At 42.0% G+C, this 118,125-nt stretch overlaps 7 protein-coding genes and 2 long non-coding RNA genes across 23 annotated transcripts in view; 5 read left to right on the top strand and 4 right to left on the bottom strand.

Moving 5' to 3' along the window:
- stk36 (serine/threonine kinase 36 (fused homolog, Drosophila)) overlaps positions 1-4,781 on the top strand; it is a 13,717-nt gene extending 8,936 nt beyond the window's left edge. For both annotated transcript variants that reach the window (XM_034098973.2, XM_034098974.2), the window contains 10 exons: positions 18-194; positions 282-373; positions 1,217-1,280; positions 1,363-1,473; positions 1,559-1,633; positions 1,726-1,843; positions 1,930-2,056; positions 2,149-2,314; positions 2,510-3,415; positions 3,776-4,781. In XM_034098973.2, the coding sequence (XP_033954864.1) occupies positions 18-194; positions 282-373; positions 1,217-1,280; positions 1,363-1,473; positions 1,559-1,633; positions 1,726-1,843; positions 1,930-2,056; positions 2,149-2,314; positions 2,510-3,415; positions 3,776-3,886 (1,947 nt within the window). In that variant the 3' untranslated portion in view covers positions 3,887-4,781. The remainder of the gene's footprint in view (positions 1-17; positions 195-281; positions 374-1,216; positions 1,281-1,362; positions 1,474-1,558; positions 1,634-1,725; positions 1,844-1,929; positions 2,057-2,148; positions 2,315-2,509; positions 3,416-3,775) is intronic.
- A 489-nt stretch (positions 4,782-5,270) lies between these two features.
- Positions 5,271-10,193, bottom strand: atf5a (activating transcription factor 5a). Its single transcript, XM_034098495.1, has 4 exons — positions 9,952-10,193; positions 8,829-9,077; positions 7,371-8,556; positions 5,271-7,284 (listed from the first exon to the last, which is right to left on the bottom strand). The coding sequence occupies exons 2-4, from the start codon at positions 8,968-8,970 to the stop codon at positions 7,098-7,100; spliced, it is 1,515 nt and encodes a 504-aa protein (XP_033954386.1). The 5' UTR covers positions 8,971-9,077; positions 9,952-10,193; the 3' UTR covers positions 5,271-7,097.
- A 6,929-nt stretch (positions 10,194-17,122) lies between these two features.
- phldb1a (pleckstrin homology-like domain, family B, member 1a) lies at positions 17,123-56,298 on the bottom strand. Of its 14 annotated transcripts, none has more exons than XM_034099615.2 (25): positions 56,166-56,298; positions 46,338-46,436; positions 45,745-45,868; positions 44,683-44,853; positions 43,039-43,164; positions 40,898-41,937; positions 37,820-38,053; positions 37,121-37,252; positions 36,849-36,986; positions 36,174-36,302; positions 34,847-35,002; positions 34,089-34,199; positions 33,881-33,970; positions 33,666-33,791; positions 32,818-32,934; positions 32,524-32,673; positions 32,226-32,366; positions 30,975-31,061; positions 30,295-30,364; positions 29,383-29,527; positions 28,973-29,063; positions 27,513-27,659; positions 24,641-24,860; positions 18,542-18,627; positions 17,123-17,970 (listed from the first exon to the last, which is right to left on the bottom strand). In XM_034099615.2, the coding sequence occupies exons 2-25, from the start codon at positions 46,395-46,397 to the stop codon at positions 17,830-17,832; spliced, it is 4,032 nt and encodes a 1,343-aa protein (XP_033955506.1). In that variant the 5' UTR covers positions 46,398-46,436; positions 56,166-56,298; the 3' UTR covers positions 17,123-17,829. The 14 variants fall into 14 exon arrangements, with proteins under 14 accessions (XP_033955506.1, XP_033955507.1, XP_033955508.1 ...); XM_034099616.1 differs by lacking the exon at positions 56,166-56,298 and adding an exon at positions 55,784-55,964; XM_034099617.1 differs by lacking the exon at positions 56,166-56,298 and adding an exon at positions 53,911-53,975.
- A 2,623-nt stretch (positions 56,299-58,921) lies between these two features.
- On the bottom strand, positions 58,922-59,595 carry h2ax (H2A.X variant histone). The gene has a single exon (XM_034099970.2). It carries the CDS (start codon positions 59,478-59,480, stop codon positions 59,052-59,054), a length of 429 nt encoding a protein of 142 aa, XP_033955861.1. The 5' UTR covers positions 59,481-59,595; the 3' UTR covers positions 58,922-59,051.
- Positions 59,596-60,117: 522 nt separating this feature from the next.
- c2cd2l (c2cd2 like) lies at positions 60,118-87,246 on the bottom strand. Its single transcript, XM_034098267.2, is given in 21 exon segments — positions 60,118-61,918; positions 62,508-62,721; positions 63,262-63,395; positions 63,722-63,814; positions 63,912-64,083; positions 64,527-64,586; positions 64,588-64,649; positions 64,890-64,957; positions 65,530-65,662; positions 65,743-65,842; positions 65,962-66,075; positions 67,034-67,144; positions 68,114-68,233; positions 68,300-68,357; positions 68,359-68,414; positions 86,765-86,787; positions 86,790-86,958; positions 86,960-86,993; positions 86,995-87,080; positions 87,082-87,120; positions 87,238-87,246. Coding segments are annotated over 21 exon segments (2,100 nt in total). The 3' UTR covers positions 60,118-61,673.
- An 813-nt stretch (positions 87,247-88,059) lies between these two features.
- dpagt1 (dolichyl-phosphate (UDP-N-acetylglucosamine) N-acetylglucosaminephosphotransferase 1 (GlcNAc-1-P transferase)) lies at positions 88,060-92,345 on the top strand. Its single transcript, XM_034099641.2, is given in 13 exon segments — positions 88,060-88,485; positions 88,621-88,681; positions 88,683-88,774; positions 88,827-88,942; positions 88,945-89,034; positions 89,532-89,678; positions 89,968-90,052; positions 90,184-90,208; positions 90,210-90,269; positions 90,271-90,371; positions 90,463-90,558; positions 91,062-91,212; positions 91,304-92,345. Coding segments are annotated over 13 exon segments (1,260 nt in total). The 5' UTR covers positions 88,060-88,315; the 3' UTR covers positions 91,370-92,345.
- A 565-nt stretch (positions 92,346-92,910) lies between these two features.
- On the top strand, positions 92,911-102,734 carry hinfp (histone H4 transcription factor). The gene is made up of 9 exons (XM_034099155.1): positions 92,911-93,380; positions 96,874-97,100; positions 97,936-98,047; positions 98,490-98,642; positions 99,087-99,164; positions 99,541-99,661; positions 99,757-99,895; positions 101,327-101,451; positions 101,707-102,734. Exons 1-9 carry the CDS (start codon positions 93,224-93,226, stop codon positions 102,035-102,037), a joined length of 1,443 nt encoding a protein of 480 aa, XP_033955046.1. The 5' UTR covers positions 92,911-93,223; the 3' UTR covers positions 102,038-102,734.
- A 510-nt stretch (positions 102,735-103,244) lies between these two features.
- On the top strand, positions 103,245-107,647 carry LOC117458811 (uncharacterized). Its single transcript, XR_004553449.2, has 3 exons — positions 103,245-104,224; positions 104,798-104,965; positions 105,703-107,647. It is a non-coding gene; the product is annotated as an uncharacterized lncRNA (long non-coding RNA).
- A 4,156-nt stretch (positions 107,648-111,803) lies between these two features.
- LOC117459002 (uncharacterized) lies at positions 111,804-114,483 on the top strand. The gene is made up of 3 exons (XR_004553469.2): positions 111,804-112,614; positions 113,188-113,355; positions 114,092-114,483. It is a non-coding gene; the product is annotated as an uncharacterized lncRNA (long non-coding RNA).
- The last annotated feature ends 3,642 nt before the right edge of the window (positions 114,484-118,125 follow it).

The raw sequence follows: 118,125 nt of genomic DNA, 5'->3' as shown, positions 1-118,125 counted from the left end.
CTCTTTTGTTTGGACAGCTAACAGGTGGCGTTATCAAAGAAGCGTGGCAGACTCACCTCCCGCTGAAGGTCTTACGAAACCTGATATCGACATGTGAACTGGAGGAGTTGTCCCACATTGGGCAGGAACTTGGTCTACCCCACGTCCTCTTTGAGCTAATCCGTGATGCTGTAGAAAACACACACTTCTTAAAGGTTAATGCATGGAAATGGAACTATATTCAACAAAGCATTATTCCTACAACAGTTCTTCTGACTCTTTCCTACTTTCCCCCTGCTCAGCAATCATGGAGTGTGCCAGCAATTGGAGAAATGATTACTATGCTCATGATCTACTGGGAGCAGCACTGTGACTGGGTGGAAGGAGAGCACAGGTTTGAATATTCTGAAATGCTCTGTCAGCAGAATCAGAATACCTTTGTTAGTCCCACGGAGGGGACATTTGCGTAGTTACAGCAGGAAAAAGAGCCACAGACAGCTTAAAGGTGGGGTAGGTAAGTTTCAGAAACCGGCTCGAGATACACTTTTTGTTATATTCCATGGAATGCTCTTAACATCCCGATAGCAATGAATATCTGAAGTGCTTTGACAAAAAATCCATTAAAAAAATTCATCTGTCGAAGCCGTAATACTGTAAAAAGTAGTAGCCGGGCCGGCTAAACGGATTGGATGGCCTACCTGCCTGTCAGCCTTCCAACGGGGCACAAACTTATCTCGTGCCCTCATTGGTCATGTGCGCGTTCATGTGTTGGAGGAGGGGCTCTATAAGGAAGTGGCAGATTTTCTCCGGTTGTGTATTTTCAAATTCTAGCGATCTTGAGCCGGTTTCTCAAACTTACCTACCCCACCTTTAATGTTACATATGTTAAATATGTGACATGCATTCAAAAAAAGTACTAAGTTATGATATAATAAAAAGTTACATAATTTAAAAAAATAAATACACATCCTGTAACAGTTCTACGGATTTAACAGCCAGGTATATATTACAGTTATTAACGGCATCTATTGCACATCTTGCACATATTGCACATAGGTGGGTGGTATTTAACAGCAGCAAGTTACACCATTTACAAAATACACACCTTGTAACAGTTCTAAGGATTTAGCAGCCAGGTATATATTACACAGTTATTAACGGATTACACATAAAAAAAAAATATAAAAGTAACTAGCATACATCAGTCAGAATCTCATCGACTGTTCTCTTACTGTAGACTGGAAGACCTCACCACGCCTTTCATCACAATTCTCAGTCAACCAAACCTCCGTCCTTTGGCAGTAAGTATTGAAGTCAGTGTATATATAGGGTTAGGGTGCTTTAGTGAGTGTGACACTGTTGATTTTGTGATCTCTTTCTTAGACGCTGGCTGCCTCTGTTTTGTCTATGTTTACGCAACACGAAGTTGATGTCAAAGTTGATATGGATAACCTAACATCTCTGCTGAAAAATCTGCTTTTGGACTCATTTGAGGTACTAAACACGTGAGAAGAAATGTGGCAATTTTTTTTTATGCAAGTTTTAAAATGATCCATGATTGTCTCCTGTGTCTCGTCAGCCCCAACCTCCTCTCCCTTCTGGCTGGGGATTCTGTGATGGCCTCCTGTCTTTACTCTTAGATACACTCACTGAGGTCAGACAACTACTTCTATGTGATGAAAGCAATTTGATAGACCTGGAATTCTTGATCTGAGATTTGCCTGTTCTTTTCTTTTCTTTTAACAGCATGATAATAGCTCTGGGCCTTCATGTTTAGATCCAATACTGTTTCTGGATTTATGGAAAAAGATTGGAACCTCACTAGCTAAGACAACACCAGACACAGGGTTCTGTTCAACACATGGTAAATATATGCCTCTAATTGGCCCATCATATAACAAAAATAAAAACGTATGTCTTTAAACATTTGTATTTATTTGTTTACATCAGGGCTGGATGACTTTCTTTCTATCGCGCTGTTTGTCTTCACCAAGGATCCATACTCATGCATCCCTCTGCTTTCTGAGTGTGGATCAAAATGCGTGTACACCCTTGGTCTGCTGCTGGGCACTGACAGGTTAGTGTTACCCTTTTTATTTGTACCACTGAAGTCAGAGCAGCAACGCTACTACGCCTGCAGCTAACAACAACATCCCGTATACCCTGCAGTCTTCATTTGTCTGCTGAAGGCCGTCTCGAGAGACATGACGACAGCCTGTCGGTGTTGAGCTGCCACTTGTTGTGCTTTCCGTTCGCCCTGGACCCGCCTCCACACACCATGGCCACAATCCTACAGCTCTATGACAGATGTGGTATTGTTGAAAGCCTCCTGCAGGTGAGGGCCTTCACCATGCTCCGATAAAGACCTCACTGACAAAACATAATTCTCTGATGCAACACTGCAATAGTCTCACATCAGCCGCACGCTACTCCACATCTTAATGTGCTTTGGTGAAAACATTGTTTGTTGTCGGCTGTTTGATCTGTGACGACTTGTCTGGGTGATTTTGTTTTTTGTGTTTTCTGGCAGGTAATTCAATCTCTTCCTCATCCGCTATTAGAGCTGCCTCTGTCCCTGCTGAGCCGTTTGCTCCTGTGTGACCCCGAGCGCTCTGTTTCCCGCCTCGCAAAATCTGCTTGTTTTTTGTTGGCGCCACCCAAGGACATCCAGCTCTCTGCAGGTCAGACTCCGCTGAGCAGAACGGCCAGCTCTCTGCTCTCTGACCTGCTGCAGCTAGACACACTGTGGGACTCTGCCGTGGAGCTGTTGACTCTGTTGTCTCTAGTGGCCCGTTGTTCCCGTTGTCCCGCCCACATTCAGCTCCACCTGGAAGCCTCGGCACTGCACCAGGCTCTGACTCACCCTTGTGACCAGATCAGGGCTGCCGCTTGCAGACTGATAGGAAACGTGGATCCATTCAGGCCTCCTACACTGAAACCTGACATTTTCAAAAGCATGATAAACTGTCTTCATGATCCCTGCATGCCTGTCCGGAGGATGGCTTGCAGGGCAGTGGGGAACTGGCTGGGGTATATTGCAGCGGGGGCAGAGTTTAAGGAGTCCAATAGAAAGGGCAGTGACACTTCAGGGAGGGGCAGAGAGAAGGAACACAAGTTTCAACTCGGTAAGGGTGATTTGGGTACCATAGCAGAACAGGGAGTGGAAGATGAGGAGCGGCGCAGGTGGATGGAGGACGCAGGGAGGGCGGAGGCCATGTTGGCGCCTCTGATCAACGACCGCGACGCCCTCACACGGCGCCACTGTTGTTCAGCCCTGGGAAACCTGGTGAAGGGTGACAGCGCTGTTTCCTCGTTGTCGAAGAAAGACATGTGCAGCTTACTTCTGAGGGCCGCATGCATGGATTCCCATAATGCAGTGAGGCAAGCTGCCATTGCAACCCTGTGCCTGTACAGCGAGCAGGAATCAGTTCGTCAGGTAAAGACATAAACAGGTTATAGCAGGGACGATGTCGACAGCAAAGTCAGTTTTCTGATCATGAGTCATGACATTACAATGAGGCTCTTACCTCTTTAAGAATGTGGTTACAATTACCTATTTGGAATCGACACGTGTTAATTACTAAAAGAACGCAACAAGTATGTATAGTTTCTTTATGGAAAAAACAAGCCACAATATTTTTATTTTAATGTCCCTTTTATTACTATCAGTATTTTCTCTTTCATTCCTTCATACAATTGTTTTACTTGTATTACTACCTGCGTTCTACCTGTCATGGCTTTGTGCATGTATACAAATATTCTTGTGTTAGTAACTTTCTTTTCTATCCCTGTGAAGGTCCTCAGATCCCTGAATGCCAGTAAGAAACTTGTTCAGGCTTCACAACATGCACCTCCACAATGTGACTATCATCAGCTCATCAGACAGCTGGAAGTGAGTCCAGTCTAGGAATAAGGGCAGACTTAAATGTTCTCCTTCCTTTCCTTACTATACGTCTTCCTCCTGCTGTGTGTCGCAGAGGAATACAGACCTAGAGTTGTTTTCTAGGGTTTTTGTGAACAAAGAATCAAAATGATGGAATAAAAAACTTGGCATCTTTGTTGGCACAGCTGAAATTGTGTTCAAATAAAACAATAGTTTATTTTATGTTTTTATTTAATGATATCGTTTGTTCAAACATTGTAAGAAAAATAACAAATGTAGGCCTATTGAAATTTCATATATTACATTTTATTTAATACCTTTAGTTACTTTACAGATGTGGATGAATGATGTGAAATATAATCAACTCTTAAATCAGACTTTAGTTCCACCTGGAGTAAATCCACAAGCTACCCTGCAGTATACAAAGTCATTCAAACTAGCTGCACCTTTACCAGCTATGAGAACACTTTCATGATCAATCATTATAAAACACATCATATATATTATTCTGAATTGGACCAATCTGCAGAATGACTACTTTTACTTTTGGTACTTTAAATATATTTTGATGCTAATACTTGTGTACTTTTACTTGAGTAACATTTTGAACGCAGGACTTGTACTAACAGAGTATTCCTATACTCTGGTACTTTTACTCAAGTACAACATCTGAGTACTTCTCCCACCTCTGTATTTACCAAAAGTAATCTTGAGGAATCTAATAATGACAATGACATGGTTGGGGTATTTAACGTGTCAATTATATATTTTTTTTCTCTGCTGTCATAGAAGCGAAAGTAGTTGTGTGTGTTTGTTGTGTTGATGTGTTGCGGATGTCATTGATTTTGATATCAAGTGTCGTGTTTCCTTACCCGAATTGACCGTAGAGGATTTCGTCTCATGCACGGATTAAAAGACATTTGAGGCAAAACGGGTTATCGAGCAGCTGGAGGCTCAAGTGCTTGCTTTCTTTCTAAATGAAATCGTCTTGATGTATTGAACTGCCGCTGACAGTAAAATATGGATATCGCTTTAACAAGCAGGCAGTTTTAGAAAGACGTTGAATACATTAACTGTTTTCTTTTTGCAGCAATTTAGACTTAACACTAAACTACAGATGATAATAATAATAATACAAATAATACTTATGATAATACTGTTTTGAATTCTTTTAAATCATGTAGTCGAATGCTCCGCGGGGTCGGATAAAGCAGCGCGTGCCGGCGTCCACCCGGCCTGCAGGTTTGAACTAATCTGTTATATTTAATCCTAAAACGGCTCGAATTGTTTCAAAAATAATTACACGGGAGCTTTTAATTTATGAAAATTGTTCAAGTTGATGCAGTCAATTTCGCAAATTGGACAGAAAAAGAAAGACAACCACAAAGAACCGCTTCTTCGAGCCACACTTTATTTATTTTAGAAGAAAAAAAACTTTACGTCACAAAAAGGAAATGTGCAGATATGATTAAATGAACATAACATTTTTGGTTTTAACAATCGGGAGTTGATAGTACACCGCAGACTGGTTGAACAAAGTGAGATGCCTTTTTTCCAAAAATTACACATGATAAATACATCTCTAAAAGATAACTTTCATATCCATGATTGTCTTAAAATAAATGCAAAAATATATAACGATATAGGCAGTAATTGTAGTGTTTATTTGCGTAGCAACAAATCAAATTGAAAAATAATTTATACACAATTCCCTTACACCAAAGCGAACACAAAAGCCTGAACAAACATCCCAATGACTCTTTTTGAGCTAACTTTCGACAAAGTTACACACTACTCCCTGAACATACAAAAGTTCTTACAAATTAGTGCAGATCAGCCAGAGGCCTATAAAAGTTATTGCCTTAACAAGCACTTCAGAGAAACAATCCCCAACTTCTGAAATCTACATTTTCTACTCCGTTTATGGAAAAACATGCCGAGGGAAGCTGCTAAAACTCCACTAGTTAGAATATTATACAAAGAAAAATGTTTTTTTACATAAGGAAAACCTGTACGCCAGTAGCACTGAAATATTTAGCGTGTACAATGAAGTATGGAAGTCTGCCTGGATCATCCTGACAGGAGGACAGATTGCATATCCTGAGCTGCAAAGTAGATTGTATAATTTGCAATAGAAGACATTTATACAAATACCCCACAAACACAATCACATTTCAGTTTCCTCCTTTAACAGTGTCATTGATCTACTTTTTTGGTCACAAATGTATCATTTGGAAAAAAAACTAGTCATTTGTTACATTAAAAGTAATGCAAATATCAGGACAAAAAATACAAATGTACATACAGTGGACGAAATAATGTTTCCAACAACGCAGGGTAAAATCTAAATGTTTCACATTCAGTAAAATAAATAGGAAAAAAAGGAATTACATTCTCAAAACATCAAAAAACCTTCAGGCAAATAAACATGTTGGGTTGTATAACCTTAAAGGTCGGGTAGGTAATTCACTTCAGAAACACTTTACTTTCAAATTCTAGCGCACTCGAGCTGGTTTCTCCATTCTTACCTACCTTACCTTTAAGTCAATAAAATAAATTGTCCAAAACATTTATTAAAATTGCCAACCAATAGTTAAGGTTGAATAAATTATTTTGTGCTCTTCTTTACATTAGCCGCAATTGTAAAAGTCAATACATCTTCAAGCCCAATTCGAGTATTTTTAAAATATTCAAAGCAGTTAAAATAACATTTGCTGTACAAAGCGATGCGAGAAAATGATCGTAGAAAAGTATTTGGTTTAAAATATGAAATCAAAAAGGAAGCGATGCAGTTTCACTTAGTGACACCAACAACATATTTAACAACCTCAACTATTAAAAGTATAGTACAGTTATTGTAAATTTAAAATATGAATTTCTATTGCTGACATCAATTCAAATGTAAGGCTGTTAAATTATTAAACCTGCATAATGAAAAAAAAAAAACGTTCCCAGCAATAACTGTACTTCAATTAGTAGATCCACGCAGTGCAATATCTTTTTTAATTGATTGTCATTTAAAGCATTGCAATGCCACAGTGCAGGCTCAAGTGATTAGAGAGAGCGAAAGCAATGGACGCATCGGATAAAGTCTTGGTTTTAACTGTCAAAAATAATTCACGTTAGCAAAGCATGCATTTAAAAAAAATTCATTTCTGGACAATCTTAAAGACACAAAAAGGCGCCACATCTTCCCTGTTACGCCCACTTTAAATATACTTGCAGGAGCTCGGTGTTACGCTGTTGTGTCCTGCTTGAGCCTTTGGCTGCGGGCCTTGTAAACTTCAATCAGCAGGTCTTTGACGTACTGGATTTCACGTTCTACCGACTCTGCCTTGTCCCGGAGCTCCCGGTTCCTCCCTTCAAGGCCATGCAACTGTCCCTCCAAAGTATCAAGCTCCACCCTTTTTCTCTGGCGATACCTGCGTTAAGCAAAACAGATTACATTAATTGACCTGTGAAATAATCTTAAAAAACGGTCTTTTGTAACGCAGAAAGGAAAACGTACCTGTGAGCGGCAGTTTTGTTCTGATCTCTCTTCTTCTGTTTGCGCTCGCCGCCTTCACCTGGAATGAGGTCGTCTTCGTAGTTTAAAGCACAGTGGTCTTCTTCATTTAGCCTGCATGCTTGTCTGTGACACGGAGACTCCGTGTTCAGACTCTCCCTAGACATTAAAAGACACTCTGGGCCCTGATCCTCCAGGAAATTACAGTGAAAATCATGCTGCCCTATCCGTAGACTCTCCGATTTCACCTGTTCGTTGATATTGCCTAAGAAGCTATGAAAGGCCTCTGACTGCGGTGCTGCTGGAAGATAACAAACTTCACTGCTCTCTGTCTTCCATGAGGCTTTGGTGACCTCCATACTAGCTTTGATATTATTCAGCACCTCATTGTTATCGGTGACTCCGCTGACCTCCCTCATGCTATACATCAGCAGATCCTCTTTTTTGTGCGGGACATCAAGTGATCCGCCAAAGCCAAATCCACCGCCGACAACCTTGGAACCACCTATGACATCTTGACTGAAACAGCAATTGTTCTCGTCTTTTGGTAGAGCGGCACATCTTCTGACCTCGACTGCACTACCCAGACAGTAGCTTTTCCCTACCAGCTGCTCGTCCTCTACACAGTCGTAGCTACCGGTGAGGGTCACGGCCGAGTTACCTGAGTTACTTCCTTTGGAACTCAACAAACTGTTATCATAGCCCTCGAGGAACCTTGTCCCGTCAGGAACTCTTTTCCTCACACACCCAGTGGGGCGACTGTAGCTGTACGGGGCGTGTCTAGGAATTTTGGATCGCCCAATGGGCCCGCCACAGATGCTCAGCAGGTCCAGTTCACCGGTTGCCAGGGTAACAAGGAGTGGGCTGGATTCCGATTGGTTGGACGTGGAGTATGATGCGTATGGCAGCTGAGTGAACGGCTGAGGACCCGTCGGCAGTGGACCCCTGTCCCATTTTCCCAGCCTCGGCCCTTTCTCTGGCAGTGGTTCAGACAGGAAGTAGTCCTCTAGTTGGGCCAGTTCCTCTTGCAGCAGAGAGGTCATGACCTCCAAGTCCGAGGGCACCTGGATATCATTCTGAAGGGGTGAAGGGGGAAGGGAGGCATTGGTGGAGGAGGGAGGGGAAGGAGGGTTTGGGAGGTACGAGGAGAAATCCACTTCTTCCGTCATCCAGCCAGTGAGACCATCACCTATCGAGGAGAGGAAAAAATTGCAATCGTTAGATGCTAAATAACCTAGTTCGTGCAAACGCTATAAAAATAGCAAACTGCAGATAGCTGTTTTTTTTATCTGCATAATCTGTAAATGCAAAGCCAGATTTCTTAAAAGTATAGTTGTAGCTCATCAACGTATTAGGCGTAGCTAGTTTTTAACTTACTGTTCGAGAAGGACGAATGTGCTGCAGTGCCGATCCCACCTGGATCGGGGAAAAATATAAAAAAGCGTACTCGCTGCAACTCACCAATTAAGTGCTGAGTCTCCTCTGACACCTCCCCCCTGCACCCCTGTGATTGGCTGTGGTTAGCCTGTGGGTGAGAGAGAGCGAGGGGGTCTGCCGGGTAGACACGAAGAGTCTTCCAAACAGGAGCTGATGTTGCCATCATATTGTCTGATGGTGCTTTGATTCAGTCCAAGTCCAAGCATATGCTGAGAGCAAGCAGCGTCTGACAGATGGGCCACAGAGAGCAGGGCAGGGTGTGCATAATGAAACCTGGAAGGTAAACAGAAACATGGATCAGAGACATGCTGCTAAAAAGACAACAACTTATTATCGACTGGGAATCAGGAATGTCACTCTTGCTGCACTTAGCAAGTTTTTCAGATGCTGCTTTTTAAGGAGGTGTCACAATTAAGAAATCCTCTGAAGGTCATCATTAAATAATCGTGGCGTTTTGAGCAATAAGGATAATAACTCTTCAAAACATACAAAAAAATGTTATTGATAATAAAATTGAAAACAAACTATTTCCAAAACTAACCCTTGGAGTTGACACAGTCAGTGACACACAAGTGAGAGCTGAGTCCTTTGAGCTTTGAAAAATGCACTTGAAGCCCTCAAAGCACGTGGGACCCAGTGACGCTGCCCAACTGTTGTCAAGAAGCTCAATAGTACAGTAACTCTTGAGTGAGGACAACCTGAGCATTAAATGGGATTATTGCAGATCAACTGCTACAAATCCCATGTTACTTTTTAAATAATCACATGTTTGATCAGCTAAGCAGTTTAGGTGACAATAATGTGGTAACTAAATGCAAACTTGGCAAGGTGTGAATCTGAAAGTGGCAGTAGGTTAATCTGCTACTGTATTTTAAGTGTACATAACATAGGATGAAGGCTATACATTTACATAATAATCCTCACACGCTCTGTTAGCAAAATAACCCAAAACTGATTTAAACCTCGATGCAACGCTCTTAAAAAGCATAAAATATTCAGGCAAATAGTCTATATAAAAGATATTAAAAATATAAAAACATCTTTAAAGCAGAGAAACCAGTGAAATAACGGACCTTTGGAGACACACAAACAACCACACAAAAACAAACTTGACACAGCTGTATCAATAACGAGTAGTTTGACTTACTCCATTCTTGCAGAAAAAAAGGTAGAGCACTTGAGGTGCGTTGCACGGTTTCTTCACGGGTCCGAAAACTTCACGAGTTCAAAGAGCCATCTTTTAGCTCGGAATATCCGCAAAAAAGGACGAGTTGTTGCTTTGTTGTGGTCGACCTGTAAACTGAGGAGCTGCTTAATTGTGAGAAAGCATCAGTTCATTCACACCTAGCAACCAACTGCGTCACCAGGCAGAGCGTGCTGCTGAGAGCAGATCCCTCCGCCCCCTCCCTCAGCGTGTCACCGAAGGACGTCCCACAAACTCTCCGTTCGAAAGAATAGTTACTGTTTCAAAAGTAGAGCCTACATTTAATATAGTAGGTTGAGTGATGATTATTTGCAATTTATTAAAGTTTTTGTTTTAATACAGCCACAACATGGTAGTGCTGCTTATACATTTGCGATGAGTTAATAGGAAACATAACCGGAAAAAAGTAAATAGAAAAGCAGCCCTGAAACAAAACAGTACCGTGTGCAGTAGATAACGGTCCATGGAGAGCATTTTGGTCCCCCAGACGAGCTTAAAAACTTAAAAGATACGCGTTTAGTAAGAGGAATAAGTAAGTAAGAGAACACATTTTGGCTCATAATTCTATGAAACGGGACTTTTCCAAGCGAACGTGAAGTAACAAGTCATACTCGTTGTATATTTCGTAACTCCTGAAAGTAATCACATTATGTAACGCGTTACACGTTGTCGTTTGTTTTACCTCCTATAACCCGTTGTTGCTATAGAGACAACGGAGAAGTAGGGACAGTGACATTTATTTCCTAGCTTGACAGTGTATAGGCCTACCGCTCCTTTTATACTACTGAACATTAGCTGCTGATAGCCTTGCTTTACGTGACCACAACTCTCTCACACACCAGTACAGTTCAGAGACTTACTTTGTGTACTTTATTTGGCGTGGTAATGTTTTGATAGGGGTACTATTTAATTCACAACAGACTTTGTTGTTCAGTAGAGTCTGTTGCATCTCCGTTGCATCAGTGGTCTACGCTCAGAGCGATTGGCTGCTCCTGCTCAGACCGCCGCTCTGTCATTGGTTGGATTCGGCTACATGTGAAATTTGATTGGTCGGTGGTAGGCAAGGCAGAGCATCACTCGGTTGTAATCTTTTTTTCTGCACTGCAGACTGTGCACATGGTTCAGGTAAACAAACCGGGCGTGGATATGAGTGCTGCAGCTTTTAAAGCTGAGAAAAGCTTTTTGTGTAACAGTTTTACCACACAGCTAGTGATAATGAAGTCTGTCTGATTGATTATACAGTTGAGCAAACAAAATGACAGTGAATGTCATTTATTTATACACAAGATATAGAGTTTCTCGGAAGTCTATTCATATAGAAATATTATAACTTCTATATAATCTTCTACGTTGTCCTCATAGGTATGCGGTCGAATTAATTTATTATATATATATATATATAGGATTTAATTTAATAGGCTATGTTCCATTACACTGAATAACTGAATAATATAAGATATTCATCCCCTTATTATTCACTGTTATTATATTATAGGCTACTTTTGAGAGTCCTTACTTCCCAGGCTAATTTAGTGAGACAAAGCTGGCGGAAGCAAATTTATTTAGTGGTAATAACTGTCGATTTTAATTACGTGAGGATTATATCTTTGTTTTTCTCCATTCAGCAAATCCCAAAGCTGAGTGAATGTGCTTTTCTCCTGTTGCTATAGTAATAGCGGACACTGCCCCCTATTTTAGACTTGTTTTCTGGTTGCTGTTGCCATGGGATTTGCATCTCTCTCTCTCTCTCTTCCTCCCTCCCTCTTTTCCTGTCTCTCTTTTTGTCTTCCCTCTCCCCCTCCATACATCCACCTCACCTCTGTGTCTGCAGCCCTCCTCGTTCCTCCATCTCATTTGCTGAGTTGCATCTCTGCGACAATATCATTTTGTCAAAACCAATAGGCTTATTTCCAGCTCTGCTGAATTTGCATATTGATGGGAGAGTATAATGTCTGGCCTCTAATAGATTTGTCCACTGAACATGACTGAGTGTCGAGTGAAAGTCTGGGAACATCTTCATTAAATTGCCCAAACTCACATTATCCAGAAGGGCTGCATTGGAATTGTTTGAACACAAAGCGAAACCTGTCCTTTGAATGGACTTGCATGTAAATTGAAAGTAACGTTCTGGTGTAAGGCTGCGTTAATCCGAGTCATTCAGAGGGACAGCAGGAGCTATTCAGCAAAATGCCCACCGTGTGTTAACTATCATATGATGGGAGCTTTGAGAGATTTGTAGAAGGGCAACCTGATGCAATCTAGATAAATGTGGTTGTAATGGAGACCAGATTGAGATAGTAGTAGCTGGTGAAGTTGGAAGGTCTCCCAGGAAAACGCTGACTTCTCTATCCGTGTGGATTAATTGGTCCACTGAGGGTCGCCTGTTTGCGCTTCATGAGAGAAATCCAAGGTGCTGCTCATGACAGCAGTTCTGTATTCACCTGTTGTCTCTACTATTAGGTACCATTTTAGTTGTCATTATTTAGGTAATGATAATAATTGTGTTAAATATGCAGCAAAACACTCCTAATATTTAACGGGAAAGCTGTTCAACTTTACATTACCTCGTCTTCTGATTGTTTGATACATTTAATATAATTTTCTGCTGCGAGACAAGGCTGCCCAAATGATCATTGTCTGAATGTTGTCTCGGCGGGAAGTCAGGAAAAAGTTGACGCTTGCATGCCAAGTGCACGTATGGCACGTTAGTGAGGGTTACACCATCATTTCATCATCATCTCTCTCAGAATTTATTGTCCTCAACTTTTGGCCCTCTTTGAACATACGATGAAAACATGGAATTCAGTTACGACTTGTGAATGGGAGCCTCTCGGGGGGGTTTGTGGATGTTTTTGTATGTGTTCTGACTACAAATCACTTCCATTTGTTTGGCACGAAAACCGTTAATCAAGTCTGGAAGAAGTGACACGCGTGATATCATTTTCATTCATGAACGGGATCGAGGCTATGTTAATTTGCATTCATATTTGACAGATGTGAACCAGACAGTCACAGGGTTATGTTTATTTACTATTCCTCAAGGACCGTGCGGTAAATTAGAGGTGTTTGATGGAAAGGACTCCTTTGGGATGGCACAGCTTTCAGGAGATCACTCCTAACTAGCTCTAACTCCTAAAGGCACCATGAGGACACACAGCTCAGACTATACTGACCTGGCGTACAAAATTAAACATAATATTATTTTTAAATGTAAGTTTATTTACGGCGGATCGATAGATTTTCACTTATTATGGATGGAAAAAAGGTGTTAGGCCATTTCTAGGAGGAGAAAATGGCAGAACAGATTCTCGCTGTTCGTGCATCACTTGTGTTCTGCAAAATGTTAGCTCTTTAAGCAAACAGGTCCCAGGTGTATCCTCAGTGTCATTCGCAGCACTCAGACTCCGTCACGCTGCCCAGCCGAACCTCTTCAACCCCAGAGGCTCAGCGTCTATCGCCTCTGAGCACAGCCGATATTCATGCAGACCATAATGTGCCTCCTGCTTCCTTCACTGTAACACTCACTTTGTTTTTAAATTGACTCTGAGCTTATAAAGTAAGTTTACAACCACTGGCTTTACTGTATCAACATTTACCTCTAAATCTAATTCAACACAGTCACCACATGTACTAAGGGTAAAGGTCAAGGCCCTAACAGTAGTTCCCATAAAGATTATTTAACATGCTTAAAAAAAACCTTAACATACAATTAGGAAGTGTGTTTGTGTTTGATCAGGGATTCACTTTGATATTGGCACGTCAACAGCTTTAAAATTAAACACCAGCATCGGCTAGAAAGGAACATTTCCTTTGATATAACAGGCAGATATGTTACTTAGAAAAATGTAACCTAAGTTAAAGTCGTTTTCTTCTCGTTTTGTTTCGTGGAAGTGTACATTTGAATCATTATTATTTATTTCTGTGTGTTAGTATAGACATAATACATTAACTCCACTTCAGGAGAGACTTCATGTAATCTGCATGGGTGGAAAAATATGCGAGTTTATCGGTAAAGGCGTTGTCAATCATCCAAAAGGAGTTGGAAAATATAATCATATCGGCAATAATCCAATCGTTTGAATGAATGAATGAAACTTTATTACAGACTCAGGGTCCAGATAAAAGACAAGGCATTACATATAATAAATTACATACACGGCATCAAAATAATTCATAGTTTAAGAATCATTTAAATCAGTGTCCTACAAAGAGACAACTATACCAATGTCTCCACAGCTGCGATTGGTAGCGTGTACGTGTACTAAACCTTATGTTCGATAAGGCCAAGAGGATTTCATTATCAGAGTCATTAAGCCGGCAAATACATTTATACATGAGATTTCTTAAAACAGCTTGTAGAGTATTGACTCCTGCAGCCACAAACATTTCACTTCACTCGACCATCGAGGTCTCTTCAGCAATATTCTCATGGCATCATTATAAGCTACTTGAAGTTTCCGTAGACTTGCTTTTCTGTAGTTTGACCACAGATGTGCCGAATAGAGCGGTGTGCAACATGCTCTGAACAGAGACATCTTCACTCCATCTGTACACGCACCAAACCTACGTAGGAGAATGTTTGCTTGTGCATACATCATGCGTTTATCCCTTATCTTTCACAATTTGTGATGTAAAGATTGGGTGAGTAGAAGTACAACTGACGCATACAGTGTGGTGCACGCTTATCAAACTGCTGGGATATTTCACTTGTACGGCTGCTGGTGAACAAAGTAAAAGCATGAACATATCAGTGGGTGCAGTTTCCAGTCTGCTGTTATGGTGTTGTCCTCATTAGGTCAGCGCTGGTGCTTCTGCTCATTCTCCCCTCTGGATATTGTTCACATATCGCTGCTGTGCTTGCCATGAAATCCCAAAACATGTTTCTTTTGTAATTTAATGATTTGTACATGGTGTACCCTATTTGGAATTCACGACTGTCATTTAACGTCGACTTCAAAGAGCATGAGGATGATTTGTTCAAAGCGGTAAACATTAAGAGTGGAACTTCACCGCTGTATCGGATGCACTTAGTGAAAGCTTCTTTCATCTGCTCTGTCTTAGTGAGTGAGTGAGTGTGTGTGTGTGTGTGTGTGTGTGTGTGTGTGTGTGTGTGTGTGTGTGTGTGTGTGTGTGTGTGTGTGTGTGTGTGTGTGATCTGTCTGAGTGTGTGTGTGTGTGTGTGTGTGTGTGTGTGTGTGTGTGTGTGTGTGTGTGTGTGTGTGTGTGCACGTGTGCTCTGTCTCAGTGTGTGTGTGTGTGTGTGTGTGTGTGTGTGTGTGTGTGTGTGTGTGGTGTGTGTGTGTGTGTGTGTGTGTGTGTGTGTGTGCTGTCTCAGTGTGTGTGTGTGTGTGTGTGTGTGTGTGTGTGTGTGCTGTCTAGTGTGTGTGTGTGTGTGTGTGTGTGTGTGTGTGTGTGTGTGTGTGTGTGTGTGTGTGTGTGTGTGTGTGTGTGTGTGTGTGTGTGCACGTGTGCTCTGTCTCAGTGTGTGTGTGTGTGTGTGTGTGTGTGTGTGTGTGTGTGTGTGTGTGTGTGTGTGTGGTGTGTGTGTGTGTGTGTGTGTGTGTGTGTGTGTGTGTGTGTGTGCGTGCGTGTGTGTGTGCGTGTGATCTGTCTCAGTGTGTGTGTGTATTTGTGTGTGTGTGTGATCTGTCTCAGTGTGTGTGTGTGTGTGTGTGTGTGTGTGTGTGTGTGTGTGTGTGTGTGTGTGTGTTCTGTCTGAGTGTGTGTGTGTGTGTGTGTGTGTGTGTGTGTGTGTGTGTGTGTGTGTGTGTGTGTGTGTGTGTGTGTGTGTGTGTGTGTGTGTGTGTGTGTGTGTGTGTGTGTGTGTGTGTGTGTGTGTGTGTGTGTGTGTGTGTGTGGGCATGTTCGGGGTTGGGCAGGATATTTTTCTCTTTAATCTCCTTAATTACTCTGATCCACATGCGGATATGAAAACGTACAAACGTCTGCGCTGACATCTTGTGAAAGTGTTTGGCAGGTGATGCTCTCTTTAAAACAGATTTCTCCGTTTCATCAGAGCTTGTTTTCAGACAAGGTTAATATCTCACATTAACATTGACTAAATCACGCGAGACCCGTGCTAATTCACAGCTTGGCTATCTTATGTATGCTCTCAAGGCCCGGTGGGGAAAGACGTGTGAAAGTGAAGGGAGATCACCCGTGGCTCATTAATATTTCACCAACAATAAGGCTGGGTGTCGCTCACGATCATCACCACGGTAATGAGCTCACGCTGCCCTCCTAAAGATCTGTTTACGATTCGGCCGGGTGCGCCACATACTCAAAGATCCTGAATGGCAACATCTCTCCCAAGGTCAGAGGACTGGAGTGAACGCTGTGCATGAAGCTTTAAGATAGATTACGACCTCTAGTATCGGATGAAGTAGGAAGTCATTTGAATAAATATCACTAAACATAACAGAGGAAATGTAACTTTAACCCTTAAAGCGCTGAATTGCATTGATACCTGTCAGGGGAAAGGTGTGTTGTCATGATTACCTGCGTCTCTGTTAAATATTCCAGCTATAGTCATAATGAATTAATCACGCAGCAACCGCCATATATTATAATTACGCCGCACACACACCTCTCTGTCGCACCGTTTAACCAAGAGCATTAGAAAAGAGTGAATATATCCAACTTGTTTAGGGGCGGGAATTTCTTCTTCTCCATTTTTTGTATTATTTATTTCAAATTTCTCGATGTTGAATCATGCATGTTAAGTTGCATGTCATTTCACTTGGTGGTTTTGTATTTTGATGCGGTCTACTTGGTGCGAGGCGAGTCATATCGTTAATTACACGACCAGAAACACACACACATGGAGTATGATTTAAAAACGTCCTCAATCACTTTTGTGGATAATCAGAGTTAACGAGACACTTGACAGGTCGTGGGTAAATACAGAGGCTGCAGCTCTTAAAAGGAACCCCTATTGTGAGCTCTTGTTTAAATGAAAGGCTCTCAGCTTATTAGGGCGGATGAGATTATTTAGAGAAGCCGGTAATTAACGACTTGTTTGCGAGAAACATTAAGGAAGCCTTTGTAACAGATTGTCCTCAGTTTAACACATTTGTCAGAAACAAAGCAGCTCATCAAACCAACAACCCACAGATTCATCATATAATTAGATTTATTTCATGTACATGGTAGTTTTACAAAATGATTATAGGACTATACATTTTAGTTTTATTTGGTGTCATATTTTGTAAAATACATGGTTGGATTAATGCTGTGTTAAATGCCTGAATAAAACAATATATATAGTTATATTAACATTTGTATTGTACAAATCTGACATAAACATTAAGTATTTGGCACCAAGTGATATTTTTTTATTTGAATAAGTAACATATTATTTTTTTAAATATTTGCTTCTAAAATGTGTTCACTTTTTAGTGTCAAGATATTCTTTTTTTCACCTGAGAAAATGTAACAAACTCAAGAGAAAAGTGTATCAAAAAGGCATCGGTTAGAGTGAAAGCACTGCATGCAAACAGTGGATCGGCTTCAGAAGTGGAATCAGTTCATGCTTAGATAAAGTGTTGCACTTTTTAACAATAGATTTTGGAAGGAAAATGTGATCTATTCCCTTCATTGACAGGCTGCACAAACTATCCCCTTCTAAAGCCACAGAAAGATATATACAACTCCTAAATTCTATAAAATGCACATCTGTCGTCAGTCAGCCATCATTTGCTCAGAAGGCATCAGGCTTTTTATGATCTCGTCAAATGTCCTTTACTCTCACGCCACAGGTCTTCTTGTTTCCCGCCTCCTTTAAGGTGTCTGTGTCGCTCCTTTTCCCTCCGAATCTGTCCCTCAGCTCAGGAACTGCGTGTATCCCTCGGCGCCCGTCACTATGACATCCATCCAGATCCTCATGGCCTCCGGGGACGGGGCCACCATGTAGTACAGGCGGTCGTGGGTTTTAACGCAGAAAGTCAGAGACGGGTTGGGGCTCTGGAGGATCACAGGAAGAGGGGGAGACGTTTTAGACTCGCCAGCACCTGTTGCATATTTTCCCTCCGAGACGTTTGTTATAAACAACTGCGTTTTTTAACAGCTTAAAAAAGACATCTTGCACCTCAACAATTCAATACTATACTATTAAGAAGAAGAAAAACATCTACTTTATCCAGTCTAATATACATCTCTATATATTAAAATGTCACAACATTGAAAACAATCATATTTCTTTAATAACACAGATATCTAATTTGTCATTTTAATTATATTTCTTACAATATTTTCACAGTTAAAATAATTTGTGTGACTGTAAACATTTATTTATGACCATTTAATACAAATCATATATATAATAAAATAATACAACTAACAACAATCTTAATTAGACAAATAATAGTAGTAGTAATAATATTAAAAACTGTTAAAATTATATTAATTATGGTAAACTGTTTTAATTAAGCCCTTTAGATTGAATATGATTTTGTTAATTGATACATTTAAAAAACAGTTCATGCAAACCGGATGAAGGTCTGAATTATGCATAATGGAAAAAAGAGCGCGTTACCTTGGTGGCACTGCGCAGGTGATCATAATACACCTCTTCAATGGCCTGGAAGTAAATGAGTCCTTTCAGCTTGGTCTCATGCTTGTCTGAGAGGAGGAAAAGAAACATATTAAGAAACATTTCATTACGCCTCGTACTGATGCAAGACCTCTGACAGCCGAGTGGAATCGACCGGTGAGGATCGTTTTATATCTGTCTTTGGTCAAATAAAAAAAGGCAGTTTGAAAACAAATACAACAGACCTGTAGAGAAATACGGGAGATAAATAAATGAGTAAAATATATTTCATTTTACAAGATTCCATTGCAGGAAATGTGGCCTTTTCAATTACACTTTAGCTTTTCATCTCTGAAATAATCTGTAAAAACAATATATACATTTCAATTAAAACGTTTCAGGGGCTTCAATAGATGTTTTTGTCAAACAGTGGAAAAATGAAAATAAATAAATTGTAATTATTTGATACGATGAGGCTTTTTCTATAATTACTAACTAAGGCAAAACAGATTTTCCTTTTATACACATTTTAACTAATTGCAGGTATATTTGGCACTTGTTTGTTGTGACTTTATTCAATTACCTTAAAGAGGAAATGTGTATTGCTTAATAACGATCTTTTTCTTCGTGTTAGTTTCCCCATTAGAGCAGTTTGTAAGTAGGTGAAACAGAGGAACACTAAGTTAGATGGAGAAATCCGACAAACATCTGTAACGCATTGAGGTGTTAACTCCTTTTCCCAGCAACACATACCCCATGAATAGGTATGAGCAGCAAGTCAACGTTAATTAAAAGTGCAAGTCTATTTCAAGCTATGCCTGAAGTCTTTACCAACCCATTAATCTGACTTGTTTTCTACCGTCGTACTTTCCGGATCGTCTCTGTTTTTTTTGTTCCTGCCGGCGAGGTTCACAACTTGAGATCTTTTTGTAAAACTTAAAAGAAAGGTCTCTCTCTTGTGAAGCAGATCTGTTGAACATTTCCCTTAAAGCAGGTCAAGCCTTCTGTCCAGTCCTTTTCTTTATTCACAGAGTATCTCTGAGCGTTTGAAAGTCACTTCACACTGAAACCTGCAGAGGAAGCTCATCTAACGCACTCTGTGGACGGATGGCTTTCTTTAGTTTGGGGCTAAACTGTAGGCTCTTCTCACGTCTCAATTTTCTTCAAATAAAATGAGTTCAAAGAATTTCCGGATTTCAACCTTGTTGAAATAAACACTATCATTTTTTATTTTTTTGCGCCTTCCATGCACACTGGGGCGTCCGGCTGTAAAAAAATAAACGTCAAGCAACAATTAAAAGCAGTCTTTTGAAATCTGTCAGACACTTTCTCTTACTTTCCCCCTTTTACAAAAGTCAAATCTGCTTAGTAATGAGATAAATGTTTTTGAAATGTGAGTTTCGTTTTATTAGTCACGAACAAGCCAGAAGCTAGCCTCCTCCCCAAGAAAAACACATCTAGAGAAACTATTGCATCTTATTTCATCACCATCATCACCATCATCTTCGTCAGGAGTAAGGGGGTGAAAAGGCTAGGCAAGTGAGGGGAGAGAGGGAGAGGAGCGAGGAGAACGGGGGGCGACAATAATGAAAATATCCTCAGATTCTCTTTTTGTACTTGATTGTAAAATAATTTCCCCAAAAACACGCTCATGTATTATTCAGAAAACTAACTGTTCGCTTTTTTCGAATTCAGAGGACAGTGTGATAGATGGGAATTACAAACTGACTTTTAACACACAAGACCAAGGCGAAATCCCACTTAGTGCAGCTTTAATTAGTGTTTGGTTCCAGATGAACAAACGGCTGTCGGGACAGAAGTTTGGTTTTCATTGAAAAACAGAGCGCATGATAAGTTTACATTTGGCAGAAGAGCCCCGGCGCTGCTTTCGGCTGAACTGAATAAATCAGATCCTGGCCTGCCGTACGGGAACTTTCCAACATGAAGATCTGAGTTATTATGGAGGATACCAAATATGAGACGATTCTTATGTGAGCAAATTGGTTTGACCACTGTGTGAACAAGTCCTTAAAATGAGACTAATGGCGCATTTCCACTGCAGGGCCTCGCACGGCTTGGTTAGGCCTTGGAAGGCCAGGCTCACTTTATGCTGCGTTTCCATTACAGTTTAGTAGCTGGGCAGTAACTATAGTAACGCAGTGTAGGCGGAGCCGTGACTTCATCTTCAATGAGAACCACAAAACTAACATCAGCCGTTAGCTCTTAGCCCTCAGAGCTCACAGCTCCTCATATCTGTTCAGAAACTAGACGAAAGTTAAACAAGTACAAACCACAGACTGTCTGTGTCATGGCAAATACAGTCGCTGGTTTATTTATGTCTGTATAGGCCGTTGTTGTGAGTGTGGACGGTCGGAGCATATATAGCGTTAGCTTAGCCGATCTCCATTCAGAAAACACGCATTTTAAAAGGTGTTTCGCCTGCCGTCTGTCTGCAGACTTGTCAAAGCATTAATTCATGGTTTTTACTAACCGGTATCAGTATGTTGTTACTTCGGCATCATTTAGAAACGTGTATTACAATTAAATCACGGTCAAATATGTTCATCTTGTTGTAGTTGTAGCCCCCTTGCCAGCGATTCTCTCACTAGTTTAGCATACTCAGCCCGGTTGTTGGCCCGGAAAGAACCACGATTTTGGAGGGCCAGAAAAACTGTGACAAAGTACCCGTTAGCAGGAACTACCCCTAGTGGAAACGCAACAAAAAACGGTCCGGGTTTGGCACGGCACGCTTAAACCGTGCTACGCACTGCAGTGCCATTACATTGCAGAATTGAAACACAATAGGATCCTTTAATAGAGAATCCAAAGAAGTTCATATTAATGCGTCCGCCATCTTTTGAAGTTGATCTAGTATTTAGAAGAGGCTGTAGCGTTAAGGGACAAAGTCTTAAGAGAGGGAAGTGTTTGCAGAATTTGAAATGGACTTTGATAGAATGTTAAATAATTTTTTAGAGAACATTTTTAACATTATGTGTGTTTGATGACAGTATCTCCGGTGTAGAATACAAATAGATGGTCCTCTAAACTGAAGAGTGAAGATTTATTTTAATCTGAGACCCTCGTATATCCAGATTCATGTGAGGAAATCTTTAACGGGACACCCTTCCACATTTTAACTATTGATGGACTGCAGTCATGGGTTGCGGTCGAATAGTCCAAAAATCGTCTATTCCTTGACCTCTGAGTGAAACGTCACGGGGTTAAGGGATAGTGGATAGGAGAATTCAAAAGGACTTAGGAGAAGAGACTGCTGTACTTTAGAGAATCCAAATGCACTTTCACTATCCGACGTGTTTATGATGCGCCAGCGGACGTCATGAATCTGCTGCTGTGGGGGAACTATGGAAACTACAGTTTTCTATACAGCGGACTACAACATGGATGTTTAATAAGAACGAGGGACTACTGTAAACTCATCTAGAGACTCTGCACCGTGCTCTGATGCTGCTGCTTTGCTTTATGAACGTGGACAACAGAGAAACATATTCTTCATGACCAAAGTTGGAATTGAAATAAAAAAGGAAAGTGAAACTTATGCTCGTCACCCTCTCCCTCCGGTCCACATTAACACAAATGATCCCAATACGTATGACGTATGAACTATGAAAAGATCTTAAAATGAATACAAATGTATTTATTATAAACGTTAGTCCTTAACATCTATCATGTGTATATCACCTTTCAAACATCTTTTAAAAGTTGAACAAACCCCACACAGCTCAGTAAACACTGAAATGTTGACTTTATTTGATCATTTCAGTAAAAACTAACGTTCATATTTCTCTTTTTGATTATAATACTGATGAACGTTCAGAACAAAGCACTTTGGCAACTTACCACATATGTTTTTAAATGCTTAATAAGCACCGTAACTTTCATGATATAATTTCTCCATCATAATCGTTTGTTTTCCGTGAACGGCCGACTGTTGTGTGACGTCAAATGCTGCGGCTGCAATGCATTGTGGGGCAGCATTTTCTCCTCTCCTTTCGGTTAGGGAGGTCCAGTGGTTCCTACGCTAAAGGAGGTTATGAAGGAAGTTTGAAACCTCCTTTCCTATCATCTAGAGCAGTGGTTCTCAAATGGGGGTACGCGGACCCCTAGGGGTACGTTGGAGTACTGCATGTTAATGAAAAAATAAATAATGTTTGAGCAGTGTGGTTTTATATTAACAGAGTTACACATATTTCAAAACGCGAAGTGTAATAACTGCAGTGGCCTTCCTGTCACTGAGAATAATAAAGATCCTCACGGCCCGTCTACACTACAGGCATCGAAAAATCAATCAATCAATCAATCAATCAATGTTTATTTATATAGCCCAATATCACAAATGTTACATTTGTCTCAGTGGTCTTCACAGTGTGTACAGAATATCAGTATGACAATACGACACCCTCTGTCCTTAGACCCTCACATCGTACAAGGAAAAACTTCCAAAGAAAAATGCTTTCAACGCTTCGCCCATTCACTTGAATCTTCGCCGAACTGCATTGTGGGAAGCGGAGCGTGGCTTTGCAAGCATCGCAAGCATCAAAAGTTGAGCAATGTTCAACTTTTGAGGCTCGATGCTCAAATCATGCGTATGCAAATCTGACAGTACATGCGCTAGCCAATCAAACCGCGTGTATGCTGGGAGAGAGTACGCAGGTCATTTCCTCATATTCAAAAAAATGGAGCGGTAGTGAATCACCCGGTGCTGTATGATCAGTCTCTGTTCATCTACCGGGATACAAACTGGAGGAGCGAGGCATGGAGGGAGGTGGCAGAGACAGTGGGTGGAACTGGTAGGTTTTCGCCTGTTTGGGGATTTTATATCCAGTTTACTTCGTTTTAACATTGCTATTGCTTTGTATGCCGGGGGCGGGCGGGAGACTCCTGATTGGTTGTTGGTCGCCTTGGGCGCGAGAAATCGCCCAAGCCTCAGACACGCCCAGCTTCAAGATTTGTTGATGCCTGTAGTGTAGACGGGCCGTCAGTGAAGCACAAGCCCATGTTTCACTACATTGTAAGTACAATTTATTACAAAGATCAGTTAAATGCAACAAATGTCGTCTTAGTGTTATTGCATGATGTTAAAATTGCTTTGCCATGAATTTAGTGATGGATTGTAAACATTTGAAATGTAGCATTTAAGTGTTTCTCAGTTACAAGGTTGTTGTTTTAATAAATCAGACACCGATGGTGCAGCACTGTACTGTACCTCTTTATATAAGCATTTCTTCCCTAACAAATAGTTTTTGCGCTGATCAGGGGGTACTTGGCTGCATTTTTTTTTCAAAGGGGTACTTGGCTGAATTTTTTTTTCAAAGGGGGTACATTCTTGAAAAAAGTTTGAGAATCACTGATCTCGAGAATTCGAACGGCACTTATCATGGCTGCCACTGAGGGACTTCCGGGTCATTTCACTCCGTTAGGAAGGTTCCTAAGCTAAACGGACTATTCGACTGCAGCCATGGTTTGTTGGTTTTCATTTTAACCGGACAAAACTACTGGCCGGTTTATGCAAAGTATTGAGCCATTGCATTTTTTGTGTACAGACTATTTATCACTTATTGAAATAGCCTTGGTGAGGACTGTGCACCCCGAGTATCCTTCTTATTCTGAGGGATTTGATTTGCATTCTCATAATTACTTTTTTTAAATAGTTTGATGAGGTGTATTTGTTGGTTAGTTGCGATATATTTTTTTAATTTCCTGTGTATTGTCTATTTAAAGTACCAGGTGTGTTCATCTGCTTTTACTATTTTGCCCCTGATGAAGACCCTGTGATGTAGAATCGCTCAGTGTTTTAACCTATATACCGGACTGTGTGTGATGTTATCCCTCTTTTATCTTCAAGGGCACCTTAAGGTTCCCTCGACTTATTGTATGTGAAACTGATGAAGCACCTGTTTTTCTTTCTTTCTAAATGTTGTAAACTTTGGCTGCTTATTTTTCCAGAACAAGTACCACCTGTATTTCCACAGAGAAAGGATAGGCTCTTTTTGAAGACTTCCAGAGTGAGGAATGCTCAACAAACAAGAAACCAGTAATGATTAAACATTCCTTATTTCATGATAACATTCATTGTATCCTCACCCCCATAATAACAGAAGTTCCTCTTGACGCGGTCAAAAACGAACCAGCGTTTCTTCCAAGATTTAATTTTGCCGCCCATCTTCACCAGGTGGCCCTTGCACATCTTCTCCGTGAGGATGACGTAGGGGCAGATGTCGATGCTGTGGCCCGACGACTCCACATGCGCTCGCAGGTCAAACTCCTCCTTCCTGTTCGGAAGGTAGCGCGTCATTGGACGAGCCTGCAGAGGAAATATATAAGAGATCATGTGCAGTGAGTTGGTCAATCGTGAAATGGAACCCGTGGTGATCAGGACAGCTGAGATGCAAGATTCAAAGGTTTTAATGTCATATGCACAAAGCTACAGTGTAGAAATGGCAATGCAATTCTTCTGACCTGAGCTCCTCCAACAATGCAACATATATAATAAAATACAAAATAAAAAGTAGTGCAAAATGTCTGTCGGACAAGTCAATGGACAGATGCACTTGTTCGATATTGTAAATAACACGTCCCGGACGATCAGACGTGTGCTTTTTCGCACACTGGCCCTCCTCAAATATATATTTATATTTTCAAAACGATGCATGGTTATTTCTGATGGAGGAAAACATATTTCTGCCGATTGATATGACTGTACATAGTTCCTTGATCATCCTTAGCAACGGGCTGTTCTCCTTAGCAACGGTCTAATACTGAAAAAGAAACAACCTCTGGAATGTCCAAATTGACCAATCAGAATCGAGTATTCGACTAAGACTTGCATTCATTCATATTGCTTGAATACTGCTGTCCAAGTTCTGTGAGAAGACTGTGTATATAGATTTATATATCGATTTTTTTTTCACTTTGGGGCGGCAACTTAAAAACAGTGGTTTAATTTGATCTTTATCCTTTGGGAAACATTTGGATATTCAGCTTCCTAATCCTCCTCTAGAGGTAGCCACCAACATTTCCCACCTGCTGTTCAGTGCTGAGCAGGTGGTGCTCAGAGGGCTTTTAAGATAAACGGTAGGAGAAACAGCTGCCTGCCTAAAAACGTTCGGGCTGAGGATTATACGATGTGGATAATGCTACTACCAGCGACCCCGTTCACATTACATTACATGTTATGAATAATTACAATATGTACGAAAAATAGGATTATAGTAGCTCTAAATAGCAGAACTAGGTGCCTTTGTGCTTGTTGATTTGAGGATGTTTGTTTACTCAGCATTCACACAACAGGCAACTGATAATTACACACACTTTGTAAAGATTAAAGCTTTAATTATGTGTACATTATATTATTTTGTGCACCCCCACCTTCCTCTCTGTTCTCCTCTTCCTCCTCCCTCCAATTATTTTCCTTCCTGACAAACTTTGATCTTCCCGTATTCCCAGCCTCTCTTCAGCGTCTCGCCTCTCATCCTCTCCCCTAAGTCTCCTTTCCTCCTCCTCCTCCTCCTCTCCCCTAAGTCTCCTTTCCTCCTCCTCCTCCTCTCTCCTGAGTCTCCTTTCCTCCTCCTCCTCCTGTCCCCTAAGTCTCCTCTCCTCCTCCTCCTCCTCTCCCCTAAGTCTCCTTTCCTCCTCCCCCTCTCCCCTAAGTCTCCTTTCCTCCTCCTGTCCCCTAAGTCTCCTCTCCTCCTCCTCTCCCCTAAGTCTCCTTTCCTCCTCCCCCTCTCCCCTAAGTCTCTTTTCCTCCTCCCCCTCTCCCCTAAGTCTCCTTTCCTCCTCCTCCTCCTCTCTCCTAAGTCTCCTTTCCTCCTCTCCCCTAAGTCTCCTTTCCTCCTCCTCTCCCCTAAGTCTCCTTTCCTCCTCCTCTCCCATAAGTCTCCTTTCCTCATCCCCCTCTCTCCTAAGTCTCCTTTCCTCCTCCTCTCCCATAAGTCTCCTCTCCCCTTCCTCTCTCCTAAGTAGGGTTGGGAACCGAAACTCGGTTCCAGATGAGAACCGATAAGAAAATGCACAATTTTGGTTCTGCTTCACGGTTCCTAAACGCGGTAGACCCTGTATTCCACCGGGTCCGTCTGCGCCGCGGTGACCCGGTGGAATACAGCCTGGGTAAGGGCGGACTGGCCATCTGTGTGTTCTGAAGAATCACAGAACGGCCAGTCGTCAGCAGGCCGTTGACGGCCGGCTCGGTACGCTGACGGCCGGCACCGCCCTTCATTTTTTTAAACGGCATCATGTAAGTTGCGGCGACAGGCGACAGAGGTCCACAGTTGCCCCGCAGCGAGGCTCCCCCCGCCCTCCCGTAGACAGTTCACAAGCTCAGTCACTTCATAACACCAAAGATGGATCGCGGTAAACGCTCTGAAGTGAGGCTCCACTACACTAAAAGAGAAAGACAAGGCACAGTGTGATGCCTGTTAATAGCTTGCCAAAGGCATAGCTGAGTTAAAATAAAGCACAGCTATTGTGCAATACATTTGTATTGCATGTATATTTTTTAATTGTAAAAATGTCAGTTAAAGCTTAAAAGAATAAAGATATTTTTGTTATATAAACGTTTGACCTCTTTCTTTTACAATTTTGGAATCGAAACGGGGAATCGATAAGAACCGGAATCGATAAGAACCGGAATCGATAAGCAGAGCCGGAATCGGAATCGATACATTTCAAACGATACCCATCCCTACTCCTAAGTCTCCTTTCTTCCTCCTCCTCTCCCCTAATTCTCCTTTCCTCCTCCCTAAGTCTCCTTTCCTCCTCTCCCCTAATTCGCCTTTCCTCCTCCCTAAGTCTCCTTTCCTCCTCCTCTCCTACTCCCTTCCTCTCCTCCTCCCCCCCCTCTCTTGTTCCCTCTGCTCCAATGCCCTAGGAGAAGTGTTTCTCTCTCATCTTCACCTCCTCCTCCACCTCTTCCTCCTCCACCTCCTCCTCCTCCTCCTCCTCCTCCTCCTCCACGTACCTGTGAGAAGTGTTTCTCTCTCATCTTCACCTCCTCCTCCACCAGCCTCAGCCTGTGGGTGGTCTCGTCCTGCAGCCTCCTCTCGGCCTCCTCTCTCCTCCTCCGCTCCTCCTCCAACATCTGCCGCCGCGCCTGCACCTCCCTCTCCTGGGAGCGTGGGGAGAGGAGACAGAGGAACAGATGGGGAGAAGAGAACAGGGGCAAAAGGGAGACGGGGAAATGTGTAAATGGTAGGCAAATATTGCAAAACAAAGCGAGCGAGTGTCAGGGGAGGCGCAGGAGAATTTCCCAATGCAGGGTTTTGTCAAATATATCCCTTAAGTTTGTATAAAAGAGTGAGCTTTGCTGATGCAAAATGATCCTTTGCGGCTTTCAGATACTTGCATGCTTTGTTTCAACATGTGGAATAATACAAAGGTAAACAAAGTACGTACAACACCACACCTCGAGCTGAGTGACAAACTCATGAAAGAGGAGAAAGTCGGGTCTCCTGCGATAATTTGAAGATATTGCTCATCAACTCTCAGGGGAATTGCTTTGTTTGGTTCTGATCATAACATGTCATTCTTTCACCAGATCTGTCGTCAAAGCGCACGGTTCAGACACAAATATGTCACACATAGAAGCAGCAAGTCTGAACTTGAACAACTTTTGGCATTTTTGCTTTAAATTTGATTAAATCATGAAAAAACATGGGTTTAATAAGTTAAGGCTTTTACCTTTTCCAGTCGGTATACGTTTGCTTTGGATTGTCACTTTTTAAAGAATGTTTTTGTCGTCATTGATGTATTTCATGGTTTTCTGTTCGTATTTTTGGGTGTTGAGTGAGTCGTTCATGTTCAAAAAGTACATTTATGTTGATGAACCATTTTAGTAATTGACGTTAATCCTTGGCGGAAGTCATGGGATAACTGTTGTTCTTTAAAAGGTAGGGTAGGTAAGAATGGAGACACCAGCTCGAGTGTTGAAATCTGCCTCTTCCTTCAGACTTCCTCACAGAGCCCCTCCTCCAACACACACGAACGCGCACATGACCAATGAGGGCACGAGATAAGTTTGTGCCCAGATGGAAGGCTGACAGGCAGGTAGGCTATCCAGTTACTTTAGCCGGGCTGGCTCAGATGATTGGTCGTGCTTTTTACAGCACTACAGCTTCCACTGATGACTTTTTTTAATGTATTTATTGTCAAAGCATTTAATGTATTCATTGCTATCGGGATGTTAAGAGCATTGCATGGAATATGACAAAAAGTGTTTCTGAAGTGAATTACCTACCCCACCTTTAAGATACAATTATTTCTCTCATTGATGTATTTCATGGTTTTCTGTTTGTATTTTTGGGTGTTGAGTGAGTCGTTCATGTTCAAAAAGTATATTTATATTGATTGACCATTTGAGTAATTGACCTTAATCCCTGGAGGAAGTGATAACTGAGGTCAAACTGTGGCTCTGACACTCACTCGGTTCTCCATCAGTCTAGCTTTCTCCTGCTGCGCCTCCTTCAGCATCTTCTCCATCTCCTCTATCCTCTGGGCCTCCATCCCACAGGCACTGAAACACAGAGGGTCTGATGACACGTCTGCAACAAGTCTCAGGATGAAACAAAGTAAACAGACGCGCATGGAAACCAAACACTGACAGCAGCGGGAGACAAAGGTTTCTCTCTAACGAGGCTTTGAACTCGTAGATTCATCAAACACTGGGAAAAACTTGAGGCGGTTGGCATGGCAACAGCCGGCGTACTGCTGGTAGACAGGGGGAGCAGACGTGTAACAAAACATGTTGTCACGGGAACAAAGCGCAGTGACCCTTCTCCTGGGAGACGGGGCAGACTTGAGTGTTCCCATGGAAACAGAGCCAGTTCTCTCACCTTTCTGGGGTACAGGCGGAGTTGCCGGTGGAGACGCTGGTCTCCATGCTGTCGGAGCTCTCCAGGCTCAGGGTGTCGTACGCCTGGCTGCCGCTGGGGGGCGCCTGGTGGTGCAGGATAGAGTGATGCATTGTGGGGGATATATCTGTGGGAGAGGAGACAGCTGTCACAGACTTACAGTGCCCTCTGCTGACAGAAACACGTTACTGCTACCAGAGTGTTATGAGACTCTTTATTAGGTCGTATTGGGACTTAAACCTGGATTCATTGTGTTTTTCTAGATGCAAACCAATCAATACATGGGGTTACAAATTAAATAAGTGAGGCTGTACAAGGCCTGCAATACAGTCTTATTTATTTGTTATTATTTCACATGATAGGCTCAGAGTAAATTGCTTTTGTTTGCATAAACTAAAGGGGAATAACTCACACCAGAGTAATTTTGGTGAGATAATGACCATCCTGGTCCTAAGTTACACAGGGGGTGCCAAATCTGCCAGATCTAGAAGCCCCCCTACCATTGTATACACCATGCATCCAGAATGAAATGCTTTTGTTTCCCCTTAAACAAGAGGGGCATCACTAACACCAGTGTGATTTTGGTGAGATCATAACCATCCTGGTCAAAGTTACAGAGGGGTTGCCAAATCCGGCAGCCATAAACCTATCTCTTGCTGGCAACCTTATTATTTAGATTAATTTTGTATTAACAAACTCCAGTGGGAAATATCTGGCTTTTTAGCTGCTTAATTCTCCTCTCCTCTCTTGGTGCTGAGCAGGTGGTGTACAGAGAGCATGTAACGCGTATATGAGAAAAACAGCTGCCAACTCAGCAACACCAAAATCTAAAAGTCACTTCAATGCCACTATACCAGAGACCCTTAAGTGTGCTAAAGAGATGGGACTCCATACCTTTGTTCTGCAGCGCCATCTGCCTCCTGGACTCCATGTCTAAGGGGTTCGACAGCATTAACTGCAGCCCCTGAAAAACACATAGAAACAGGGTGTATGCAGGAATCCTGAAGTCACATGTAAGACCTTTTAAGACCTTTTTTAAGACCCTTCCCTACATTTTAAGACCTCATCGCCACTTGGAGTTCTAACCGGTTACCTTGGCGACACACTTTACCTCACATTGACTATATACAGTATTAATTGTCCTTCCTCCTTATCTTCCCACCATTTGGACGCAGACTTGCATTTCCCCATAACGATGTTGTTTAACAACCGGCGTAAACGGACCTTCGCGCTATCAAGCAGTGAGCGTGCGATGTCCTGTTCAGATGACGTCAAACCCAACGGGGTGCCATCAATAAACGACACAGAATCACACTACACACCTACGCAGTGATTACATTCAGGCACACTGTAGAATACAACCTCTTTGGACAATTTATATACTTATTGAAAACAAGCTACAAAATGTAATACCTTGGAAAATGCTGTTTAATACTCTTTAATAGCCTTAATTTTCGCTAAATTCATTTATCAACTTTTAATACTTTTTAAGACCCCGCGGACACCCTGAGAAAGCATCAAGCACATTTAACTACTTGGAGACTTTAAAAAACGTGTTAAAGTGATGAGCTCACCTTGGTTTTCTCATTAGCACCAGTGGAGTGCGGCAGGGTGCCCGATGCTGCCTGTCCAACCTCAGCATCTGATCTGGACCTCAATAACTGGGAGGAGGAGGAGGAGGAGGAGGAGGAGGAGGAGGAGGAGGAGGAGGAGGAGGAGGAGGAGGAGGAGGAGGAGGAGGAGGAGGAGGAGGAGGAGGAGGAGGAGGAGGAGGAGGAGGAGAAGAGGTCTGTTCATTATGCTTGTTACATTTGAGTAGGAAGTGGATATGCTATTGCCCCCCTTAGGAACACACCAACAATCCCCTTTTTTTCTACTTGCTTGTCCTGGAAAGTGGAACATTCTTTCAGTTTCAATTCAAAAGATTTTGGATTAGATTGATTTTTGAGATACCTTACTTGAGTATTTTAATTTTCTGGTACTTTATTGTCCTTTGTTCTGCTTCCACTGAGCCAAGCAGTGACTATTAGCGTCATTATGCGTCTATTGAAGCACTGTGATTTAGGACAGCTCGTTACCAAAGCATGTTTGTTCCGCCAACAGAAGGACAGACAACTTGCGTCAGTCCTTCCATGTAACAATGTAGTAAGACATCGTTACATGGTGAGTTTTCTTTAGAGGAAGTTCAAAATGCTTTACCTTATCAAGTACCAATTTGAAGATTAGACTAATACAGTGGTGGTGATGTTACTTACTTCAGTGATTTTTGTTGAGGTACTTTACTTGAGTATTTCCATTTTATGCTACATATATACTTCTACTCCACTGCCTTTAGGAGGCAAATATCTTACTTTCACACAATAAAAACAAATGATATATATATATACATCAGTGGTGTAAAACAAATAAACACAGTACTTGAAAAATAACCTAAAACTGGCTCCCATTGACAAAAAGGCTAAAATGCTCTTACATGTTTTGGTGATAAAACAATAGTATAATAATATACTATTGTGAAAAGAGCCATTCTGCATTTTGAATACTTTTGATACTTTAAGTCCATTTTGCTGATAATAATAATGTGCTTCTATTTAGGTAACATTTTGATTTTGGAGTATTTAAGACCATAGTATTTCTACTTTTACTTAATAAAAGGATCGGAGTACCTGTAGGATCTGAGTTCCTAAATAACTACATAAAAATAACCTGTCCTCTTTTGTCCACCAGAGGGCCTTAAAGCCATAGCAAATGGAGAGTGAGAGTGAGGATCTGGGGTTCAAGAAAGTGTGTAAGCATCTGGCCCGCTGAAAGATAGTAGAGTTTACCTGACTGTGTCTGCGTGCAGAAAAAGACTTTGCAGGCAGTGGTGGAGGACATGGCCGAGGCTCTCCAGCAGCCATGATGTCCTGGTACCAGCGCTCCAGGTTAATAGGAGCCATTGTGTTCCTGCTCAGCTCAGGATGGCTCTGAGGTGACGGGAAAGCATTCAGCCAGAGAGAGGAGAGGGAAGCAGCACAGCAGCGGCATGAGTGACAGAAGCATCAAGCAGGTAGGAAAGATAAACAGAAAACAGGCCTCGCAGAGATAGAAATGTTAAGTGGAAAAACTAAGACGGGAACAAACCTGGGCAGAGAGAAAGGAGGAAGGACCACATGCTGTTGAGTGGCATGAGAAGGTGGATTCAGAGGAGGCGAGTTGGAATGAGGAAGAAGAGGTGGGATCGAGTCTCTGCATCCCAAAGATCTGGCTTAACTGACTGACTGTGATATACTCCTTCACACAGGAACGAGATACACACATACATTTACAAAAGAGGGAGACACATAGAAGACCATTAGGAAGCTGATCTCTGAGAAGGACGTCTTGAGATGTTGCTGGTTAGAGAAACATTTGGCAGAATGCAGGCAGGGTGTCTACCTCACATGGCAGAGCTGGAGCTACAGCCAGGGAGAGGCAGTGGAGAGCAGCGGGGGAAGAAGGTTGCATAGAAGCGTTCCCATACATCTTAAAGACATCAGACAGCCTGAGGTACTCCTGCAGCGACAGCCAGAACACAACTTTAAGAGGGTGGAAAAAGTGATAAGTCATGCAGAGAGGCACAAGCAAACATGGAAATAAACTAGTTTAACTACATGTTGCAGTGTATGCTGTTAGTTTAACTGGATTGCCATTGTTGTAGTTTAATTACTTTCCTTTTATGTTTTTTGTTCACTTCTAATCATTCCAGACAAACCATTTGGGCCATAAAATATAGACATTTATATTTATTATTTTTTTATCTTTCAATGCATTTGTCAAAATCTTACAAATAACACTTTTTCTGGAACGAACGTATGCCCCTTTATTGAAACATGTGACCCAAGTAGCTTATGTTAACAAAAGCAGATTTCTTCCTAGGGTAGGTTGGATGCAGTTTGACTTCTCCCAGTTTTAAATAGTTGGTAGTATGCAAAGCTTTCCCTACACTGTGTACTATATTGTATATACCCATAATCACAACCCACTTGGTCCCTGTCTTTTTGAAATGACTATAGATGGCACAGAGTTATATAATCCAAGTTTTTTCTTTATCATCTAACGCTGTAATAGATAGTACTGTATAACCTTACAAACCTTAAACATAATATATAGATAGGCAGAAGCTTGACCTACCATCATACACACTGCAAGCGTACTGTTGTGTTTCAGTAATTGCTAACACACCGTCATGCCCAGTCTCTATCGTTCATTAGGTTTGTTACTAAGAAGCTTTTGTAGAGATTTACCTCTTGTGGCCTAACAGGGTAGAGTTCAGGGTAGGGGATGTGAGAGGAGGAGGCAGAGGAGGGGCAGGGGCTATGAGGAGGACCGTCCACATTAGCAAGGTCTGGTTCGCTGATGTGGAGAAATTCCTGTTTAAAAAGGTCGTCTAAGTAAAAAAGATCCACTTGGAAGATGTTTTTTTCTAACTTTAAGTGTTATATGATCTCTTCCTGCTCACCTCTGCCATGTTGCTTTTAGGCTTTGGGAAGTTTCGTCCTCCCATTAAGCTGTGGTACTTCTTCTCCAGGGCACACAACCTGTCCTGCTCCTAAAAGGCAAAACCAGCATGGACACAGAGGGGCTTTCAAAGCTGGCCATGCTTCACCTTTATGGATTAAATACAGGCTCGCTGTTGAGGTTAGATGTGTTTAGGGTGTAGGACCCACCTTGTGTAGCAGCTGCAGAGTCACTATCCTGTCCTTAGCCATCCTGTCACAGTCTTGAGACGCCTGCACTCCCATCTGTTTCACCTGAGCTTCCATAGCGGCCATTTTCTCCTGGAAATCAACCCGTTTCTTGATGTCACGTTGGTGAGATATTTTACACATTTTTCGGTAACCCTTTCTATGACGGATATGTCTATAATGCCCTATTAATATACTAATATGTGTTAAATAGTTCTCTATAACACGTTGTAATTGGTTTACATATTTTACTATGACTTATAAAGTATAGTAACAATTCATAACTGGTGTTTTTTGTTGTTGCAAGGAACACAGTGTATTATAATTCCTATAGTTAAATACATTATTTTTATAGTGAACTTATAATTTATGAAGTTCTTATAACTTTAATTACATGAGCAGATTACAATCTATTTTAAGTATGCTTTAATGTATTTTATCTCTATAAAGCCCTATTAATATACTAATATGTGTTAAATAATTTTCTATAGTACTTTGCAATTGAAATAAATATTGTATAATGACCTATAATGTCAAGTATCGCAACTGGTGGTTTTTTGTTGTTGCAAGGAACACAGTGTATTATCATTTTGATAATTGTGATCTTATAATTTAGGAGTGCTTATAACTTTAATTACACAGTGCTTTAAGCTGATTACAAGGCATTATAGGTATGTTTTGAATGTATTTCAGGCGTCACAGAGTTTGACTGCTTGTTTTCATAACAAATGTCCCCCTACCTTCCTCTTGGCCACGCTGCAGTGATACTCGGCTCGCTCTTGGAGAAGCTGCGAGTTCTTCGTGTCTTTCTTCTCCTCCAAACTGCTCTCCTCCTCCAGCTGGCAGAACTCCAGCTCCTCAAACTGCTTGGTCCCAGACTCCAGAGCCTCTGCTTTCTGTCCACATGCAGATGTACATGCAGGTTATTTATCAAAGGATGAGCGTGGGTATATTCCATATGTTTATTATTCTCAACAAAAGCCCATGAAAAGTCCAAAACCAACAATGATCAACACGTATTGTCTGTATATTAAGCTTCATATCTGCCTTACTTATGATGCACACAGCACACAGCACTGCTGCATGTATTCATCCACAGTAGAGATTAGTCCCCAATCAAAAGCACTCCTCTTTGATTAACTTTTGGTCATACAAAAATATTAATATAAGTCCCTCCCTCAGCCTTTTTCTAAAAATCAAACCATATTTTTGACCCATTATCGAAGATTTACGACTTCAGTATTGTACATTTTTGATGGAGCCTTAAAAATAGTCGTAAAGTATTGAGTGACAAACTTACACATTCTTTTCGTTTGGGGTTTTCATGGGATTTGTTCACAACAAGAATAATAAACATAAACACCACCATATCCTTAAATGTCTGCTAGGAAAGAACCAGAATTTGACACCATGTGAATGCTGTGTGGTTTGAATAACTCATTATAAAGGGCATGCACACTTTTAGAGCAAAGCTGTTAATAACATTATTAATGATTACTGATTGCATTTGACATGTCAAGCATCCAGAATGAGGGAACAGCAGAGATAAAGCCACAGTCGTAAAAGCATTGCTTACTGTGTAGCTACTCTTTATGTGATTATAAATAATGAGTGGCAACAGCAGAAAAAGAGGAAATGCACAGACTGCAGATTTAACGCAGCGTCCACACGGCAGCGTGCGTTGAAGCTTGCCGTGTCTGAAACTCGACCAACAACCAATCACATGAATCTCCCGCCCCGGACACACAAGCACGCGGTTTGATTGGCTAGAGCTTGTACTGGCATATGATTTGATTGGCTGACGCTTCCGTCGAAGCTTGAAAAGTTGAACTTTACTCAACGCGACGGGACGGAACCACAATGCAGTTCGGGAAAGCGCGACGTCGCCCCATTCAAAGTGAATGGGAAGCTTCAACGCACGCCGCCGCGTGGACGGGCCGCAGAGTATCTCCGAATGCTTCAAAACAGAGTCAGTGTTTTGTCTGCAGACGATTCTGTGCAGATCTTCCAGAACTGGTATATTATAACTCACAGTTGCCAGACAGTGGGCTGCGTGAGAACACTAACCCTGCTGAGCTGCTCCTGTAACTGTTCCCTTAGAGACAAGGGGCACTTAGCAATCTGCCTCTTCAGCTCATTGTACTCATTCCTCTGCTTTTCCAGGGCCTTCCTCTCAGCCGACACATTAGCCCTCCCCTAAAAACACATAGAAACACACACATACGCAACAGTTGGGTCCACATTCACGCACAACCCCAAGTAGAAACAAAAAGAAAAACACACACAACACAAATCTTTGCAGCCAAGCTTTAAAGATAACGCCGTTAAAGTATTAGAGGATTGAAGCAGAGGTTAGGTTGGCAGGTGTTATAGGGATCACAATGCTTCACACATTTGTTAAAGAGGACATATTATGCTCATCTTCAAACTGGAGGGAAATGAAAAGGTGTATGCACATCTAATACAGCATTTGAGTCTTGGGCATATCCAGCCTGATGCATGGAAACACAAGACATGCTCAAACTCCCGAGATAGGACAGTTTTGTGTTGTAAGCAGTGCATGTCAGTTTATATCTGAGGCACATATCTAGCCTGTTTGCACATACAGGAACGAGTGAGTTCTTAAAAAGTCAAACACAGATGTTCAAGAACATTCGCGTGCAAACCGTACATAAAAGGCAGACAGCGCGGAGCAGTCTGACAGTATTTATTTTGTCACATAGTTTAGTCCTGAGTGCCAACCTTGTCCTTTTCCTTCTGGGTGGCCTTGTCCAGCTGGCTGAGCTTGAGCTGCAGCTGAGAAATGATTTCATGTTCAGCCTCCACCTGCTCATGCTCGGCCCGCTTCTCCGCCTGCAGCAGGGCTTGCTCCATCTCCACCTAGAGACACATATGGAGTCAGAGTCTGAAAACAACAATCGTGTCGAGCTGAATAAATACTTCCAGGTGAAATGGATTCCAGTCCTCTCACTATCAGGGTTGAAGCTAAAATGTGTGTATGTGTATATGTTGACCTCCTGTTTGGTCTCTTGTAGCTGCAGCTCCAGTTCAGTGACTCTGTGCTTCAAGTCGTCAACTCTGGCCAGGATCCTGCTCCTCTCCTCCTCCAGGTACACGTGCTCCTGACCAGCGAACAGATCTTCACACTGAGGGCACATTCAAAAAAATAAAAATGTTTCTATAAGATGCCTAATCTTATTTCTAAAAAGAAAAAGGACAGGATTTGGTAATTATTTTACAGTCCAAATATAAAGAATTTAGTCAAAATGTCCAAAATAAAGTTGACATACTGTTTCAAAATGTTGTAAATAAATCAAACTACCAGCGTTAGTACAAACACAAAGCTTGACTTCATCTCAACATGTTTTCTTTACTCTTGAAATGCAGAATATTATGTAATTTGTTTCCCTTACACCTGGCCCTAAAAAACTTTTGTACTAATCAGACCGACACATAGAAAATAAATCTAAAGCATGCCTTCACATATATATATATACCATTTTATTATTTTTAACTAAGCACTTGTTGAGTTAATTTAGTCCTTTTAACTGATTCACCAGCAGCACGGTATGATCTTGCTTGAATATATCTGCACTTTCCTTGTTGTTCAGAGTTAGATTATTTATGGTTTTTGCACTTATTGTAAGTCGCTTTGGATAAAAGCGTCAGCTAAATGATGTGTAATATGTAATAATAATATATCAGTTCATTACCTCTTGATGTGTGCTCTCTGTGCTGCTGGACTCCTCTCTCTGGGTTTCCTCATCGTTCTCCCTCACCCTCTGGGGTCTGTCTACTTCCTGAAGGGTCAGCCCCCCTGCTGTGTTAGAGGGTCCTCTAGCGCTCCCCAGTAGCCCACTCCTCACCACCTCTGCCAGCTCCGCAGCACTGTCCTCGTAGTTATAGTCTGCACACAGATGGAGGATGGTCTCCAGCCTCTGTCGCTCCTGCAGAAGAGATGGGAGACATAAGCGGGGCCTGTCCTACTTTATAGATCAAATGGCAGATTCGCTGCAAGTGTCCTTGTGTGACATTGTCCCATTTAGGCAGCTGTCCCTCTGCCACTGGCACGGGACAACTGTAACCTGATAGCAGGAGGGCCAACGTAGTTTGCCGCTCAGGAGGAGGTTCATAGTAAAACTTATCAAGGCCGTTTATGAGATCAAAATCAGACTGTAGTCATTTTAAAGAACGATGATTGTAAGACACTGCTGACTTTGGTTGTTTTCTGATCAGACATGTTTTAAATGTTACCCTGTAAAAGAATATAGTTCTTTATTGTGTTTTGTATTTGTTTCATGTGCCACATGGTTCTAGTTGTGGCTGGTCTGTTGTTTCCCATCACTTCGAACAATGGGATGCTTGCTTTTATCTTCCAAAATAAGAGCAGTGTGTGAAACAATAATTAGAATAAAGACTGGGAACTTGTGTGCCTGATGTGTGGTATCGTCACATTATGTCCACAACCATAAGCCCACTTTTGTCTGGTATTTAAATTAGTCAGACTGAATACAAATAACCACATCAACTCTCATGAGCATTGCATTTAACAGAAAGATCTCGTGTAACTCTTTGCAAGTAAGCGTATTTCGGCTTTTAATTAAAATGTTTAAATCCTTTGCTTTGACATGGATTTGCAGGTCAGTTACTTGAAGGAGCAAAAACAGTGTAATGCTGAAATGAACATCTCTCATTATTATTAATAAAATATTGCTGTTTTTCTTTCAATTGAAATATTTGTTCTTAGTTTTCACCTTATACATCTACAACAATGTACATTTTCCTTCTGTGTGTAATAAAGGTATTCTGATTCTCAATTAACAAAAACCATCTTTGTAATAGAAATATTTGAAGTCTGTTTCCCCTCATCTCACCTCTCTAGCTATACTTTTGCTGCTGCTGTATGGTCCGTTTTGTATTTTTTTTATTTTTAAAGAGCAAACATAAGTAGCTTGGGTTCAGTAAAGTGACATTACTGTGCTGAGAGAGCTGGGTGCCAAAAGTAGTCTATTGATTTCACTGAGAGGAAATCCTCTCTTTGTCTCTCATCTGTACAGCTAGCGCCAAGAAAGCTAATATATTAATACATTGCATCTCATCTGTTTAATCCTAAATCAAAATGTTTCACTTCATAGTACCTATCTGTCCTAATATTTATCATCTTGTATTTGTACAGATTTAAAATAAAATGACATATCACATACGTGGTGCTAACTAGCAGAGCCAGGCTAGCTGTTTGCCTTTGCTAAGCTAACCGTCTCCTGACTCTAGCTTCAAACTTAATGGACTGAGTGCTATCAATCTTCTCATTTCACTTCTGGCAAGAAAGTGTAACCTACCTCACCACCATGGCAAACAATTCCTTTGCTTGGATATCATTAATTTTGAAGCTAGAAAAACCTGAACATTATCCCTTGGTATGGGATGAGGTCATTTTCAGTTTAGTGCGACATTCAGGAAATGTTGTTCACTCATCGGTTAGCCTATTTACATTCTTGTGTCATTTGTGTACACAGGTATTAATTTACCATAAAACAGATTTAAAATCATTATAGCCTACCATATTTGTCAATTAGCTACAGAGCACATCACAGCCAATAGCCAGGAATCACTGAAAACCTGGAAACCTGAACCACCATCTCAAATGTTCAGCTTTCAGCTACAAATCTGTACAGTATAGTTTTTTCTACCCAGCTTAATTATTAGGGTCTTGGTTGGACAATATAGGACTTGCATGTGTTAAACTTGAACTACCACATCAATCCAGGATAATATCAACGCATGCAAAATAAAAATCATGTAATGGGGGAAATTCTAATGGTGGATAAAACACATCGCCCCACCATTAGGCCAATAAGAATCAGTCATTTATCTGTAAATGTACTTGCTAATGCCGTACATTATCTACGATATGATTGAACACAAATGTGCACAAACTGTATCCACAGCATTGACCTGTCTCGGTCCAACTCAGATGCACGTTGTCGGTAACTCTCTTATTTGTTACCAGAAACCTTTTGGTTCTTGAAATAGTCTGGAGGGCTGGGACCCCCACCCCCTGTGGTCGCTTCAGCTGTCAGACGCAGGCAGGGGTGGGGGCTGAAGAATGGGGATGGGGGGGTAGTGTGTGTGTGTGGACTGAGGATGGATAACAAGTATGCAGTCTATGAGCTAGCGTGGGTTCAGATAATAAAAAGCTTTCAGTCAAGCATGGGCAGCTTTGAAAGTAAAAGCCGCTCGTCCTCTTGATAAATATAGTGTTGATTAATAAGCAGCTGGCCCTTGGCTCTGGACCTTAAGACATGTGGAGGAATGTTCACCCCGTGTTCATCGGGGTGCATGGGCTGAACATGCCAGAAATGCTCTGGGGAGATGAGCAAGTGGCCGTACGCCAGGAGATTTAAACAAGATATTTGAATGCAGACATGGTGTCTGCCATGCCAGCATTCTCACCACCTTCACTTAACTGTCACATGTTTGTGACTCCGTATATGCTGGTTAAAATAATGCTTTTTGCTAACATTTTGTATACCCTGATACAGCTATGGCTTTGTAACTGTCAACTTGTTATGGTGTTACATTGACCAAAATAAGTTATAGCAGAATAAGGTATGTAAATTCCACTCATTAACAGGAAATAGCATAAGCAACAGTCATTAAGAAAAAACCTTTAACAGAAAATGTATACTTTTTGAATTCCTGAGCAAAGTTTACACCTATATTTAAACTAAACCTGTCATAGTAAAATAGTTTTGTACTGTAAAGTAATATCTAAAGTGCTGATCACTGACCTGTTTCTCCATTTCCTGCTCACGCATCCTCTCCTCTCTCTGCCATCGGTGGTATTCCAGCAACTCGTCCTCATTGTCACTTATCTCAGAGATGCTGTTTTTGCGTTCCCGGGTATATGGTTTCATGAGACTCTGCTCCCTCATAGTCATGCAGGAAGTCTTTCTTTGGCTACGAGGGCTAGTGAGAGGAGATCCCGACAGAGAACCCAGGCCTGACACGATGGCACTTCCCGGGCCGGACCTTAACTGTTTTCCTCCCGGCTCCTTCTCCAGCCCAGAGAGGGACATTGGACCCTGGGCATACATGGCCCGCATGGCTTCTGCTTTTGAATTAGATGCAAGTTTGAGGTGGCCCTGTAATGCAAGGGTTGAAGTGGAGCCCTGTGATCCTTGAGTACCCCTGCTGGACATATAAGGACTGAGAGGAGGAAGTTCTCTCAAGCTGTTGGAACCAATCGGCTCCGGGGTCCTCAACCTCTGAGGGACTTCCACATTAGAGAGGTGTTGATCTCGTCTGGGACTGGGGGATCTCTTCTGTAGGGAGGAGCCTCGCACTCGAGGGCTGGATGGAGCTGTTGAGGAAAGCTTTATGGTGGCTGGTTTGTGGCTATAGTTCTCTGCACCCTGCCCTGACCCCCTGCTCAGAGGTGTTGGGCTTGATGTGGCGTCGGCTCTTAAGTTCCTACGAAGCTTTGGGCTTTCCTGGGCCCACTGACCACCACTAGAACCGCTTGAGGCCACAGAGAGTGAGGTCCGTGGATGGGGGACAGGAGTGTAGTTGGTGTGAGGGGAACGCCCAGGTACTGGAGGAGTTTTGCTACCGAGGTTCTGGCCCTGAAAGCTGCTGCTGTTCTCATAAATGGACTCCTCTTCGTTTCTCCCATTGAGCATCCTCGGAGGAGAGGGCTCGTGAAAAGGCTGGTTACCAGATCCAGCCTTCAGCCCCGATGAGTCCTGGAGATTCTTTGCTTTGTTGTTGATTTTGGAGTCGCCATTGCTCGAATAAGACTGATGGTTCCCGTTCAGGACACTGGGAGAATCTGGGAAGGGAGACAGAAATGGTTGTGAGTGAGCATTCCTGATGAGTTAAGGAAGAGGACACTTGAGAAGACAGTTGCAAAAACACACATAAACAAACACAGTGGGAGGGATCTGTCCTGTGTCATCTTTGTCCTACTGGCATTCAGCACAAAGTCAGTGCTTCAAGATAAAGGGGGAGCCACCCACAGTGTCCCGGTGGCCCACTTTAAATACTGGTAAATGTCTAAGAGCTGATGTTCTCCTGTAGGAACCCATCAATTGGGATGTTGTGCTCCTCAGTAGTGATGTAATCCTACAGGGATATAGAGCTGCTAAATATAAAATCTGTAGCAGTGTACTTCATTCAAAGCAGATCAAATCAGGGCGTGGAAAGAGTGGGTCATACACACTGGAAAGGGTGTGGTGGCTCTAACTGTATGTTCAGGCACCGACAGCCAAACTAATAAGGTCAGAGGAGAATGGAGTCTAAATATCATCCACGGCACGAGGCAACAGTGAAAGCAGTTAACGTACCAGATCAATGTTACACCACATGAATGGAACTCTAAAAAGAAAGGTTACAACAATAATTTGTCACAATGGGGTCACACCTTGAGCAAAAACCACACATTTAAATGAACTAGATCACAATGTAGGCCACAGATAATTAGCCCTGAGAAAGCTATTTCTGCATCCCGCCAAGGATAATGACCAATGTGTCAAGTAACCATTTGTTAAGAAGTAATCCCTAAAATTCAGATAGTCTTAACAAGTCAGGCATGTGCGATACGTCATCCTAACCAAAGGCCAACGCTTTGTAATTCCATACAACAGATGCACGATTGTTGTTCAGCATTAATGGGAACTTATGAAACTTGTTGTACACTAAGGTGAGTAACCAACTAACTGTGTCTAAATATCCTTCAGGACAAAGTATTTGTTCTGCCTAGAATAGCTACAGAGGAAACTGTTAAACATTTAATGCATACCAGTTTATTTCTGGATCCCTGTTAAGTATTACTACTCAACACAACCTCTGTGTCTTTTCCAGTGACTGGATCACAGGAATGCTACTATCTGGGGCGATAGGTGTTTTATGATTATTTAAGCAGGGTCTTTACCTGTAAGATGAGTTCTCGTGGTGTTAGGTCCTTGGCTTCCTCCAGGCAGCATGCTCTTCATCCGCAGGGCCTCCTCTGGGTGGTTGAAGCGGAAAAAGACAGACTGACCGAAACACAGCATGCACCCTGCCAGGAGAAAAGAATGTGTGGGTAAAAACCTGACAGTGATGAGTTTGTTAACATCTTAAGAAAGGATGAGTAGGCTATTATCACCACCATAAAATGCACTGCCACAACAGATTTTGATTGATAGAAAACAATAGGGGGTGTGTAGACCCATTTATCTGGAAGATTTATTTAAAATTCCTTGAAGCTGAACCACATTTCATCTTGACATTTGATAAACGAGGAGATCTGAGAGTGAAAGCATGTGGTAGAAAACGAGTCACCCACATTGTGACACAGGCATGGAAACGAGCTCATACATACTACTATTGTCGTCTATGTTTCTATTATTCAACTACAGGAAGTGTGTTGATTGCTTACCTGACAGAAAAGCAAACTAGATTAACCAGTAAGTGAAATCATCTCCTTCTCCTCTCCCTGCATTCCTGCCTGATATAATCCCAGAAGATTTGTTTCCAGGTCTGGATAATCCACAGGGAGTTTAACTTTTATTTCATCCTATAAATGGAAGTCAAAGGTCCTTAGGGCTGCAACATTGTCCTTTATGATATCAATGAAGAAGTTTCCTCTCTTCTCAGGTTGTTTATAACATGCCATCCTGACATGAGTCCTGTGAATGAAGCAAAGCCTGAAGTATTCTTGTTGAGCAGCTGCTGCCTCCACACACACTGGCTGGGCTTCAAATGACATTCTGGTCGAGCTGCTGGACTTAATCCCATAGAGAGGGGACTGAGGAGGGTGGGACTGTTGTGCCTTTTTTTCATGGCAAGTATGCATGTTACTGGAAAGACATGGGACTGCTTTGTTGTTGTGACAGTGTTGTGTCCACTTTTTCTTCACTGTATTTAATACTCAGCAACTCCTAGTTTATGTGTGATAGTAAGCTAATTATAAAATATCTGAGTAAACATAAATGTGATTCAACAGATAACAGGGTTAAACACGAGAATAGTATAAAGAAATGCTAGCTGCTCTTAAGATATTTGCAGTAGGCCTACCTTGAGCTAAATGATCAAATTAGCATGCTAACACGCTGGACATTGCTAACGTTCTGATTTTTAGCAGACAATAGTTACAATCGCCATCTTAGCGTAGCATGCTAGTATGCTAACGTTTGTTATGTCAATAGTTTTGCAGTTACAGTCATAAACTAAACTTGACAGGGACTACATTTTATGGGATTCCATTGTAAACTGTTTTTATTTGGCTATTAAACTTAAAACTACAGTCTTCAAACCTTATGGTAGCACAGATAAAAAAAATAAGCTAATCATTTTACCTCTGGGGATCATGACGTTTCAGCACAAACTGAACATTTTATTTTTTGTTGTTGAAAAATGAAAACTGCTACTACATTTCCGCCCATAGCAGACACAATACGCACATCTGTACTAATCAACACTATTGGCTAATATGTTTTATTTTTCTAAGGAAACCACATTATTTTATTGATGCAGGAAGCTAGTCAAAAAACATCTTTAATACCAACATCAGCATATCAGTCAGTGGCAGTGCTACCTTGAGTCAGGCGATAGGGTTTGGTGATGGAAAGGCCATCGACAGAGCACTGGCTTCCACATGGGTGCAACGTGATGCTGCCTGTTTGGTTTTCGATGTAGCAGTGCTGATCTGCGATGCCCAGGCCCTGCAGAGGTATGTCTGTGGCCCCGCTGCCCAGCGTGTTCCTCCCTGCAACAACAGCAAACATGTTCCCAGCGTCAGTTACAGGAGATCCGTGTGGACCTGCTATTTTAACACTTTGGTGAAGTATTCTTAGGTTGCCGTTAGAGGTATACGTGGTGTCATTTTAGGGGTCAAAGACACATGCGGCAGTTTCTAAAAACAAGAGGTGTGCTTAGCCTGGCACATGAAAGGCATAGTGTCAGAACGAGTTAATATAGCCATCTACTATTTTCTGTGTTGTAATTTTCTATCAGTTGTTTTTATATTGCTTTCTGAGTGCAATATAATTAACCTTTAACATTACTGTTCTTATGTGACAGCACAGAGATGGAGCACAAAGATAATCCAGGAAGACGTCTCTACTGTCACACCCTCTCTTCCTCTGTGGTGTTTATGGGCTCAGTGCAAGAAGATCCCAGACAAGGGTATAATTGCAACTGTGAGGCAGTGTTAGCAACAACAATATGGTTATAAGGTAAGGTGTCATCAGTTTGTACAAGTTCATCACTCATGAAAAGTGTTGTTCTAACTTATTACAGATAAAGTGACTTCTTTTGTATAATTTGATTATGAGGGTGTCTTTAGGTGCTCACAAAAACAAAGAACGCAGAGATACAGAGAGGTCAGGGCTTCAATACAAACAGTATTTTACAATATAGGTTACATATGTCTTATTACCTCCTCTTATAGTCACCTTCACTGTTTAATGGTACAGGATGCTAAGGCAAGGCTATTTATTAAACAAGCCGTTAATAAAGTTTCATTAAATTCTATTCAACAAGGATATCAGGAAATCTATAAACAGTAAGTAGTGCACAACTTTACTAAGAAAAACACACACACACACACACACACACACACACACACACACACACACACACACACACACGTGTTTACCTTCCAGCAGTGGCAGCAAGGTGATAGCTGTGCTCAAACGTCCACTTCCCAAACTAACCAGGTGGGGGCGCTCTCCCTGGACTTTCAGGGACTTGCCTGTCTCATTAAAGTCCAAAGGAATGCTCTGTGAAATCCATATCAAATAGATAATGTAAATACATGACATTGCACATCAATATTACACATCTTAAAGTAGGCATCAGTTTTTACTGAATCTTTAAAGTGACACTACATGTATAAAGGGCTAAACGACGCTCTAGTAAGAAGTCCAATATCTGACCTTGATTCAAACGGTCAAGACTCTCGTCCTGAAACCCTTTTACATACAATTGAATAAGATAGAGCCTTACATTAGATATGAGCTGTATGCACTAAAAGACTGAACATGGTCAGATTTAAATGAATGTATTTAGTCAGACTTACATAGGAATAAAGAGCATAACATTTCATATTTACATAAGGGAGACAGGAGATAGAAATGTCCATGATGGCATATTTAAAAAAAAATGTCTTTCTTTCAGCAAGCATGAATTGGAAGAATTAATATAAAATATACAATATGCAAAATTCTTGATAACGTCTTAAATTGTTACCTGTAAGACCTGGTGCGTCTGTCTCCCATGCTCCACTCTGTTCGTCCTCACACGCTCCATCTCGACTGGATTGTCAGAAGGATCTGACACAAGAAGATCCTGAAGCAAACACACACATACAAGAGGGAGGGAGAGCAGGGCATGAATGGGAGCACTGGGAATACTGCTACTACAGTTGTACTACAATAGGAACAGTGCTTTCCTTAGAAACCTCCTGCCCCACTTATAAGCCCATGTGACCAAACTATTATACTGTGTAATTGTTTCTCTCGCACCAACCAGACAAAATAATGTATCAAGAAAACTGGCACTGATGTATGCCTCAATCTAAATGACACTTTACACATTGGACAGCACACAATTGTCCTTAAGACGTGTGGCAAAAGGTAAGCTCTGCAGGTCCTTCGCACATCAGGGGTCAGATCACTGCTTCCTCGAGCCGCGATGAGTCACTGTGACTCATATACAGACCTTACAAACACAAACACACACACAGACAGATGCCGTAGATTAGATCCAGCTGTCTGCTCATCAGACGAGAGGGAAACAGGGACCAGACGGGGCTCAAACAAGCACACACAGACACATAAGCAGCCCAGATGACTCACCATATTTTTCTACTAAAAGCTGGTATCCACGTCTCTTACTATCACCCACATGGGTTAATCGCCCTGGCAACAATTTAATCAGCTCAGCATATCATGACAAACTGAAACAGAGACAACTATTTTCTAGAGTCTGTTTTGTCTACGATGGACTGAACTTAAATGACTGTATGTGATGTTTGACTTGTGGCGTAAACACCATTACATTGCATTTAGCTGACGCTTTTATCCAAAGTGACTTACAATAAGTGCATTCGACCAAGAAGATACAAACTTGAAGAAAACAGAATCATATACTGTAAGTACATCAGGTTTCATAGAGCCAAAACATTTCAAGTGCTACTCAACTGGCTTTAGATAAGCCAGTCCTTTATTAGTATAAGTGCTTATAAGTGCTTTGTTAGTAATTGTATTGCTCGAAGTGAAGTCGAAAGAGATGAATTTTCAGTCTGCGCCGGAAGATGTGTAAGCTTTATGCTGTCCTGATGTCAATGGGGAGCTCATTCCACCATTTTGGAGGCAGGATAGCAAACAGACGTGTTTTTGCTGATGGGAACTTGGTTCCGCCTCGCAGTGAGGGTGCAGTGAGCCGTTTGGCTGATGCAGAGCGGAGTGCACATGCTGGGGTGTATGGTTTAACCATGTCCTGGATGTAGGAAGGGCCAGAACCATTCACAGCATGGTACGCAAGTACCAGTGTCTTGAAGTGGATTCTAGCAGTTACTGGAAGCCAGTGAAGGGAGCGGAGGAGCGGCGTGGTGTGGGAGAATGTAGGAAGGTTGAAGACCAGATGAGCCGCTGCATTCTGGATGAGCTGCAGAGGTCGGATGGCACATGCAGGTAGACCAGCCAGGAGGGAGTTGCAGTAGTCTAGGCGTGAGATGACGAGAGCCTGGACCAGAACCTGCGTCACTTTCTGGGTCAGGAGGGGACGTATCCTCCTGATGTTGTAAATAGTGTATCTGCAGCAGCGATGTTTGCAGTGAAGGACAGGTAGTTATCTAGGGTCACACCCAGATTCCTTCCAGTCTGAGTCGGGGAAACAACAGAGGGGCCAATGTTGATTGTTAGGTCAAGAGTGGGACAATCTTTTCCAGGAAGAAAAAGCAGTTCAGTCTTGTCAAGGTTGAGCTTAAGGTGGTGAGCAGACATCCACTGAGAGATGTCTGCTAGACAAGCAGAGATGCGTGCGAAGACCTGGGTCTCTGAGCAGGGAAAAGACAGAATTCATCAGCGTAGCAGTGGTATGAAAAACTATGCGGGATAATGACTGATCCTAGTGAGTTTGTGTACAGAGAGAAGAGGAGGGGACCGAGGACAGAGCCCTGAGGGACCCCTGTAGTTAATTGACAAGGGTCAGACTCGGACCCTCTCCAAGTTACCCTGTAAGTGCGGTCTTTGAGGTATGAGGTGAGGAGGGAAAGTGCAGATAAATTGCACCATCTCTCCAAACAATCCATTTTTTCAGATGATGACTTTAAAGGCAAAAGTATATGATTCACTTCATGTTATACTCATCCAACTTCTGTAAAAAGCGTTAGAATAGAGGTAGGAATGAAAAACAGGACTTTTTGATGTATGTTAGTGCCGCTGAAGTTGAGATAGCTGCTAGTATTGGAACAAATACACATTTTTATGAAATTCATTTTATTTGACCACCTGTAATGTCACTTGGGTATATTGTTAACTAATATAAATCATCTTAAAACTTCCCCAGTCAATTAGATTGAATCTGTCTCGATTCTCATGTTATGTCACGTTTGTAGTTTTGTCTGTGTTGGTGTTTTTCTTGTCTTTGGGTTTCCTGTTTTATTGTGTAAAGTGTTCACCCCCGTTTCCTGCCTGTCTGCTTTCTGTCTGTTTCCCTCCCTGATTACCCGATTGTGTTCACCTGTTGTCCTTGTGTTTCTCCTCCCCTGCCCAGCTGTGTCTTGTTCTGTGATTACCCTTCTGTGTATTTAGTCTAGTCTTCCCCTGTGTTCCATGTCGGTTCATTGTTTCCCCTCCATGTCATTCCACGGTCTGTGTTCCTTGTGCTGCTCGTTGGGGTTGGATATTTTGGATTCTGCCTTGTTTTGCCACAGCTTTAATTTATTTAATAAAGCTCGCTTTTCGTTATTCTGCATTTGAGTCCTACCTGCTTCACCCATTCCTAACAGAATGAACCGACCAAATTTGGACTCAGCAGATTTCAATATTTTGGCCCCACAGGCGGAATGTCTTGGAGTACATTTTTTACACCTGGAAGAACGCCTCATCTAGACGGGGTAAAGAGGCTGCTTTGAAGGAGGCACGCCGGGAGGTTGCTCGCAAGCCCTGGCTAAGGAGCTTGTTGCCGGAGTGGCTACAAACCTTTTCAAGTAGCCCTGAGGAATTGGCACAAGCTTCTAACCCTTTCCTGGGATCCAACTACTGTCCTGTTGAAGGTCCACAGAGTCTCCAAAAAGCCTCTAGGAGATGCAGGGCCAGGATTCCAGCCCGTGCTCCAACAGCCATGATCCCGTCTTCAGTTCCGGTTTCCACAGCCATGGATCCATGCACCAGTACCGGCCCGCAGAGCTATGTTTCCTTGCTCGATTACCTGGCCCACACAGCCATGGTCCAGGCCTCTGTTCCGGTTCCAGCGGCTCCAGTTCCAACCTCAGACCTTTTCTCAGGAACCCGTCTGGCGTTTGGAGGTCCACGGAGCCTCCAAAAGGTCTCTGGAAGATGCAAGGCCAGGATTCCAGCCCGTACTCCAGCGGCTCTGGCTCCAGTGCCGGTCCCAGCAGCCATGGTTCCGGCCCCAGCAGCCATGGTTCCGGCCCCAGTCCTGGTCCCAATTCCTTTCTCAAGTCCCTCCTCTAGTCACTTCCCTAGTCCCTTCTCCAGTCCCCCTTTTAGTCACCTCTCTAGTCCCTTCCCAAGTCCCTTCTCTAGTCCCATCTCCAGTTCCCTTTCGAGTCCCCTCTCCAGTCACCTCTCGAGTTCCATCTCTAGTTCCTACTCAAGTCACGCCTCTAGTCAATTCCCTAGTCCCATCTCTAGTCCCTCCTCTAGTCACTTCTCCAGTCCCCTCTCGAGTTCCCTCTCGAGGTCCCTCCTCTAGTCCCCTCTCTAGTCCCTCCTCGAGTCCCCTCTCTAGTTCCCCTCTCAAGTCCCCTCTCGAGTTCCCTCCTCTAGTTCCTCCTCTAGTCCCTCCTCTTGTTCCTCCTCTAGTCTCTCCTCTAGTCCCCTCTGGAGTTCCGTCTCTAGTTCCCCTCTCGAGTCACGTCTCAAGTCCCTACCCAATGTCCTGGTCCGTTGGAGGTTCCGCTGGGGGTCCTGCCAACTCCATGTCCTGTCCCGTTGGAGGCCCCGTCGACTACTCCTCTGCCGGGGGTCCTACCAATCGTATGTCTGTCCCGTTGGAGGTCCCGCCGTCTACTCTCCTGCCGGGGGTCCTGCCAGCTTCTTGTCCTGTCTCGTTGGAGGTCCCGCCGTCTACTCTCCTGCCGGGGGTCCTGCCAATCCTATGTCCTGTGCCGTTGAAGGCCCCGCCGACTACTCTCCTGCCGGGGGTCCTGCCAACCCTTTGTCCCGTCCCGTTGGAGGTCCCGCCGTCTGCTCTCCTGCCGGGGGTCCTGCCAGCTCCTTGTCCCATCTCGTTGGAGGTCCCACCGACTGCTCTCCTGCCGGGGGTCCTGCCAACCCTTTGTCCTGTGCCGTTGGAGGCCCCGCCGACTGCTCTTCTGCCGGGGGTCCTACCAGCTCCTTGTCCTGTCCCGTTGGAGGTCCCGCCGACTACTCTTCTGCCGGGGGTCCTGCCAACTACTCTTCTGCCGGGGGTCCTGCCAACCCTATGTCCTGTGCCGTTGGAGGTCCCGCCGACTGCTCTCTTGCCGGAGGTCCTGCCAATCCTATGTCCTGTTCCTCTGGGGGTCCCGCCGACAACTCTTCTGCCGGGGGTCCTGCCAACCCCTTGTCCTGTTCCGTTGGAGGCCCCGCCATCACCTGTCTCACCGGGGGTCTTGCCAACTACTGGTCCTCTTCCGTGGGGGATCCTGCCGAAGCCTGTCCCACTGGCTCCGGTTCCTGTTCGGCCGACACCGGGTCCTGCCCGGCCTCCGGAGCTGTCTGGTCTTCTCCCTCGAGCCCGGCCCCCTGAGAGCCGCGGTCTTCTCCCTCGAGCCTGGCCCCCTGAGTGCCGCAGTCTTCGTCCTCGGGCCTGGCCCCCTGACTCTTCCTGCCGCTGCTTTTGCCCTCATGCTCGGCCCCCTGAGTTTGCCCGCTGTGGCCTTCGCCCCTTTTTGAACTTTGCCTTGCCCCCAGGCCTTCCGCCCGAGACCCCCTCCTTGGTCTCTGCCTTGCCCCCGGGCCTTCCGCCCGAGACCCCGTCCTTGGTCTCTGCCTTGCTCCCGGGCCTTCCGCCCGAGACCCCCTCCTTGGTCTCTGCCTTTCCCCCGGGCCGTCCGCCCGAGACCCGTCCTCCAGACCCCCTCCACCCACCCTTTCTTGGCCCTAGTTAGGTGTCCTCCCTCCGGTCCCCCTCCACCCACCCTGCTGGACCTTTTTTTGGGACGTCTGGGATCCGTCCCTTGAGGGGGGGGTTCTGTCACGATTCTCATGTTATGTCACGTTTGTAGTTTTGTCTGTGTTGGTGTTTTTCTTGTCTTTGGGTTTCCTGTTTTATTGTGTAAAGTGTTCACCCCCGTTTCCTGCCTGTCTGCTTTCTGTCTGTTTCCCTCCCTGATTACCCGATTGTGTTCACCTGTTGTCCTTGTGTTTCTCCTCCCCTGCCCAGCTGTGTCTTGTTCTGTGATTACCCTTCTGTGTATTTAGTCTAGTCTTCCCCTGTGTTCCATGTCGGTTCATTGTTTCCCCTCCATGTCATTCCACGGTCTGTGTTCCTTGTGCTGCTCGTTGGTGTTGGATATTTTGGATTCTGCCTTGTTTTGCCACAGCTTTAATTTATTTAATAAAGCTCGCTTTTCGTTATTCTGCATTTGAGTCCTACCTGCTTCACCCATTCCTAACAGAATCCCTCACTCTTAACCAAAGGGTTTCACAATGGGGATACATGTTGAATGACAACAATGTTATTTATTCATGTCTACATGCTAATATTAGTGAAAATAATGATTACTTTTTTTATTATAATTTTTTTTAATGTGGCACTTTATTACTGATGTGTCATGAATTGATTTCACACAAATATCCTATTAGATCATTTCAGATTTGTCAATGGCTTGTATGTCATGTGACTCTAAATCCATACCAGAAATGATACCTACATTGGGCAATAAAATAAACCTATTTGTATTAGTTTTTCATGATTCTTCTATTTATATGAATATTTGTATGATCTAAATACTATTTGTTTTATTGAAAAGGGTCTCATGTCATCTGATTAGGTGAATTAAAGTCTGCTCTCCCTCTATATCTCTCTGGTCAAGTAAAGAAGACATAAAAGCTTGGTGCATTATTCTACTTATTCCTTAATTGTCTCACCAGTCTGTTTGCCAGGAAGTGACCACATCAGCCCATTAGCACACCAACACATGACTGTGGCATCAAATGCCTGAGCTCATTGTCGCTCCATGCTGACATCACTGATCAATTAAAATTCATGAAAAACCATCCACAGCTGTTTTGCTCCAATTTTAGCCCTGGCTGAGACAACAGGGCATTTTATCTTCGTCTGATGTCACTCCAGACGAAGCCGCCGCGTGAAGCCACACATATCTGACAATCCCGTCCTGTGTGAGAGTCTCAGAGGACCCAGTGACACGGGGAACAGACCGTCCACTCTGTTCCCCACTGACACTGGACTCCTCTCGCTCTGCCGTCAGCCCACTGCCTGTCAACACTGGCCCTCTTTGAGCCACGCAGTCAGACACAGGACAGGAGAGTGGGCAGGCTAATGTGTCTCTCGCTGTCTGACTCACACACACATGTGCACACACACATGCTTCTGCTCCCACAAGCCTCAATGATTTGACGTACACACCCAGGCCGGAGAATAGTTTTAGTGCTTGCAAATGCAGGGCCTTCCACTGTAACCTGTGATTATGGGAGCAGTTATGCCCTTCAGAGTTGCCATGAGCCTCTGAAAATAGACACCGCCAGCCACACAGTCTGGGCTGCTACTTTTAAAAGAGAAATTATTTCTGCTCAGAATGAACACTGACAAAACAGATTACATTTGACATTTTAAAAGGTCCATCAAATAAAAGAGAGTGTAACTTTATTAAGGTGGACACACAGATAGGCCGAAAACTATTTAATAAAACACAACAGTGCTGCAAACACAACTTACTTAATGGAGAAGCATGCAGCTCTTACCATCTTCTCCTACAGAGTCCAGACAACAGCTAGTTCCATGATGAGTGTGAATTGTGTTAATCCATAAAGTAGTGTCCACATAATTGTTTACGTCTTGCTCTTAGCTTTCTTCATTCACCTACTGAGTTCCTCTGCTATTTCCCTCCTCCCCATCCCGGTGCAGAGTTACAGAGGGGGAACCGCCGTCGGCACTGCCCTCTGAAATGTGCTATTACATCTCCCCAAAGAACGTTCCTTATTGACTCCCTCCCTTGGCAGATAAACCCTTCAACTTCAATTTCAAAACACCCCATAATAAGAGACGAGTTGGAGGTTAAAGTCCAGATCCTCCTCAGAGTCCTTAAGTTGTATTCACTCCTACAGGGTTTGCATTTCAGGATTCAAAGATCAGATGGACCACACCAGATGATCAGAGGAGGCTGGAGACCCCTTAAATGCTCCTTAGCGTTGGTAATACAGACACATCCAGGGTGGAAATACAAATAAGTGTAGGAGTAAGGAGATGGAAAAGACCTTATGTGCTCTGACTTCCTGCTCTGATGTAACAGATTTGAAAACGGGTATTTCCAATCTGGAAAACTCTTTATGATGATATGACAAAGTATAGATGATTATATTGTGTCTACTGTGCTTTAAACATCCATGATGATGGGATAGAGAAATACCAAGATCCACAGGAAGTGGGCGAACACGTGTGAGCCATCTTTCCAGAAGTCCCACAGGAACGACTTGGAACTATTATACAGTCAGAGAGAAAGAGAGAGTGGGAGAAAAACTCCACGATTGATCTCTCAAGGCTTTTCCCATGGTCGGCGGCCAGAGAGGAGATGGAGGAAGTGAAGGAGATGATGAGTCACTGAGGAGAATAAAAACAAACAAAGAGAGGCAAACTAAGTAACCAGATGGACTTGGAGCAGTGATGATGTGGAGGTTACAGCTGAGGGGGTGAAACATTCCTGCATGTCAATTAAATGTGGATTTTAAATCTACACTAGTCAATCTAGCTAAAGCAAGCAAGTAACATTATTATAACAAATGTAACACAAATATTTAAACGAGGATACAAGTTCCCCGTTACAAGAGTATTTGCTCGCTGTAGCGTCAGCATGTGTGCTTTACTGATCGCACTGAGGTGAGGATTTCTTCTGGTTGTGTCTGGTTCAGAATGTAGAGTTTTTCGTAGATACGCACTCGTTCATACTGTCTAAAGCGGTGGAGCAGAAGGATGCCCTGCCATGACGGTAGACAGGTGGTCAAGTTACTCGAGTAGCCTGTGGGTCATTCGGGAGTCTCCAAACATCCCAGTCTTCTGCTAGTCTAATGCACTCGACCACCACTCTCCCCAGACACCTTGTTATGTCCGTCAGCCCTTCACCCCGTGGCTTTCCTGCACCTCTTCTTTTCTCGGATGCCCAGTTCATGCTAGTATTTCGCCTTGGACCTCTTTGTTTTTGAAATGTGTCCGAACCACTGTTACATTCGCGAATCACGTCAAGCCTTTCACGTCTACTAACTGGTTAAAAAAACGTCTCCACCACACAACTTTAGGATCCCTGAGCTGTGTGTTGTGGGGTGAGTGGACACCCAGTAGGACTAAAAACAAAACCAGTCAAAGGGTGGATGTTTTCCCTCATACCTCTGGGAAACCAAACCTGGAGAGGAGATCAGAATCACCAGGGAAACAGCTGAATGAAACCCACCACAGACAGGTGGAAGCATGCTCAAAATGCTTTGGCAGGATACAGTCAGATGCAGATAACATTCCCTACAGTTGAAGAATGTGTAAAAGTCTAATGAGAAACAGATTTAGCTTTCCTTCTTGCATTAGTTCAGGTAACAGGGACTTCAGTGCCCTGAACCCTGTGTGCACTTCCTCTCAGGACTCAGGGGTGCACACATCCTCCTTCTTCCGCTAACATTGACAGGCCATAACATGACCTCTGACCTAACGTTGACCCGTAACTGAGTTGTGGAGCTTGTTGTGGCTTGGAGGAACGCTGCATGAATGTGAGACTCAAATCAGGATAAGAAAGACTCTCATCCGGAGGCAGCAGTGTGATGACAGTCTGATTCACAGATGAGTTATACACAGATTATCATCATCTACAAAGAAAGACCCAGATATTTGGAGGACAGTGGTATCTGTTATTCTGCCACAAATGAACGATGTGTGCACATGAATGCCATTTCAATCTTCCTGTCTGATTCAACACCCATATTCTCATATATCGCATCCATCACACAGTAGAGAAAGATCCAACTTGTGTCATGAGATCAGCCTTAAACCACCTCGATGGAGCACTCTCCCAGACAGACAAGAGCAACAACTAAGAACAGAAAACTGTGCGTATTAAGATTTTATTTTCCTTTTTATACTCTGCCTACTTTTCTCTGTCTCAACCAAGACAATGCACATGCAAACAAGTCATAATCATATGGCATATTTTACCTATTTAAATTAGATTAGATATACATAATATATAGAAATGCATCACATTGCAGGGTTTTCAGGCACTTTAAAGTAAGACATCTACTCACCGAGGCTTGTGTTTACCTCACACTCCTGTCAGGTGAAATACTGCACCAGCCTAAAACTCCAACTACATTTCTGGACGCGTGAGCCCTGAAGGCAGCCAGATCTCACACACATAAAAATGCCCATTCAGAGAAGGCTGGGCTTGGCTCCTAAACTCTCTTTTCCACCTGCTCTGTAGTGGTGAAGTTATACATTGGCACGCAATAAGGATAAGGAAAGTATGTGACCTCTCTCACACACGTTGAGTGGGTCGTGTCAGGCTGAAAACCATGAGTGTAAACTGCCACAATAGCTCCATTATCTCTTTCTCTCTCCCACTCTCTCCGCTTCTCGTTGCACCACACACACACACACACACGCGCAAACATTTTTGTTTCTCATTACCAGAGCTGGCGATGAACATCTTCTTGTCTGTGGGATGATCCAGCCCAAAGATTAGAAACACAGCAGACGAGGCATCTTCCCAAGTGTTCATGAGAAAAAGTCTCTCTCCTAGAGGATGGAAATATGCTGTCAGCTCTTCCCTGCTGTTGGGACAGTTTCAAAGTGAAACAGTCAGATCCTCCACACACACGTTTCTGCCAGGTCCACCCCTCTGTCCGGCCCTTTTCCCTCTACCCACTTATCATTTATTTTTCCCATTCTTTCTTACATCGCCCCATGATTCCCACATGTTAGATTTGTTCTCTTCTCAGATGTACAGACTGTGTATACACTTAAACTCCTTAACTCCCTTCAGGTTACTTTTTTGTTCCTTTCATTAGTCCATTAGCTGTAATTAACAAAACATGGAAAAGCAGTCAAGATGACATCACTTCAGACTCATGAAGGGATAGATTGAGAGATGCACAAGTGACTGATTTTCTCTCAAGTCAACAATGTCTGTCACTTTACAGAAAGTACTTCCTGCCTTAAATTACATATACATTGTAAAACCACAGAGAAAGCAGAGGATAACTGAAAAAACCTCAGCATATCTGTTTGTTTTCCACAAACAGCTGAGAGGAGAAGGTTCATTTAGAGCCGTTGGCAGTGCCAATCAGGAAATTATAGTTATCGCACAGGGTTTTTTCCTCACAGGCTGGAATGTTTAGCCCGGCTGCCTGTGTTGGACACGTTGTCAAGGCCTGAGTAATTGGTTCAGCCTGTCCTGGGCTCAGTTCAAACCCGGTGCGTCATGCTGCTTTTGCCACTAATAAAACAGTGGAAGCAGACAGAAATACCTGCAGGCTCTCCTCCTTCTTTGCGTAATGGGTTTGGTTGATTATTTTAGGTGGTCTGAAACGTAATGACTAAAACAAGCAATTCCCACCACAGATGACATTAAAATAACATTAATAATGGATCCTAAAGATGGCCAAACACTTCACTCTTTTACTGTCACTGCTTTCATGTCGAGCAGAGAACATCTGCGCACATGTTGAATATCTGTTGGAACAATAAGAGCAGTGAGCTGTCTTCAATTGTTATTACATGGAAACACACATGGGCATTGACACATCAGAGATTTTCGGGCATGAAACCGTTGACCCCTGGTGGCAAAGCCAGTGAAGTTCACCCCCAACATTATTGTTCTGACATGTCTGATTGGATTAACTGTCTCACTGTATGTGCAACTCTTGGATATGTTGGTAGTCCAATCACTGTGCTGCATTTGAACAATGTTACAGAAGCTATTGCTTTTATTTTGATCTGCTTTGTTGACAGTTGGGAGTTTTTTCTCTTTTGGGGTTTACACCTATCCTGGTCAAATGTAACCACATCTCCACTGGACACATATTGTAAACCTAAAGCCTTCTATAACACACATGTACATGGAGCTCACAGTTAAGGTTTTATAATGTCTATTGGTATTGTATGAGTTTCTTAATAAACAACATGATGTTTGAACTTTATCCAAATGCTTCTTTGGGCCCTTTTTCTCATACAGAACTGTTATTGCTTGAATTCGGATTTATTTCTCAATTTCTATCCCGAGGTTTGTATTTAGGACTATACAGGGTAAATTAATGTTTTAATTAATTGTGGGAGCTAACAGTACATGAGTTATAAGCAATATAGCAATTGGTAATGTATGGCTTTTATGTATTTTAACTTGATCTAAATGCTTCTTACACCTTTCTAATACAGAACTGCTCTTGCTTAAATTCTGATTTATTGAACAATTTCTAACCCAAAGTTTGGATTTAGGATTTTATGGGGTAAAAATAACTCCGTGCCACATGTACTTGATCAGATGTCACTGTGCTCCTGCTTGTAAATTGTCTGCGGATGTTTGCATCTTCAGTTGTAAATAAGGAAACACCTGGAGCTGCAAGCTGAACGAGCCGTTACTGGTTTATGCAGAAGTTTACCGCACAGATGCACAAGCTGCAGCACTATACATGACATATTTAGCTGAGGACATCTGTTTAACAAATAGAGTCAAGGAAGAGAAAGTGCCCAAATTCTACTTTTTAACATACCTGCAGTGGTCAGTTTGAGTACTCCCAGCTACAGCTAATATATATATATACACACAGCTGTGTTCTTATTTATTTCTGGCTAAATATCACCATAAATTACCACAGAAACTATGGTTGTGTGTTTGACACTATGAACACATGTAACATAGGGGGTTTAAGTGTACAAATTAAGGGAATCGTGGATTACTCTTTGACTGAGATTATTTACTATGCTTTTAGCAAATAATAATATTTGACCTGTAGTGTATGAAATGTAATGCACTGGAGGATTGGATCATTTTAAATGTAGTTCAACTTAAAACTGAGGATATTAAATCAGACTTCCACAAAAGGTTGTCATGCTGGAATCAACCAGATGAACAGCACGCTGCAGCTTCCGGTAACGTTGCAACCCTTGTAGTGCATTTTAGTCATTCCTAAAAATAGTTAAGTTTATGCCTTAACATGTGAATGTCCTGCTGAATAAGCACTATTGTTTAGAAAACTAGGTGGTTACTGTAAGGGTTAAAAGATGAACACTAGAAATCATCATCAACAATGATGATGTGGACACTATAAGGATAGCTAGTGTTACATTAAGTCAACGGCTAGCGGTTAACTTTCTCTCACATAATTAGCAGACAACAGTTAGCATGAAACATCAGTTAGCCTAACGTTGAACCACAACAGTGCCAATTACTTTAACAAAACAATCCTTTATTAAATAAAATGCGAAAAGATAAACATTTCAGGAACAATCTCTCTCTGGATGAGAAGTGGGTGGCCCTTAAAAGGGCCTTTGTGGTAAGAGTTATTAGCCAGAAAGCTAATACTCTTGGGACTGGGATGAGGCCTTCTTTCCCGCCTTGCCGGAGCTCGCGACAGCCTGGCTGGTCTTCTTGGGGAGCAGGACGGCCTGGATGTTGGGCAGGACACCGCCCTGTGCGATGGTCACTCCGCCGAGCAGCTTGTTCAGCTCCTCGTCGTTGCGGACAGCCAGCTGGAGGTGACGGGGGATGATGCGGCTCTTCTTGTTGTCTCTAGCGGCGTTGCCAGCCAGCTCCAGGATCTCGGCGGTGAGGTACTCCAGCACGGCGGCCAGGTACACGGGGGCTCCGGCGCCGACTCGCTCAGCGTAGTTTCCCTTGCGGAGAAGTCGGTGGACACGGCCTACTGGAAACTGCAGACCGGCACGGGAGCTTCGTGTCTTGGCCTTAGCACGGGCCTTTCCTCCGGTTTTCCCTCTTCCAGACATTCTTGTGTTTATCCTCGTCAAGGTAAAACTGCAAACGTACGTTGATGTGGATGGAAGATGTTCGCACAACCTGGATATAAACCCCAAGCTTGGTCCCGCCTTAGGACGTGATTGGCTCTTGGAATAAACATAGTCAAGTATGATTGGCTTTGAGAGATCACAAGGGACCGGAAGTCACTGACGATTGGCGTATCTTCTCTGAAGTCAACAAATCACCATGGGCCCTGTAGTTGAAGCTAAAGCGATTGGCTGTTGTTTTCCCTGCTTGATGTGAGTGGGTCCTGTTGAAAAGAGGCGTATAATAAAGACCAATCGGGTGTCTTCCCTCCAGCTTTAAGTTTTTTGGCGCTTTAATGAATGCTGCAGTAAAAGTAAAGCAAATCGTTTTCATGAACTTTGGTGGCATGAGAATATTTGAACACCTGAAAAGAGTCAAAAACTCATACAGTCATGGGCAGATCTAAAATCAGTAGGTACTTGTTTTATGACATTGTAGGCTATTTTTGTATTTAAAGTAACTCTACACAACTAAATTTTGTAAAGTATTTACACCAGAAAACAAATAACTTTAACATTAAAAAAGTATTTGGCACCTCCTGAAAAATAAAATAAATATTCAGTAGACATTTAGTGAAGCTTCAAAAATAATTTATTTGCAATAAATTAAACATTTAAAATACAACATCAGAAATCATACATATCTTAAATTGTGCAGCTGCTTCATGTTAAACATTCCAGCCATATATAATGTGCCTTCAGACAATAAAATAGCTTTGTTCGTTTATTCAGTGTTTTGAATTGTTGTTTTGTAAAGTACATGATCAGTTTGACAGCAGTAGCTTCACCTATGTGATCCCCTTTTCATATATATTATTTTATTAGTGCAAATAACCCTGATTCGGTTGTTCTGAAGTCCCAAAATTAACGCAGTCAGTGGAATTTATCAGAAAAATATATGGCCAAAAACACATGTACATTTTGACACGCTGGTTGGGGTTATGTTTTCCTTTAGGTGCAGCTTTACTAATGTCTAGTTGCTAGAAGTCTTCTAGCCCTGAGTATGTCCTCTCTACCTATCCGCTTGTCGTGAAATCACATCCATCTTTTTAAAACCTTTCTAAAGACCTTTTCTTAGTTTAAACTGTTGCGTGTTTGTCACTCATTTGAGACTGACATTTATTTCAAATGAATCACTCCGATAATGCTCCTGAATATACAATACAGAATATGTTGCTATGATTACTTAACCTATGTGAGGAATTTTGTACAGTATGCTGTCTTGCTGCAAAGTAATGACCATTATTGCAATAATGAAATGTCCACATCAACTGAATTCACTATGATATACTCGTATATTTTACTTAATCGGAGTTAACAGTAGCCGCAAGGAGAGAAATACCTTAACATATATTATTTACCGACATCATTTATATCAAACTTATTGCCCTGCTTGAGTCTGCTCGAGAACCTGGCTAGTTGAAGTTTCACAAGCAAACGGAAAAGCATTATACGTTTTATGTTCCAAAGAAAGTACCTTTTATAAAAGAAAAGTACAATAAAAAGGATATTTTCTTATCCGATACAACATTGAACAACCTTTTAAAACCAATGTAAAAGCAATTATGAATTGACTTACTAGATTATGACCGATCTTTGTTATTTTACTGAAACTATGGGCTTAAATCTACTTTTGCTGGGAAAAACACAGAAATGGCTTTATTTTACAGTGTGAAGAAATTACGATGACTTTTATTTTTTGGGTTGTAAAATAAATAGCACTTGTTTCACGAGAACCACATAATGAATGACTGTTATACATCCAGCGAATTGTACACATGCTGATAGAAAAAACTTTCTCAAGTGCAATCAAATGCATCATACTGGCTTTTTTTATATCAATAAATAGCATTAGAGCATTTTCAGCATTGGTCACAATCAAACACTCCTGCAGTGGTTTGTGTTCAAACAGGCACAAGACATTTCATTGTGACTTCTCCTCATCAAGCAGCAGATTTCTCCTCAAAAGAAAATGATTCACATTTAAACCTCCGTGGTGTGATATAACATGCCTTCGGTCCTGAAGGTGCAATCATTTATCTCCACAGGAAAGTCCTCTCGGAGGTATCCTCCTTTCAAGACGTCCAGGTGCCGACCCACCAGGGGTGTTCAGTCCGTCCAAAAACAGGTTGATGATCAGTTATCCAGTGAGCTCGCCCCTCCGTTGGTAGCTTTGCCTTTTGATTTGCCCGATGAGCGGAAAGAGAAGCGTTTTATCAGACGCCGAGAGAAGCTGCCCGACTTTTTACGGTTGATAGTTGCAGCGGCAGCAAAGTTATTGCCCATGTTGGAGATGTCTTCGTGGGATTGGCTGAGGCTGGACTCCTTCTCTCGATGTCTTCTGCGGAACAACAGCTTCGTCCCACTTTGGAGAAAGCCCACTAAAGGAAGCAGACAGATTTGTGAGTGTATTTAATCCTCAGTTACAATATTCGGGCTATAGAGAAAAAAAACGCTAACCAATCACATAACTACTGGTTTAATAAATGAATGTAAATTAGATTATGAGATAGCTCCTTTATCAAATTGATCATTCAATTGAGCACACAGATCCACTTAATACCACGTTGGTCTGGCTGTGTTCATTCTGCAGCACAGCATCCAGGGGGCAGCAGAGTGTGTCATGCTATATTGCCTTTCAATCTGTCATAGCACAAATTAAGTTTTGATGTGATGCTGGGTTAAAATCGATTTGTTTTCACATGGAATAAACTGGACTATGTAATACACTAATATTGAGGGATAAAAATGAAAATACATGGAGAGAAATAGTCTAAGTCTATTGAAATTATGCTCTAATGACGAGAAATGTGGCAACATGCAATCATAACATGTGCAAAAACACAATTAGAATAGTTAAAACATGTGTCTACACTTAGTAGAAGGCATTAATGAACAATATTAGTAGAAACTGGTTCTGTAATGTTTTCAGTGCGCAGACCAAGCAGCAGACTATGACCCCCGTGTTACCTTTATGGTCCTTGAGGCTGCAGGTCTCCAAGGCCCCAGCCGAACCAGTATCCGACTCCACATCGTCCACAGAGGGGCGCTCCGACACATCAGAAGGTGTGGTCTCATCGGCCTCCTGGTTTTGCCCCGCCCCGTAATGGTTGCCATGCATCGCTGCGTCCATGGCTGCAGCGTAGCCGCTCGATAACGCCGAGTCATCTTCTGAGAGGGGAACCTGCCGAGTGTTGGATATTGACTCAGATTATGCCCTTTTAGAAATGTGAGCATGAATAATGAATGAGTGATAGGAGAGAGGGACGTGTGCAACTGATTGTTGGACCTGGAACACTGCTTATTATGAATACTTGAAATATATCATGGACACTTAAAATCGTGACACATACCAGTGAATTGTGTGTGAAGGATAGCCTCTTTCACTGAATATGTTTCTGCAGTCTTTCAGGCTAAACAAATCAGAGCACTCTAATTCGCCTATAATGTGGACCAATGGGCTGTGGGCTAAATTTAGATCAAACTCATTTTGCCTGGCTCCATGTCATTGTATTTCACATTCCTTAAAGGTAGGTTTCGCAAAACTTGTCAATGACTCATTTACTGAAGAGAAGTTAGGTAAATCATCTACAAACAATACCATGTTGATATATGTTCACAACATAGCTCTAAAAGAAAGACACTGTCCCGTCTTGTTTTTCTTTTTCCAGTCATGGCACTTATTCAACAACCACTACATTTCACACAGTCTCCATCCTCTGACCTTTGACACGCCTGAGATGATCAACGTGCTCCTCCTCGTTGGCGTCTTCCGTGCTACTTTGGCGGCGGACTCTGTCAGCTGCCGGATGGCCGTCTCTGCAACAGGATCCAGGCCATTAGACAGGCGGCTGCTCTCTGAGCAACAAGAGCACACACATGTAAATCAGCACTATACTATTAAAAAGGAGAAATAGAGGTTCTTAAAAAGGGGGAGCATTATTACAATGAATTTAGTTCCTTTTTTGTGTCTAAGAAATTCAAATATGCAAGTAAATGATCAAACATTGTCTTTTTGACCTTTCTGCAAGTCCTTTTCTGTGAAACTACATTAAGGTTTTGATCAGGAGTACTGCAGGAGAGATGTGTGCTGGGAAGTGCATTGCTCTCATCTCCTGTTACACTGCTGCCTATCCTACTTTGCATTGTTATGTAAAACCGTGTCAGTCCTTTCTCAAACTCACTGCTGACGTTGGCGCTGGGGCTGCCGTCTGTCAGGATGGTGGCTTTCTTCTCCGTCACCTCCACCTTAGACGGCGAGCGCAAAGGGGTTTCACCTGAAATCACAACCATGTTATCTCAATTGTTTACATTATGTATATCTTCTCGTACAACCATCCCAGCACAATGTTATAGATTACTCTGTTTATCTACCTGGACTGCGGTCCAGTTTGAGTCTCGACTGGATGGTGGTGACCGTGGTTACGATGGTTCCATCCGGCATGATGGTTCGGTCCACGTCGACTTTCTTACTCGGGGTGAGGGAGGAACGAAGTGGCAAAGCATTGTGGGGGCTGCGTGGCTCTTCTGTTTCCACATACACCAGCTAGAGGAGGGAGACAAACAACTTGATTTTGCTAATAAAGTGTAAAGTGTGGATGGGCACTCTATTAAAGAAGACAGCACTTGATTCAAATAGAAATCTGGACCTGCAGGGGACATTTTAGACGAGTAATCGGTCAGGTATAACAGGTTGTAGGAGTACAACAGAAATGTTATCGTGCAGAGGAAGAAGCAGACGTTTTGTTATCTTTGAAGAAATATGTTAAGTTGAACGGGAACAATGCCAGAATAGATGTGAGACAATGGACTTTGTATCAGCTGTTATACAACACTGCCTCTCCCTTTGTGTTGAAGCTTTGTTTCATCCCGGCTCGCTTCTTGTTAGATAATAAAAGTGTGATGTAACTGTGCACTTCAAAAGCTGGAGGTCAGCTTTGAGAGAGCTTTCCATCATTTGACAGAAATGAGCTGCATCTTGTCCCTCACCTCTGCTGTGATGGTGGCGTGTGGAGCCAAGCGTGTCCGGGGGCTGATGGACAGCGTGTGATTGTCCGGTGGGAGCGTTACACCGGAGGTCCAGAGGGATGGAGGCGTGGCCGGGCAGGAACTCTATCCAGATTTGAAACCAAAACAATGTTTATTGCACCAAACAACATGAACACCGTTTTGTTCACTGTAGTTCTGGGGACACAATGGGAGAGTATCCTGGCATTTAAAAAAAACGCTTAGTTACAGTAAAGCCTGCCAACATTGTATTTCAGGCCTCATCGATTTGCTTTAGCAGTTAAACATTCCTGCTGATCAGGTCCCTGAGCAGCGGGCCAACACTAAATTGCTATTGCGCAATGCCTTACGTTCCCTTTTTGCCGTTCCGCTCCAGGAGTCTGACTCTCAGCTCTTTGGTCTCCAGACACCACCTCCCTTAGACACACGGGGTAACAACTGTGTTAGATCTCAAGGGAAAGCTGACTGTGCACAAATGAATTCATTTGGAAAATGTATCGCAAACCCCCTGAAAACTTGCCTCCAAAATGTGAATAAAGTCCTATAATGAAAACATTTGTATCCCTTTACAAGTAACAGTCATATTATTTATTTAACGTATTGATACAGCGGGTATTCCTCATCGTGTGTGGGTGTAGTTTGGTCATATTTGATTTGACAGGAAGCAATCAGATTCAGATTGTCCTCAACCTTGTTTTCTGCACATTTATGTATTTTGTTTATTTGACAGGACGTTGCAAATTTAATCGACATTTCTGTGCCACCGTTAGATAAGAGGTTGTTTCTCATCTGTAGTCCCTGTCACATAAGCAACATCCCCTCATTCAAATTAGCATGAAAATCAGAGAGATACAAACAAATTATAACAAAATCTCTCATGCAACATAACCAAGTGTTCTGGCTGATTGATAGGATACACGTCTAGGGATTTCGATGTTAACATGAATGTACAGGTTTTTTTTTTTCATCACAGCAGCCATCTTACAGAGCGATTTCTTCACTCCACTCCAGCGGGGCGTTGGAGTTTCCGGGTGCGGACAGGAAGCGAGTGGTCCTCTCTGTGGAGGGGGGGTCCAGGCTCAGGACACAGCACAGCTCCCCTGATCTGGACCACTGACCTGCGTGCACACAGCGAGACAGTGAGCAATCTGCAGGAGGCCGGGCGGAAAGGATCTGACGCTGAGGGGAAATATCTGACCTTTACTTAAGGTCGCCGTGAGCTGCCGGAGCAGGAGCCGTCTCACTACGACACTCTGGGGTACAGAGTTCAATCCCACTGATGGATGGTCCATGGGGGCCTGGGAGCGTGAGTAAAAAGGGTACAAAATCTACCACACAGCATCGAGTCATGGCAATTTATTTATTGTTTGCGTTTGTCTTACTGCTGCAAAGGAAGCAAAAGAGACATATTTCTCACCGAAGGACTGGACACACAGGTTTTCAGGTTGAGAACCATGGCAGGCTGAGCGCTGAACAGCGTGTCCTCGATCAGTCCTTTAATCGTGTCCAGGTCCGCCTGGCCCTCCGTGTCCTGACACAAACAACAAACAGCTGATTAGTATGTGTCAACAAACTGATGTATGGACAAAACTTATGGATTTTTATAAATGTCTTGCCTGATACTATCTTACGTTATCCAGTCGGAACAAATAGAACAGTGCTGTTTATTGTTGCATAATACAAACAAAACTTTTACCCCTTTTTTATTTATCTAACCAATCCCCATTTTCAATACCAATGCTGGCTTGGATACGTATTGTAGACTCTTTCAGCTGGTATTCCCTGCTATTAATTGCGCTATATAATATTATTATTTTCAAGGAGATTTTCATTCATTCATTTTTCTCATGTCTATTCATTGTGTTTTGCACAGTGCATATAAAGATGATCTGTTAAGTGTTAGGGTTTTGATAAATATGACACAGCATTCAAAGGTTGATTAAAAAACTATAAAAGCTTAACATGTAAAAAAGACATTTGGTACAACCATTTTTGTACTGACAAAAGGCATCAAAATGCACCCTTATGTAATGATATTCAAGAACGGCCTTTCCCTCATGACTCATGGCTAGTTTTGTGGGGGGTCGTGACTCACAAGCAAATCATCACATGCTGACTGAGACTGAGAAACATCATTTGACGGAAAGCATGAGCATAGTAAGGAAAGGCAAGGCAAGTTTATTTATATAGCACTTTTCAACACAAGGCAATTCAAAGTGCTTTACAAAAAATGAAAGACATTAAGCATTAAAAAAGAAAAGCTAATAAAATAAACATTAAAAGGAAAAATACATGGATAAAAGTTACAGTGCAGTTTAAGATATGAATAGTTCAATTAAAAGCAGCGACAAAAAGAAAAGAAGGAGAGAATTTCATATTGTCTTGTCACTTTTATAATACACGTGACCTTTTAGCTTGTAAACTCTCGACCGGTGCATAGACGAGGCCTCAGCTGACATATGAATGATATCAGTGTCACTTGTTCTCACCTGTCTCTGCAGCCGGCATGGAGACACGCTCAGAGAAAATGTCGGCTGCTTGGAAAGAGTCCAAGACATCAGCAGACCTTCGTCCTCCACCTCCTCCAGACACACCACCACCTGAGGGAGAGAGACGGGACGGGACGGGGGGGGGTTGAAAAACACATCACAGCTAGTTGCAGACTGCACACCAACCAACATGCTTTAAAGACAGATTACACAAAGGAATATTATAAGGATTCTACACGTTTCATTCTCTAATAATAAATCATCACTACAGTACTTAATTTTGATAATTTAGTACAAACAATGGAGATTAGGCTTCCATGAACATGATGGTATTGATGACGAACTCTATAGGTATGGGCTTCAATGAAAGGTAATAGAATAGTAGAAGTATTAGTATTTGGTAGTCTTAGCAGTTCTAGAGGATACGCAGTCTCTGCTAGCTTCTGAAATACATTTAACACGACAACACAAGCTAACATTTGGAGCTAGATAACATGAAGAAACACATTTCTCAGTATGCTAGATGGTGAAAGGAGTTACAGGTAGCTGGAAAATCAATTCCAACAAGATTATCCTATTTAAAAAAAGACAATGTCACTGACGCAGAAAGCACCAGGATGTGAAATGGGTTCTTACTGTGGGTTTTATAAATACTTGTTTTGCAGAGATAAGAAAGCATCGTGTCCAAAACATCTGCAATCTTTGCAAAGAGATTTAATACAATGTTGTACATCTTGGGAAATTTGGTTTATCTTGACCATTGCAAGAAATGTCTGTATCACTTTGATTTCTTCTTCTTTTAATTTCCGTTATACAAGGCAGGGAAATGTGATGGTGCCTCTGGCGTGTTAAAAACAACAATGCTTTTGCGAATGACATGTGTGTCTATTTGCATTAAGAGCGGGGAGTAAGACCCGATTTAAAGTGGTCCCTTTGTAAAGCACGTGGAGACACATTCTAGCGTGTGTGAACTGAGCTTTTAATTTGAATGAGAATGCAAATGTTGCTCTGAGATTTGTTTTATAGTCCGGCCCTCAAATGTGCAAATTGAAAACAAATCCAGGTGGTGTGCTTTTGTACCTGTGCCACCATAGGTGCTATCGTGATCTGGTAGGTGTCCATGGAAACGGCAGCATGTGACTGCAGGGTGACGGTCACAGGGAGCGTCACTGTGTCCACCCAACATTTACAATGTAAAACCTGGAAAAACAAGAGGAAGTTGGCAAAAAGAAATATGGCCCAGGAGGTTTATCGTGTATTGCCCACACTTAAATAATAAAGATGACCCATGCGGTTTGCCGATTGGTCAGTGCAGGTCACACTCTATTGCAGAGTTAGCCGATAACTGGAGGCTGCTGTCAAAAGTGATCTGGATGGAGCTCTGGGAGAAACAGAGGGAGAGAAGAAAATGGCCAAAATATTACATAAGAGAAAAAGAACACGTAAGAGACGTTGTACTGCAGCGATACAGTCTTTAGTAAATCTAGATCACAGTCTAAACAACCAATCACATTAATCTCCCGCCCCGGACACACAAGCACGCGGTTTGATTGGCTAGCGCTTGTACTGGCATTTGATGTGATTGGCTGGCGTTTGTCGACGCTTGAGAAGTTGAACTTTTCTCAACTTTTAAAGCGAGCTACGGGCCGTTTCTCCATCTCGAGGATACTGGCTTCCGAGCCAATATTTCAAGGATACTACGTCATCGAGTGCCGCCGAAGTACTGTTCCAATTCCAGCATACTTGGAATCCCCACAATGCTTTGCGCACGGACCAATTTCAAAAACCCTTGCAGAGAATGGCTGAACCGATGCAGCACACATTTAAATGTAAGTATGTAGTGGCGTAGAACATGTGTTGGTAAATATGTTACTTTGTTACATTTGTTTGTTATCACCAAAAATGTTCGTGTGAAAGTAAAGCAAGTTCATAATTAGATAGACATCGTGAGGTTTTATTTTCGGTACAGTTTATGTTGAAACGCTAGAGAGAGTGGCACATTGTTAGCCTGTTCCATTCTTCTTTGTTTTCCGAAGCCGTGGCTTGGAAGCATACTTGCTTCGTTTCTGAAGGAAGTGACTTGGAAGTACACGACTACCAAGCCAGCATCCTCGAGATTGAAAAAGGCCACGGAGGCAAAGCGACGCGACGGAACCACAATGCAGTTCGGCAAGCGTGACGTCCCCCCATTCAAAGGAATGGGAAGCGTCTCCGTTGAAGCACGTGACGCTGCCGTGTGGACGGCAAATCATATGCCAGTACAAGTCGAGCCAATCAAACCGCATGCTTGTGTGTCCGGGCGGGAGATTAATGTGATTGGTTGTTGCTCGCACGCCAGACACGCCCACCGGCAAGTTTCAACGCGACGCTGCCGTGTGGACGTACCGTATAGCCTATAGGTATTTGTGCAGAGTGATGGAACTCATGAACAGGCTAATCACATCCTTAAAAAAATAACATTGCTTTGAACACCTCAGAATACAGCAAGCTCACAATCTCCCTGCTCCTTTTGGCACATTTTGTAACTGAGTCGAGATTATTAATGCATGACTATATTCCTCCTGCCAAAGGCTAACCATTTCAAGGTCACACTGTTAAGTTTGATACATGACGTTTAAATGAATCAATAAACCTGTAAGGTGCCATAATGTGAACTCCAACGATCAAGAGGCTGTTGTAATGATCAGAGCACTACTGTGGGTAAAGTCCAGGCGGCTCCTTGGCTTTATGATGAACAGTGCTGCAAGACACTGGCATACACACCACAACATATGTTTGACCAAATGGTGGTAATGAGTACAAGTTAATATGAATTTCTGTGATAAGACGTTTTCCCCTCTCAAACAGCCTCGTCCGTTATCAAGACTGCACCCGTTAATTCTTAGTCATGCCTACATAAATACAGGAGACACCCTAACACAAGGAGTTTCCAGTGTGAGAGAAGATTCACCAGAAGCATGGCGGCACCAGTGACCTCCATCTGTGTGTGTGGTTGTGTGTGTGTGTGGTGTGTGGTGTGTGTGTGTGTGTGTGGTGTGTGTGGTGTGTGGGGTGTGTGTGTGTGTGGTGTGTGTTTCATTTAATTATTTATACAGATAAATCCCATTGAGATCATTGAGCTCTTTTTCAAGGGAGGCCTGCTCAAGAAGTTCCACATGAAACATAAATAGAACAACAAAAGGACATCATACAGCATCATTTACATAATCATCCACATAAACAGGTACCAATAGCTTCCGATTGACTAGCATCCAACGAGCTTTAAAAACATTTAGGGCACGTGTGTGGGTGTGTGTGTGTGTGTGTGTGTGTGTGTGTGTGGGTGTGTGTGTGTGTGTGTGTGTGTGTGTGGGTGTGTGTTGGTGTGTGTGTGTGTGTGTGTGTGTGTGGTGTGTGGTGTGTGTGTGTGTGTGTGTGTGTGTGTGTGGTGTGTGTGTGTGTGTGTGTGTGTGTGTGTGTGGTGTGTGTGTGTGTGTTGTAGCCAGTAGGGCAGGAAGCCAAGTACGATGCTGTAAGCTTACGTAGGTTCATGGACCAACACGAGAGGTTACTCCGGTTGGCTGGAGCCTTTAAAACTGTTCAGCCACCCAACCGTTCTTTACATCCAAAGTGCAGAACGAATGTGATGGGATGCATTTCGTATTGAGTGGGGTTAGATAAAGCCATTATCACAAGGTTATGAATGTGTGAGGCCCAGAGACGTGCATTACCAAAGCAGGTCTGCGTCAATACACTCAAAACCCCTCTAGGATATTTGCAACGAGGGAAATTGTAATCGGTACAATGTTGTGAGTAAATACTTCGAAGTGACGTTTTTTTTGGGACACCCACATTCTGCAATAATTCAACTATAGTGTCACTTTTTTTACACTGCATTTCGCCTTTACTAGAAATCTCATAGTGTAGATAAAGACAAGAAGCCTGGGGATGGGGGATGCTGATCAATTCAGGCTATGGGTATGACGTCCACAAATGTGTGTTGTGCACATAAAACTAGGCCACCAGACCTCCCATTAACACAAGTCTAAAACACTCCAGATCTACATTTATGACAAAAAACAAAGATTTTTTTTTTTATGTGACAAACTGACAACTTTATATATTTCCCAATTGCTTGAGGACACAAAGCGGCACAGGCTTGCCAAAATGTGTCAGTCAACATCTTGCATGCCTTAAAGAAGCTCAGATGATGTTTCTGCTGATATAACGTCCTGTTTAAATCAATTTCTGGGCTGACATATAATCCCATCTTTATATATTATAGATATTTTGGAGTTTGCCACAGTGTTAGTTCAACATTTGTACGTGTACATGCGTGGAAGCTGAAATGAAACCGCTATCATCCAGTTTATAGCTCTAGCATGTGCCTAAAATTGACTGGTTTATGGGTTTTTTTATCATCTCAAGGGGAGTTTACTCAGATATTTTGCATTCATTGGCTTCTTCAGCAGCCATCTGGTGCTCCGTGGTGTTCTACAGAACGCATTTTGTCATGAGAGTGCAGTGCTGGCCTCATAACCTCTGATGTGTCCTTGTGAACCACCACTGATCACATGAGTGTGTGGAACGTATTTCTGGAACGAGACAGTTCCTGAGGACATCCATGGTGTCACTTCAGTTTTATCAAAGACCCCCCCCCGACTGGCTGAACGCCTGTGTAAAGCATGTGGGTCAACCAGAATAACACTCCCCCCGTGGCATTTGTTGACCCTCGTCTTACTCACTGCCCTTTCTTTCAGTACTTTCTTTCTTTTAATGTTTATTTTATTAGCTTTTCTTTTTAATGACTGATTTTAAATGCCATTTTCTTAATGGCTTTCATTTTTTTTTTTTATTTTATTATCTTTTACTGTTTTTAAATGCCTTTGTCTGAATGTCTTTCATTTTTGTAAAGCACCTTGAATTGCCTGGTGCTGAAAGGTGCTATATAAATAAACTTGCCTTGCCTTACCATGTATCTTCAGTTTAGGCTATGTAGTTTGGGGTTAGAAAAAGCTAATAATAAAAACATTTATTAAATGTATTCTATGTATAAACATCTTTTTTTTACCCACACTATCAGTCCAACTGCAGCGTTAGCATGCTAATACAGCTAAGATGGCTAAAGAGGCTAACATACCATCACACAATTTTTTCGGCAGTGGCAACATTTAAAACAACCACCAGTTAGCCGTCAATTCTCAGTTTAATTGTACAATTGATACAAGAAAACATCCGTCATACTACTTTTGTTTTTGTGTTTAAAAAAAGGACTGTTCAAATAAATAAATCATCAGCCGTTGAAGCCTATTGTTAGTGCTGAGAGTTGTTGCCTTTTCACAAGTCTTTATACATTCTCATTCACATACTTGTTAAGTATTTAGCATAAAACTACTAAAGGTCAAATACCAAAGATTATTTAACATTCACTAACAGCGCATTACATTTATAATGGGACCGAATACAACTACAAGGACAAGCATTTAAGATCCAGCCTGACTTTAAACGTTTGTTCAAATTCAATATCATAACAGAATAATGCAATTTATCCCTGACCTAGAAATATTGTTAATTTAAAGTAAAACTTCAGTTCGTTTAACCGTCTGCTGATTTTGAATTTCATCTGTGACGAGAGTTTCCTGCGCCGTCATTGTAAATGAATGCCGAGTGCTTAGCGTAATGGTTCCCTGGAGAATTTACTTAGTATAATCACACGGCATTAATCATCTACCAGCAGCTCAAACAGTCAGAGAGGGAAGATGTGAACTGTGGCCTTGAGCTAATCACCAGGCTCTTTATAATTGCATATCTTCAGTGGACGAGGAGCTTGTGTCCCAGCAGATGCACTCGTATGCTCCGTTAGTCCTCCTCCACCACCCACTGCTCCCCGTGACAATGGCTTCTCATCACGTGCATGACAGAGCTGCTATGATCTGCAGGACTGAAGAGGCCAGCCTGTTCAGTCATTCAAGCCTCCACCACAACATAATCCAGCAGGAGACATTCGAATAGCTCCATATCAAGCCCGCCGGCCAAAAGCAAGATTATATCCTGAGGCTCCTGCGGTAATACTGACATTTCCTCTGGATAAACAACTGAGTCATGAAACAAGATCCTAGGATTACTTTGGGAAAGAGCAGCAGGTTATATTTCTGCACCGTGTGCAAGTGGCGCTTCTGGCTTGTGTGGAATGCTCTTAAACCTTTAGAGGCATTCGGCTGAATCCACTTTATGTTATTGATTGTTTATGGGTATACAAGTCAATCCGGTGAACTGTTGACTAACCGGAGGGCGTCCTATTTACATTGTCGGATATAACCAGCTGCGATTGGACAGCCTTCTGGGGAGAACCTGGTCTGATTAAGAGAGACGGCATTCACCCTACTTTGAAAGGTGCAGATCTCATTTGGGCAAACATTTCAGGGCTTTGTGGACTTAATCCATGACAAACTGGAGTTGAGACCAGGAGGCGGAGTCGCAGTCTTACACGCTTCTCTGCGCTCTCTCCTAGGCAGCAGTCACCCATAGGAAATCCCGAACCACATAAAATACCCAATATTAGCGGTGTGTGTGTGTCTGCCCAAGGACAATTTAAGGTAAAACCTAATAGAGGTGTCATACATAATAACCTAATAAAAGTAAATGTAACAACTACTACAGTGCAACAAAACAGGAAGATTAAATGTGGTCTCTTAAACATAAGATCTCTAGCATCTAAAGCAATATTGGTAAATGATTTAATATCAGATTATAATACTGATATATGCCTGTCTCACTGAAACTTGGTTGAGACATGAAGAATATGTCAGCATAATGAGGCCACTCCACCCAGCCATGTCAACCACTCATATTGCTCGAGGCACGGGCCGAGGAGGTGGAGTTGCAGCAATCTTTGACTCAAGTTTACTTATCAATACTAAACCAAAATGTAATTATACCTCTTTTGAAGCCTCGTTTTTAGTCTTACGCATCCGACCTGGAAAACTTTGCAGCCAATCTTATTTGTTACAGTGTATCGTGCACCAGGTCCTTATTCAGAATTCTTATCAGAATTCTCTGAGTTTTTATCAACGTTGGTTCTTAAAACAGACAAAGTAATTATCGTAGGTGACTTTAATATTCATGCTGACGATGATAAAAATAGCCTTACTGTTGCATTTAACTCTATATTAGATTCTGTTGGTTTCTGTCAGAGTGTAAATAAACCAACCCACTGCTATAATCACACTCTCGACCTTGTTCTGACTTATGGTATTGAAATTGAGCAACTATTAGTCGAACCGCATAATCCTGCTTTATCCCACCATTTCTTAGTAACTTTTGAAGTACTGTTACTAGACTACAAAGCATTAGTCAAAAGCTCTTGCAGCAGAAACCTATCTGTTAGTGCTATAGCCACATTTAATGATCAAATGACAAATGACAAATTGATCATGTTGTTGATAGTGCTATAGATGCGCTGCGAATAAAATTAGACTCTATTAAACAACATAGATTAGCTCCATGGCATAATGCCCAAACCCGCAGAATAAAGCAAAAGTCTAGACAACTTGAAAGGATATGGCGTTCCACTAAAGTTGAAGAATCTCGTTTAATTTGGCATATTACTCTCAATGAATATAAGAAAGCACTGCGTAAAGCGAGAGCAGCCTACTACTCTTCATTAATAGATGAGAAGAAGAATAATGCAAGATTCTTTTCAGCACTGTAGCCAGGCTGACAGAGAGCCACAGCTCATTGAGCCTTCTATTCCCTTAGCACTCAGTAGTAATGACTTTATGTGCTTTTTTAACCATAAAATTGTTACTCTTAGAAACAAAATTAATGACCTCTTGCCTTCGACCAGTATAGTGTTATCAACAGCTCCCGGAATCGTAAGTTCTAATATTACACTAGATAGTAAACTAGAATGCTTTTCAGCCATTAAACCTTGAACAATTACATTCAATGATTCTCTCTTCTAAACCATCAACGTGCATGTTAGACCCAATTCCAACTAAGCTGTTGAAGGAAGTTTCTCCATTAATTAGCACTTCTTTATTAAATATTATGAATATGTCTTTATTATCAGGCTATGTTCCACAATCATTCAAAGTAGCAGTGATAAAACCGCTTCTTAAAAAGCACAACCTCGATCCAGAGGTTTTAGCCAACTATAGACCTATTTCTAATCTTCCGTTCCTCTCAGAGATTCTTGAGAAAGCGGTCGCTAAGCAGCTGTTACTTAAAAAACAATGATTTATTTGAAGACGTTCAGTCTGGCTTTAGAACACATCATAGCACAGAGACAGCTCTGGTTAAAGTCACAAATGATATTCTAATAGCCTCAGACAAGGGACTTGTCTCTATTCTTGTGTTGCTCGATCTCAGTGCTGCATTTGATACTATCGACCATGATATCCTATTGCAAAGACTAGAGCACTTAGTTGGCATACAGGGAACTGCTTTAGGCTGGTTCAGGTCCTATCTATCTGAACGCTCTCAGTTTGTACGTGTTAACGATGAATCTTCCACGCAAACCAAAGTTAGCCATGGAGTGCCACAGGGCTCAGTGCTCGGACCTATTTTGTTCACATTATATATGCTTCCGTTAGGCAATATTATAAGGAATCATTCTGTAAACTTTCATTGTTATGCGGATGATACTCAACTATATTTATCAATCAAGCCTGATGAAATTAATCATCTAAATAAAATTCAAGACTGCCTTAAGGACTTAAAAACGTGGATGACCTTAAACTTTTTGATGTTAAACACGACCAAAACTGAAGTTATTGTACTTGGCCCGAAGAATCTACGAAACAAATTATCTAAAGACATACTAACTATGGATGGCATTAATTTGGCCTCCAGTGAGACTGTAAGGAATCTTGGTGTTATATTTGATCAGGATTTATCCTTTAACGCCCACATAAAATCAATTTCAAGGACCGCCTACTTCCATCTACGTAACATTGCAAAAATCAGGCATATCTTGCCTCAAAACGATGCAGAGAAACTAGTCCATGCATTTGTTACTTCTAGGCTGGATTATTGTAACTCTTTATTATCAGGGAGGTACCAAGAAGTCAATCAAGTGGCTTCAGCTGATTCAAAATGCTGCGGCTCGTGTACTAACCAGAGTTAGGAAAAGGGGACCACATTACTCCTGTTCTGGCTGCCTTACACTGGCTCCCTATAGAACACAGGATAGAATTTAAAATTCTTCTTCTCGCCTACAAAGCCCTTAATGGCAGGCGCCATCTTACCTTAAAGAACTCATTATACCCTACTGGCCTACTAGGGCATTGCGTTCCAAGAATGCAGGGTTGTTGGTTGTTCCTAGAGTCTCTAAAAGTACAATGGGAGCCAGAGCCTTTTCTTATCAAGCTCCACATTTGTGGAATCAGCTTCCAGTTTGTGTTCGGGCGGCAGACACCCTATCCGTTTTAAGAGTGCGCTGAAGACCTTCCTTTTGATAAAGCTTATAGTTAGGGCTGATTAGATTCAGCCCCTAGTTTTGCTGATATAGGCTTAGTTTGTCGGGGGACATCTTCACTTCTTCCTTCTCTCTGTCTATACCCTGTGTACACTCATGTTCCATTAACCCAGCTTCCCCAAATGTCTTTCTTTTTGGTGTCTATATACGCCGGGATCCGGAGTCATGGATGATCCTGCGGTCCTGTGTCCTGGATCGCGAGCGCTGGATCTTGAGTCGTGGCTGTGGTCCTGGATCATAGGTCCTGGATGGATATCCTCGTGGATTCATCTTCCTATTATACACACATGCATTTCCAAACATTGGACTACCTATGTTGCAAATGTATTATCTTTTCAATTTACACACGGCATCTATTGCACGTCTGTCCGTCCTGGGAGAGGGATCCCTCCTCTGTTGCTCTCCCTGAGGTTTCTCCCATTTTTCCCTTTAAACTGGGTTTTCTTTGGAAGTTTTTTCCTTGTACGATGTGAGGGTCTAAGGACAGAGGGTGTCGTATTGTCATACTGATATTCTGTACACACTGTGAAGACCACTGAGACAAATGTAACATTTGTGATATTGGGCTATATAAATTAAGCATTGATTGATTGATGAAGCCTCGGGTCAAATCCCTGGATTATATGGATACAGAAGAGTGAGGAGGGGCTGGTGGGCTCTCATTAGAGTAGAGGTAGATTGGACATATCCTTAGATTTGTGAAAAACGCAGCTGCAACACAAGTGCTCAACATCTCGGCCTATCACCCTGAGGTTGCAATTGTCTCCTCTTATCTATATCTCACAAATCATACAATTATAAATGTTTCTTCTTGGAATTAAAGATGGCGGAAATAAAAATAGAAATCGCTGAATGGAAGGAGCTGAATGCGTCACGAACACTTCGTCTCTAGAAACCCAAAAATGATGTTTTTACCTTTTACAATTTTCTGCTGTTTATTGTTTTTTAAGGAACAACCTGTCAAGATTCAGCAGATTAGTTACAGCCTGGTTACAGCACATGTCATATAACCCCAACGCTCCGGGTTGGACTCCAGCCTCAGGAATTTTGCTGCATGTCATACTCGCTTTCGTTTCTACACTGTCACCTGCCAAAGAAAAATCCCAAAAAATATCTTATAGGGGAAAAAGGGATTTAGCCCCCTATAGATTTTAGGGGGCTAAATAGTCTCTTCTTGCTGTTTTGAATACTAGACTTCAGGGGTCAGGGTCAGGTCTCCTCGGAAGTGAAGGTATGAGCTGCTCTGTGAATTTGCAGCGTTAAATATTATTATGAATATTGGAGGGTTCTGGCTTACTTCAACTATGTGCTGCAGTGAGTGGAATATCAACAAGGTAGGGTGATCCACATATTGAACATTGCTATTTGAAATGACAGAAAGTGACCTAGTGATACTTATGAAATCTTCATAATGAAACCCACAGAAGATTACACGGTGGTGTTACGCCCCTTTTAGAAGTGGAGAAACAATCACAAGAGTAAACATGTCATTTATACCTCAAATCCGCAGATATGTTGTTTAAGACAAAAGCAATAGATCGCAGTATACTAGATCAAAGCGGCCCTGTTATTCATTTCCAGCTTTCCATTTGCATTCAAATGCAAAATAACACACTACTGGAAAGTCAAAACAACAAAAAGCACATAGTATGGCCCCTTTAGGACAAGTTTATCTAACTTCCTTTTAAATATATATATATCAATTACATTCTTTCCAAACCATTTTCCAAACACAGGATATACAATCTTTGTCTGTACTAGGGATGCCAGCGATTAATCGATTATTCGTTACAGTCTCCATAATCGAATATTATTTTTAAAAATCGATTTTATTTATATATTATTTTTTTATTATTTATATATATATATTTTTTTATATATATTTTTTTCAACCAAAATATATATAAATATATATATATATGCTAATAATAGTAATAGTATTAATAATTGTAAATGGCCATTGGTCACACCACCAGTTTGTTTCACTGTAAACTTGGAGGAAGCCTGCCCAGAGCAGACTGCTGCTGCAGCAGCTACACACCGACCCCCCCCCCCCCCCTCACACGTGCGACTAAAGATGAACAAAGCGGCAGGTAAAAAGAGTTCCTCCTCGTGGAACTACTTTGAACTTACAAGTAGGGTGGGTATCGTTTGAATTTCCACGATTCCGATTCCGATTCTACTTTTCGATTCCGGTTCTTAACGGTTCTCGATTCCGATTCTTTGAGGGGCAGGGTAAAAAAATGATACATGCTTCTTCCACCAAAAAAATTACATTTATTCGAGAAACTTTTACACAGGTTAGTTTAAAGTAATATTCACATTAATCAGTCTGTTTATATTCACTGCTATGTAACTTTAACCTGAGAACCCCTGAAGCTACAACAGTTCAACTTTTAATAAACAGTTCTTGTTGAGAAAAACAAGCATATCTGCCTTCTCAGGCATACCGGGAAGAAATGTTTGAACATTTTGAAGTAAAATGCTTCAATCTGGTGCACACGCAGAATTACTAGAGACTAGATCTAGGGGGTACAACTCCAAACACCCATATGAAAATCGGGTTTACATTTGAATAATTAAATAACAAATAGCCTACATGTAATGCATTTTATTTTTGTTGTTCATTCATATCTTATTTTACTATTTTATTTATGCATATTTTTTTTATCTCTCCAGTTTAAAACGATATGTCTGGTTTACTGTCCTATAGTATACATTGGAATGATTTCAAACCTGTTTTATCCCAATAATTATAAAGGAGTGCCTTGGAAATATGTGTTTACATAAATTGTGATCAAAACGTTTGAGACCCACTGAGATAACTTAGACTAAAGTGAACTATCTAAACACTGAGAGTCCTTTACCTCACTGAGCTGAAGTTATCAGCCTCTCAGTCTGACTGGAGAGGACTCTCCCTCCACATCATTGTAGAAACATCTTCTTCTTCCGTAAGAGCAGCTAGCACCAGATGCTAATAACAACAGCGCGCCGGTTCCAGTGCACCCTCGTGAGCTGCGGTTGCCAGATAAGCCAACATCCCCCCATTTTCATCACTTGCAGCGCCCAACGTACAGGGCAAATGAAAAGTGTAACCGGGATGAAAAGGGTGTTACATTTACTTAATTATGAATGTTGTTACATCAAGGCCGAAAATTAGGATGAGCACCAACGGTCAAAACATTTATTTTTTCTCCCAGAGCTGTCAGCGCAGCGCCTCCACAGATCTGGCGCCCTAGGCGAACATTTATAATGCCAGTGCGACAGGCCGGCCCTGGTCTCAGGTTACACTGTAGGAAATGTAGATACAACGCTACATTTCCCGCCCCGCTGCAGTCATGCAGTAGGCTACGGAGAGCGGCGAGAAACATTTCCTCAGGAATCGAAAAGCGGAACCGAAATTCACATTTCTAAATGATACCGTTGGAATCGAAATATTGGAACCGGTTCCGAACCGGAACCGGTTCTCGGTACCCAACCCTACTTACAAGTCCAAAGGAAGTTAAATGCAAGCTCTGCGAAAAGACGTTGGTCTATCACAACTCAACCTCAACAATGCGTTCGCATTTGAGTGCGAAGCCAAAGAGGTTACAGAGAAAGACGCAGCACAGCTGGCCATTACCGACTTCACTTCAAGGCCACGTCGAGGTGATGACATGCTTGTTTGTTATTTGTACTGTTAAACATGTTCTAGTAAAGAAAACAACGGAATTCCTTTTGTCTGATTTTTTTTTTTTCCTTTTTTTTTTTTTCCTCCCGTGGGGGGGGGGGGGGGGGGGGGGGGGGGGTCGAATAATCGATTATTATTCGCCAGGGCTGCCGAATAATCGATTTTGATCATGGTCAGTTTTCTGGCAACCCTAGTCTGTACCATGTAATATGTGTGATTTTTCCAACCACATGGGGCGGTGGTGGCGAAGTCCATAGGGACTTGGCTTGGCAACTGGAAGGTCACCAGTTCAAGACCAAGTGCCACCGAGGTGTCCCTGAGCAAGGCACCGTTCCCTACACTGGTCCCCGGGCACCATTCATAATGGCAGCCCACTGCTCCTAACACTAGGATGGGTCAAATGCAGAGAAACTATTTCATTACATAATACCTGTACTGTGTAATGACAATAAAAGTACAACAATAACATCCTAAGAAACCATGAATTTACTTGTCACAATAAAATGTAATCTATCACAGCTCGATGAATACTAATACACACAGTAAGAGGTGTGAACAACGGAATCAAATCCTTCCTTTCCCTGACTTCCAGTGAAATATCCCTCATGTGTATCCACTGGAATAAAAGGCCATGGGGCAGAAAACCAGTACTGAAATGAATATCCTCTCACAAAATAATCCGCAAAGTGAGAAACCATTCAGCGTATAATGCTACGGATAAACGAAAAAACATGAAATAAAATCCAGGGAGTCCAGTTTGTGTGTTACATCCTTCTGCCTTCTGCCTTGTCTTTAAAGCCAGATTCCGGAAGAATTACATGAGCTTGAGGACACATATGAAAAGCCAGGGAGGACAAAAACAATCACAAAAATCCCTTAATCCTTCTGTCAAAATAGTTGCCGATTAATTTGCTGTCTCAGCTTTACATAAAACTATTTGATGGAGATATACCAATTTAATGTACAATAGATCGTTTGTGAATGTATCTTTTCCTGCTGCCACGCATCAAATCTTGTTTACCACCAGATTGATTTTTGGTTATGGATTTATGTTTATTCTAGTTTCCGAAAAGCAATTTTTTTTTACAGCAGATTAGCACAACTTTCTGTGCAGGCTTATTCAACTTGCTTTATTTGGATACATTTCAACATAATTATTTAAAGACCGCTGTCAGCATCCATTTTTAATGCAGCACAAGTACTTAGGTTAATGCTATACAGGCTTTGCGTTCTAATCCCCACATGATGACATTGAAGCCGTATCTTCATTGTGCTTTTTCCCTGCGGAGAAGCTCATGTTTTGCCCGATGCAGAAACATAAGGCTGCTCTCCTGTCTTTTTTCTTAGTGCCCACAGCAGCATGCCTGGCAGGTGTTTACTGGGTGTGAGAGGTTGAGAATGTGACGTGACTCACTTGGGACCACTAAATACTTGCCATGTATCCAAAAAAAACAGATTTTTTTCTGACTTTTTTTTTTATGAAGGCCAAGTTTCAACACAACAGTAACAAGAAAATAATAAAGTGGACATGTTATGCTCATTTTCAGGTTCATATTAGCGTGTTGTGTCTCTCCTGTGACATGTCATGCTTTAATGTTCAAAAGCTCTTTTGCTGCAGCACCTCTTTTAACCCTCCGTCTGAAACCAGAGCCCAGTCTGCTCTGATTGGTTGGCTGGCCGGGTCTGTTGTGATCGGTTAGAATTGTCCCGCCCCTTAGCCTATCACGTACAATGTGTTTGAGAGCGAGCCAATAGAAACACGAGTGTTACAAAGTGATGTCACTAGGTTACGGAAGTAAACAAAGGAGTTAAATGGAGGCGTTTCATGCAGGAAGGGGGTGGAGTGTCTGGGCAGAAACTCCTTCTGGAGCAGGGATCACCAACTACATTTGTCTAAGGGCCAAAATGTATCCAATAGACACTTCCGAGGGCAGGGAAGTCTATAGCAGTTTGCTGTTGGGGGGGGGGGGGGGGGGGGGAAGTCGCCGGAGCCTAGCAGCGGGGCTACTGCTGCGGAGCGCATAACGCAGACTCTTCACGCTAACGAAAGAATCACTTCTTCTTCAGGGCAGGGAAGGCTCCGCAGTACGCAGTCTACTGTCCCGCAGCTGCTGCCTCTCTGTTGGACTCCGGTACTGCACATTACCCACTCATAAAATGTGTGGGGGCGAACGCACTAACCACTCCGCCAACACCACAGTCACCCCCGGATGAGAATGTCTGGCGGGCCGGATGTGACCCGCGGGCCGCCAGTTGATGGTGACTGTTCTCGAGGTTACTTTAGGATTTTAGCCGTTTGCAGGCCATTTACATGCACAAAAAACGATATAACATACAAAAGGAACGGGAAAACTCCCAAAAAGCATAATATGGCTTCTTTAAATTACCACATATATCTTAATTATAAAGCTGCAGATGCAAAACCTAGTTGAAAGGATAAGGAAAGTGTTTTCAATCACTGGCCCCCAATGGCCTTTTAGACGGACTCCTGGAGGAAGCTGTTATAAATACAGCAAGACATGTTTCTTATATTCGTATCTCGTTCAAAGTTTCACTTAAAAAACGCGTTTGTGTTTTGCATACACCCCAAAACACATTAACAATAACAGATTGCATGAAACCATTTTGTATTGTGATGAGTAAACTGGAAGTTTTGGCTCACACCCTCAGTTCACAAACTAAACAACACATGGACAGACAGACGTGGACCGCTTGGCTCCACTGACGCATTTACTCTGGAGTCTGGAGATTTATCTTAAAAAAACATTGTATATGTTATCATTGCTGTGCAAGAGCCCTGCGTTCATAAGCCTAAAGGTCATAGAAGAGGAGAGGGAGCATGAAGGTTAGAGGTTCTTGCGTGCAATAAATCTCCAGAGCAACTTTCTTTTTTAAAACCCTTTCTAAGCCTCCCTCGTGTGTGTGTTGCTAATTCCACCACAAACAGAGTAGCTGTGCAACGAGCAAATACAGCTAGGTTGCATAGTGATTTCTATTTACATCTCCTTTATACTAAGCCTCAGTAAATGTCCACAGTTCACACGAGGTTCACTCCAATGTTGGTAACCGAGAGCAATAGATCAACTAATTAGAAAGAAAACTAAGCTGGGAGACACTCCAATTTACCGCCATAAAAGAGAAGCAGTTACAGAACGATTACACCGACCAGCCCACTGACCTAGGCTGCTCAATTAATCGTATTTTAATCCCAATTACGATTATGGCTTTCAACGATTACGAAAACAACATAATCGAAATAAAACGATTATTTTTGTATTGTTTTTTTTTATTGGTTTTTCAGTTGAATTAAACTTAAAGTTCAGGGTAATCAACGGTTAAAACCATACTGTTCAAATGTTCCAATAAATTGATGTTTTCAAAGTAAATGGATAATCGTTTTTAATAATCGTGATATCAATTATTGACCCCAAATAATCGAGATTATGATTTTTGCCATAATCGAGCAGCCCTACACTGACCTGTTTATTACAAGCTCAAAAATGCGTAACACTGGGAGAAAAAAATACAGCCAACTTAATACTGCATACCAAAAGACATGTGATATAACACCATGAAGGATTCACACAAAGAATCACAAACATGTTTACGCTCTAACTAAAGCAGTGTGTACAGTATGTTACACAGGACAGGACTTTTCTCTCTATAATAAATGGATATCCTAAAACAACACAACACTGTCAGACTTTAAAGGCATCCTTTTCCATTTTTGGAAATGTGCATCGTCTTGCACCGACTAAAGGGACTGATGTACTCGCCGACATCACAGGGACCCTTGTGTACTCACAGATGCGGAGAGTATCCTTTTGGCTTTAAATGTTACGATCAATACCACTCTCTTAATTTAGAATCTAACTACGTTGGAGTAGCTTAGCATAAAGACTAGACAGTATTCCTTGAAGGGACCAATAGACCAATATGTAAGATTTAGGGGGATCCAGTGTTTCCCACAGAATTGTATTCTATTTGTGGGAAGCACCGCACCCCCCCCCCCCCCCCCCCCGGCAAGAAAAGCCAAATGCCCCTTAACCTATTCGGGTGACACATGCAATCCCCCCCCCCCCCCCCCCCCTCAAATACAAAACAACAACGTTCTTGTGCTCTGTGTTACGTTGTTACATGAGTGAGACACACCGGAGTTGAGGATCTGTGGGGTATATTCTCCCAAAATACAATTTAGGCATTTAGCAGACGCCTTATTCCAAAGTGACTTACAATGACCAATTACAGGGACATTCTCCCTGGAGTAACTGAGGCTAAGTGCCTTACTCATGGGCACACTAGTGGTGGTGTTCCAGGCGGGATTTGAACTCGCAACCTTCCGATCATCAGCCCACCATTAGACCACCAAAATAAAAAATAAAAAATTAGATCAATTTGTGGCGGACGATATTTATTTGTGGCGGCCCGCCATAAATAAATCAATGTATGGGAAACACTGGGATCTATTAGCATTTAGCAGAGATGGCCATTTACATTTGTAATATTCTCAAACTAACAGTTTGAGCCTTCAAGAAAGGCTTAAAAACCTTTCTTTTTAAAAAGCTTTTTGATTAAACTTTTGTTTATTTTGTTTGTTTTTATTATGCCTCCTGTAGCACCTTGGGATTGCTGTGAGCAATGAAAGGTGCTTTATAAATCGAATTTATTATTATTAACAACAATAGTTAGGATGCCACCTGGGCGCCTCCCAAGGGAGGTGTTCCAGGCACGTCCAGCTGGGAAGAGACCAAGGGGTAGACCTAGGACCAGGTGGAGGGATGCTGGCCTGGGAGCGCCTTGGGATCCCCCAGTCAGAGCTGGTTGATGTGGCCAGGGAAAGGAACGTTTGGGGCTCTCTGCTGGAACTGCTACCCCCGCAACCCGACCACGGATTAGCGGGAGAAGATGGATGGATGGATGGATTATTATTAACAACTGTTGAGCTTTTTATATCAACAAATTCTTCCATGTCGCACTGCCATTTTCCTACAGCAGCTTAGTCAGGACAAACTAAACACTGGCATTATAGGTGGCCTTCCACTTGTGTCTATACCTGAAGGCCACTACAGTTCCTCACATGCTTGGAAAGGGAGGAAGATATTATAAGTTGGTTGGATGGCACTACATGAAGATCAAGTTTATTACAGAGCTAGGTCATACAGTCAGAATCCTACGACATATATAACCAATATGAAATTGCAAATGCATGCAAAATGCTGTTCAATATTTGTTAGCAGGGTATCTAAAAAACAATACATTTTAAGGAATGTGCTGAACAAGTACTGGCTTATTATTGAATCGTCTCCTTCTTTATTTTTTTTATCAAACCAATATGCAAAAAAATGCACCATCACCAAATTGTTCTGTCTCTAAAGAGTTCACTCGAACATCTGAGGCCAGGCTGATCCTTCTGAATCTGAATCAAGTGCATGTTTGCTTTGTGGATTGAACTGACCCATTTTCAACTCGCCGCCAACTCATCTCTCATGCAACACACACACACACGGTTTCTGAGTGGGGGGAGCAGAGGACCCTCCTCCTCTTCCAGCAGTGCTCATAGCTAACATCTAACCGTGTGGAACACTTTGATTCACACAGATGAAAAGGAGCTATTTGAAAGGAGAAAGACCTTTTAGAAAACGTACTCTAATCCTCCAACACGTGCCAGACAACCGACCGTCTGGACTCTCAGCAGACTGAATCTCACATTCTTGGTCGAAGCAGCTACCTCTTGCAGTTTTAATACAATCTATGAGCTGCAGGGGAGATGAGAGACAACTATTCTTCATAGACAGAGACATCCATTTCCCCCATCACAGGCCGGGGTATCAAACTATTTTTATCAGCCGTGGGTGTTCGTTACTGTGACTACGCTGACTGGTCTTGCCTCTCCTCTCTTATGTGCATTGATTCAGAGCTGTTACGCAACGCTCTGCCCCCCATCCTCTTACGGATTAGACACTCCAACTCCCACACCTCCACCTCGCTGCCTACACACACACTTCCAGCGCACAAGGGCCACACCGACTGTATCAGCCCTTGCTTGACTATAATGCCTCGGCTCAGCGGAGTAACCTTAGGCGTGCTCCTCGACACACTGACATCATGTTTATTCATCTCTCCTATGCAGTATGATAAGTGCTACACCTCCTCCAATTCATGGCTGGGACATGTATTAATATTAAGTCGGTATCATGAGCATAGATATCCTAGAAGTGGTACATTTTGTTCATAAATGTTTGTATGGCTTCCTTCTTCTTTCTTTCAAGACTGTTGTATCTCTTCTGCCAAGGATTAATAATACAAATGTCATTGTGTAACTTTTGTTAAAGCATAAATGAACAACGCAATATTTATATAGGTCAGTCCTTCTTCTTAAGAATTTTAAGTCGACTAGCATACATTTTGGATTTTGGTTATCTTATCAGATGAGATGTGCTCATAATATTCTTTAACATCAGACATTTTGAAGGAAAAAAGTCAAATAAATCAATCATGGACGACAGAAATCTGCGTCGACGAGCTGGTAGCCCTAGATATCAAGTATTTCCCTCAGAAATCTTGTGATAGCCGTGGTAAACAATATTTGAAATGAACAACTCACCCCATGCCTGCATGCTTGCTCTTCAGAGCTTTGACCCAGGTCCTCTGCCAGTGCTCTCTGAAGGACTTGAAGGAGAACAGAGAGGTCAACAGGCCTTTGACCCCTGCCTCAGATGAAGCTCCTGCACCCCGGCCCGAGCGGAGCTTCAGCAGGAAGCCCCACGCTCCTCCAGCCAGGCTCTGCTGGGGCTGTGTTGATGGAGAGCTGCTGCCAGGCTATATCTGTTCCTGTCCTGCTTGGCTGTCTTCCTGGATCTCCACAGACGCAGCACGGTCAGCAAGTACTGGAGCAGCCATCCCAGCACAATGAGCAGGGAGGGTTAGGAAGAGACCCACCAGACACAGCCAGCCCAACTCCTGGAGGCTCCATCACCGTCTCCTGGAGCCTCTCATACCACCAGGACCAGATGGAAATATCAGGACTGTCAATCAGAGCAGATCCGCTGAAGAACCCTGTGAGTAGAGGCAACATACGTCAGTCATCTTGATTCAATGTGTCGTAACAATGTATAACCCAAAATGCAAAGGGGAGCACAGACACGGAGGCTATGACCACTTTGACTTTAATATGCTTGGTTTTTTATCCCATGCAACACACCATGCATATGAAGCAAAAAGCCCTTGAACCTGCGTTAACGTTACGTAGGGATTAATTATGCATTATCTAAGAGGACGATGTAGCAGCAGGTTTATTCGGAAAATATAAACAACATATTATAAATGTTAGCTTGATCACAACCTACCGTTTAACTTGACAGTCCGTGCTGCAGGCTGCAGGTAACGAACGCGATGCATTGGTAACATGAGCTGGCCAACAGCAAATGTGTTTGTCCATCTCCAAATCTGAAGCGACGTTTTGACTGAGGTCTCCCTGCGGTCATTAATAGATTCAAAATGAAGCCTCCTGTCCTCTGTAAGAACCGACAGAGTCCGGAGGGTTTAGGCTCTCCGCTGCTCGTACCCTCCTATCTCTATCACCTCTCCACAATGATGGTTTGATAAAGAAAGAGCAGTGGAGCCCACAGGTGCGCTGCAGAGGAGGAAACCATGGGAGGAACGCTCGGTAAAACGGAAGTGACAGGGGAGCTTTCAAAATAAAAGCATGAAACATTAATTAGTTCAGTCTGGCAAACGCGAAGAAGGCAAAAACACGGGGTTCACTGTTATGTCGTCACTTGGCCGTTTGTTTTTAAATATCCCCTTTTAAGACCATATAATAAAGGTTCTGAATTATTATTACACGATATAAACTTTTATTTTGAAAAAATGAGCGGAAGTACCTCCTCCGGTTTGCTTATCGGACGTGGAGTTTAGAAAACCCGGCAGTGAGTAGATATTAGCATCAATAACATGTAATAAAAGATGGTATGGATTACCATTGCAACTTGTTGGTTTATTTCTCCGTGACACCGGAAGCACGGAGCTGTATTTTGCTTTAAAATAACGATATGACATGTGTTTACCTCAGTGAGGACAACCAAAGCTCGTTGATCGATTCGCCTCGTCAGATTAGCTTGACACGTGATTTGATCTGTCAGAAAAGGACACCGAAATGCCTGCAAACATGTCGCCTGTTCCCGTCCTGCCACTGGTGATCAACTGCTTCCTGTCTATTGCTCGGCTGTCTGGCAACACTGAACTCATTCCTGCTTTCAAAGACCATTTCATCTCAGCCAGGTTGTACGGAATGGACCTAAACAAACGTCCAAAAAGGAAGTGTGAGTCATATCTTATCTAACCTATGATTACATATCCTTATAAAGTTTTAAGTTGGATATGCTGCTTCTTGTTTGGAAGTCACATGTGATTGTTATTCCTTCACTAATTCTCCTCTTGTTTCTCTTCCTGGTGCTGCAGCACAGAGTCCCAAGGAGTGATCAGTGGGACTGTCTTCCTCATCATCCTCTTCTGCTTCATTCCCAGTGCCTTTCCTTAGCTGCTTTGTAGGAGACAAGTGCACGGGCTCTCCCACATGATGAGGTGGGGTCTATCGATGGCATAACAAACCTGTGTGTTTTTATCAAATCTGGAAACTCAACTGCTGTTTGTTTTTGCTCAGTTAGTACAGCTGATAGCGCACTTCTGGCCATCTGCTGCATGATCTTCCTGGGCTTTGCTGACGACGTGCTGAACCTGCGATGGAGGACACAACTCCTGCTTCCCACCCTGGCTTCCCTGCCGTGCTCATGGTCTATTTTACCAACTTCGGCAACACAGTCATCGTGGTGCCCAAGCCTTTCAGAGCCCTGCTTGGGTTGCACTTGGATTTGGGTGAGTCATGCGGTTGTTTTATACACCTATCACATCGTACAGCTCCCAAAAGGTCCCAAGATGTTCCCAGGCCAGATGAGATGAATAATCCCTCAAGCAAGATGTGACAGGGTTCTCTTTGTCCGTCCGTAACATAGGCGTAGTCGGTTAAATAAAGCTCGAAAAGTTTGATTTACAAAGACAAAAAAATATATACTGTTTGATCAGAACATTGAAATAGAATAAATTAAATAAACAAAGTCAGGGTTAATCAAAATGAGGTTTTCTTTCAATTAAATATTCAGTACACAAAATCCAAGAGCTGCAACAATATCAGAATGGCAGTCCAGGGCCAACACAGTCCCTGAACACATAGCCCCTCCCCATTGGCTTAGCATCAATTAGTTACAGTTCAGAGAAGAGCATTATCTGCTTGTGAACATTATTTTATCGTCACAAGATCGTAGTCTCAGCTCTAATTTTCATATTTACTCGTTTAATGTATGTTTCCTCTGCAGGTATTCTCTACTACGTCTACATGGGGATGCTTGCAGTGTTCTGCACAAATGCCATCAACATCCTAGCAGGCATCAACGGCATCGAGTCGGGTCAAGCCCTCTTCATCTCCGGCTCCATCATCGTCTTCAACCTGTTGGAGCTCAGCGGTGTGTGGCTGTTCACTCTCTCTCATCATACCCTCTGGATGTCATGAGTGTATTGTACACATTGATTGATCAAACTTGACATTCCTTGAATAATTAAATACAATTAAGGAATAATAAGTGGGGAGTTTTCGTATCACACCGCAATCATTTGTCACCCTTTTCAGATTGAAAGTGGTCATTTCTGAATGTTTTATAGTCTTTCCTGTTGCACGAAAATCCTTTTTACTTTCAAAATGCTGAAATGTTTATTCTAACTATCAGTTTGTTGTTCTTAATCTTATTTTCTCAGGAGATTACCGTGATGACCATGTTTTCTCCCTCTACTTCATGATACCATTCTTCTTCACCACATTAGCCCTTTTTTACCACAACTGGTAAGTTAAACCTCCGGGGGTATAAAAACTGTTATAATATCTAAATATATGTGGAACTATATCTACATTGATGTGTACTTCAATGTGATGTGCCTCTATATTATCTCAACTTGCAACCCTTATGGTCCCAGGTACCCTTCATCTGTGTTTGGTGGAGGACACTTTCTGCTACTTTGCTGGGATGACCTTCGCTGTAGTCGGCATCCTGGGACACTTCAAGCAAAACAATGCTGCTGTTCTTCCTTCCTCAAGTGGTGAACTTTGTCTACTCCTTGCCTCAGCTTTTTCACGTCATTCCCTGTCCCAGACACGGCTCCCCAGGTAACTTAAAATGGGTTTTAACATTTCTTATACATGCTGATTATTGTACCGTCTTGTCTGCCTTTGTGTTCTTTTGTTTTGTCCCAATGAAGGCTGAATCCAGACACAGGAAAACTGGAGATGAGCTACTCTAAATTTAAAAGAAAAGACCTCTCTAAGTTAGGACACCTCATTCTGAAGGTAAGGCTCTTGTTCTCTCTAGTTTAAAAATTGCTTGAACATTTTGTCAAGAGGAAAATTATAAATGGTATGAAATCACACATTTTCCCAGAGCAACCAAGTAATGTCAGACCGACGGTGTAAAACAAAATCTATTTAATACAAAATTGTATATAAAACAGAGAAAATCTTTTGATTAGATGGACCTAGAGAATGCATGGTCATTTCACTTGATTCATTTACTTAAACAACAACATTGAAAAGATCAGTTGATTTGAAATAATCATTTAATTCACTAATTGTCCGTGCTCTGTTTAGCACACATTACTTGACCTGATTAAACCTGGAGTACCATTTAGCAGCATAAAATAATGTCAACATGTGGGCAGCAATTCATAGATCTTTATAGCAGGTAACAGCAAAAAGAAAAAGTGCATGATTGAGTTTACTAGGTGGGTAATCACATGTGAGGCAGGCTTTCTGCTATATTCATTTCTAACAATTATACTTTGTTATCCTCTACAGGTAGCAGAGTTATTAAGCTGCTCGAGGTGCGACGAGGCCAGAAGGGAGATGATGAATTTATCGAGTGCAACAACATGACCTTGATAAATCTGGTTCTGAAATGTCTCGGCCCTATCCATGAGAGAAACCTCACAGTCATCATGCTCATCATGCAGGTACAACAAAGCTCCTGCTGTTTTTAAATGACAAGGGAATAGTGTTACGATGTGACTGTCACACTGGATGATCCTTTCTGTTCCTTCCCAGGTAGTGGGCAGCGCAGTGGCTTTTGGTATCCGTACCAATCTGGTGCGTCTCTTCTACGACGTCTAGACAGCCTTCTGGGAAAGGAGGAGCGAACGCTGACGGAGGAAAGGATATTGTTCTATGGATCTATTTCACAGGCTTGTGTTTCATCTGCCTTTTGATAGTTTCCATTACTTCACTGTTACTTTCCCGCCTAAGACTTTACTGCAGTAAAGATAAAGGGCAAGGTTCAAATATATATTTAAATTGACAGAACAGTATCACACAGCATCCACTGCAAGGGGTCAACAGCAGTGTTGTTCTCCTAAATGTCAGTAAATACAAGCAGGAAGAAGTAACTGGGTATGAGTAGTTAATGAAGGTATATTTTTGTACTGGTTTTTTATAGGAAAGTACAGTAAGGATACTGAGCATGATGCTCAGTAATCAGAGCAGCCAACATAAACTGATGGCCACTTCTAAATTGTTACTATTTGAAAACAGATATAAGGAGGGTATGGCATACGGAAATATTCACGCGGTGCTCTATGCTCGAATCTGCTGTTAAAGCAAAAATGGCTATGGTTAAATGAACTCGTTCACTTCATTTTCCATAACTATCAATCCATGCATATATGAATGAATAAGTTAATATATGATTTTTGTTTGTTTGTTATTTTTACCTCTAAACAAACGCGCACACGGTCAAAATACTTTTATCGGCGTGAAAACAGCAAGTAAGGTGAATACAGGTCATAGAGGGGATATTAGAAGTGAGATGTCTCGATGTTCTAAAACGTTACTTAAGTTCGATAGAAGGTGAATGGTGTCCTGATGAGAAAAGAAGAATTGATTGTTTATACCTTTGTTGGTATTATTGGATACAAAGACTGTATTTTTGTGACTGATATGCATTTTTCCCCTAAGCGTTCAGCATACATCAATGTGAAGTAAACTCGCACTGGATTATCTTTCTAAGGAATGTATCTACAAGTGAGAAAGTGTTTACTGTTGAAATGGAAGCCTCAAATTGAGAAATAAAGGATAAGACATTTAAAATAAAGAGGTTTTGGGTCATTATTTGCAGTCGTTTAAAAAGTATTCCGTTTCTTAAGAGATAGCAACAGCAATATGACAATGTATACAAATTAAAGGCATGCATTGACAACTGTATTGTCAGGATATGTATCAATCAAAAGGTCATAATTAAACATTTTTCTGAGATATTATTAGTGTATAAATTGGCCAACAAGTTAAAAAACAGTCAGCAATTATAAAGATGAAGTCAACATTGTTCACATTTCTTTAATGCTAAATGTACAGGCAGAGGGTCATTCTCAAATTGTTTAGATTATGTGTATTTAAATATATATACGTGAAAGACTTAACAAATATATTTCACGTCAGTAGACTATTGGCTTTAGAAATTCAGAAGCTTTCTAAAAGAAACACCTCGGTATCTAAAAAAACAATGACTCAGTAACTTACAGTAATCACTTACAATATCTACTTTTTAATATTTCACTGACGTACATCAAATCGCAAAACTCTTTGGTGTTCTGTTGTCTATGGGCAGAACATATTACGACAGGTCGGAACTGTTGAAGAATGCGTTGTTTCTGGGGAGACATTTGCGCTGCCACACTCAGTTTTTTTTTCGGCTGGCCAAAACAATTCAATTTTTCATCACGTCTGTGCTTTTTAACAGCACGTTATTGTGTGAAAGACCTATTCTGGTAACATTTTGACAGTCTCAGTGTTTTCTTCTTGTTTTCCAGAATGTTATTTGTAACGGTGTAACGTACGGAGAGCTTGTACATGTTTAGAGTCTATAAACACAACTTGCCAACCAACACACAGGACTAGCTAGCTCCAGGTTATGGTCCAGTGTTATAGCTTTAGTCGGATACAACACATTACACGTCTTTATGACCCAGAGAGATGGCTCCAAGCAAACGGATTCTGAAGAAAACGCTGAAGGTGGATTGTGAATGGAGCTCGTGCCAGGAGTCCTTCAGTCGGATGGACAACTTCTGCAGGCACGCGGACGGTCACCTGAGTGCTCTGGACGAGGAGCAGCAAGAAGAGGAAACAGAAGGTGAGTAGGTTATTGTTTAAAGTATATCTATATTGTTTATTCAGAGCTGTAGCAAGCTATTTGGAAATAATGCATACTAAACTGACTCTTTAATTGTGATACATCGATAATAAATATTGACTACACAGACTGTATTTACACTTACCAATATGACTCACTTCTTCTCATAGGTGTGTAGTGTTTTGTTCTACTTTTTATGAATATTTTTATGAAAATGTGCCTGTTCTTTAATAAGAAGGAAGGCAACGCAAGTTTATTTATATCTTTCAACACAAGGCAATTCAAAGTGCTTCACAAAAATGAGCCGTAAGAAATAAATATAAACACATTATAAAATGGCATTTACAAACAGTCAGTAAAAAGCAAGGATAATCATCCATCCATCCATCCATCTTCTCCCGCTTATCCGTGGTCGGGTCGCGGGGGTAGCAGTTCCAGCAGAGAGCCCCAAACTTCCTTTTCCCTGGCCACATTAACCAGCTCTGACTGGGGGATCCCAAGGCGCTCCCAGGCCAGCATCCCTCCACCTGGTCCTAGGTCTACCCTTGGTCTCTTCCCAGCTGGACGTGCCTGGAACACCTCCCTAGGGAGGCGCCCAGGTGGCATCCTAACTAGGTGCCCGAACCACCTCAACTGGCTCCTTTCAACGCGAAGGAGGAGCGGCTCAACTCCGAGTCCCTCCCGGATGACCGAACTTCTCACCTTATCCCTAAGGGAGACACCAGCCACCCGGCGGAGGAAACCCATCTCGGCCCGCTTGTATCCGCGATCTCGTTCTTTCGGTCGCGACCCATCCTTCATGACCATAGGTGAGGGTAGGAACGAAAATGGCCCGGTAGACAGAGAGCTTTGCCTTCTGGCTCAGCTCCCTTTTCGTCACAACGGTGCGGTAAAGCGACTGCAGTACCGCTCCCGCTGCTCCGATTCTCCGGCCCATCTCACGCTCCATTGTTCCCTCACTCGAGAACAAGACCCCGAGATACTTGAACTCCTTCACTTGGGTGTAAGGACTCATTCCCTACTTGGAGTGGACAGTCCATCAGTTTCCTGCTGAGAACCATGGCCTCAGATTTGGAGGTGCTGATCCTCATCCCAGCCGCTTCACACTCGGTTGCGAACCGATCCAGTGAGTGCAGAAGGTCGCAGACCGATGAAGCCATTAGAACCACATCATCTGCAAAAAGCAGTGGTTGCAATCCTTAGTCCACCGAACTGCAGACCCCCCCCCCCCACGACTACGCCTCGAAATCCGATCCATGTATATTACAAACAGGATTGGTGACAAAGCGCAGCCCTGGCGGAGGCCAACCCTCACCGGAAATTGGTCCGACTTACTGCCGAGGACCCGGACACAGCTCTCGCTTTGGGAGTACAGAGATTGGAAGCCCCAAGGATAATCAAACAAACATAAAACAAGCTAATATATAAAATACAAATTACAGTAATAGTTCAAATAGTCTTCAGGCTGGATTTAAAAGTAGTCAGAGTTGCAGCGGACCTGCAGGCTTCTGGGAGTTTGTTCCAGATATTTGGAGCATAATAACTGAACGCTGCTTCTCTGGTTTAGTTCTGACTCTGGGGACAGAAAGCAGACGCGTCCCAGAAGACCTGAGAACTCTGGATGGTTCATAAAGTAGCAGGAGATCAGAAAGGAATCAGTCATTTTAATTTAATTTAATCGTTTATTTAGCAGGGACAATGCACACAGTAATGAACACTTTAAACATTAAAATGTATCGAGCGTAACGGTGCCAGATTTAGCTTTGAGCTCATTTCCATCCGCAGTCTCTCACATAAAACATTTAAGAAGTGTACAGTTTACAAACATAGCAAAAACTAAATACATGATATGCAAAATAGCAAGAGCAGCACACACAAGTATGTATGACATGGTGATACAATATAGCAGCTACGACATGTAAAGTGCACGAGGAGATACCCCTGTATTAAAGTGCATTTAGCGGTGATTGCACGTCTGTTTGTTTCTCAACCATTCTTTGAGTTGACCTTTGAAGCTATTGAGAGTGGGACGATCCCGTTGAGCTGCCTTTAAGAGAGGACATTTTGTCCAAAAGTGGTGCGTCTACGATGGACTTCACAGTCTCCTCTGGTTTCTGACCTAGTGCAGCGTCCAGTGTCTTTTTTTTAATGGGTTTTGCGATAGTCTTTATGTGACCTAATGTCTTCAAATCAATGCAGCATCGTATTACAGCACTGGAGTATGTCAAGCTCTTTGAAAGCTATTGAGGGTTAGGGTTCGTAGTTGTGCCTTTATTTGGAGTCATAACGACACATGACACTGAATGGATTTTCTACAACAATATTTAGATGGATTACAAGAAGCCCTTGAATCCAATAAAAAGAGTAACTGTCTCATTTGTACAGTGTGCTAATAATATCTGCTATGGATTGGGAGTTAATGGGTCAAATGACATGGAAGCTATTTAATGACACGGCAGCTATTCAAATATTTATCAAATCTAGTCATGAGACATCAGTAATAAAAACATGTGTGCTAACTATGACTCACTTATTATATTCAAGCATACATTATGAGCATTTAGCATTTACAATAACCGTCCTCTGACTGCTGAAAGTCTCTGAAACTGAGTCAGGACACCAGAGCGACTGTCTGCATAATATCCAACCTAAAGCTCACTTCACTGCGGTTGCATTGTGGGGTGTCAAACTGAAATACACAGTGGGTCAAAATAAAATAATGGGTACTAGTCGAGGGCCGGACTGGTTCAATGTTTATAGCAAAACGTATTGAAATGAACTTATCAATCAATCAATCAATCAATGTTTATTTATATAGCCCAATATCACAAATGTTACATTTGTCTCAGTGGTCTTCACAGTGTGTACAGAATATCAGTATGACAATACGACACCCTCTGTCCTTAGACCCTCACATCGTACAAGGAAAAACTTCCAAAGAAAACCCAGTTATTGCACATATTAAACCTGGAACTAACTAAGCTTAAATGATTGCCTATAAAAACAACATTAAACATTAAATAATCAGTTGCATTCATTTCTTATGGCTCTATCTGCAGCTTTTCCAGAGTCATTTCTTATGATTACATTTTCCCACAGGCCAACAACAGCTTCAACAAAACTATTTCCCTCAAAGAGAAACCCAAACATGCCCTGTTGTCGTGAGAGAGAAAGTGCAGAAGGAAACATCCATTGAACTCAGTGTGCTGCTCTGTGATGCTAGTTCAGATACTTGGCGTCTCATCTTGGGTGCAAGGTCATCAATGTTTGGGCTCAGGCTCTGAGCGGAGGAGACCCTCAGGATGGAGTGAAGGTGTGCGTGCAATATACCGGCGGGCCAGATCTAATAGTAATTAAACATTATCCTGCGGGGCGAAATTAAATCCACCAAGGGCCGGATTTGGCCCCCGGGCCTTGAGTTTGACACATGTGGTGTAGACATAAAAAAAAGACTCCTGCCTACTAATGCAATCTTTCTGCTCTTTGTTTCAAGGAGAAAGAGACTGCCTTTGGAGAGATTGTGGTTTCTGTTCTGTGGAGGGTGCTGAGGAGATGCGGCGACATCTCTTCTTTCACTGTTACCACACAAAACTGAAGCAGTTGGGTCAGCAGGTGCTTAACACCCGGCCAAAAATCGGCACCTGCTCCATCGGCTACCAGAACTGCAACATCATCCCTGAAATCCCAGACAATTTCATCTGTCTTTGGGAGGAATGTGAGGTAAGCTTGGTGCTGCTGCTGTTGATGGAAAGATTCCTTACAGCATATCTTGATTTCAAACCACCTACTCCCACACAGTCGTCAATTTAGTATGCAAGAAAGCAAAGCAGACATCAGAAGGAAAGACTTCTCTCTGCAGCAGTCTACATCTGTGACACGACAACAAAATAAATAACACTGTCAGCCTCAGTTACATTTATACGCAGTGTTTCCCATACATTGATTTTTATTTTTGGTGGTCTAATGGTTAGTGAGGTGGGCTGATGATCGGAAGGTTGTGAGTTCAAATCCCGCCTGGAACACCACCACTAGTGTGGCCTTGAGTAAGGCACTTAGCCCTCAGTTACTCCAGGGAGAATGTCCCTGTAATTGGTCGTTGTAAGTCGCTTTGGAATAAGGCGTCTGCTAAATGCCTGAATTGTAAATGATATTTTTGGGAGAATAAACCCCAGAGATCCTCAACTCCGGTGTGTCTCACTCGTTAACAACGCAACACAGAGCAACAAGAACGTTGTCTACAGTAGCCATGAACTCGCATGTATTTTCTTATTTGAGGGGGGATGGATGCGTGGGCCACCAGAATAGGTTAAGGGGCCTTTGGCTTTTCTGCCCCCACAAATAGAATCAAATTCTGTGGGAAACACTGTATACTTTCACCTAATTTTGCTGTTTGGGGAATTTGGAGCAAATTATATCGGGAGAAAAGCAATTAGACACTGCCTTCACTTTCATGTGCACATAGTCCGATACTTTCTTTCATTGAAGTGTTTGTGAAGTACAATTTAATCCTTGCTTCTTAAAATCTTAATATTTGTGTTGTTTCTTTTTCTTAAAGCAACCACCATATGAAAACCCAGAGTGGTTCTATCGCCACGTGGAGATGCACAGCCAGTGCATAGAAATACCAGCAGGAGAATATGAATTTCCAATACGATGTGGATGGAAAGGTATGTAGATTTATGGCTAAAATATCAATGTAAATATCGACTAAACAACAGATTTATGTTCAAAGAGGTTTGTAAAACCTTTATATGGAGTCACGTAATATTACAGTTTGCACAATTGACATTTCAAATAAACAAATAAATCCACAAAAGAACCGAGGGGATGTTATCTGTGTTAGGAGAAAACAAAAGCACATTCAATCAAAGGATAGCCATCTCTAACATATATATTGCTTTTGCAAGTTTCCTGAAACTGGTGTTCTTGTGTGTCATTAAGAAAGTAATTCTTCCCCGTACAAATATTGTGTGTAATATAATATATCATAGCAGTTTTTTATATGATCTGTCCGGTTTAAGCCATTTCCTTTGTGATTGCCGACATGTTCTGCTATGAACTATGATTGTTGGCTTGTTTATTCTAAGTTCTGGGCCCGTGACTTTACAGACTGTGAAGCCACGACTAAAGGGCGTGCTAAGCTCCGGGAGCACCTGCGCAGCCACACTCAGGAGAAGCTGGTGGCGTGTCCCGGCTGCGGGGGGATGTATGCAAACAACACCAAGTTCTTTGACCACATCATACGACAGAGTGCCATGGAAGGTAAAAACCAGAGTCACGATCAGACAATTAATAACAATGAGGCTCGAAATGCAAATATTAGATTAGATTGAACTTTATTGTCATGACACAGAGTACAAGTACTAAGACAACGACATGTATTTGACATCCAACCAGATGAGCAAAACAGTAGTAAAGTGCATAGTTATCTTAAGTATAGTATCAATATATACATCTGACAGTATTTACATTACGTACAGTAGAAGGCAGTATAAATTACATTACAAACAGCAGTTTAGAAAATGGATACACTAGCTATGGTATAAATAAGACACAATACAGAATAAATTGAAATGTATTATGGACCGTTTTTACCAAGAATAGATATGAGTGTGCCATACAACAGATACGTTGGTTGACGTAGGTGAAAAAGCTGAGCATAATATGTCTCCTTGAAGTACTCCTGAGCTTGTCTGTGTCCTGCAGGTCAGAGGTTCCAGTGTTCTCACTGTTCCAAACGTTTTGCAACAGAAAGGCTTCTGAGAGATCACATGAGAACCCACGGTTAGTGCCGAGTTTATCCATCTGCACGTTTGAACCGCACACTCTTACTACGAACAACCTTTTGACGCACCATGCCTTCATATTTCAAGAGACACCCTTGCATTCAATAAAAGCTATTCTGATAGCTTGTTATAACAACCGTGTCAGTGTTTCATTTGTTTTTATCATGTTCTGTTGCCTATCAGCGTTTTCTTTCTTTTTTTAACAAATTGTACGGTGTCCTTGGGTGTCATGAAAGGCGCCTAAAAATAAAATGTATTAAGTTATTGAAAACTCATTTCATCGTGGTTCCTTGGCATTACCTTTTTGACCAGATTGACTATTTCTAGATGATTAAATCTCATCACTTGTTTTTCATTTTGTCTCGTCGCTACAGTGAGCCACTACAAATGCCCACTGTGTGACATGACTTGTCCGACTCCCTCCGCTCTGCGCAACCACATAAAGTTCCGTCACAGTAACGAGAGGCCGTACAGCTGCGAATACTGCGAGTACAGGTATCACACAGAGCTGCAGCGACTCAAAGCCAAACACACACTGAAAGGATTGTTTTCTTCACACTCCCAGTCCCATCTTTGACTTTGTTTTCTAGCTGCAAGAATCTGGTAGACTTGCGCAAACACCTGGACACCCACAGCAGCGAGCCGGCATTTCACTGCGATGTTCCCGGCTGTGGCTTCACTTCCCGAAGCTTCATCACCATGAAGATCCACCACAAAAAGGAGCATGAGGTGAAAAATAGTCGTTATTTATACTCAGCGATATACACCCTATTACACTGTTTTTCATCAATATATCACAGCTCTCAGATATATATACAGAACATGTCTCTGAAGTGTTTGGCTCCAAACACCAAACGGATCATTGCAGCATTACCCATAATCCCTTCTGTTTCAGCCCTGTTTCCAAAGTGCTGATTCTCTGTCTGTTACTTTAGATGAAAATAAGGAGCCCCCCCCCCACGCCCCTCTGAGAGGGATTTGGTTAAAAAGCACACATTAGGCGCTTTCACATCGGAGTACTTTTACCCGTACTTTTCCCGTTTATTCCGATAGTTCCTGGAATTTTGCATTCACACCAAAAAGAGGACTTGGTTCAGAGAACTTTTACCCCCTTTTTAGTGCCTTCTAGAGAGGTGGTACTTTCCTGGGGAGAAAACATTTCTGATTGCTGGGCGAATTACAAACCACGCCCCATAAAACTCTGAATCATGCATCAGCATTATTAGCATTAGCCCCACGCACCAACAGAGAGAGAATAACTTATGGCAAAAACAAAACATGGGAGCGGTGGAGTGATGAGGAGGCGTCGGCGTTCTGGCGATTTACTCGGAAGGCAGACCTTGGTTACCTTGGTTGGTGATTGGCTAATGGCTACACAAGCCAAAAATCGTTATGACATCATAAAGTGGCCAAAATCTGATCAGCTCATTTTCAGACAGGTTTTTATAGAAATGGATCAGGACAAAAAGAGAGAGAATCTTTGTTCCTGAAACTTTCAGAGTCTCTTTCCACAGAGGGGACACATGTTGATGAAGAGGGGACACATGTTGATGTAGAAGAGACATGAAGAAGAGGGGACACATGTTGATGTAGAAGAGACATGAAGAAGAGGGGACACATGTTGATGTAGAAGAGACATGAAAAAGAGGGGAAACATGTTGATGAAGGAGAGACATGAAAAAGAAGGGACACATGTTGATGTAGGAGAGACATGAAGAAGAGGACACACATGTTGATGTAGAAGAGACATGAAGAAGAGAGGACACATGTTGATGTAGAAGAGACATGAAGAAGAGGGGACACATGTTGATGTAGAAGAGACATGAAGAAGAGGGGACACATGTTGATGTAGAAGAGACATGAAGAAGAGGGGACACGTGTTGATGTAGAAGAGACATGAAGAAGAGGGGACACATGTTGATGTAGAAGAGACATGAAGAAGAGGGGACACATGTTGATGTAGAAGAGACATGAAGAAGAGGGGGGACATGTTGATGTAGAAGAGACATGAAGAAGAGGGGACACATGTTGATGTAGAAGAGACATGAAGAAGAGGGGACACATGTTGATGTAGAAGAGACATGAAGAAGTGGACTTAATAATAATAATAGGTGACCTTTAAATGTAATTTATACTCGTGTGTTTCCTCTCTGTAATCAGGGGAACTTCGTCGCTCGCTACAAGTGCCATGTGTGCGATCAGTGCTTCACCCGAGGCAACAACCTGACCGTTCACCTGCACAAAAAGCACCAGTTCAAATGGCCCTCAGGACACCCGAGGTTCAGGTGCGTCGAGATTCAAGTCTCAAGTGTTCATAGCTACGACAATGAAAATCTTAGGTCACAGGCTCCTCCAACAGTGTAACAACAATAAAACGGATAATAGTGCAAGTAAATAAAATAAAATAAAATATAATAGAAATAGTGCAGAATAGTCTATATACAGTAATTGGAATATTGATATAACTAACACAACAACCCCTGAATGCTGCATTTTGTATCTTTTTGACCAAACTTATGATCTCTTCCTCACCCTGCCAGGTATAAGCAGCACGACGACGGCTTCCTGCGGCTGCAACTGATCCGCTACGAGAGCGTGGAGCTGACCGAGCAGCTGATGAGGGAGCGGCAGAGTAGGCAAGGGGAGGAGGACGATGGCGGGAATGAGGAAGAACCCTCGGGGGCCGTTCCCTCAGAGCTGCAGGTAGAACTGAGAGGGGTTTTACTGGAGGAGCCAGAAGCCAGCGCTGAGGAGGAGGAGGAGGAGGAGGAGGGGGGGATGATGTACGTCCTCACGGGGGGTTTGTCACCAGCAGAGGAGGAGGACATGCAGCAGATCCACGATAGTGATCAGGGAGCGCAGGTGCTTTGACTGCTACAGCCCTGCGTACCATAGACGAGAAGACAATCTGTAATGTTTCACATATCGAGATATGTGTTTTAAGGATCTGGTTGTGTTTCTAAGCCTTTAATGGGGGTTGAAAGCACGTAATAATAATTTAAAACGTCAGAATGAGAAGACATTTGGACTATAAGCCTATGTTAGGTTTTACGTGTGTTTTTTATTTGCTGATATTGAGCGTGCGGAACAAAATGTGCCCAGTATTTTTGTAATTATTCATCCATATAGTTTCTACTGTAAAGTCTTCAAAGGGTTGGATATTAATGCTACACGGCCAAGTGGAACAGCTGCCTTTTGAATTGAAGAATTCACCCCTGTTACCTGTAGTGCTATTTCCTCATTTAGATATTTCTGTTGCGTGTTGGTGATATCAGTCGTAGAGATGTCAGCCTTCATGACCCGGTTACTGAAGATAATCCACAGACATGTTCTGAACAATTTCATGTAGGAGACACTATCTTTTTATTGAAGTACATCCCATTACATTTGAGTAACTGGCACTATAGATACGATGGAAACATTTTGACTTCGAGGTGAAATGTGAGATATGATTGACAAGAATGGCGTGTTTGCATTAATATCCACTGGAATGTGGCAAAGAGGGCCTACCTCATAGTGCGTTATCTCGAACTCAAATAAAGTAGTACATCTGAATGTTTGAAAGAAATCACATTCTACATTTATTTTTTTGTATTAATCAAATGTTGTGTCTTAATTATTTCATACCAGAAAATGCCTTTTTTAATTAATGGCCATGATTTACTGGTAACATAATAGATAGTATATCCACCATCTTTACTTCAATTATAGCGCCCCCTGCTGGATCTAACTGCTTGACTACAGCTCTATGCTATGATTAATTTAAAATATTGTATGTATACAATATACTTATATACTTTCCCCTAAATTAAAAGATACATTTATTATATAATTCTCCAAAAGTCTCTATTACTAAAAATGATACTACTACTCAACAAAAGTGTGTGTGTGTGTGTGTGTGTGTGTGTGTGTGTGTGTGTGTGTGTGTGTGTGTGTGTGTGTGTGTGTGTGTGTGTGTGTGTGTGTGTGTGTGTGTGTGTGTGTGTGTGTGTGTGTGTGTGTGTGTGTGTGTGTGTGTGTGTGTGTGTGTGTGTGTGTGTGTGTGTGTGTGTGTGTGTGTGTGTGTGTTGTGTGTGTGTGAGATTAAGCAGAGCTTAGTTGACTTGTTACTTACTGCTCTCTGCTCTCCTTCACTCTGCTGGGACAGATTTTAATGGCTTCATGTCTGCTGACTTCGCAGGAATAATGTCGGCCAGCCATATGACTTCAGATTAGAGCTTTTCTACAGAAACTGATAGCGTCTTGAAGCTGGGCACCATGAGGTTGTTTCCACTGTGGCTGCTGATGTTCGGGCTCTTTCAAAGAACCACTTCTCAGTTTCCTGGGTGGATTGGTGAGATGGAAGGTAGTGGTAAGACGTCCTCTAATGCAAGTATCATGTTATCTTTTCAAACATGGTCTGCTATCTAAGTCGGGATAAATGGTTACGATGCGATAATGCTTTATTGTCAGTCATTTTCCCTTGCATAACAGCAGCTCCACAACATCAACAAGGACTCATAGATGCAAGGAAACACATTTAACATCACATTACTATCACTGAAGACACTGTTCAGGGCCCTGAGGCGTACATTTCACCTGGGCTTTAACTTGTATTATAGGACTGACTGGAGCACACATGAGTGGTTTAGTGTAGCCGTATTGAGTCGTCAGACCCTGTGTCTCTGATTTGATGGTAAACAGATTTGCTGTTCAGTACATGATTGGGATCAGAGATAATGTTGGCCAGCCTCAATATGTATCCATGGTAGGCTGGTTAATAGATTTTCTCTGTATAAGAAATAAAAACTCTTTGTGGCAAAGCCTGAAATAATTTCCAGTTTGTGGTTTGCATTAAAACATACTTTTGTCCAGCTATGGTAAACAGCTGATACATGTAATGTTGTACTGTAGGTGAGACGGTATGGATTTCCCAACCAGATTTCATAGAGGACATCTATTGGTCCGGGTCAGCGCCTCTTTGTTTAGGAGGCTGTAAGGCTCAGCACGCGGAGCTGAGGAAGGACCGCTGTGGAGACTCGAGCTGCTGCTGGCTCGGATACAAGTCCCTGTGCAGAGGTGAGCAAACCACGACAATGTCCGACACTCTTTTGAGCTTGAGTCCATCTGTCTGAGAGAGCTGGTACACTGGAAGAAATGCTGCTCCAAAAACAAGTTTAACAATATTGAAAACAAGCGCTTTTCACTTTAAATAGGTACAGACATCTGCCAATAGAACAAGAGAACATGTTGAAATAAGACGGGATATTTAGATAAATCAGATCTTGTAATTATCTGGGAGAACTCATTTTGAGCTATATTTGACCAGAATCAGGAAATGTTGTTACAATATGAGCCGCAAATGCTCAAAGGTGTTCTGTTTTCTGATGTTAGTTGGTGATTTTCTGATAAATATGTAAACAAATACGTGTTTCATCTGAGATACAACTCAAAATAGGATGTTTTGACTTTGCAAGATGATGCATTGTCTAAAAAAAAAAAAAAGACCCGATATCTCACTGCAGTGGTACTTAGTTAGTATGTCTTATATCAGGTGTCAAGACATAGATATTAGACAAATATACTTGGCAAGATTTCGAGTTGTTGTAGTGATAGCTGTGTGCCATGCTTTGCCTTTGCTTTGCGTGGCAGTGAACTGTGGGAGGCCTGATGTGGACTATAACGGACTGGTGTTTGGTACCGACTGGTGGGTGGGCTCTGTGCTGAGGTACACCTGTCGCCCTGGCTTCATGCTGGTGGGGAACCCGACCAGAACCTGCCAGTCTGACGGCCTCTGGACCCCGAGACCTACCTGCCTCAGTGAGCAAACACCAAACACAAGATTCAAAGGTTTAATTGTCACATGCAAAAAGCTACAGTGTAGAAGTGGCAATGAAATCCTTCTGACCTGAGCTCAAGGACACACAAGGACTCTTATGAACCTAAAGTAGTCTATGGGTAGGTAGACCATATGGTTTAATCTGGGTTATTGTTTGTTTTGTTTTCTTTATTAAACCTTGTATAACTTTAACTTCAGTACAGACTTTTATTTTGAACGTATCGCCGCTCTGAATCCAAGTTTAGCCTCTTAGCGTCTCAACTTATTGGGGATTTATTTGCTACAATATGACTGAAAAGGCGCCGGCAGAAGAATCATTCTTAAATATGCCTGTCCTACCTCCTTATAAAAAAAATGATGAACTCAAAAATAGCTTTAAAAAGACTTCTTTTGAAAGTCTAAGAATAATTATATTTGTGTTAGCGTTGTACTATAATATAATCCCAACAGCATATATTTGTATTCCCTTTTTTAACTTTTAGCTCTTTGTAAGGCAAGCTTAATTTTGTACTCGTGTATTGGAAATACTTTTGTACACTGTCAGACTTTGTTTTAGCTCTGAACATTATTTACATATATTCAAATATACCATTTCATCTCATAGAATGTGATTTTACAAAGAAGGGATTTGTGTGATCAGCGATATTTTAAATTCCTTTTTGCTTATTGTTGTAATGATTGAATTGATCTCATCATGTGATTTCTCTCTGTCTTTCAGGAATGTGTCAGCAGGGACGCGTTGAGGTCAGTGAGAGGGAACTAAACGGGACGTGTAACTCCACCTGTGAGAACAAGAGCTACTTCGGCCCTCCAAAACTGGGCTGCTCTCGGTTAGACAACTGCAGGGGCAAAGAGACCGGCTGGAAGCGGTTCTTTGCACAGTGTGTCCCTTGCATATGCGAATGTGCTTTGTCATGTGGTGAGTTGCTTCCCCGCCACTCTGTCAAACATAAAGGACGAACTGTTGTATAAGGGGACCATGTTGCAATGTTGTCTCACTGCAATGCACTTCCATGTGGTTTAATTATTGCTTAAAATGTGAACACAGTGACAGCTTGTATGCTGCAGAGCCACGCATAATTTTGCTGCTTCATCCTATTTTGTGGAACATCAGAGGACTTAAATCCAAATCTTTTGAGAGATTGCTTTTATATCTCTGGCACACGGAAGCTAACAATTTCCTCTTGGTTTTTATTTAAGGATTTCACACCGTGACTAAAAGATTTCATGTTCAAATCCCTCCGTGTCAGGAAATATTAGCAACGCTAGATTCAGTCGATTTGTGTCACGTGAGGCGGCAGAAGGGTCATGAAAAGAAAGTGGGGTGACTTTTAAAACAGTCTCTGAGAGGCTGTGTCAGACTTGGGTCAAATATTTATTTGAAATAGAATTCAATATTGTCTTAAATAAAAGGTTTAACGTGGAGAGCCAGATGTTGTTTTATTTTAGATGGGAAGCTGGTTTTGGGGAGACAAGTGACATCATAACGTTGCTCGGACAGCATTTTCTAGACGGTTGAACTAACTCAAGCTATGGTTATCTGACTTTCTCTTTTTAACGTTTCTACGAGGAGAGAAAGGAATGAAATGCAGATAAATCCAAGGAGAAAGGAAGTGAAAGCTCAGAGATTAGCCTCTCAGTCCATCTGTCTTGGAAGGAGATGAAACCTTAATCTTGTTACAAAGGGAGGAGCTTTGGGTGGAGAGGCAACACGAAGAGTGGTGTAGAACTTGTAAACAAATGGATGTTATAGGTTGTGGATTATATACCTTTTTTCGTAGATTATGTGCAACGTTTTGACCATGTGGAAAGTAGCAAAGATTTGCCAAAATATAAAAATGTTGGTGTTCTTTTACATGGATTGTTTAAATATGAAACGATTAATTTGAAACTTTATCGGTTGTATTGATTGATTGTTGTCGACATGTTATTGCGCAACACCTCAGCTTGATCATCACTGTTGGGTCCAGCTGCTGAACCTGAGGATGATGTGCTCATTTGCTTTGGGTTTGTAGCAACCGATTCCTGTGAAAAGATTGGATCAGAAACAATGACGTTTTAATGAATACACAAACACAGATTCTGAGAGGAACTAAGTGCTCAGATCATCAGAGTGTTCTTGCATTAATAGCCAATAGAAGATAATGAGGACACATCATTTAACTCTGAGGAAGCACTTTAAAATAACCAATAGTTGCACCACCTGTGCAGAATAACAAAAATCACTCAAATATATTAAAGTCAAACTGTGTCTACTACTATTTTAGAAACGTCACACCAGGGGACGTCCTGGGGACAATAAGTGAAAACACAACCAACTCTCCTGCCGCATTACAGCTCATTAAATCAGATGTGTTTTATTAAATCTCTGGGGATGCAACTCACCCACATCCAGCCGGCTGATCTCTCCGGAGCTTTCTGACAGGATCTCCCAGTACGTCTGCTCGCGCTCGTCTGCTGCTACTCCGTTCACACTGAGCAGCAGCAGGCCGAAGTCTGGGTCCTGCCTCACCGAGAACCTGCAGGACACACACAGTCAGGGTAACTGGACTTAAACTCCCAATGTACATTTTGAATAATCCATTACTTGCACAATAATATCCTGCATTATACTAGTTTCTGGAAAGTTGTATTTCCACATGTATATTTTCCACATCCATTTTTGTTTAACTTTTAATATTTTATTTCTATTTCATAAATATTTTGGACTGTTTATTTCTTGTGTCTTAATTTCTCTTCTGTACATTGCCTTGTTTTCTATGCTGCTTCAACGCAAACATTTCCCAAATTGGGATCAATAAAGTACTAACTATCTCTATCTACAACAGAACTATAGTAAACATATAAATACCAAACAAAAATTCGATATGCAAGTACAAGTCTTCATTCAATGTGTTACGTTATGTAAGCATAATCAGGAACATGTAGTCCACTTAAAGTATTAAAAGTACTCCATGCAGATAAAATGTCACTGTTTCCATTCAAAAATCTATATTTGAGCTAATGTTACTGCAAATAATGAATATTTTTACTATTCACTGATTTGTTATCTTCATTAATCAATCCATTTTGAAAATAGTGAGAAATGACAAATTACCCACAGCCCAAGGTGACACCATCACATTGTTTCTAACCAACAGTCCAAACCTCAAGCTTCTTCAAAAACACGGAGAAGCAGAAAATCCCCTCAATCCGGAAACTCAAATGCAACAAAATGACTTGGCATCAAATATCAAAATAAATATAAATAGATTTTCTGTCAAGCGACTTATTGGTGGATGAATTGTGCCAACTGCACTTGAATGAACTGTTACTGGGTATCTGTGCAAAAATATAAAAAAACAACTAGTAACTATTATAACGCTGTCAATAGTTATAGTGGATATCACCCTTTGAAATTCAGTCGAGTTTAAGTAGAAACTGCCATGAAAGTAAAATACTAAAGGATGTCATGGGGGGTCTTACTTGAAGTCGGGAGAGTCGCCGGACCTGCACACAAAGGTGTTTTCAGGTATGGTGACGCTTTGTAATGCATGAACACAAAGTCACTCATTAAGGGTTACATTTTCTCCAAGGGGCTATATGATGATGTTTGGTGGTTTCCATTTCCTGTAGTGTGTTGTATATGTTTTTGTGCTAAAATACCAAGGTTCCTCTCCCACATACTGCCTGAAACCCATGGTTTACTTCTGTGACATCCTCACAGGCAGTATGAGTAAAACAAAGAGCTTTTTGAACTTTAAAGCATGCAGACATGTCGCACTAAATACAAATATGAACCTGAAAATAAACATAATAAGGACACTTTCACAAAAATAATGACCTTTTTGAACGTTGAAGCATGGAGACAGGTCACATTAGAAACACAAAAAACATGAGCATTACATTTCCTCTTTAAATTCTCACCTGCATCTGTTGGAGCTCCTCGTGCTAAGAACAGAAGCACGCCCACAGAGAGGAGAGCAGTTGTTCGTAGTGCCATCCTGTACGATGCTCTTCCTTCAGATGTCTATCCAACACTCCCACCCAGTACTTATAGACGGCCAAACCCACATTCCTGCAGTCCGCCTGTCACTTTGCAAGGACCTCTTTGTTAAGTTATTCACATTCACATATACTGAAACTAGAACTGTTTGCTCTTACCTCACACATGTTGACACACAGTCACTAATCTGAGCTTTATGAATAGGGAAACACTGGTATCTCTGACTTAATGATCATTGAGTTGATTCATGATCTGCCTTTATGTGTTCTCTCAGGGCATGCATGAGAAGGGCTGTTTTTAGATAATTGATATGTGCAAACTCAAGCTTATCCCACAGAGAGATAAAGAAAGGTTATCTACTGGAGGCAAATATTACATTATGCAATCAGTCTTTGCCCTTTTAAGTTGAATTATATATTTTAGTAGCATATCACCTGTCCCTGTGGGCTGTGGCATTCTCAAGGTGTAAAATGGCTATTTACTGAAGCCAAGAAACGAATAATTCGTCTTTATTGTGTATACTGACGATACTGATCACACCAAGGCTGAGTTATTGACAAAATGACAACAAAATATATTTTTTTTACAAACCAAAACAGTCTTTAAGCTTAGTATGATGTATTTAGGTGTTGCACTGATGTGTCTCTGTCTAACAAAATGGTCATACAGCCATGGAGGCTCGGAGGCACACAGAGAGAGAGAGAGGTTGCTGTGCTGAAGTTGCTCATGCTGCGACGGAAGGGCTCGTTTTAAATTGCTCTGATTAAAAGGCAGGTGCGATTGGCTAAAAATGGTTTTGATTTCCTCTCAGGGGTGATGTAAGCCATGGAGGGCCAGCTTGAACGCGAGTAACCCCGGCAGTTTTACCGAAAATAACCCGGGCACTGCAGCATCAGCACCAGGCAGCTGCGCAGGTGCGGCCTTTAAAGAGACAGCGGGGCAGCTCACCACAACCTTCCTCGTGTTTACACAGACTGACAACAGCCGTATATAGAATTAACAATCGGTGTCAGGCTGGAAACACGAGAATTAAAAACAACTTCATTGCGCACGAGAGCTTTATCCTAATGTATTCCCTTTCATCTCATTTCCCCAGAGACAGCAGCCTCAAGTATCTCCATAATATACTTAAAAGGTTTAAATTGGCACCTAGGGGGCTAATTTGATTAAATTAGCTTATCCGGAATACGTTAATGAACTTTGAATTAACTCTAACTTTTATGTCACTCCATTACCTTTGATCAATGTGGAATCCTCCTTAAATGTAGGCCTACCTAAAATGGACTATTATCAACTATAAGTGAAATAACATAATTCCCGATCCACTCCTGGTTATTATACATCGGGTTGGGAGGAGGACTTGGAGGACACGTTCAAAACCAAAACACTATTTCCCCCCTCCAGTAGCATCCTGCCAGCAAACAGCAACGCCCTGTATCCCAGACCGGCGTGCGTACCACAGACGCACTGCCCGGTGAGAGATAACGGAGCTGCTGCTGAAGCATCTGCAGAGCTGGTCGCCTCTTTTTGTTCCATCCCTCACACCGGGACTGAAGATAGTCATTAGCACTACTGCTGAGGATGTGTGAGAGTATTTCGATGCGAGTTCGGATCGGATGGATTCAATGAAAGGAATAATCTTAGCCAGGAGGAAAACCATGACCGGCATCCTGCTCCCCTGACGATTCTCGGGTATGCAGTCGTAGTTTGAGGCCGGACATGATTGTAATCTCACGAGTTGCTTTAGTGGATGTGAGATGGTGCACGCCGCACCCCGGTATATATTGATAAGGTGATCAAACAGCTCTAACGCCTGTCAACCGAACCGGATTTTTCCTAGACTGTGGCGCACATGAGCATCTTGTTTTCTTTTTGATTTATTTGTTTGCACTGACTAACTGTTTTGGAGGATCTTCTGATGTGGCGGGATTGTGCCGTTTTGACTAAAAGGATCAACTGAACACTGTTGCTCTGAACCAGAGAGGAGGACCAGGAGCATCTCACCTGTCAACACAATAAGAAGTATGTGCAATTTGTGTGTGTGTGTGCGTGTGCGTGTGTGTGTAATGCAAACACATTTTACGGATTGACTGGTAAAGCCTTATATTTGTCCTCAGAATCATATGACCCACCTTTGTTTTAAATGCATATTTTTTTCCTTATTTTGCATAAATAGTGTCTCAGTTTTGTTGTTAACATGGTGCTTTTTGGAGAGCTGGCAGCATCCCTGCTCTCTGACTGAAGTCACTGCAGAGTCGCCCCACCACTGCAAAGCCACATTTAATAACCATATTCGACTTAATAAATGATGGCCGTGTGTGTGCTCACATGTCCAGCTTTAGGGCGGCCATGACAGAACAAGGAGGCCTCCAATCTGACGGAGAGGCCATTACCAGCCTGTCAGGGTTTTACTGAGCTTGTATGCAGGCTGGGTAATGGAAGTTCACTAATGGCAGGGTGATCAATAGGAGCCATGGTCAATTTCCTTCACTGGGCCTCTTCACATGAGGAGATCTTACTGCACATTGGTCAAGGATAGATGGACAATACAAGACTATGTGGCATTTAGTGTGTGTATACAGTGTTGACTGTGCCATGTCAGTCGGTATTTACCACAGGAACCTTGATTCTGACATGAATTCAAGAGATGAATTTGTGTGAATATGTTATAAATGCCTCAGTAATGTATCTCGGACCCACACAGCCATGGTTGTGTTTATTTCTGTGGTTCGTTATCATTTATTTGGTTGGGGTAGCATTTTGATGGCAATCTTAGGCCTGCATGTAAATGAATATGAGGTTTTTCCAACTGTTGAAACTGATAGCGTCTTGAAGCTGGGCACCATGAGGTTGTTTCCACTGTGGCTGCTGATGTTCGGGCTCTTTCAAAGAACCACTTCTCAGTTTCCTGGGTGGATTGGTGAGATGGAAGGTAGTGGTAAGACGTCCTCTAATGCAAGTATCATGTTATCTTTTCAAACATGGTCTGCTATCTAAGTCGGGATAAATGGTTACGATGCGATAATGCTTTATTGTCAGTCATTTTCCCTTGCATAACAGCAGCTCCACAACATCAACAAGGACTCATAGATGCAAGGAAACACATTTAACATCACATTACTATCACTGAAGACACTGTTCAGGGCCCTGAGGCGTACATTTCACCTGGGCTTTAACTTGTATTATAGGACTGACTGGAGCACACATGAGTGGTTTAGTGTAGCCGTATTGAGTCGTCAGACCCTGTGTCTCTGATTTGATGGTAAACAGATTTGCTGTTCAGTACATGATTGGGATCAGAGATAATGTTGGCCAGCCTCAATATGTATCCATGGTAGGCTGGTTAATAGATTTTCTCTGTATAAGAAATAAAAACTCTTTGTGGCAAAGCCTGAAATAATTTCCAGTTTGTGGTTTGCATTAAAACATACTTTTGTCCAGCTATGGTAAACAGCTGATACATGTAATGTTGTACTGTAGGTGAGACGGTATGGATTTCCCAACCAGATTTCATAGAGGACATCTATTGGTCCGGGTCAGCGCCTCTTTGTTTAGGAGGCTGTAAGGCTCAGCACGCGGAGCTGAGGAAGGACCGCTGTGGAGACTCGAGCTGCTGCTGGCTCGGATACAAGTCCCTGTGCAGAGGTGAGCAAACCACGACAATGTCCGACACTCTTTTGAGCTTGAGTCCATCTGTCTGAGAGAGCTGGTACACTGGAAGAAATGCTGCTCCAAAAACAAGTTTAACAATATTGAAAACAAGCGCTTTTCACTTTAAATAGGTACAGACATCTGCCAATAGAACAAGAGAACATGTTGAAATAAGACGGGATATTTAGATAAATCAGATCTTGTAATTATCTGGGAGAACTCATTTTGAGCTATATTTGACCAGAATCAGGAAACGTTGTTACAGAATAAGCCGCTAATGCTCAAAGGTGTTCTGTTTTCTGATGTTAGTTGTTGATTTTCTAATAAATATGTAAAGAAATACGTGTTTCATCTGAGATACAACTCAAAATAGGATGTTTTGACTTTGCAAGATGATGCATTGTCTAAAAAAAAAAAAAAGACCCGATATCTCACTGCAGTGGTACTTAGTTAGTATGTCTTATATCAGGTGTCAAGACATAGATATTAGACAAATATACTTGGCAAGATTTCGAGTTGTTGTAGTGATAGCTGTGTGCCATGCTTTGCCTTTGCTTTGCGTGGCAGTGAACTGTGGGAGGCCTGATGTGGACTATAACGGACTGGTGTTTGGTACCGACTGGTGGGTGGGCTCTGTGCTGAGGTACACCTGTCGCCCTGGCTTCATGCTGGTGGGGAACCCGACCAGAACCTGCCAGTCTGACGGCCTCTGGACCCCGAGACCTACCTGCCTCAGTGAGCAAACACCAAACACAAGATTCAAAGGTTTAATTGTCACATGCAAAAAGCTACAGTGTAGAAGTGGCAATGAAATCCTTCTGACCTGAGCTCAAGGACACACAAGGACTCTTATGAACCTAAAGTAGTCTATGGGTAGGTAGACCATATGGTTTAATCTGGGTTATTGTTTGTTTTGTTTTCTTTATTAAACCTTGTATAACTTTAACTTCAGTACAGACTTTTATTTTGAACGTATCGCCGCTCTGAATCCAAGTTTAGCCTCTTAGCGTCTCAACTTATTGGGGATTTATTTGCTACAATATGACTGAAAAGGCGCCGGCAGAAGAATCATTCTTAAATATGCCTGTCCTACCTCCTTATAAAAAAAATGATGAACTCAAAAATAGCTTTAAAAAGACTTCTTTTGAAAGTCTAAGAATAATTATATTTGTGTTAGCGTTGTACTATAATATAATCCCAACAGCATATATTTGTATTCCCTTTTTAACTTTTAGCTCTTTGTAAGGCAAGCTTAATTTTGTACTCGTGTATTGGAAATACTTTTGTACACTGTCAGACTTTGTTTTAGCTCTGAACATTATTTACATATATTCAAATATACCATTTCATCTCATAGAATGTGATTTTACAAAGAAGGGATTTGTGTGATCAGCGATATTTTAAATTCCTTTTTGCTTATTGTTGTAATGATTGAATTGATCTCATCATGTGATTTCTCTCTGTCTTTCAGGAATGTGTCAGCAGGGACGCGTTGAGGTCAGTGAGAGGGAACTAAACGGGACGTGTAACTCCACCTGTGAGAACAAGAGCTACTTCGGCCCTCCAAAACTGGGCTGCTCTCGGTTAGACAACTGCAGGGGCAAAGAGACCGGCTGGAAGCGGTTCTTTGCACAGTGTGTCCCTTGCATATGCGAATGTGCTTTGTCATGTGGTGAGTTGCTTCCCCGCCACTCTGTCAAACATAAAGGACGAACTGTTGTATAAGGGGACCATGTTGCAATGTTGTCTCACTGCAATGCACTTCCATGTGGTTTAATTATTGCTTAAAATGTGAACACAGTGACAGCTTGTATGCTGCAGAGCCACGCATAATTTTGCTGCTTCATCCTATTTTGTGGAACATCAGAGGACTTAAATCCAAATCTTTTGAGAGATTGTTTTATATCTCTGGCACACGGAAGCTAACAATTTCCTCTTGGTTTTTATTTAAGGATTTCACACCGTGACTAAAAGATTTCATGTTCAAATCCCTCCGTGTCAGGAAATATTAGCAACGCTAGATTCAGTCGATTTGTGTCACGTGAGGCGGCAGAAGGGTCATGAAAAGAAAGTGGGGTGACTTTTAAAACAGTCTCTGAGAGGCTGTGTCAGACTTGGGTCAAATATTTATTTGAATAGAATTCAATATTGTCTTAAATAAAAGGTTTAACGTGGAGAGCCAGATGTTGTTTTATTTTTTTAGATGGGAAGCTGGTTTTGGGGAGACAAGTGACATCATAACGTTGCTCGGACAGCATTTTCTAGACGTTTGAACTAACTCAAGCTATGGTTATCTGACTTTCTCTTTTTTAACGTTTATACGAGGAGAGAAAGGAATGAAATGCAGATAAATCCAAGAGAAAGGAAGTGAAAGCTCAGAGATTAGCCTCTCAGTCCATCTGTCTTGGAAGGAGATGAAACCTTAATCTTGTTACAAAGGGAGGAGCTTTGGGTGGAGAGGCAACACGAAGAGTGGTGTAGAACTTGTAAACAAATGGATGTTATAGGTTGTGGATTATATACCTTTTTTCGTAGATTATGTGCAACGTTTTTGACCATGTGGAAAGTAGCAAAGATTTGCCAAAATATAAAAATGTGGTGTTCTTTTACATGGATTGTTTAAATATGAAACGATTAATTTGAAACTTTATCGGTTTGTATGATTGATTGTTGTCGACATGTTATTGCGCAACACCTCAGCTTGATCATCACTGTTGGGTCCAGCTGCTGAACCTGAGGATGATGTGCTCATTTGCTTTGGGTTTGTAGCAACCGATTCCTGTGAAAAGATTGGATCAGAACAATGACGTTTTAATGAATACACAAACACAGATTCTGAGAGGAACTAAGTGCTCAGATCATCAGAGTGTTCTTGCATTAATAGCCAATAGAAGATAATGAGGACACATCATTTAACTCTGAGGAAGCACTTTAAAAATAACCAATAGTGCACCACCTGTGCAGGAATAACAAAAATCACTCAAATATATTAAAGTCAAACTGTGTCTACTACTATTTTAGAAACGTCAACACCAGGGGACGTCCTGGGGACAATAAGTGAAAACACAACCAACTCTCCTGCCGCATTACAGCTCATTAAATCAGATGTGTTTTATTAAATCTCTGGGGATGCAACTCACCCCCATCCAGCCGGCTGATCTCTCCGGAGCTTTCTGACAGGATCTCCCAGTACGTCTGCTCGCGCTCGTCTGCTGCTACTCCGTTCACACTGAGCAGCAGCAGGCCGAAGTCTGGGTCCTGCCTCACCGAGAACCTGCAGGACACACACAGTCAGGGTAACTGGACTTAAACTCCAATGTACATTTGAATAATCCATTACTTGCCACAATAATATCCTGCATTATACTAGTTTCTGGAAAGTTGTATTTCCACATGTATATTTTCCACATCCATTTTTGTTTAACTTTTAATATTTTTATTTCTATTTCATAAATATTTTGGACTGTTTATTTCTTGTGTCTTAATTTCTCTTCTGTACATTGCCTTGTTTTCTATGCTGCTTCAACGCAAACATTTCCCAAATTGGGATCAATAAAGTACTAACTATCTCTATCTACAACAGAACTATAGTAAACATATAAATACCAAACAAAAATTCGATATGCAAGTACAAGTCTTCATTCAATGTGTTACGTTATGTAAGCATAATCAGGAACATGTAGTCCACTTAAAGTATTAAAAGTACTCCATGCAGATAAAATGTCACTGTTTCCATTCAAAAATCTATATTTGAGCTAATGTTACTGCAAATAATGAATATTTTTACTATTCACTGATTTGTTATCTTCATTAATCAATCCATTTTGAAAATAGTGAGAAATGACAAATTACCCACAGCCCAAGGTGACACCATCACATTGTTTCTAACCAACAGTCCAAACCTCAAGCTTCTTCAAAAACACGGAGAAGCAGAAAATCCCCTCAATCCGGAAACTCAAATGCAACAAAATGACTTGGCATCAAATATCAAAATAAATATAAATAGATTTTCTGTCAAGCGACTTATTGGTGGATGAATTGTGCCAACTGCACTTGAATGAACTGTTACTGGGTATCTGTGCAAAAATATAAAAAAACAACTAGTAACTATTATAACGCTGTCAATAGTTATAGTGGATATCACCCTTTGAAATTCAGTCGAGTTTAAGTAGAAACTGCCATGAAAGTAAAATACTAAAGGATGTCATGGGGGGTCTTACTTGAAGTCGGGAGAGTCGCCGGACCTGCACACAAAGGTGTTTTCAGGTATGGTGACGCTTTGTAATGCATGAACACAAAGTCACTCATTAAGGGTTACATTTTCTCCAAGGGGCTATATGATGATGTTTGGTGGTTTCCATTTCCTGTAGTGTGTTGTATATGTTTTTGTGCTAAAATACCAAGGTTCCTCTCCCACATACTGCCTGAAACCCATGGTTTACTTCTGTGACATCCTCACAGGCAGTATGAGTAAAACAAAGAGCTTTTTGAACTTTAAAGCATGCAGACATGTCGCACTAAATACAAATATGAACCTGAAAATAAACATAATAAGGACACTTTCACAAAAATAATGACCTTTTTGAACGTTGAAGCATGGAGACAGGTCACATTAGAAACACAAAAAACATGAGCATTACATTTCCTCTTTAAATTCTCACCTGCATCTGTTGGAGCTCCTCGTGCTAAGAACAGAAGCACGCCCACAGAGAGGAGAGCAGTTGTTCGTAGTGCCATCCTGTACGATGCTCTTCCTTCAGATGTCTATCCAACACTCCCACCCAGTACTTATAGACGGCCAAACCCACATTCCTGCAGTCCGCCTGTCACTTTGCAAGGACCTCTTTGTTAAGTTATTCACATTCACATATACTGAAACTAGAACTGTTTGCTCTTACCTCACACATGTTGACACACAGTCACTAATCTGAGCTTTATGAATAGGGAAACACTGGTATCTCTGACTTAATGATCATTGAGTTGATTCATGATCTGCCTTTATGTGTTCTCTCAGGGCATGCATGAGAAGGGCTGTTTTTAGATAATTGATATGTGCAAACTCAAGCTTATCCCACAGAGAGATAAAGAAAGGTTATCTACTGGAGGCAAATATTACATTATGCAATCAGTCTTTGCCCTTTTAAGTTGAATTATATATTTTAGTAGCATATCACCTGTCCCTGTGGGCTGTGGCATTCTCAAGGTGTAAAATGGCTATTTACTGAAGCCAAGAAACGAATAATTCGTCTTTATTGTGTATACTGACGATACTGATCACACCAAGGCTGAGTTATTGACAAAATGACAACAAAATATATTTTTTTTACAAACCAAAACAGTCTTTAAGCTTAGTATGATGTATTTAGGTGTTGCACTGATGTGTCTCTGTCTAACAAAATGGTCATACAGCCATGGAGGCTCGGAGGCACACAGAGAGAGAGAGAGGTTGCTGTGCTGAAGTTGCTCATGCTGCGACGGAAGGGCTCGTTTTAAATTGCTCTGATT

The sequence above is a fragment of the Pseudochaenichthys georgianus genome, chromosome 14 (assembly GCF_902827115.2).
Source record: "Pseudochaenichthys georgianus chromosome 14, fPseGeo1.2, whole genome shotgun sequence".
In the NCBI taxonomy this organism is placed as follows: Eukaryota; Metazoa; Chordata; class Actinopteri; order Perciformes; family Channichthyidae; genus Pseudochaenichthys; species Pseudochaenichthys georgianus.
The sequence above is the reverse complement of the archived record's forward strand: the minus strand, read 5'-3'. Positions and strand labels throughout refer to the sequence as shown.

What these genes read in the sequence shown, in the direction of transcription:
- phldb1a (XM_034099613.2), bottom strand. An exon ending in ACCCTGTTAGGCCACAAGAG is followed by an intron (nt 32,935 to 33,665) that starts GTAAATCTCTAC and finishes CTGTCGCTGCAG; the next exon opens with GAGTACCTCAGGCTGTCTGA. An exon ending in CCTCCTTTCTCTCTGCCCAG is followed by an intron (nt 32,367 to 32,523) that starts GTTTGTTCCCGT and finishes CCGTCACCTCAG; the next exon opens with AGCCATCCTGAGCTGAGCAG.
- h2ax (XM_034099970.2), bottom strand. Translation starts at nt 59,480, where the DNA reads ATGTCTGGAAGAGGGAAAACCGGAGGAAAGGCCCGTGCTAAGGCCAAG.
- atf5a (XM_034098495.1), bottom strand. Translation starts at nt 8,970, where the DNA reads ATGATGGCAACATCAGCTCCTGTTTGGAAGACTCTTCGTGTCTACCCG. An exon ending in GGAGACTCAGCACTTAATTG is followed by an intron (nt 8,557 to 8,828) that starts GTGAGTTGCAGC and finishes TCTCCTCGATAG; the next exon opens with GTGATGGTCTCACTGGCTGG. An exon ending in AACAAAACTGCCGCTCACAG is followed by an intron (nt 7,285 to 7,370) that starts GTACGTTTTCCT and finishes TGCTTAACGCAG; the next exon opens with GTATCGCCAGAGAAAAAGGG.
- hinfp (XM_034099155.1), top strand. Translation starts at nt 93,224, where the DNA reads ATGGCTCCAAGCAAACGGATTCTGAAGAAAACGCTGAAGGTGGATTGT. An exon ending in GCAAGAAGAGGAAACAGAAG is followed by an intron (nt 93,381 to 96,873) that starts GTGAGTAGGTTA and finishes CTTTGTTTCAAG; the next exon opens with GAGAAAGAGACTGCCTTTGG. An exon ending in GTCTTTGGGAGGAATGTGAG is followed by an intron (nt 97,101 to 97,935) that starts GTAAGCTTGGTG and finishes TTTTTCTTAAAG; the next exon opens with CAACCACCATATGAAAACCC.